At 47.1% G+C, this 131803-nt stretch overlaps 1 protein-coding gene across 1 annotated transcript; it reads left to right on the top strand.

Annotated features, from left to right (window-relative positions):
• The first annotated feature begins 25944 nt into the window (after nucleotides 1-25944).
• LOC140398270 (high affinity cGMP-specific 3',5'-cyclic phosphodiesterase 9A-like) lies at nucleotides 25945-89005 on the top strand. The gene is made up of 18 exons (XM_072486745.1): nucleotides 25945-26166; nucleotides 32736-32806; nucleotides 33685-33762; nucleotides 39242-39285; nucleotides 47286-47340; nucleotides 48354-48424; nucleotides 52693-52774; nucleotides 53537-53618; nucleotides 63112-63186; nucleotides 64491-64577; nucleotides 65735-65839; nucleotides 66327-66409; nucleotides 75399-75555; nucleotides 79261-79374; nucleotides 79904-80008; nucleotides 82255-82383; nucleotides 84250-84345; nucleotides 88293-89005. The coding sequence occupies exons 1-18, from the start codon at nucleotides 26095-26097 to the stop codon at nucleotides 88338-88340; spliced, it is 1554 nt and encodes a 517-aa protein (XP_072342846.1). The 5' UTR covers nucleotides 25945-26094; the 3' UTR covers nucleotides 88341-89005.
• Nucleotides 89006-131803: the final 42798 nt, after the last annotated feature.

Raw genomic sequence — 131803 nt, 5'->3', positions numbered from 1 at the left:
TACTTTAAATGGGGAAAAGAAACTTCAAGCCTGCAAGCACTGCAGCGAATACCTTTTTTGTTTATGTCTTTTGATATCTCCACTCTCTCTGTACAATCCACTCTCTGCACAGTGACTTTTACTGCAATGCCCTCTTGCCAGCCTGTTCGAAGCTGAAGACTGATTCAAATGTTGCCATTACCAGCCATCTGCTGGCTCTGCTGTTCCTAACCCTCTCTTACTAATGGACACAGGCACAGTTATACATGTCATCATGCACACAGACCAGCGAGTTGTAGCGTGAGGTCTTTCAAAACGCAACTGTTATCGGTCCACAGTTTGGTACCTCTCGTCATGGATGCATGCAGACGAAGTTCCAGATGTAAAAACAGCAAACATTTAGTTGGTTCAGCAGCATCTGTGGAAAGAGAACCAGGCTCGATGTTGGAGGTTGATGGCTTTTCATCAAAGCTCTCTGACTTAAATGGTTAATTGTGGCAGCAGCTGTAATGAGAAACCGACCTACTGAACATTTCCAGCAATCTGATTTCCAGGAATTAGTATTTTGCCTTGGGCCTTAGTTTTGATCCTGGGTCCAGGTTGATTTCAGTCGGTGCTAGAGTTATGAACATCCTTGACCATGAGGGAAGAGAAATCTGGTGAATCTTGGCCCTGTTGTTTCGCAGCGACTGAAAAATTATGCTCTTTTTTTTCATGTTTTACTGTTGACACTCTCTTCGTTCAGTATCAGCTGGATGTGATGGCCCGGCACTGGACTGAGGAGGCTACAGCTGAAATTATAAGAGCAGTGAAATGGGTCATATACCAGTCCATTCTCTGTTAGTGAGCCCCTTCATCTAATGAAAGAAACACTCGAGCAGGCTGGTGCAATTAGATTTGGATTGTATCAGAAGATTTGACAGACACGATGGGCGATCCCAGGTTTCCTACAAAAGGTTCCTTTCCTGTTGGGCTCTCTGGGCAACAAAGACTTTTCTTTCCCTATTTAAAATTTCCTGTGAGTACTCCACAGAACGAACTGTACATTCTTGATTGTGAAATGTTGGGACATCTGTGTTAAGAAATGAGACTCAAATTGCACACAGCAAGATCCCATACTGGGATTTTTTTTTTTTTTTTTTAAACAAAAATGTTGCATTTAGTGATGTTGGTTAAAGGATAAATATTCTCCCAGAGCTTTGGGGAGAACACTTCTTTTCGTGACATAAGATCTTCATCTAACCCCGGGGTGGGGGGGGGGGGGGGCGGCGACCATTTTTTGGTCTCCTTTTGAAAGATATTTGTCTACATCTCAAGTTGCTGATGCTAGCAGATTTCCATCTTGGGTGGGACCAAGTACTGTTGCTTCACAGCACCAGAGTCCCAGGTTCGATTCCTGTCTTGAATCACTGTGTGGAGTCTGCGTGTTCTCCCCATGTCTGCGTGGATTTCCTCTGGGTGCTCCAGTTTTCTACCACAGTCCCAAAAGACGTGCTTGTTAGGTGAATTGGACATTCTGAATTCTCCCTCGTGTACCCGAATAGGTGCAGAGTGTGGTGACTAGGGGATTCTCCCAGTAACTTTAGTGCAATGTTAATGTAAACCTACTTGTGATTAATAATAAAATAGCCTCCAGTGGTTAGCACTGTTGCCTCATGGCATCAGAGGACCCAGGTTTGATCTTGGCCCCAGTCACTCTCCATGGATTCTCCCCATGTCTGTGTGGGTCTTGCCCCCACAACCCAAAAAGATGTGCAGGGTAGGTGGATTGGCCACAAAAGAAACAAATGTAGGGCCAAAACAAAATGGATCGCTCCTGTTAGTGGCACCAGCTGAACCTAACAAAGCTCAATGGAAGTTTAACTATCAAACGGCAGTGCAATGGGTCAGGAAGGCCTCAATGGTCCCATGGACACCCGGCTGTGAATGTAGCTGTGGCAGAGGGGCAAACAGTCTGGTTGAATGACCCCCTCGGTCACAGGCTACCTGGATCTTTCAGTGGCACACCACCAAGAGCAGGTTCACAAGGAGGCACTTTCCCTGCACCCCCTTCCACACCTTGTGCCCGTAGATCAGGAGTGTGGGGCTGAAGTGCAAACACAACTTCAACAAAAGATTTATCAGAAAAGTCGAGTACAGCCTATAATATTTAACATAAATGTGGTCCATGGCCTCCCAGGCCACAAAACGGGAGTCCATGAGCCAGTACAATCGGTGATTGTATGGCACTGTCGCATGCAACACTCTCCACCCCAGATCCCCAAGATTGCGGGGAGGACTCCTCCTTCGAGAGACCTCCACTGCCGGATGGCAACAAGGCATGTCATGGTGTATGCGGGCGAGGGGAAGGAGGTGAAGGGTGTGCAGCAGCAACTCCTATCCGCACAGTGTGAAAAGGCGCGGGGGGGGGGGGGCCTTTCCATGAGATGGCTAGGGTTGTGAGGCACTACCCCTCAGTGGAGATTTCGGAGTTCTGTCCAAGCAGGGGTTCGCTCAGATGGGATACAACCGCACACCTGCGTGTCCTCCAGAACGTGAGTGCCATCGGGTCCGAACACTGTTTTGAGGTCTCAGTTGGCATTGGCTGCGAGCCAGAAGTCCACCGCCATGTTGTACTAACTCGTGGGGTGTCATCCAGCCCACTCCTCCGCTACCTAGCAATTCCTGATCCTGGCAGACACTCGATGGTATTGGTGGCGGTGCAGTTCCTTGATGACAGCCACCACTCCTGACAGGGGGGAGCTGCGGCGCGAGGCGGTCGTGCTCCAGACTTCGGTCCTGGGGAACGCCTGCCAAAAGTAACTAACAGAAGCTGCACGTCATAATTGAGGCTGTGCACCTGGCAGAAATGCATCGGCCAGGGGCTCAACAGGCCTGAAGGCAGAAGTTGCCACCTGGGTGTGAAGGCACACCAGTGCTTAAATGGGAGACTCCAATCCTCCGCAACGACCCAGTGCAGTCTCTTATCCCAGAAGAACTCTACAAGCATTCTCTGGAGCTTTGTGACAAAGTCAGGAGAAGGGGTTCGAGCAACCAGCCGGTATCCCAACATGGAGGTTATGAGTTGGTTTATGACGAGGACTCGAGCCCTGTAAGACAGCACTCTGAGCAGTCCTGTCCAGTGTCTCAAGGGAGCGGTGACCTTGTTCTCCAGCTCCTGCCAGTTAGCCGGCAGGGTAAAGATGGACTCCCGTAGAGAAAGGCTGGTCCTGCTCCAGGTGAAAGGCATAAGCTCCTCTGGGAGGGGGTCCATCTGCCCCACGGACCAGGAGTCCGGAACACTTGGCCCAGTTGATCCTGGCAGAGGATGCGGCGCAGTACATAGTCCGGCACACTCGCATCCTCCACAGGTCAGCAGGGTGTGAACATAAGGAGCACGTCATCAGTGCAAGCAGAGAGGACCAACCCAATGCCCAGTCTGCACAGAACCAGTCCCGGCAACCTCCTCCGCAGGAAAGGATCCACACAAATCGGATAGAGATGGCCAGATCGGGGTAGCCCTGATGCACTCCCCTCCCAGAGCGAAGGAGCGCAGTCGAGGATCTGTTAACCTTAATGAGACCCTCTGTGGCATGTATAGAAGTTGGGTCCGGGTGTCGAAATGTGTCCTGAACCCAAATGCTTGCAGAGTCCCGATGATCCGCCCTGTCCAATGCATCTCCTGATCGGGGCTGGTTTAGCACACTGGGATAAATAGCTGGCTTTTAAAGCAGACCAAGGCAGGCCAGCAGCACTGTTCAATTCCTGTACCAGCCTCCCCGAACAGGCACCGGAATGTGGCGACTAGGGGCTTTTCACAGTAACTTCATTTGAAGCCTACTTGTGACAATAAGCGATTTTCTTTTCATTTAATTTCATTCATCAAGGGACAGGAAGGCACTCACCATACCAGCCCTCTGGGAATGATGGACCAGGTCCCGGACCAAATGGATGTTGTCGTGGATCGTGCGGCCCGGGACCGTGTAGCACCAATCTGGGTGGATCATGTGGTCCAGCACGGTGCCAAGGTGCAAACACATCGCCTTGGCACAGATCTTGTAGTCTTTGCTGAGGAATGAGACTGGTCGCCAGTCTTAAAAGTGGCAGAGATCTCACCCCCGCACCCCGCCTCTTTTTGGCAGCAAGCTAATGGTGGAGCGGATCATCTCCCCGGTTGCGATACTTTCCCCCAGGATCCCCGCATAGTCGCACCCCTTAATGCCCCAGCCTTGGTGATGGGGCAATTCTTTTGCACATGCCCCACCTTGCAGGTATGGCACCGCACGTCAAGAGGGTCCCCCGTCATGTAGGTCCTCCTGCCCACCATGAGCCCCTTTTCAAGGGCGAGGTGGACCACTCTACCTTCTCGTACATATGAGAGGCGGCCACAGTGGCCGAGGGGTTGACGACCCCAGCCATTGCGCGAATGCACGCCTCTATGGTGATGGTGGGGTGAGGCGTAAGCACTCAACCCCAGTTTCCAGGTTCGCAACCGCAAGGGTGGTGGGGCTGCAGGAGTAGTGGAGGCCGAAGAGGCCATCACCTCTGCATAGGTTATCTGGACTGCCCGCCACCAGCGTAGGTGGAGTGACCATCAGGGCAAGTCCACATCTACCCCAATTTGTCTTTTGTCATGTTGGTGTAGATTTGAAAATAGAGGGGGGGGGGTGATTAAGGAGAAGAGCGAGGTAGGAAAGGTAGGGAAGAGAGAGCATAGGTCACAGCAGGAGGAGAATAGCAGCACAGGAAGGTGGGGTACGTGGATGGATTGATGCCGGAGGTGGGAGACTCCTGTGAAGCTGGAGGGTGGAGGATCTTCAGCCCATGAGGGGCCCAGCAAAATCTCGGTGCTCCCACTGTAGGATGATCACACTGATGTGAATAGGTGCTGGTTGGCGAGGTCTTCAGCCCGAAAAGGGCTGAGCACAACCTGTCCGTGCTCCCATCCTAGAATGGCCACACCGATGGAATCCGCGTCCAGCCTGCCATAAGAAGCCGCTGGTGTATGAGGTCTTCAGCCCGGGAGGGGCTCAGCAAACACATCGGCCACTGGATCCCCCTACCCTGGAACAAGCACACCTGATGGAAGAAGGAAGGCTTTGTCCTTGCTGAGGGCAGAGTTTGATGACTGGGAGAACCGGGCAGGGCCTTCAGCTCGGAGGGGCCCAGCCCACAAGTCGTATAAAAGGCACCGCCCCTCACCTTGGTGTTGAGGTCTTTAAATCGCCTCCCCCTCCTCTCAGTAGCAAACAGCACTGGGAACAGGCAGCAAACTGAGCAGCAGCCATTCTCCACCACAGCAACCACCTCAACTCCAAAGTCTGCACTGGGAGTTCCTGCTTTGGATTGGCCACATGAAATTGCCCTTAATTGTAATAAGATTTTTAAAAATAGCCTCCCAGATTGAGGAAATTCAAACAGGACAATTAATGCAAGTGCCAGTTGGATCAATGCCACTACTGCTTTTGGGGAAACTAGTATTTTTCTTGAACTATGATTTACCTGTGGCAATAGTGGGGATCTTGTCTGAATTAGCAATGTTGCAATACTTCTCTGTTGACTTATGGTTGTTTTGGCTGCAGCTATGAGGTTGTCCAAATCCAGCTGGTTTCATAGTTTATGGGGGTTAAATTCTTGCTGCCGTTATGCTGTTGGACCCCCCTCTGCATTGGTCAGTGTCTCCAAGCAGTTTTTTTTTTCATTTATCCTGAGAATTGTCAGCAGTAATTTGAGTGCAGGGCAAAAGACTTAATCTCACTCTGGAGGGCAAGTGAGTAAATAGTAGTATGACTGCACCTTGTTACTTACTTTGAAGTTTGCAACTACCTCTTAATACTGCCAGTGCGAGGTGATTCTCTAGTAGAACGACAGTGGGCAGAAATGTTTACTGCTGACATATCCGCAAACGTAAGTTGAGGGTGGCACAGTGAATAGCAAGGATCCAACATTATCTCCTGACTAGGTGCATGTGTACAGAGTGGGGGCACTGGCAGCAAAAACCACCTGCAGAGTTCCAGCTGATGCACTCTGAAAATAGCTATCCTCTCTGCTTTCTTCGCAAGGTTGAGCTGATTGCTCTCAATGTCACTGTGCTGTTAATTATGGCATCGTGGTCTGCACAGTACACAAACAAATAGCCAGCTGAATGAAAAACACCAGAGAGCGAGCAAAATGAGTAGACTCTGGTTGGGGCTGGGTGATTTGAAATTACTATTCTAAACATGAAGCATAGTTGAAGGAGGTCAATATGGAAAAACTGAGTTACAGTGAGTGACATTAGAATAACCACATTTTAGAATCATAAACCGTACAGAAAGGCCATCAAACCTGCACTGACACAAAAACCCTACACTGAGGGTGCAGTGGCATAGTGGTATTGTCACTGGACTAGTACTCCAGACACCCAAGGTAATGTTCTAGGGACCCTTCAAATCCCACCATGGCAAATGATGAAATTTGAATTGTCTCAATGTTGACCATGAAACCATTGTCAATTTTTGTAAAAACCCATCTGGTTCGCAAATGCCCTTTGGGGAAGGAAATCTGCAGTCCTCACCTAGTGTGACCTACATATGGCTCCAGATCTACAGCAATGTGATTGGCTCTTTTTTTTTTTTTAAAGTTCAAGGGCAATTGGGGACAGGCAACAAATGCTAACCTTGCCTGTGTCCACATCATATAAAAGAAGGGGGGAAAGCCTTGAATGTTATGACATTTCCAGTACTCATCCAAGTACTAAGATTGAGTTTCTTGCTCAACTGCCCTTCCAGGCAGTACACTTCAGATTCCCAATCCCCTCTACGTCTTTCACCTTAAAATTATGCCCCTATCTTGATGACCCTTCAGACAAGAGGAGAAGCTGTTTCCTATCCACCCTGTCCATGGGTCTAGACCTGTATTAACAGAAGTTTAGCAGAATGAGCGAGGATGTCATTGAAATGTAAAATTCTGACCCGTTTGAACAGACTAGATGCAGGGATGATTTGGGGGGCGGTGGGGCGTTGAACAAGGGGTCACAGTCTCCAAATATGGGGCAGTCCATTTAGAACTGAGATGAGGGGAAATCTCTTCATTCGGAGGGCGGTGAACCTGTGGAATTCTCTGCTACAAAAGGAGAGATTTCTAGACATTAAAGGCACCAAGGAATATATGGAGAGAGTGGGAATATGGCATTGAGAGAGAGAGAGGATCAGCCATGATCTTATTGAATGGTGGAGTAGCTCAAGGGGCCTACACCTGTCTATTCTCAAATAATCTATGCCCCTCCAACGATGCTGTACGAAAATTTCACACTTTTAAATCATTTTTGTGACTTTCTTAATTTGCCCCATCTTATCATCTTCTTAAGCAATGGAAATCTATTTTCCTTTACATAAATGGAGATTTTCAGTTATGCAGTGTTGAGTCTGAACTTCACCAGCTTCTCGGCTTCTGTTAAACGACCAGCTTCTCTGGTCCCATCGCTCCCTCCTCAAAGGTCCAGCTTGGTTACTCTCTAAGCTTCACATTTCTTGTTGCTATTACAGTAGATCCTTCCTATTCTCTCCTAAAAATGCCATATGAATGCCATATGATGATTAAGTAAATCACAACACTGGCTCTGATATAACGTTGTATGTTACGCTACAAATCAAAGGCTATGTTGCTTATTGCAATGAGAAACCTTTGGAAATCCCTCATCCTTGCATGTTGTGTATGTCTATAGTGCCTTTCTGCCTCTCTTTTTGGTTCAAATTAGAACAGCAGCAAATCTGAAATCAAACCAGGGAAAGTAAAAATCAGAAACTAATGTAGAACTACTCGATATCCCCAGTCTGTGTAAAGCAATGAAGTATTCAACCACAGTTTGAAAGTTTCATCATCTGCCAACGTTTTTAATGCAATTTAAAAAGTTAATTCTACGGTATCATTTTGTGTCTTACAGGAAGCATTTTATCAATTAATAGTTTAATAGTATTAAGGTACCTCTCAACGTTTTCAAGCCAGCAATCTGATTATCCTTGTTAATTATCATCCTTGTTTTCAAATTCTGTCATTGACCTTGCCCCTCCTAATCTCTGTCACCTTCTCCAGCCCTACATCACTCCAATGTCTGCTGCTCTGCATCCCAGACCCCCTTTGCTCTGCCATTGGTGGCTATACCTTCAGCTGTCTAGGCTCGCTTCCCTTGTCGCCTAACCTAATCCTCTGCTCCGGTGTTTAAATTTTGTGTAATGATACCCTTAGGAAGGCTATCACGCTACAGATTGACCTGTAACATCAGGAAAAACAAGAGCAGCAGCCACATGGAGGGGAACATGCAGATGGCGGTGTTATAAGCAGCACGGTAGCACAGTGCTTAGCATAGTTGCTTCACAGCTCCAGGGTCCCAGGTTCGATTCCAGCTTGGGTCACTGTCTGTGCAGAGTCTGCACGTTCTCCTTGTGTCTGCATGGGTTTTCTCCAGGTGCTCCGGTTTTCTCCCACAGTCCAAAGATGTGCAGGTTAGATGGATTGGCAATGATAAAGTGCCCTTGGTGTCCGAAAAGGTTAGGTGGGGTTACTGGGTTATGGGGATAGGATAGGAGGCATGGGTTTAAGTGGCATGCTCTTTCCAAGGGCCGGTGCAGACGCGATGGGTCAAATGGCCTCCTTCTGCACTGTAAATTCTAAATTCTATGATAACAGTGATATAATTCAGTCCTGGAACTTGCTCCCTAACTGCAGTACCTATAACACACAGGCTGCAGCGGTTTAAAGAAGGCTTCTCGAGGGCAATTAAGGATGGGCAATAAATGTTTCATCCTCTGAAACTGAAATTTTGACCAATATGTTCAGGGATATGACATAGAAAGATTGTGATTAATGTAGAAATGGTAATGCATTTTCAGTAGTACTGGGGTAAGATATATATGTGTTGCAACAATATTATTAAAGAACCTAAGTTCTGATTGCTGAAGCTGTAATTAGAGTCTTGAAAGGTGAGGTAATGCTTGATTCCAACCACTTGCAGGGCTAATTGAAACATGTTTTAATAGCTGAGATTCGGGGAGTGGTGCTTAGTCCTAGGCCATGGAACTTTGTGGGATACAGATGATGTAATTAATGGGAAGAGCCAAGTCTGTAGTTTTTTCAGTCTGTTATAGGATTTTAAGTTGAACAGCAATTTTGCCAAATGCTCTCGGGTTGAGCAGAAGTGTACAGAATCTGCTCTTGAAAGGGAATGTCTCTACACAGCTAAGCAAGTATCCTGTTTTAAGTGGCATTTGAACAGTATTGGATTGCTTAATTGAGTTAGTAGCAGGTATTGATTTTTTTTCCCCCCCTTTTTCGTTTAAGATCTGTTGAACTGATTGTTACAATTTCTTTGTCGATGTGGTTAATTCGGTGTCTAAATTAAAATTTGTTTTAACATAACATACCTATTGGTCAGTCATCACTCCTGGGGGAAGCATCCTTTCCTCACTGTTTTACAAACCGATAAATTGTTGGGATTCTCATCTGGTATCCTAACAAAGTAAAAAAGGACTTGAATTTGTGACATTATGTAGAATAAAGGGTTAATGTAATATCATAATTGATCACTAGATGCAGAACTATATAAAGTTCTATATAAATGCACTGACTCTCAGGCATCTGGGAGAGGTCTAGAGAGTGCGGAGTACAGTTATAGTTGAGCGTGTAGGAACTAGTGTTAGTAGACTGTAGATTACTAGATTATTGCTTGTTATGGGTCAGGGTTTAGAGAACCCCAAAGTGTATCATGGAGCTCCCCTGACCCACAACTTTTAATAGATTGTGGTATGGGGAGCACACGGCTCGCTCTACAGGTGTGGACAGCAGAAATGGAAAAGTATTTTTTAAAGTAAAATTTAACTATATCTTTATGTAGTCCAGGCCTACATAAAACTTAAAAATGTTTCTGGATTTTGGCTTGAGTTTTCTTATTCCCAAATGACCTCCCACTGGTACCTCATGTGCAACTCACAACACCTCCTTTCTATACCCTACCCTACCGGCAATACTACTTGATGAACTTCTGCCCACTTTTCATCCGCCTGCGTATGAAAAGGTCTCCATTTTCTCATCAAGACATCACTTTTACGGTAATAACACTTTGGTTTCTCAGATTCCTCTTCCGTATATGCTCTCTGATTCATTTGTTTTATTTCTATATCTTTTTGTTGTAACTCTGCCAATTTTCCTGAACTAAAAATATGCGCCTCATCCTTCACCTGTTCTTGTTCTTTTTCAACCATCTGATCAAAAATCGTTTCTGATAATTGCACTTCAACTTCATCTTCGCTCTTTGATTTCTCCTCTTGTCTTAACCTGTGACTTTGCGACCTTGTTACTACACAATCCGGAAGAATCCCAGGATATTCGTCCTTCAACACTTCAGTTGTCTGATTTTCGACTGGCTTATCAACCACCGTAGGCATCATTCCCACCTGCGATCCAGCTATATCATTACCCAAGATAAACTGTATTCCTGGACAAGATAGTTTCTCTATTATTCCTACTACCACTTCACCACTCTTCCCTGGACTTTCCAACCTTACCGTATATAATTGAACACTACTCCTCTCACCCTGAATTCCACATATTACCACGTTTTCTGGCAACATTCTTCCCAGACTACATAACTCCTCATCTCTTACCATTAAAGATTGACTAGCTCCCGTATCCCTTAAAATTGTGACTTCTTTACCTGCTCCTCCTGATACACATGAGTAAACTTTACCCACACAAGTAAATTCTTTAAAGAGATCTGGCACCTTCTTATTAATCACTTCTTGATTAGGCTGTACAATCTTTTGCACCTCCTTCACTTCACTTGGGCTTTCCTTTACCACTTTAACAAACCCCCACTGTCTTATCCTGTTTTACTACATCAGCCTTCCCAGTGCTTTTCTTCAACCACCAACACTGACTTTACATGGCCTAGTTTATTACAGTGAAACCATTTGAAACTTTTCATTTCTTTTCCACCCTCCTGGATTTATTTTTTAATCTGAGGTACACTCTCCTTATTATTTCCCATCAGATCACTTTTACCTTTACCACTTGAGTATTTCTCTTTTCCCCAGTTTCTGTCCCTCACAGGCTGAAACTGATGTCAGAATCCAAGCTTTGACTTATGAACTAATTCATAATCATCTGCCATTTCTGCTGCCAATCTCGCAGTTTTAACCCTCTGTTCGTCCACATGAGTTCTCACTACATCAGGAATTGAATTTTTAAACTCCTCCAAAAGTATAATTTCTCTGAGAGCTTCATACGTTTGGTCTATTTTCAAAGCCCTTATCCTCCTATCAAAATTACTCTGTTTTGATACTTTCAAACTCCATGTATGTTTGACCAAATTCTTTCCTTAAATTTCTAAACTTTTGTCTGTAGGCTTCAGGCACTAGTTCATATGCACCTAAGGTGGATTTTTTCACCTCCCTCATACGTCTCAGATATCTCCTTCGTAGGCTTCAGGCACCAGTTCATATGCACCTAAGGTGGATTTTTTCACCTCCCTCATACGTCTCCGATATCTCCTTCGGTAGTGATGCAAACACTTCACTCGACCTACCTACAAGCTTTGTTTGAATCAGTAATACCCACATGTCCTGTGGCCATTTCATTTGTTTAGCCATCTTCTCAAATTAAATAAAAAAGGCTTCCACCTCCTTCTCGTCAAACCTTGGCAATGCTTGGACATATTTAAATAGATCTCACTATCCTCATCACTGTACGCTCACCCCTCACTGTCTTTAAGTTCACTAAGCCAATCCAATAGGTAGACTTTTATCCCCTCGAGCCCCCAATTTATTATAGGCCAGGGTTTAGAGAGCCCAAAAGTGTATCATGGAGTTCCCCTGACCCACAACTTTTAATAGTTTGTGGTATGGGGAGCACACGGCCCACTCTACAGGTGTGGTCCAGCAGAAATGGAAAAGTATATTTTAAAAGTATAACAATATTTATTCTATGAACTCAAGTTAACCTTTTTAAAACATAGTGAACATCTTAGCAACCATCAATTCAAATACAACCCCCAAATACTGCAACACTTAAGTAATTCTTAAAGCTTTCCTTTTAACATCCATAAGACTTAACAGAAGCTCATTAGGTTTACATTCACTACTGATAACATTTATTATTCTGAATTCACCAAATGATCCAGAGATAGTCTTTTGATGGCAGAGAGAACAGCAGTGCACCTGCTTGGTCTGGCTTCAGCTCCAACCCTGAAAATGAAACTAAAACACAGCCAGCAGCCTGCTCAAAAACGAAAGTAAAAAGCTGACACATAGCCCTGCTCCACCCACTCTCTGACATCACTGCCGTAATAAACACCCATTTCTTAAAGGTACTCTCACTACAGATATTTATATAAACACCCATTTCTTAAAGGTACTCTCACACGACACTTGCTTTGGAGTAAGTGGTCGAGCTTTAATAAGTAGTGTAATAAATGTTAGCTTTGTTAATGAACTTGGCTTCTGTGGTCTTTGTGAACACTACGACATCCATCCTGATAATAAGAATCACAATGACACCACCGCATTTATCAAGCAATTTTCATGACTACTGGCCATCTCAAAACACTTTACAGCCTTGTCGGAAACGCAGCAGACTATTTTGCACACCGCAAACTCTCAAAACAGTTGTGGTAACAAAACTATGGCCTGATTTTCGTGATGTTGATTTAACGATAAATATTGGCCTGGGCACCAGGGAGAACTCTCCTGTTCTTCAGAATGATACCACAGGAACGTTTACTCTTTAGAACAGGTGCGGCCTCAGTTAAACATCATGCCCAAAAGGCAGCACCTCTTACAGTGCAGCGCATCCTCAGTACTAAGCTAAAGCGTCATCCATGATTCTTGTGCTCCAGTCCTAAAGTGGGACAGGAACCCAGAACCTGTTGAGTCTGACCATGTATAGAATTTCCCATCATGCATCTGCAAGCTTCAGTCTACCACTATGGGTGTGGAAGGATTTTGCAAATGATTTCAAAAATCTCTTGTCTCTCGCTCGCTCTATCCAAACATTTACCCTTCTGTGTTTCCATACAGCTGAACCACTCTCATGTTACCAAGGTGGCAAAATCACCTACCTCCATGTACAGGGAATCCTGAAATTTGCCATTGTTCTTGATTAAAATACTTCATTTGATCACTTTTTTTGTAAATGGCATTATATTCGTTAGAGAGAAGAAGGTTAAGAGGTGACTTAATTGAGGCATACAAGATGATCAGAGGATTAGATAGGGTGGACAGTGAGAGCCTTTTTCCTCAGATGGTGATGTCTAGCGCGAGGGGACATAGCTTTAAATTGAGGGGAGATGGATATAGGACAGATGTCAGAGGTAGGTTCTTTACTGAGAGTAGTAAGGGCATGGAATGCCCTGTCTGGAACAGTAGTGGACTCGCCAACATTAAGGGCATTTAAATGGTCATTGGATAAACATATGTATGATAATGGAATAGTGTAGATGGGCTTTAGTGGTTTCACAGGTCGGCGCAACATCGAGGGCCGAAGGGCCTGTACTGCGCTGTAATGGTCTATGTTCAATGTTCTTGTAGTCACCATGGCAAATAACAGCATGAAGTAACCATCAGGCCAGATACAATCCTGTTATTTCTGCAGTGGTAGTGTGCTACAGTTCACTTGGGAAGTCTGACACTGCTGTGGAAATATGGTTTGGAACCATGGATATTGAGGGTAGAGGCGCCAACACATGACTGACCAGGAATCTCTCATTGTCCCCATTTGTCATTGACATGCAATTGATGTTCAAACTGTTTGTTGGTGCTATGAACCCACCTTCCTTGGCCGTCAAGGACTGGGGTGGGACTCGAGCTTCTGGTTCTGATAGTTATGCTACCGACTCTGCCAAAGAGCTCTCGCTGCGGTGTCTATGATGATCTTTGTTTTGTGGATGAGGATGGCTTTGGGATGAGGATGGCTTTGAAGTGTCGTGCCTCACAAAGAACATCAAGCTATGTTTTGAACAAAGCGAATTTATTAACATTACAACTAAATGGATTCAAACTACTCACTAGGTATAAATATTACAAAATACACTAAGACTATGATTCTGTCTACAGACCTTCTGAAAACACGACTACTCTCTATCCAGCCTAATCACCTACTCCCTGAATCAAGGGTATCATGTTGTCCATGTGTATGCTCTTGATCACCATCTAGTGCTTGGATGTATTTGCATTAAATTGTTGACCATTCACCATAAATATACATATTGTCACCAAAAAGAAAATGCTGGAAAATCTCAGCAGGTCTGGCAGCATCTGTAGGGAGAGAAAAGAGCTAACGTTTCGAGTCCAATGACTCTTTGTCAAAGCTAACAGACAGAGAAAGTGGGAAATATTTATACTGTGGAGTGAGAATGAAAGATGAGTCATAGCCACAGAAACCCAGGGAAACCGGGTGCTAATGGCCACAGAAACCAAGGAGAAAGAGTGCTAATGACAGTCCCCAGAGAGAACAAAAGGTGAAAGGCCAAACAGTGAAGAAAGTGACATCAGAGGGTAAACTCTGACAGATGTAGATGTGGGGGGAGGGGAAGGAGGAAGCAAAGTGGAGAAAGTGTAAGGAAAGGTTGGATAAGATGGGGGGGGGGGGTTAATATATATTAAGAAAGACGAGAAATAAATAAATGGTAAAAGACAGTTAAAATGAAATGGAATGAAAACAAATGGGTCGAGGTGGGGTGGAGCTAATCATCTGAAGTTGTTGAATTCGATGTTGAGGAGATATTGTTCCTCCAGATTGCATTGAGCTTCACTGGAACATTGCAGCAGGCCAAGGACAGACATGTGGGCATGGGAGAAGGGTCTTTTGTTAAAATGGCAAGCAACGGGAAGGTCAGGGTCCTGAATGCGCACAGACCGGAGATGCTCAGCAAAGCGATCACCCAGTCTGCATTTGGTCTCTCCGATATAGAGGCGACCACATTGGGAGCAGCGAATGCAATAGGCCAGATTGGAAGACCATATTGTCACAGTGCCAGTACACCATTCAAATGAAAATATGCATTTGATTTGTACCTTCTCACAGTGACTGGAGTATAACTCAAAAATTTAGTTACGTAGGTCCTTGCATCTTAAAGTGCTTCGCACAGTTTCATTCTGCGGTAAAGCAAGTTTAAAATATTTTCTAAAATTGTATTCTGGCGAAATTGGAAGCCCAGTCAAAACTCTTGTATCAAAAGCAAAGTGTGTTTGTACATAGAACCTCCTTTGAACCTGCACATAGAGCCAGCACTATGTTCCATTCAGACTGTGGGTTCGCTGAGGAAGTTGAGATAATAAACGTGTGTTTCTGTATTTAATGCCTCATATTCCCAAGCGGATTAATTAACAAGGTTGAGTAAGAAAACTTGCTGTGGTTAATTAAAACATCCATTTATATGTGTTATGCCTGTGTGCTGTAGAAATTTGAACAGGAAGGAACTCGAGATTCGATTAGAGCAAAGTGAAATAATCTAAATATATGATGCCATTCATTCGGCAGTAATATTGTAAATTAGCATTGGTTTCCTTGGAGACCAACATGTCAAGACACTGGGTGCATCATGATCCAAATATAGAAAAGTTCCATCTCCTTCACTGGAAGTGCTGCCCAGGAGATTGATGAAGTAGTGGGTGATGACTCTGTCATTGTGGCCTCAATAGATGAAGGACATTCAGTAACTGAATTTTAAAAGTATTACATTAAATTGTGTGGCATCTTATTAGTCCCAGATGACCATAGGCTGCTCTCCCCTTTGAGGGGGAGAACTGACTGGTGGTGGTTTAAGAACATAAGAACTAGGAGCAGGAGTAGGCCATCTGGCCCCTCTAGCCTGCTCCACCATTCAATGAGATCATGGCTGATCTTTTGTGGACTCAGCTCCACTTTCCGGCCCGAACACCATAACCCTTAATCCCTTTATTCTTCAAAAAACTATCTATCTTTATCTTAAAAACATTTAATGAAGGAGCCTCTACTGCTTCACCGGGCAAGGAATTCCATAGATTCACAACCCTTTGGGTGAAGAAGTTCCTCCTAAACTCAGTCCTAAATCTACTTCCCCTTAATTTGAGGCTATGCCCCCTAGTTCTGCTTTCACCCGCCAGTGGAAACAACCTGCCCGCATCTATCCTATCTATTCCCTTCATAATCTTATATGTTTCTATAAGATCCCCCCTCATCCTTCTAAATTCCAACGAGTACAGTCCCAGTCTACTCAGCCTCTCCTCGTAATCCAACCCCTTCAGCTCTGGGATTAACCTAGTGAATCTCCTCTGCACACCCTCCAGTGCCAGTACGTCCTTTCTCAAGTAAGGAGACCAAAACTGAACACAATACTCCAGGTGTGGCCTCACTAACACCTTATACAATTGCAGCATAACCTCCCTAGTCTTAAACTCCATCCCTCTAGCAATGAAGGACAAAATTCCATTTGCCTTCTTAATCACCTGTTGCACCTGTCAACCAACTTTTTGCGACTCATGCACTAGCACACCCAGGTCTCTCTGCACAGCAGCAAGTTTTAATATTTTATCATTTAAATAATAATCCCTTTTGCTGTTATTCCTACCAAAATGGATAATCTCACATTTGTCAACATTGTATTCCATCTGCCAGACCCTAGCCCATTCACTTAGCCGATCCAAATCCCTCTGCAGACTTCCAGTATCCTCTGCACTTTTTGCTTTACCACTTATCTTCGTGTCGTCTGCAAACTTGGACACATTGCCCTTGGTCCCCAACTCCAAATCATCTATGTAAATTGTGAACAGTTGTGGGCCCAACACTGATCCCTGAGGGACACCACTAGCTACTGATTGCCAACCAGAGAAACACCCATTAATCCCCACTCTTTGCTTTCTATTAATGAACCAATCCCCTATCCGTGCTACTACTTTCCCCTTAATGCCATGCATCTTTATCTTATGCAGTAACCTTTTGTGTGGCACCTTGTCAAAGGCTTTCTGGAAATCCAGATATACCACATCCATTGGCTCCCCGTTATCTACTGGACTGTTAATGTCCTCAAAAAAGTCCACTAAATTAGTTAGGCCCTTTATAAACCCATGCTGCGTCTGCCCAATGGGACAATTTCCATCCAGATGCCTCGCTATTTCTTCCTTGATGATAGATTCCAGCATCTTCCCTACCACCGAAGTCACTGGCCTATAATTACCCGCTTTCTGCCTGCCTCCTTTTTTAAACAGTGGTGTCACGTTTGCTAATTTCCAACAGCTGAGGGTCACCACACCTCAGGCGAGGGGCAAGGTTGAGAAGGCGGGGCCTTCATGAATACCTTCAGCCAGTACGAGAATTGAACTTTCTCTGCATCACAAACCAGCTGTCTAGACAAGTGAGCTAAACCACCAAAGACCATATTGAACATAAACCGTACAAAGTGTCAAGCGATTTTAATTTTTTTTTTCTTTTGATTGTTTTATTTCTGCTTTGAAACTGGAATCGAGGTGATAGTGAACCCCTGGCAGAGCAATTTACTTTACGAAGCATCGCCTGGGAGAAGCGTTGCCTGGGACCTATCTCGCTCAAACTGATGCGATAACCTGCACCTTCATTCTGTGACTTTTCAGGAAGCATTTGGGTGTTTTAAGTCTATTGCACAGTGGGCATCAATCAGCAGCACGAAAATATGGCATTGCATTCATCACAATTGATTCCAGTGGGTGTCCTCAAGGGAAGCAGTACAGAGAGATGGAGTTTTTATACACTTGGTAAGATCAGTGAGTAGATACACCACAAAACCATCAAGGATGTGAGATATATCACTTAGACTGGAAAGGATATGCCAGATCGCATGGTGTTGTTAAGGATTTGTTCAACAAAAGTTTTTAAAATTCCTTCCTTTTATAAAGATGTTGCCTTATGACAGGACACAATTCCATAGGAATTGCCTTATGACAGGACATCAATCGCCGCTATTGTCCCGGCATCCCCCACGTGCGGCCAGTGGGTGCCGCCATCTTCCTCTCCTCAGACCACGAGCGGCCTGTGGGCGCCGCCATCTTGCTTGCCTCAGAACCAATGGGCACCGCCATCTTGCCTGCCCCAGGACACGTGCGGCCCAAGGGCGCCGCCATCTTGTCTGCCCCAGGACACGTGCAGCCCGTGGGCGCTGCCATCTTACCCGCCTCAGGACACCTGCCTGTCTGGCACCTCATCGGGCCGCTCATCGCCTGCAACTGCCGATGACCAGCCACGTCTCGCCTCGGTCACGATCGACCAGTCTCGATCGCACAACCTCGCGACCGCTTCGACAAAGGTGAAGGCCGACGGGCACGAGATATCCTGCCTTCTGGACTCCGGGAGCACTGAGAGCTTCATCCATCGGCGATCCGGGGGTACTGCATCGCCACACTCACCGTCCAGGGCGTAGAGTTCAGTGGCTTCCGGCTCTACATCCTCCCCAACCGCTGCGCTGCCTTGCTACTCGGCCTGGACTTCCAGTGCAACATCCAGAGCCTAACCCTGAATTTTGGCGGGCCCCTACCACCCCTTACTGCTTGTGGCCTCGCGACCCTTAAGGTCGACCTGCCTTCTCTGTTTGCAAACCTCACCCGTCGCCACCAGAAGCAGACGGTACAGCGCCCAGGACAGGACTTGTGGTAGTCACCACTGTTGTATTATATTGTACATATGGGTATTACGGTAAGGCCCCTGTACTACAGGTACGGGGGTAGATCCCTGCCTGCTGGCTCTGCCCAGGAGGCGGAGTATAAATGTGTGTGCGCTCCGAACAGCAGCCATTTTGTCAGCTGCTCGGAGGCCACACATCTCTGTGTAATAAAGCCTCGATTACATTCTACTCTTGTCTCGTCGTAATTGATAGTGCATCAATTTTTTACACAGAGATTTTTCAGGATGGCCCTCCGCATCAAGCCAGATTGCCTGCAGCTGCATCCTTAAGCAGATAACGCCAAAAAGGACTTCCAACATTGGCTAGCTTGCTTTGAAGCATACATCGGGTCTGCGCCAGACCCACTCTCAGAAGCACAGAAGCTCCAGATTCTGTACACGCAGCTGGGCTCCAACATTTTTCCCCTCGTCCAGGACGCGCCTACCTACGCAGAGGCCATGGCACTACTGAAGGAGAATTATGCTCAGCAGACCAACAAGATCTACGCCAGGCACCTCCTATCCACGCGGCACTAACTTCCCGGTGAGTCTGTGGAAGATTTCTGGCGTGCCCTGCTTGCCCTGGTGAGAGACTGTGACTGCCAGGCCGTTTCGGCCACTGAACATTCAAACCTGCTAATGAGAGACGTGTTCGTTACGGGCATCGGGTCTGACTACATCTGCCAGCGCCTCTTAGAAGGGCCACGCTTGACCTCGCGGCTACCAAGAAACTAGCGCTCTCGCTCACGGTCGCCCCACGCAACGTACAGGCTTATGCCCCCGACCGCAAGGCCCACCTCCCCTGTGCATTGTGGACCCCGCCAGCGGCCACCCCATCGTGGACCCCATCAGCGACCGCCCTCAGCCAACCCCACGCCTGCGCCGCGCGGCACCAAACCAACCCTGGGGGACCCAAGTGCCACTTCTGCGGACAGACAAAACACCCCCGGCAGCGCTGCCCGGTACGGAGCGCGCTCTGCAACGCCTGTGGCAAGAAGGGACATTTTGCTGCTGAGTGCCAGGCCCGTTCAATCGCCGCTATTGTCCCAGGACCCCCCACGTGCGGCCAATGGCCGCCGCCATTTTCCTCTCCTCAGACCACTTGCGGCCCGTGTGCGCCGCCATCTTGCTTGCCTCAGAACCAATGGGCACCGCCATCTTGCCTGCCCCAGGACATGTGCGGCCCAAGGGCGCTGCCATCTTGCCTGCCCCAGGACACGTGCGGCCTGTGGGCACCGCCATCTTACCCACCTCGGGACCCCTGCCCGTCGGGCACCACATCCGGCCGCTCATCGCCTGCAACCGCCGATGACCATCCTTCTCTGTTTACAAACCTCACCCCGGATTGCAATCCTGTCGCCACCAGGAGCAGACGGTACAGCGCCCAGGACAGGACCTTCATCAGGTCTGAGGTCCAGCGGCTGCTGCAGCAAGGTATCATCGAGGCCAGCAACAGCCCCTGGAGAGCCCAAGTGGTAGTGATGAAAACCGGGGAGAAAAACAGGATGGTCGTTGACTACAGTCAGACCATCAATCGGTACACGCAGCTCGACGCGTACCCCCTCCCACGCATATCTGATATGGTCAATCAGATTGCACAGTACCGGGTCTTCTCGACAGTGGACCTGAAATCTGCCTACCACCAGCTCCCCATCCGTAAGGCGGACCACGCGTTTGAAGTAGACGGCTGCCTTTACCAATTCCTTAGGGTTCCCTTCGGCATCACCAACAGGATCTCGGTCTTCCAACGGGAGATGGATCAAATGGTTGACCGGTACGGGCTGCGGGCCACTTTCCCGTACCTGGACAACGTCACGATCTGCGGCCACGACCAACAGGACCAGCAGGAGATTCACTCTCCTCACTGACCAACGGTCGGTTGCCTCCATGTTTAACACACAGCGGGGTAAGATCAAAAACGATAAAATCTTGAGGTGGAGGATCGAGCACTCCACCTACAATTACGAGATTTTGTATCGCCGCAGTAAGATCAACGAGCCCACCGAAGCCCTATCCCGAGGTACATGTGCCAGCGCACAAGTGGACCGACGTCGGACCCTGCGCGACGATCTCTGTCACCCGGGAGTCACCCGCTTTTACCACTTCATTAAGGCCCACAATCTGCCCTACTCCATCAAGGAAGTCAGGGCTATCACCAGAGACTGCCAGGTCTGCGCGGAGTGTAAACCTCACTTCTACCGGCCAGACCGTGCGCGCATGGTGAAGGCTTCCCGCCCTTTGAACGCCTCAGCGTGGACTTCAAAGGGCCCCTCGCCTCCACCGACCGCAACACGTATTTTCTTAATGTGGTCGACGAGTATTCTCGATTCCCCTTCGCCGTCCCATGTCCCGATATGACGTCTGCCACCGTCATCAAAGCCCTCAACACCATCTTCGCTCTGTTCGGTTTCCCCACCTATGTCCACAGCGACCGGGGATCCTCATTTATGAGCGAGGATCTGCGCCAGTACCTGCTCAACAGGGGCATTGCCTCGAGCAGGACGACCAGCTACAACCCCAGGGGAAATGGGACACGCTCCCGGAGTCACCAAAGACCAAGCCGATGCCTGAGTCGCCACCAGCACTACGGCGCTCTCAACGACAGATCAAGGCGCCCGATCATCTAAATTTGTAACCTTCTCTGTCATTTTAAAACATATCTGTATGTATATAGTTTTCGACCACCCCCGCTGGACTCATTTTTAACAGGGGGGGTGAATGTGGTAGTCACCACTGTTGTATTATATTGTATATATGGGTATTACGGTAAGGCCCCTGTACTACAGGTACGGGGGTAGATCCCTGCCTGCTGGCTCCGCCCTGTGTGTGCTCTCCGAACAGCAGCCATTTCGGCAGCAGCTGCAGGAGACTATACATCTCTGTGTAATAAAGCCTCGATTACATTCTACTCTCGTCTCGTCGTAATTGATAGTGCACCAGCACTGCTGCCTCACAACACCTGAGACATGGATTCAACTCCAGCTTTGGGTGACTGTGTGGAGTTTGCACATTATCCTGTCTGTGTAGGCTACCTCCGGGTGCTCCGGTTTCGTTCCACAGCCCAAAGATGTGCAGGTTAGGAGGATTTTCCATGCTAAATTGCCCCTTAGTGCCCGAAGGTGAGTAGGTTAGATGGGGGTTATAGGGATAGGGGGGGGGGGGGGGTGGGCCTGGGTAGGGTGCTCTTTCAGATGGTTGGTGTGGACACAATGGGCCGAATGACCTCCTGCACTGGAGGCATTCTATGATTCTCATAAAAGGCTCAAAATGCCACGTTCACCTTGTCCGGGGCAGAAATCAGCCTGCCCTCCGAATCCCTAACTTGGATGATCTGTCCAGCAGCCTCGTGCGATCTTAGCTATTGAGCCAAGAGTGTCTGGCCTTCTCCCCATACTCATGCCCCCCTCAAAAGCCTCAACTGGTGTATCGCCCTGTGGACAGCAGGTCAAACTGCATTTGCAGCTTTTTCCTGTGTGCCACTAGTTCAAGAGTTATGTTGCTCACAATACCCATGCTTCACTCCCAGGATCTTATCTACTAGCTTCTGCCGTTCCTTTTTAGCCTCCCTGTCCACGTGTACCTTGTACGATATGATCTCCCCTCTAATCACCACCTTTAATGGCTCCCACAGAGCAGAGGGCAAGACCATCCCATTCTCATTGAACTCCACAGACTGCCTTATGGCTCGCAACCTTCCTGCAGAACCCAATGTCTGACAAAGGCCCTACATCCAACCTTCACCCCGTCCGCTGAGTCCACTTTCAACACCAAATCCACCAAATGTAGAGTATGGTCAGGATTTCCGCCAACTATTCCGCCTTTTTCCCCAGGGAGAGGAGTCCTACCCATTTCAAAGAAATCTATCCTCGAGTACACCTTGTGCACCGGGGAGAAAAACAAGGGCCGGGATTCTCCGAAATCCCGGCCAAGTGTTGACGCCGGCGTCAAAACTGACGCAAACGATGCCGGCGACCACGGACCTCCAGGCCCAGTCATTCTCCCCTTCTTCGGGGGCTAGCACGGCGCCGGAATGCTGTGCAGTGCTCCAGCGCCGAAAGCTGGCCCTACACGGCCAGCGCGGGTCCACACATGCTCACCATGGCCGGCACGGGTCCGCGTATGCGCGTCATAGCCGTCTTCGTGCCGGCCCCCGGGCAACATGGCGGAGTCCTACAAGGGCCTGGCGCGGAGGAACATAGGCCCCCCCAGAATTAGATCGTTGGCCCCCGATCACTGGCCTGGCCACCGTGGTGGCCGCTTTCAACAGCCCCCCACCGGCGCCGCCAATTCTCCGGCTGGTGGAGAATCGGCCGCCCGGCGCCGGAGCCACGTGGCTTGATTTGCGCCCTCCCCCGCCCCGACGATTCTCCGAACCACCTGAGAACTCCTTCACCCTCGGGTGCATAAACTGCCATGGGTTCGCACTCCTGTCTCTTCCATGAACACAGCAACACCTTTGCCATCCATGAAGGGGCCAACGGCTTTGACCTGGAGTGATCCAGCTTTGAGTCGATTGCACAGTTTAAATCCAACCCCCCGCAGAATCAGTTGGTGAGGTCTAGATCCAGCTTATAAACATTACATTGTCCAAATTTGGGATGTATACGTTCACTAAGACCACTGGTTTTCCCTCAAGCGTGCCTGCAACCATCACATCCTGACCCCCCCTGATCAGCCAGGAGCTTGCCCGCTTGGAAGCAGACCCTTTTACCTGCCACCTCTAGCTAGCCCCACTTCTCCACCTAACAAACAAACAACGAGACTCATTGTGCCTTGCCAACACTGGCCCAACAGTTGCAGACCCTCCCCCACCCCTCTCCCATTCACTGGCTACTTCTGCTTAACCAGTGAGGTAGCCCCCACCCACAGTTCCTGCCAAAATAAAAACAAAAACATAATTCCCCCTGGCCTGCCCACCCCTCGGAGAGGCCCCTACTTACCTGCCCTGCACATCCCCACCCTTCAAACCTCCCTCTACGCTCCTTTCATGGGAATGGCCTGCTCTCGGCCCTGACACTTGGCAGTGCCAGTCTGGCACCCAAACATCCTTGCACTGGCACCCAGGCAGTGATCCTGCCAGTTTGGCAGTGCAACCCGGGCCAGGGTGACAGCTGGGCAGTGCTTAGGTACCCATGTTTCAAGGGCTGGGTCAGGGGGCCACGCTGCACTTACCCTGACCACCCAGGGATCTCCGATGGCCGGACGACCCCCGGGTGCCGTTCCACCTGTTTCACGTTTGTGCGGACCAGCACGGATCGGCTTCCGGCTGCAGCCTCCCGGGGGAGGCCAGAGAATCGAGGGAGGCCGGTGTATCGTCGGTGAGTAGATCTTAAGTAGGTTTAAGACCTACTTCCGGGAGCGCCATTTGGTCACGTCCATTTTGGGCAGCGTTCCGACTCCGCTGACTCGCAGGACTTGGGTAAATCTTGCGAGGCGAGGAGGCTGCCGGGTGTCCTGCTGGACGGCTCTCCCGGGATTCTCCATCATGTTGTGCTCTCGCTTGTGTGCAAGAGAGTTGCGCCCGTTGTTTGAGAAAGAAAGATTTTGCGCCACGGCTTTTTAAAAAAGGCATGAATCCTGTCAGAACCATACAGAAACTCTGTATATCTTCAGAAGATGCGTCTCAGCTTGTTTCAGCTCCCCTTGTTCTCAGACATGTTCACACTGTTTGTAAAAACTGTTAATCTCTTTTAACTGAACTGCAGTGAGAGTGAACTGCTTGACAGCGGTTCACAGCTACACCTAGAACTCCACAGGGAATCCCCTATATCCAAACAAAACTGCATTAGCCCAAGCTTTTTACGATGGCTTAATTGCTCCCAAAACCTTTGGTATCTTTCAAACAAGGATTGATTTTAAAACATTACTGCAACAGTCACATACTAACTCACGCATTTAACTCTTACCGCACCAAATAACTGTAATACAATATAGCTAAAATTCCAACATTCAACACACACCCGAGCGGGAAGGAGGGTCCTCGGTTTATTGTCGCATCAAAAGCACAACATTTCCTCAGTACCACACTGGATTAAACGCTCAAATCTCTGCGAGGTGCTACCAGCTGAGCCACAATTATCAGCTCACCTCAACAGGATCAGCACTGCAACTGAGTCAGCATCACAAATTGAAGGAATCGTAGGGCAGGGCTCCTGCTCCTTATTACTTATCGAGTGACACCCGCTGGAAAATGGACATCTGTGAACGGGCCTGACATGAACCAATGTGATAGTGTGCTCTGGGGCGGCATGTGGCGCAGTGGCTAGCACTGGGACTGCGGGGCTGAGGACCCGGGTTCGAATCCCGACCCTGGGTCACTGTCCGTGGGGAGTTTTCACATTCTCCCCATGTCTGCATGGGTTTCATTCCCACAACCCAAAGATGTGCAGGTTAGGTGGATTAGCCACACTAAATTGCCCCTTAATTAGAAAAGAAAAATAATTGGCTACTCTAAATTTTAGAAAAATAAAATAAGTGTGTGCTCTGATGCCCTCCAAAGTCAAATAGCTTTTAATTCCATATGTTGTACAATCTCACACGTTCACAATTGTCACTTGGGTGATGCAATAAAGAGAGATAATGGCTCTGGTGGAATTGTACCCAAATATGTAAGGGGGGGGGGGCAGGTGCTGAAGTGTGTGTGTGGTGGGGGGAGGAAGATAAATGATCAAAAGCAGATACAGTGCAGAAGGAGGCCATTTGGCCCATCGAGTTTGCACCGGCCCTTGGAAAGAGCACTACCCAAGCCCACGCATCCACCCTATCCCCATAACCCCAACTGGACAGGACGGGTAATTTATCATGGCCAATCCACCTAACAAACACATTTTTGGACTGTGGGAGGAAACCCACACAGACACTGGGGGAACGTGCAGACTCTGCACAGACAGTGACCCAAGCCAGGAATCGAACCTGTGACCCTGGAGCTGCGAAGCAACTGTGCTAACCACTGTGCTACCGTGCAGTGACACAGCCTGAACAATATGATTTCCCCTCCTGTCTTTCCAACTAGCTCTGTAGCCCAACACTCCCGCTCCTTATAAAATCCAGCAACCTCGAATAAAAAAATAGGACTTATTGAGACGGTGAATGAAAAGCTCCGCTGAGAATACTCTTCTAATTCTCTCCTAGTTTCAAACAACCTTTCTTTTTTTAAAATTACATTTTGTTAATTTGAGCAGTTCCCAATGAGGAAAGTAATTATTGGTGAGAGGAATATCAAGGCAGGGTTAATGGCTCCTTGTGTAATCTGGTGGAAGTATTTGATTTGCCAAGGCAACGGCACCTAGCTGGGAACAGATTGGTTGATAGTGGGCAGACCTCTTCACGTCCCCTGGCTGTCAAGCTTTTTGCATTTCAGTTGCACCTGCTTGAGTTTCTCTTGGCCTCACACAGAAGGAGCTGTGGCGGTGCAGGGAACAGAGCCGGGAACAGCGGTCCTGGTCTCGCCTCCAGCTCCCGGGTGCAGTCCCCCCTCCACAAGCCGGTCAGAGGGAAATGGGATCAGCCTCCTCCTCTGGCTATGTACCAAAGGTCATCTACTTGCAGAAAGGCAGCGTTCCTCACAAGGTACCGAATCTTTTCTCCCCACCCCCAATAATTTTCTATCGTTTTCCTCCCGAAATCTGAAGGTGGCGAGGGGCAATTCATATTGAAGCATAATTCATATTTATGAGATTTATAACGGAGGCGCGATTTTATCTATGGGGCATCTATTTGCGAGTTGGTTGAGTGATTGAGGAGTTTGGGTCATGATTCACATGTGAAGTCTGTATTGAGGTGATATTCATCTTTGATGTGAGGTTCATGCTGAGGTGTACTTGAGGCATTAGTTGTGTTGAGATGCGAGCTATAAGATTGTTTGATCTTTTAACTGTCATTGTTAATTAGTTAATAACCTCCGATGCATTGTAACTTTGTGTGACTAAAGTTTGTCTTCTTATGCACATCATTTGAGTATCAGTTTTAAATGAATGAATGGGCAGCAAAAAAAACTGCTCTCAAACACATCCTGTCCCATGTGAAAACTCCAGGATACTTTGCGTGCACTGGACAACTAGATGTGGCTCCATAGTCTCAGCTGCTTCACCGCTAATTCAAGGAGCGTCTGGGTCATCCAGTTTCTTGGGTCACATGTTCCAGGTCCCCTCACCTCCCCAGAGTTCCTGAGAAGAGTAAATGTGTGACCATCCGTGCTTGATAGGAAGAAGATGACGATGATGCTGGCAGCCTCTGAGAGTGTGACCCTCACAAATCGGGTTTCAATCCTATGCCTCCAGGGCAGTGAGTCTAGAACTGATCCATGCCACAGGAGGCACAACAGAAGTGTGTAAGTGCAGTTAGCATGGGGGGTTTTGTGGCCAGGAGGTGCTTCTGTAACTCACTTTCCCGGTGTTAGGGCAAAGGATATCACCGGTTCTGCGAGCCAAGGGAAAATAGCTCAAAGTGGTGGTCCACATTAGAACCATGACATGAAGTGTTGAGGTCCTTCAGATAAAGTTTCAGTCTCTATAGAAGACTCAAAAGAGTCAAAATTGGTCATCTCGGATAGTTCCCAGAGTTGAGTGCTAGTGAATAGAGAAACAGCAAAGCCGAGTAGGTTAATACAAAGCTGAAGAAATTGAGTAATAAGGCGACTTTCAGATTTCTGAGCATTAGGACCTGTTTTAGGGCAGGAGCTGACCCACCCCTCTTACCACCAACCTACACAAAGTGGATGGTTTGCAGCTTCGCCCTAACACCAATTGTCCTCCGGGGAGGTTCCTAACAGCACTGGAGGTGTACCTGAACCAGATGAACTGCAGGGCATTGGTCAAGAAGGTGGCTCGCCACCACCTCCCCCAAGAATTGAGGATGGGAAACAAATGTTAGCTATGCCAGTAATGCCCACATTGCATGGAAAATAAATCTAGTGCTGTAAAGGGGAGGGCGTAGACTAATTTTGGCATGGGGAGGAAAACTAGGATTAAGGTCCATGGAGGACAGCGAGATGAACAGGTATGAGAACAAAGTAACCCAGAAGAAGGGAGGATCAGGTCAAGAAGGAAGACAAACCAGATGTTAAGAGTAAAAGAATAATCAAACGAAGGGTGGGGACAGTTGGGGAGCAAGAAGGGATCATCTTGTGGAGACCGATCCATGACTGAGGTACTGAATGAGTACACTGCATCTGCCTGCACAAAAGAAGGGGACCTGCCAATCTCGCCTTAAAGGAGGAGGAGGTAGAGAAATTGGATGGGGTAATAATAGATAGAGACGAGGTACTTAAAAGGTTGGCAGTACTCCAGGGAGGAAATTCACCCAGGGTTCATTTCGGTTGAGGGAAGGGGGGAAAAGAGTGGATGCTCTGGCCCACAATTTTTTTGCATAGGCAAGTGATGGCAGGGGACAGGAGGGTTGCAAATATTGTACCCCTGTTTTAAAAAGGAAGTAGGATAAATCTGGTAACTCTAAGCTAATCAGCCTAACATTGGTAGGGAAAGATTAAGAGACCATGATCAAAGACAAAATTAATTGTCGCTTGTAAAAACATGGGTTAATTAATGTTACTGGACATGGATTTCTCAAAGGCAAGTTGATCCTGGTCTGACAAACTTGATTCATATCTTAAGTATCAAGAAGGATTGATGAGGGGTATGCAGTGGGTGTATACATGGATTTTCAAAAGGTGTTTGATTTTAAAAGAAAAAGCCACAGAATGGACTTGTTACCAAATTGCAGTGACCTTGTAAATACCGAATTGGCTAAGAATTGTTTGGAGGGAATATAATGTATTGTACCCCACAGGTTGTTCTTTTTCAAAGATATTAATGACCTGGTCTTGGCTATACAGGGCCTAATTTTGCAGTTTGAAGACAGCTCAAAACCTAATAATAGACTTCAAGAGGATACAGACTGATGAAATAGGCAGATGCATGGCTGATTAAATTTAACACGAAATAGAAAGTGATATATTTTGGAAGGACAAAAGGAGGCACCGGAGGAAAGAGATCTTGAGATGCAAACGCTGGCAGAATGAGGGGCTAAACTGTACAGGATCCTCTACTTTCCAAATAGAGGAAGAGAGTACACAAATTAAAGAGTGACGTCTTTATAAATCATTAATCAGGGTCAGTGGGGGTGCTGTGTCCAATTCGGAGAACCACACTTCAGGAACCTTGTTAATGACTTGCAGAAGGTTCAGAGGAAATTTACTGGAAGCTTACGAGAGATGAGGAGCTTCAATCAGTGTCCTTTTCTCCTGTATTATAAACTGTTGTGATTGCTTGAAATTTTGCATTCTTGTGATTGTCCTAATGAGTGCAAGATGAAAAATTGAGGCAACATGTCTTTTTTTTCAGCAAGATTCAAGGATTTCCGTTAGTTGGAGATTCTAGGGAAGCTGGATCGTTCTCGTTAGAGCAGGGACACTTGAGGGGAAAATTTAATCGAGGTTTCCAAAATGATGAGAGGTTTTGATAGAGTAGATGGCGACAATTAATTTCTACTAACAGCTCAATTACTAGGCAACAGAGATTTAACAGAACTGACAAAACAACCAGAGGAGGTGATGAGAAATTCTATTAGGCAGGCATGATTCCATGGACCCAGGTTGTCCTCTAGTTCCTTAGTTAAGAGAACATTCTTCAAAACACAAGCCTGTAGGCAGTATTTTCAAGCTCTCTAACATTGAAGGGTAACACAACTGAGCTTGTTCCTCCTCTCTTCATCCAAAATCAGTTCATAAATACTACCCAATAGCAATTGCTAGACAATAAGGAGAAGAGTTCCTGTCTACAACTGATTCCAGCATGCTGCTGCTGCTGCCTTTGTTGCAGTTGTTTAAATAAAGCACATTCAAACAATCAAAGCAGGGCCCTTCCAAACAGCATGGTTCAGGGCTAGACAAGATGCCACTGGCTTTACCCATAGAGTAACCAGATGAAACTCGATGGGTGGGAATTTCCAGCCCCGCCCACTGCTGGGATCGTCCAGTCCCGCTGAAAGTCGATGAGCTTTTGGCTGGGCTGCTGAATCCTCCCAGTGGGAGTCCTGTTCCGTCCAAGGCTGGAAAATCCTGACCAATGCAACATTGCTGTCAAAGAGATCTAGGAGTACAGGTCCACAGATCACTGAAAGGGGCTACACAGGTGGAGAAGGTAGTCAAGAAGGCATACGGCATGCTTGCCTTCATTGGCCGGGGCATTGAGTATAAGAATTGGCAAGTCATGTTGCAGCTGTATAGAACCTTAGTTAGGCCACACTTGGAGTATAGTGTTCAATTCTGGTCGCCACACTACCAGAAGGATGTGGAGGCTTTAGAGAGGGTGCAGAAGAGATTTACCAGAATGTTGCCTGGTATGGAGGGCATAAGCTATGAGGAGCGATTGAATAAACTCGGTTTGTTCTCACTGGAACGAAGGAGGTTGAGGGGCGACCTGATAGAGGTATACAAAATTATGAGGGGCATAGACAGAGTGGATAGTCAGAGGCTTTTCCCCAGGGTAGAGGGGTCAATTACTAGGGGGCATAGGTTTAAGGTGAGAGGGGCAAAGTTTAGAGTAGATGTACGAGGCAAGTTTTTTACGCAGAGGGTAGTGGGTGCCTGGAACTCACTACCGGAGGAGGTAGTGGAGGCAGGGACGATAGGGACATTTAAGGGGCATCTTGACAAATATATGAATAGGATGGGAATAGAAGGATACGGACCCAGGAAGTGTAGAAGATTGTAGTTTAGTCGGGCAGTATGGTCGGCACGGGCTTGGAGGGCCGAAGGGCCTGTTCCTGTGCTGTACATTTCTTTGTTCTTTGTTTGTTTGTTTGCTGTGGTGTCAATTCAGTAAAGCGCAGCAGAGTTAACCAGTCATGAATTAACGTCTTTTTGATATTCCAGATAGGCAGGGGAGAGAATTGATTAAATTAACTAAATTTAGAGAGGTCAAAACCATTGGTCTGGATGGATTGCTTCCACACACAATGAAAAGAAAAGCAGGGACTTCTGGTGGTGACATGTAGGTGGAGGTCGCACGTAGAGCTATTGTTTTTGCACTCAGTTTTTGGGGAGAATTCTGTATGATTATTCGTTGGAAAGTCTAAGGCAACCAAAGGATGTCGAAAATCCAGAAAAATACATTTTGGGGGGAAAAGGGGGCGAGCGACAGTCCGCCGGTGGGTGTGCTGGAGAGTTCAGTGGGAGGAAAGATGGCGGGAGCAGGCTTGCCGGGTGTGGGGCTGCGCCCATTGCAATGGATAAGCTGGCCGAGGTGATGGCAGGGGAGCTTGAGCGGCTGTTCCCGAAGCACTTTGACAAACATTGCAAGGAGATGACGACTTCGCTTAAGGAGTGGGCGGATGAGATTCTTGCCCTGATGAAGGAGGCTTTGGTAAAGATGTTGACTGCAGTGCAGGAGAAAGGAGAGGTGTTTAAAGGGTGGAGGAGCATTGTCGCAGCACAGCGACCAGTTCACCTTGATGGGTTAGGAGCTGCGGAGGATGGTGGAGATTAACCGGGCTGAGAAATAAAGGGGGAACTGGAGAACAGGTTACAAAGGCAGAATCTAAGGACCGTGGGGCTGCCTAAGGTGCTGGCGGGCCAGAGACCGACTGAGTATTTTGTGGAGATGTTCGCCAAGTTGATGGGGAACGAGGAGACCTCTCCCTCTACAAGTTTAACAGGGCTCACCGGTCGCTCCGACCAAAACCAAAGGCGAATGAGTCACTGAGAGTTGTGATAGTCTGTTTTCATAGCTATCGGGTGAATGAAAAGGCACTGAAATGGGCGGAGGATAGATGAGGAGGCATTGGTATTCATATATACTAGGATATATGGCGGAACAGGCAAGAAGGCAGGTGGCCTTTGCCGGGTGAAAGCGGCGTTGTACAAAAGCAGCGTCCGGTTTGGGGTGATCTATCCGGCGAAGCTGAAGGTCCCACATAACTCCAGAGACTACTATTTTGAGACAGCGGAGGAGAAGGGGGCATTAATGAAGGCTGAAGGACTGGGACTGAAATGAGTCTTGACTTTGGTGTTGATCTTTTCTCGTTTTCTTTTTTTTTTTGTGGATTTTTAAGTTGTGGTTGGGAGGGGGTAGTTTGGGGCTTTGCGGTGATTGGTTGGGATTTGTTTATTTTGGGTTTGAAGGATTACCATGCTGGGGGCTTGGAAGGTTTGGGTGTGGGGGGCTTTTGTGTTAGTTTTTTCTATGTGGGGGAGGGGGCTCTGGCAGGGGCGACCTCGTTTGAAAACTAAGTTGGCTAGTGAACGGGGCAAGGTGGGAGGAGCGGCCGCTGTCATTGGAACCTATATGGACAGGGTTTGATGGTCCTGGGAGGTGTGAATAGTGGGGGGAATGGGGACAATACTGGGAGAGGTGGTTTCGAGAGGAAGTGGCCGGGGGTTTCTGGGAAGGGGGATAGTGGGTAGATGGTTGATGGCGACTAGGGCTAGGCCTGTTGGGTGGGCCAGGAGTAGCGGCTATGACTGATAAGGGGGGGGGGGGGGAGGGAAGGAAGAGACCCCCGGTCCGGGTGGTGACGTGGAACGTGCGAGGACCGATGAAGCGAGCGAGAGTCTTCTCTCATTTGAAGAGCTTGAAAGCCGATGTGGTGCTGCTGCAAGAGAGTACCCAATTCATTATTTCCAATTAAGGGGCAATTTGGCGTGGCCAATCCACCTACTCTGCACATCTTTGGGTTGTGAGGGCGGAACCCACGCAAACATGGAGAGAATGTGCAAACTTCACACGGACAGTGACTCAGTCGGGATCGAACCTGGGACCTCGGCGCCGTGAGGCAGCAATGCTAACCACTGCGCCACCGTGCTGCCCGTCCATTAGCCTTCTTGATTATAACCTGTACCTGCACGCTAACGTTTTGTGACACTTGCATGAGAACACCTAGACACCTCAGTACCTCGGAATTGTGCAGTCGTTCTCCATTTATCTTTGCTCAGCATAGGGCTGTGATTACTCTGTATGGTTCAATGCCACAGTAGGACAAGAATTTACCAACAAAAAGATTGAAATACTTGTCACGCACTGCACTTAGAATTGATCTCAGCAGGGATGGGGCGGGAGGTGATTGAGGGGCAGGAAATGCTTTTCATGGCCTCTTTTTATTCCATGGCTTTAACTGAATGTAACACACTCCCTTGTTCGCAGGTGATGTTCAGCAAACACTGCAGACCCAGTGACATTAAAGAGTTGCTGTGCACAACTGTTGGGCTGAGCAGGTGAGAGAAATTATATTTGAATCAGATGAGGACCATTGGGGCTGGAGTTGCAATGTTCTATTAGTGATGACCTCTCTATCTTAAACAAGTTAAATCTTAACTCGTTTGAATGAAATCCATTTGTGATGAAGGCATTTTCTGATTTATTTATTTTATAAATTCAGAGTACCCAATTCATTTTTTCCAATTGAGGGGCAATTTAGCGTGGCCAATCCACCTACCCTGCACATCTTTTGGGTTGCGGGGGCAAAGCCCACGCAAACACGGGGAGAATGTGCAAACTCCACACAGGCAGTGACCCAAGCCGAGATCGAACCTGGGACCTCGGCGCCGTTAGGCAGCCGTGCTAACCACTGTGCCGCCCTGCTGCCCCTTCCTGATTTATTTTAAAATGGTTTACGCAGTCACTTAAATGGAAAACGAGAGTGATATGATCGTGTCATCTGTCTTGTAAGAAACGGTTTAAACATGTGCTAATTCTCTCACTGCAACTATAGACCCTAAATCTTGAGCTAACTGGTATAATTGAGATAAATAAATACATGTCATTTTTATGGCGTTATTCACGCCCTCTGTATGTTACCTTGTATGTTGCAAGGTGCTTCACAGCCAATGAAGTATGTTTGAAGTGCAGTCACCAAGAAATGTGGAGGATTAACCACCCGCTGCCTGTATTGGAGAATCTTGCAGATAAAGTCCATGATGTTTTTCCCACAATGGATAATCAAGAGCAGGGTGCTGGTGATTTCTCATTTACAGAGGCAGGCAAGAATTCCCGTTTGCTGTGCGAGCTTAGAAAATCAGACCGTCAAGTTGAGTAAATGAGTATGTGATCTGTTAAGATCCTGTTTCTTTTTCTATTCTGTCTTGTTATTTAGGAACACCTTGATTATGCTCATGGATCAAAACAATGCTATTATATCCATAGACCCAACTATGCCAACTAATGCACCAAGGTAAGATTGTCAGGGCTTTTACATAAGGGGAAATATACCGTAAATGGCAAAATTCTTAGGAATATAGAAAGTCAGAGAGATCTGGGCGTACAGGTCTGCAGATCTTTGAAAGTGGCAACACAAATGGACAAGATAGTCAAGAAAGTATATGGGATGCTTGCCTTCATTGGATGGGACATTGAGTATAAAAACTGGCAAGTCATGCTACAGTTGTAAAGAACCTTGGTAAGGCCACACTTTGAATATTGCGCACAATAATGGTCGCCACACTATCAGAAGGATGTGGAGGCTTTGGAGAGGTTGCTGAGGAATTTTACCAGATTGTTCCTGGTCTGGAGGGTGGGTTAGCTATATGGAGAGGCTGAATAGAGTCTGACTGTTTTCATTAGAACGACGGAGGTTGATGGGTGACCTGATAAAAGTATACAAGATTATGAGGGCATGGATAGAGTGGATGGGCAGGCACTCTTTCCCAGGGTGGAGGGATCAGTCACCAGGGGGCATAGGTGTAAGGTCTGTGGGGCAAAGTTTAGAGGAGATGTGTGAGGCAAGTTTTTAAAAAGTTTTTTATTATACAGAGAGTGGCGAGTGCCTGGAACGTGTTGCCGGGGGAGGTTGTGGAAGCAGATACATTACCGGCGTTCACAGGGCATCTCGACAAATACATGGATAGGATGGATATCGAGGGATATGGCACAAGGAAGTGCTGAGGGGTTTTGGCCAAGGCTGGTATCATGACCGGTACAGGGTTGGAGAGCTGAAGGGCCTGTTCCTGAGCTGTATTGTTCTTTTGTCTATCCCAAAGTGATGGTAATGTGACATAAAACATGACACAGTAAAACCAATGGAGGACAGTTATAATTGTGACGAGACACTGTTGGGAACTAAGGTACATGGTCCACAGGTTCTCCAGCCCATGACCTCAGTTTACAGCTGAAGTCACTCAGATACTGCTGTAATGTAGAACAGGCTCCACGTTTCTCCAACAAAATGAAACATGATCTTCATCAATGGAGAAAGTATGGTGATTGTCCCTTTAGAAGGGACAAGTAAGGATCACATGGTCTGAACAACCAATCAAGACCTAATGCGGGGAATCTCTCCGGGGAGGTGTTTCCTTCATAGCAGAGCGCACTATGGACTAGCTGCAAACATGTAGCTCATGATGCAGTCTTGTAAATAAAATTATTTTGTTCAGCTAAAGAAGTCATGTCTGGAGTACATCTTGACACCCAGAAAGTAGTGGAGGCTGGGTCATTGAATTTATTCAAGGGGCAGAGTTTTTTTCCCCCCACACAATGTTTTTTTAAAAAACATATTTCCATTTAAAAACTTTATCGATTAACCTACTAAAGGCCATTTTTCCTCGTCTTTTTGTTGTCTTTTACAACAAATTTGATTTTCTTTCCTGTAAATTATTAACAAACAAAAGCCAGAGATCAAGGCTCACAGTGCAGACCACCACAGTTAAGACAAAAAGCGACAAGGACGTTGATCAAGACGTAGAGGTTAGGCAATGTCAAAATTGAGTTTTATAAAGTCTCTAGGTTAAGGGAGGAAGGGAAGATAAAGAATCATGAGTCTCGCACAGTTTTGAGGTCACATGAAAGAATTAGAGGAAGAGATGATGTGGCAAGTGTTGATTTCAATATAGCAAGGATGCAGACTATGTAGATTGACACATTTGGAATTTAGAAGGAATAAGAGAGGAAGACATTCAGAGGGTTAACATCCATAAGTAGCTACAGGTCTCCCCTGTACTGCTACTCTCTCGCACCCTATTCTTAACATAAAGTAACTTGAAAAGGGAGCTCACTACACCTGTATCGACAGCACATAAAAACTCCCACGAGGTCAAACTTTAATAACTTTGCACTTTACGATGACAAAAACAAAATCTCTACGTAATCAGTTTATCCTGTAAAACAAAATAAGTTAAATGCTGAGAAACTAGCATTTTCTTTGACTAATTCTGTAAGCCAACCCAGCATGGAGAACATACTAAAAGCTTTAAACAAACAACTTCATGAGAAGTAAAAAAAAACATACGCTCTGAAGTAAAGTATCCACTATTAATTTCCTCGAGTGTCCTCCAGATTGGCCACTGCAGCAATAAATAAAACTGTTGACATGTCTAGCCAGGAATTCCACTGGTAGGGAGAACCAAGAGGAAATTCTTGGTGATGAAATTTAATCCACCAAAAAGCAGCTATTTCTGTACTTTGCACCTCATTCATTTCCTCTGCTCAAGGTAAGAAAAAAAGATACATTAAATGTGCAGACCAATATGTTTGTTTCTTTTCAACAAAATGAAGAAATACAGAGTTCTGCAAAATAAGTGACCTCATTCGGCTTCTTCACGTGGGCAGACAACAAAACAGCCTTTATCAAGGGGCAGAGTTAAGAATTTGGTTAGGCAAGGCAGTCCAGGGTTATGGGGGTTGCGGACAGGAAGGTGGAATTGCAACCACAACCAGATTAGCCATGATCCTATTGAATGGTGGAGCAGGCCCGATGGGCCAAATGGTCTATTGCTTCTGTGCTCCTATGTAAAGTAGTTTCTGTATTGTTCGCGATGAAATTGTATCTGTGGGATGCAATTGGATTGTTTGAGTAAGAAAGGTGTCCAGATAGATTGATATTCTGAACAAATCAGTTATCTTGCTGTCCAGTTCTTCTGGGGATTTTCTTCTCCCTTGTCCGAATTTTGGAGTCAGGTTCACAAAGTCACGGAAGCGAGCTCTGCAAGTTATTGTAAATTATTGCCTTTTCTGATTATTTCTAAGGCTGCTTGAGAGCCACGTGGTGCTTGTCGCAGTAAGCTATTGAACCACTGGTGCACTGTGTTGAAACAAGGTGATAATCCACAGAGATTTGGCATGTTTGAGTATGTCAATTTTGCATAATAGGTCCTGGAGGCAATGAGAGCGTTGGTCTCTGAACAGCTGTGAACGATAATGAATCACTTTCCCTCAGCATCAGCAACTACCTTGATCATGAAATGGTGCTGCCTTTTTCCAATGCGAACCATCAGAAAAATCAAAGCATATTGCATTTCCATTAAAATGCCATTTATAACAACTGCCCATTTTGTCATTCTGTATTTAGACCCTCCCACCGGAAGTTCTGCAATGCCACTTCTGGCAAGAATATGTAAATATATAGGAAAACAAGTTTACAATATATTCTTTCATGAGATGTCGCTGTTGCCCATCTCTCATCGCCCTTGAAATGAATGGCTTGCCAGGCCATTTCAGTGGACAGTTGAGAGTCAACCACATTACTGTGGGTTTGGAATCACACATGTAGGCCAGACCAGGTTTGGATGGTAGATTTCCTTCTCCAAAAGGCCTGAAACAGACAGATTTTTTTTTTCAATAATCAACGATAGTTTCATAGTCACCATTACTGAGACGCAAATTATTTTGTTGATTTGGATTTAAATTCCACCAACTGCTGTGGTGGAGCTTGAACCCATGACCCAGACCATTAGTCTGGGCCTATCCTGTGACATTAACAGGATAGGCCCATCATCTTCCCCCAGACAAAGGCAATTTAAAACCTAAATACGTGCAAAAAAATTTAGAATGGTAATTGAAGGGCCTGAATTTTTTTCCCCTCTTCTAACCATGGCGACAACACTTAGGGCCAAATTTAATGGTCTTGCTCACTGCCTGGGAGCTGGCGAGAGCCCCATGTTGCCTTCTTTCAGGAAGGCCTGCTAAATTAAGTGTCAATCAGGCACCTAACTGGGCAGCAGCGGATCTTCCCTGGGATCAGGACTGCGGAGTGTAAATCCTGCCCCCTGAAAGCTGCCGACCATTCGGAGGTAGGCAAGTATGCATTGTCCACCAAGGAAAAGGGTGGTTTCTGCTGTCCATGCACCCATCCAAGGCCCAGGATCACCAAAGGATTCATGTGGGCGATGGCAGAATGGAGGTTTGCGTGCTGTTGGTCATGGTGGATGGGGATCAGCAACACGAGCAGGGGTTGGCTCTCAATGGGCCAATCCATCCCAATGTCAGGTTTCTCGATAGGGCACTTGAGTGCCTTTGAACGAGGGCCCACCCCACCCTGCCTTTGAACGAGGGCCCACCCCACCCCCATCCAACCACCAGAACCCCAGGAGCCCATAAGCAAACACAATGAGATTTGCTTTTCATGCTTTCCACTTGGCATGTCTGCTGGGTCTATACCAGCAGTGGCAGGATGAGGTCTTTACGTGAGCATTTGTTGCCCACGTAGGGGCCTCCATAGGCAGCAAGGCTTGGGGGAGGGGGAAGGCCATTCATGAGCTTTCTTGACACACCCTGAATCAGGGTGGAGTTTGGTAGACAACAGGCTCCCCAATTTCCCTCCACCACCAAATACACGTCTGGACAGAATTTAATGCCAAGCTTGGAATGGGCTGGAGGTGCGGGGATATGAGGCTGGAGAGATGCCACCTTCTGACACCTCCCGATTTAAGTCAGGGAGGGGAGGTTGAGATCGGCCTTCCTGTCCCTAGGTTAATTAAAGCCCTTAAAAAAGCAATTTAGGGCCTGGGCTGCCACCACTGGTGTACTGGAGGGGGCCCACGCCATGTGGGCAGGCTGCCAGGTATGAACTGGTAGCCCCCTTGTGGGCTTGGGCGCCCTGTACCTGACAGAAGGCACCCCAAGCAGCAAAGGCTGCCCCTACTGCAAGAGTCCCACACAGCCCTCCATCAGAATACTCCACACCCTGCCATCATCAGAGTCTGCCTGACAAGCCCGGCCCACTCTCCTTCTTCTGGGATTGCTGCTCTGCGTCTCCTGATTGTCTGGCATCTCTTGGAGGCAGGCGTTTCACCTTGCAAAAGCCCAGGTGGAAGATGGCGGCATAGTGGTAACATCACTGGACGAGTAATCCAGAATTGCAGGCTGATGCTCTGGGGAAAGTGAGTTTAAAATCCCACAAAGGCAGCTGATGGAATTTGAATTCAACTATTAACTCTGGAATTGAAAGCTAGTCTCCGTAATGGTGACCAAGAAACCATGAAACAAAGATGGCACTGATTTTAGGGAAGGAAATCTGACATCCTTACCTGGTCTGGCGTAGATGAGTCAATACCCAGGTAATGTGTTGCCCTCGTAAGCAACTCCGTTCAAGAGTAACAAATGTTGACCTTGTCAGCAATGTCCAGTCCAATGAAGCAGTAAAGGACAGAAGAATTCCAATAGTGGGCAGCAGATTGCCTGAATGGCCGTGACGTTCTGGTCACCTCCACAACCTTTAAATTCAACCTTCTTTTGTGTGTTATACCTCAGGCAGTTGAGTCATTTTACATGTGACCATATCAAGGTGGTGATCTAGACTAGAAGCTCAGTCAAGGTTACTCATTCTCAGCCGGCCTTTGGTTACAAAAAGCATGTGTCTATTTTATGTAATTTAGTCAGCTAATTAACGGAACAGTTCTCGCTCAAACAATTTTGTTTAATATCTTTCCTTTTCTTTCCAGCTCTCCTTACAGAGTGGTTCCCCTCAGTGGTAGACAGCTAACAGGTATTGACTCCTTACACATCAATGGTGTATCTATTGAAATGGATACCCGCTGGGAATTGGTGCCAAATCTTGCACATGGTTTATATGGATTGGATTTTACAGGGCTCTGTGGACTGTACAAACCTGTCCCCCGCCCCCACCCTCCCCCTCCCAAATTGTGGAGTGAGCCTGCCCATGATCCCAATGGCTTCCCCACAGTAAATTAATGCTGGGAGCCGTGTTAACTGGAGACCAGATTTGTGCCCTTATCTTAAGGGCGGCACGGTAGCATTGTTACTTCACAGCTCCAGGGTCCCAGGTTCGATTCCCAGCTTGGGTCGCTGTCTGTGTGGAGTCTGCACGTCTCCCTGTGTCTGCGTGGGTTTCCTCCGGGTGCTCCGGTTTCCACCCACAAGTCTCAAAAGACGTTAGGTGAATTGAATTCTCCCTCTGTGTACCTGAACAGGTGCCGGAATGTGACGACTAGGGTTTTTTCACAGTAACTTCATTGCAGTGTCAATGTAAGCCAACGTGTGACAATAAAGATTATTATTATTCTAATTGGTGGTCCTGCCAGGCCGTTATATCTAGTCTCAGAAGTACCATATGAGAGTGGCGGCCAATCTTGGGACTAGAGGCAGTCCCACCACACCAAGCAGCCCAGGTACGTCTGGTCGTGGGAGCCTCTATGACAGAGGTAAGGAGGTTGGGGAATCAGGTTCAACAGGTCAGGTGAGAGGTTGGGGGGCTGGGGGGGGGTGTACCTGAACAGGTGCCGGAATGTGACGTCTAGGGGCTTTTCACAGTAACTTCATTTGAAGCCTACTTGTGACAATAAGCGATTTTCATTTTCATTTCAAGAATGACCTTTGGGGTGGTGTCTCCAATGTGATCAGCCACCATTGGTAAAATATCAGTGGGGCAATATTTGATGAGGCTATAAATAGCTCTTCATTTGTCACTCAAGGGCCTCAAAAGGCTCAAAGGTGGGCAGATTGCCCAACTCCTCCCTTGCAAAATGTCTGACAGGTTAGCGGGTGTTGGGTAGGGAAGGCCACCCATTGGAATCTACATTTCAAACTCACCAACAGGGCAGTGTAAAATCCTGCTCTAAATTTCTCATTGGTCTGTTTTCTGGGATGAGAGGATTGTCTTGAGGAGAGATTGAACAGAATGGGCCGATTATTCTCTGAAATTTAGAAGAATTAGAAATTTATAAAATTTTAAGAGGATTTGATAGCTGAGAGGCTGTCTCCCCTGCCTGGAGAACCTAGAACTAGGATCATGGTGTCAGGATAAAGGGTCATCATTTAGGCTTGACATGAGAAGAAGTTTCTTCATTGAGAGGGTTACCCTCCTAGAGAGTTGTGGATGTTCAGGCATTGAATAGAGTTCGATCAATAAATATTTGGACATTAAAGAAATTAAGTGATATGGGGATAGGTGGGAGTTGAAGTAGAAGATCAGCCATGATCGTATTGACTGATGGGACAGGCTTGAGGGGGTGTTTGGACTACTCCTGCTGGACAATAAACACAAATATTCTGCCAGTAAATTCTCAAGAGATCTTTGCGATCAGAATATTGGCCTCCAGCAGACCAACAATGTGCTAAGGGTGACAGTTCTAGGATTGAAGTCCCCTCGGTGCCATTTTTGGCATTCACTGAGCCATTGGAAGATGAGATGGACCAGCTAAGGTAATGATGTTGCAGTATTCAGTACTTAAGGGCGGGATTCTCTAGCCACGCGCCCACACTGCGACCAGAAATTCCCGCCCGAGGTCAATGGACCTTTACATGGTCTGCGTCCCACCGGTGGCGATCTTACAGTGGGCGCAGTCGAACAACCCAGCCCTTGGGGTCCAGGCAACAAAGTTAAGAATGGATGCAAGACACACAGACAGAGACAGCAAGGCCTGGGGATGTACGATATCCCAAGTTTAGACCCCTGGATTGGAATGTGGTAAATCCATAAAAACAATCTTGAGAGACAGGATAGCAGGTGCCTCTCAAAGACTAAGATTACTATATTCCTACAGAATAGAGTGGTTATTGGTTTGGATTCATGGTTATAGGATTGAAACCAAAGCAAACTAGGATCCTTTCAAAACATTTTTCCAATTAAGGGGCAATTTAACATGGCCAATCAACCTGCCCTACACAACTTTGGGGTTGTGGGGGTGAGACTCACGCCGACAGGTGGAAAATGTGCAAACTCTGGGGGCAGCACAGTGGCGCCGTGGGTTAGCCCTGCAGCCTCACGGCGCCAAGGTCCCAGGTTCGATCCCGGCTCTGGGTCACTGTCCGTGTGGAGTTTGCACATTCTCCCCGTGTTTCGCCCCCACAACCCAAAGATGTGCAGGGTAGGTGGATTGGCCACGCTAAATTGCCCCTTAATTGGAAAAAATGAATTGGGTACTCTAAATTTACAAAAAAAAAAAGAAAATGTGCAAACTCCAAGTAGACAGTGACCCGAGGCTGGGATCGAACCTCGGTCCTCAGTGGCATGAGGCAGCAGTGCTAACCATTATGTTACTATGCCACCCTGCAAACTAGAATCCTGTGTGCATAGTACGTTTCTTTTTTTATTAAGTATTTTTATTCCAATTTTAATTTATTCCATTTAAATTTTACAATAACAAAAAACATACCCACCATATTAAGCCTCCCACTCAAGAAGACCCCCTTCCCCCATTCTCTCTCTCTCTCCCCCCCCCCCGCCCCCCCAAATGGTTGATGGTAACCAGCTCTCCAAAATGCAAAATGAACAAGCCCCAACTCTTGTGGAACCCCATTATTTGCCCCCTTAAAACAAATTTCATCTGTCCCCCAGCCAGGCTGAGGCACGGGGTGGAGAAACTGACCGGCACCCAACAGAACCCACCTGCGAGCAATCAGCGAGGCAAAGGCTAAAGCACCTGTCCCCACACCCCTCTGCAACTCCAGGAGGTCCGACACCCTGAATATGGCCCCCAGGGGACCGGGCTCCATGTCTACATGTAAGACCGCTGACATGGTGCTAAGAAATGACCTCAAACGTTTCCAGCTTCGGACAATACCACAACAAATGTACGTGATTAGCAGGACCCCTCCCACACCATTCACAGATGTCCTCTACCCCCTCAAACAACCAGCTCATCCTTGTCCGATGCGCCCTGTGCACCATCTTCAGTATACGAGGTTGAGGCATTCACCCTCCGCAGCGCCGTACACCATAATCCCTCCTCTAATGCCGTCCCCAACTCCTCTTCCCACTTAGCCTAATCCCCTCCAAATATACCCTATCCTCCCTCCAGAATCCTCCCAGAAATCGGCGAGATGCCCCCCCCCCCCCCCCCTCCAGCCTCCTCACTGACAGCACCTTCTCCAACAATGAGGAGGCAGGTGCTATCGGAATGGCCGGAAAGACCTTCTTCGCAAAGTCCCGCACCTGCATATACCGAAAGCTTTCCTCTTGCGCCAGTCCAAACTTCTCATTCGGCTCATCCAAGCTCGCAACTGCCCTCCCAGAAACAAATTCTTCATCTTCCTGACTCCTCTCTACTCCCATCCCAAGAACCTCTCACCAATCCTCCCCAGCTTGAATCCGTGATTCCCCTTGATCGGCATCACCCTCGACCCTGCTCCCAACCTGTAGTGCGGGAATTGCCTCCAATCCTCAGCGTGGCCAGCACCACAGGACTTCCGAAATCCCTCCCTGGAGCCAACGGGTGCGGAGCCATCGCCAGCGCTCGAAACCCCGACCACCTACACGAGCCCGCCTCTAACCTTGCCACAAAGCCACCGCCTCCCCATTCCAACCGCATATCTTCTCCGCATTCACTGCCCAGTAATAATACATAAGATTCGGCAGCCCCCCCCCCCACCCCACCCCTCCCACTATCCCCTTCCACAACTCTGAACTCCTCAGCACAATGGTCAAGGGCTCTATTGCCAACACAAATAGAAGGGGAGACTTGGGGCATCACTGCTTCAAAAAATACCGAGTTCATATCATTCAGTCGCACACATGCCATCGGATTATGCAGCAATTTCACTCATGCCACGAACTTAGACCCAATCCCAAACTTCGCCAACACTGCAATCAGATAGCTCCACTCCACCCGATCAAACGCCTTCACCGCATCTGGTGTCACCACCTCCAACTCCCTTCCAGCAGCCGGAGATAGCACCACATTCAGCAGCCGCCACACATTCGACGACAGCTGTCTGTCCTTAACGAACCCCATCTGATCCTCCCCAATCACCCTCGGTGGGCACACCTCCAACCTTAGCGCCAGCACCTTTGCCATAATCGTAGCATCTACATTCATTCGAGATATGGGCCTGTACGACCCACACTCCACCGGGTCCTTAACCCTTTTTTAACAGCAACGAGATGGAGGCCTGTCCCATCATTTTCAACAAAACCCTCCTAACCATCGCGTCCTCGAACATGGTGCCTTAAATTTCTTATAGAGTTCCACTGGGATGGGGCAGCACGGTGGCTCAGTGGTTAGCATTGCTGCCTCACGACGCTGAGGACCCGGGTTCGATCCCAGCCTCTGGTCACTGTCTGTCTGGAGTTTGCACATTCTCCCTGTGTCTGCGTGGGTTTTACCCCACAGCCCAAAGTTGTGCAGGTTAGGTGGATTGGCCACGATAAATTGCCTCTTAATTGGAAAAAAATAATTGAGTACTCTAAATTAGAAAAAAGAGTTGCACTGGGAAACCATCCGGCCCTGCTATCTTTCCCGTCTGCATCCTCCCAATCACCACCTTCACCTATTCTGCCCCCAGCAACCCCCCAGCCCCACCCTCTCCATTTCACCCACCTTCGGGCACTCTAACTTTCCCAAAAACTCCTTCATCTCCAGTTCGTCCTCTGGCAGTTACGACTTATACAGGTCTCTGTAAAACTTCTCAAACACCTTAATACGCTCCGTGCCACCACCAGCTTGCCTGTCCTATCCCTCACCTGAACTGTCTCCCTCACCGCAACTTGCTTACAGAGCTGACCTGCCAACATACAGCTGACCTTCTCGCCACACTCGTATAGATGGCCACCCTTGCCTTTCTCAACGGACGCATCGCTTTCCCCATGGACAACAGATCTCGCCTGTAACTCCTTCCTCTTCATCAAAAGGTCCAGGTCCTCTGTATACCTCCTGTCTACTTCCAGAATCTCTCCTATCAATCATTGGCATTCATCCCTCATCTCCTTATCCACCTTAGCCTTAAATTCCACCCTCACCACTGCCTTCAAAGCCTCCCAAACCACCGACAGCGAGACCTCCCCAGTACAGTTAATCCCCACATATTCCTCGAACACCTTCCCCATCGGAATCTCTGATCTGTCAACAATCCCACAAGCAGCCTCTACCCCGGCTTCTGAGCTAATCCCTTCTCCAGGACCATGACAATCCAGTGTGGAGCATGGTCCGAAATCGCAATTGCCAAACATTCTGCCTTCTTAACTCCAGCGAACAGCGCCTATCCCATCACAAAGAAACCAATCTTCGAGAACACCTAATGCACCGGCGAAAAAACAAATACTCCCAAATTCCTCGGGTGCAAAAATCTCCACCGATTAGCCCCCACCCCATTTTCCTCAACCCCCACCAACGCCCTCGCCCGCCACCTGACTGGGTCTGTGAGCGTGTCTGGGACATGTCTATCCTCAGCTCCAACACTGCATTCCAATGCCCCCCCCCCCCCCCCCCTCCCCCCACCAAACCAACTCATGGGTATCCCGATTCGGAATGGCAATCAGCGTTTTCTTCACAAACCCTGCGTGATCCCAATTGGGGGCATAGACTCTATCCAACATCACCAACCTCCCCTCCAACGCACCTGTTGCGATCAGGTACCTACTCCACCATCACCTTCTCCATCTGGAACCTCACCCGTTTGCCCACCAGAATCGCCACCCCTCAGGCCCTACTATCAAATCCTGAGTTTTAGCTCACCCATCCCTTCCTCAGCCTCATCTGATCCTTCACCCTCAGACGGGTCTCCTGTAGCATCACCACATCAGCTTTCAAACTCTTCAAATGTAAGAGGACTCTTGCTCACTTCACCGGTCCCGTTCCCCACCCCCACCCCCAAACCCTCGCACTTTCCACGTCACCATTCTGACTGGGGGCCTCTCAAACCCCCCCCCGCCCCGGCCCTTTCGATACACCATTACAACTATCCCATGCCCCAATCATCCGGCATTGAACAAACTATATCCTCTAGTCACTGTCAACCCCCACCCCTTTCCCAGAATCTCCCCCAACCACTTCCTCTTGCAAACACCTCAAACATTCCCAATCCCCTCCCCCCACCATTCACACCTCCCAGGCTCTAACGACTGCGGCCCCTCCCCTCATCACACTCCCGTTCACTAGCCAACCTTCGTTTGCACGTGAGCTGACCCCTGCCAGACCCCCCTCCTCCCAAGAAACACAATCAACAGCCTGACCCCCCCCCATGTCCAAAACCCTCAATTCCCCAATCCACACGCCCACCAAAAGTGAACATCAATCCCTCCAACCAGGGTGGGGAGAATACAGTAGCAGAAAAACCAAAAAAGGAAAAAAACAACAACAAAAGCCTGTGGAAAAAATCATAAAAAGACCCCAGTTTATACCATCAAAGTCCAAATCCAAACTCATCTCAGTCCCAGTCTTTCAACTTTCACGAACATAAAGGTCCTTCGAATTGTGAGTTACTATCAGCTTCACCGGACAGACCACTCCAAATCTCACGTTGCTGCTGTACAGCGACGTCATCACCCGACCAAAGGCTGCCCACCTTCTCGCCAACTCCGCCATACGATCTTGGTATATACATATGCCAATGCCTTCCCGCTTCACCTTTCACTTCTGCTTCACCCAATTCAAGACTTTCTCTTTTACCTGATAGCTGTGGAAGCAGACTATCATAGCCCTTGGTGACTCATTCATTTTAGGCTTCGGCTGGAGTGACCGATGGGCTCTGTCCAACCCGTAGAGGGAGGGCTCTTCCCTCTCCCCCATCAATTTGGTGAACATGTCCGCAAAGTACTCAGTCAGCCTCTGGCCCTCCGCGCCTTCGGGAAAGCCCACAATCCTCAAATTCTGTCTCCGCGGCCTGTTCTCCAGATCCTCCAATTTGGCTCTTATCCCTTTATTGTTCTCCACAACTCTCCGCAGCTCCTCACCCATTGAGGTGAACTGGTCGTTATGATGCGACAATGCCTCCTCCACCCCTTTCATCTTCTCTCCTTGCACCCGCACCTCGTACGTCTTCGTCAACGCAGCCTTTATTGGAGCAAGTGTCTCCTCCGCCCACTCCTTGAGCAAGGTCATCGTCTCTCTCCGATGCACCTCTAGATGTTTGGCGAACAGCCTTTCAAACTCCCCCAATACCACCTCCATCAGAATTTCAGTCGTAATGAGAGAGGCCCCACCCGATGAACCAGCCCCAGCCATCTTCCCTCCTGCTGGAATCACAGCAGCACTCGCCGGCGGACTTTGGCTCGCTCCCCTGACCTTTCTTCTGGAGCTTCGACATTCCACCGATTCCTTAGAATGTCCCACACCAGATCATCCAAGAAGTGCCCCTGAGACCAAACATAAAGGTTCAAAATCAGAGACTCTAGCAGGAGCCACCCAACGTGTGACCTCCACCTACATTCCGCCATCAGAAGTGCATTGTACATTTGAAATTGGATAATGGAGTTTTACTTGTAAATCAGTGGGGGGGAATAGTTATGATTTTAAACGAAAGATACGTGCATGTGAGAAAGATTTTGGAGTTGCTTAACCTCGGGTGCATCTTCTTGGTTGCGCTCAAGGAGTTAACTCCAGCACGTACTGTTATTGGGTGAGATTCACCAACATCAACATCCTCACCCCACCCCCCAACCTCACCACCTGTGGGCCAGATTCTGGACGACAGCATCATTGTTCGAATCTCGGTCACTTCATTGTGAAACAATTGAGGCATCTGAAAGAAGTGGAAATAATTAGTCTTGTGGATTCTAATGTCTATCATCAATCACCTTTTTACCTCTAGAAGAAGACGACTTGCTGCAGAATGTTCTGGGCCAAGTTACTGACCAGTTTTCAAGGTAATCTGTTATTAGTCAGTTACTTAAGTTTCAACTATCTTCTGCTGCTGAGGGTCGTTACTTATTCTGGGATGGAGTTCCATTAAACTGGCAGCCCTATAATCCTTCGCTCAAATGGCTGTCCATCATATGTGAGCTAGGTGATTGTTGGAAACCTGGCCAAGCACCGGGATATCATGATCAAACCTATCTCTGGTCTTTCCCCATGTCCACACCAGTGTACTTTTGGCTGGGATCACGAGATAGCAATGGAGATTCTGCATCTCTTCTGTATCTCTTGGTTCACGGAATACTGGTATAATGGCCACTTTGCTCTCATTGTCTTTGTCCCTCTCTTTAAGCCTCCTGGACCATTTGACATTCTGCAGCTAAGACTGAGGCCCACCATGGCACGACCAAGAACACACAAAGTTACAACAAAATAGCAGAGGAACCTACAATCTACCACTCCATTGCATGATTTGTTGGAGCATTAATTATCCCTGTCCAAGACACATCCAAATACAAAGTGTGGTGATGTGTATCAATGTAAATGCATGTAGGCTAGCTAGACACTAGAGGGAGCACCAGAAACATCACACACACACTCTCAACCAATAGATCAGTTAGATAGGACACGACCAATGGACATTCACGATACACGCACAGCTGACACCACCGCAGGAGGGCATTACACCAACCCATATATAAAGGACACCACACACATGATCTGCCTTTTTCCAGTGGAGACAGTCAGTGAGTAGAGACACAGGGTTGATTCAATATTACACCCACCACGTGGATTGCAGCAACTGGTTAGTCAGTCTGGGTAGCTATAGTAGGATTAGCAGTAGTGTTGAACCCGAGTAATAGAAGTGTAAATAGTTTAATAAAAGTGTTGAAGTTATCTCCACGTCTGAACCTTCCTTTGTCAAGTGCACCACAAGGAAGCCGCTTATGTTACACCTAGAGCATAACAAATCACAAGGTGATCAAATATGCTGAATTTGTTGTAACTGTTAATTCTGTTGCAGAATTTTTAAAGTCAATGACCTGAAAACTGAAATCGCCTGCAGGTTGGCAGCATTGGAAATGAGGGTCGAATGTAAGTTGACATTTTTAACTTGCCTATAATTCGGATGCTATTGGTGCTAATAATGCAAAAGCCCTGGCAAAGCATTGGATAGGATTACTTCCCAGATCAAAGATTCACTCACATATTTGCAATAGGAACAATAATGATTAAGTGTGAATGGATATGGAGATTCATAGAATCCCTACAGTGAAGGAAGAGGCCATTCAGCCCATCAAGTCTGCACCAACCCTCCGAAAGAGCACCTTACCTATGCCCACGACCCCACCCCATCCCAGTAACCCCACCTAACCTTTTGGACACCAAGGGGCAATTTTAGCATGGCCAATCCACCTAACTTGCACATCTTTGGACTGTGGAAGGAAAACGGAGCACCCAGAGGAATCCCACACAGACACTGGGGGAATGTGCAAACTCCACACAGTCGCCCAAGGCCGGAATTGAACCCAGGTCCCTGCCGCTGTGAGGCAACAGTGCTAACCACTGTGCCACTGTCCTGCCCTTTTATTCATTTTTTAAAAAAGCAATAAACTGACTTCGGGCCAAAAAGCTCATTTCAAAACTGCCATTTAAGATCAAGCTCGAAGCATGAGGTGTGGCCCAAATTGTGGGATGTAGAGAGAAAAATTGACCAGCTATTCGACTGTAGTGTACTTCATCCTCACTCCCATGAGAGACCAGATGTGGGCCTTGGAGTTTGTTGTGATATGCGTATAGGCATATCTCTGTATAACTGTACATAGTTGTATGAATGTATATATTTGTTTATAATATCACCACTGTCCATAGCCACTGACCAATACATGGAAGGACAGTTATGACCTGCCGCCAGCAGGTGGAACCAGAACCCATTATTTATATATATATATATATATATCGGGGGATGGATGGGAAGCGGGCACTTGGTAGTAGGACAGACAAGAGGACAGTCATCTCCCTCCTTAGTTTTACAGTAACGTAGACGGGATTGTTTGTACATAGAAATGCATGGTTACCATCAAGAATTAATACTTGCAGCAATCATATCTTTGTGTTCTATGTGTACCTTCATAATCAAGGAAGTGACCGAACACAACAGAGGTAAAAAATTGTCTTTATTTTTCAAGCTATAGCGAGGACAAGACAGGACACCAGAGAGGGACTTACACCTATAAAACACACGAGACATCAGCTCTCTGCCTCTTTCCACTGATGATAGCTGTAGTGATAGTCAGGGTGTACAAATCATTCAACATCTCCAACACGTGGATCAGAGCTAGCCAGGTCTAGATAGTTAGCTTTAGTTTACTGAGGGTAGTAGAGAGTCAACCCACAGGCAGCTGTGTGTTTTGTTGCCAGAGTTCAATAAATCTTATATTGAACCAACGCCTTCATTTGGTGTATACTTGATCAGTTGATTGCATCGTGTGCAATCCGTGTTACCCCAGGGTGAACAACACGACAAGGTATTTGAAATTTTTAATGACGGTAACAAAAACAATGACATCAACATGGTAAAATAAACATTTCCCCCCCCCCCACCCCAGCTCAATCTTCACACACCTCAACCATACAACAACAGTCTCCCCCCCCCCCCCCCCCCGACCTTGGAATATTGCATCTGCTGACATTTTTAATTTTCCCCCGAGAAAGTCGACGAACGGCTGCCACCTCCGGCAAACTTTATTTTCTCAAGACTGAGAAACCCAGCCATGTCACTTACCCAGGTCTCCACACTCGGGGGCTTCGAGTCCCTCCACATTAATAAGATACGTCTCCGGGCTACCATGGAGGCAAAGGCCAGAACGTCGGCCTCTTTCGCCCCCTGAACTCCCGGATCTTCCGACATTCCAAAGATCGCTACCTCCGGACTTGACACCACTTATTTTTTTAGCACCGTGGACATTGCCTTAGCAAAATCCTGCCAATACCCTCTAAGCTTCGGGCCTGCCTAAAACATGTTCCCTCTTACTATATCAGCCGACAATCTGGGTCATCACAGTGGTACCTTGTTACACGTTGCAGAATGGACCTTGAATTGTAACATCTGCAGCTGCTCTACCTGAAATTGGCCTCTCAAAGGTACATCGTGTCCTTGCAATATCTGTTCTACTTGTCACAGTCTGAATTGAAGAGTTCAGTTTCCTCATTAAAATGATGGCACTGTAGGTTATAAAATGGTTGCATTTTAACAAGTATCTACCTAGTGAACACAGCTGGAATCTGCATGCATCTAGGCGAGAACAGGATTGGGGTCATAGTCAAATGACCTACACTCTCTGTTCAAGCCTACCTAAGAATGCCTGGTAGTGTTGGGAGGCCTCATCTGTAAACCTGACAAAGGGACTGGGATGGTCATCCTTAACAAGTGTGACTATATCAACAAAATGCACCCTGGTCTTAATGTCCTGTCCAAATTTGTATCCATTGTATCTGCTGTGGTGTTCTTTGTGTTGCTTGATTCAGGATGGTTGGCGTAGTGTTAACAAAGACCACAAAACAGCTTGAACTTAAACAAAGCTATCAATTTATTAATACTACTAATTTGGTTTTGACACGTACTTCTAAATAATACACAGTTGATTGTTAACATATAAACTACACTCATCTACAACTAATCTTAATACTGGTATAAACTATGATCTGCTTTAACTCACACTAATAATACTTCTGACTGTCTCTAGCTAACTCCTGGACTACACTTACCCATCAATGCCTTTGTGTACTTGTATCTGTAGCTCCCTCTAGTGGCTACTCTAGACATTTCATTAACCATTGCCGTTCTTACAGTTATGATAATACCACACCTGCCATTAAGCATGACCACACAGCCCTGCGTGAAAGCAAGTTAGAAAACCCGTTGCTGGACTCGGAAGAATATCAAACAGCCTGGTGGTGTATATTAAAGTAATCACCCTCACTGCCCACTACTTCCACGTTATGTATGGCCTGCTAAGAGACACAAGTCATGTTCCTTTACATGCTGTCTTGTCAATGACCGTTCTGCACAACATGTGTTAGCCAAATGATTGAGCCAGTTTCTACAACCTGTTCTGAGCAAGTTTTCCACATACAAGATGAAGGCTTCCTTTACCTCTGCGGAGACTAGCAATGCCATGTCCATCTGCTTGTTCAACATTGCTAGTCTATTCACCAATGCACTGCTCAAGGAATTGTATTCTGATGATCCAGCTGCGCCACCATTGTCTGACTCTGTATACATCGAATTTACAAACTCAACAACTCTTTCAGTTTTAATGACACCATATCTGCCCATACTGTTCCCATGAGGTCCCTTTTGGATGGTGTTGCCACAAGGCCCAGTTCTCGCCAACATCTTTGTCGGCTTCTGCAAGAAGATCTTCTTCAGTAGAATGACACCAAACCTCCTGTCCTTTGCATATTTCCAATATGTACATGATATGTTTGTTGTATTTGAATTTGCAGCTGCATGTAAGAATATACACACCTTAATGGGTTATCTCCTGAACTTGAATTCAGCTTTGAGATGAGGCAGTGAAATGAGCTCCCTTACCTCAATATGTTAGTTGAGAAATTTGCCAATGGGTTCTCTCCCACTGTCTACCCAGGCTTACCTCCACTGGTCAATATATCTACTGGGATTCCTACAGTTCCACGTGCTAGAAGACTGGCTTAACATTGACCTTGTAAATAGGGCTTTAGCCATTTGCTCACAGTTCAAGCTTGATGCTGAAATAGGGCATATTAATGCCATCCTACGAGAGAATGTCTACCCTGATCAGATCATTACTAGCTGTATTCCATACAAACTTATGGCAGTGACTTTCAGTTCTGAAAAGTGGCCAGTTTACCTCCGATTACCCCAGGAAACTTGAGCAACAGATGAAGCTAGCCATTTCACACTGCTGCTACACAGTAATTTCTTTTTTCATTCTTTTGGGGGGGGGTGGGTATTGCTGACTGGGCCAGCCTTTATTGCCCATCCCTAATTTCCCTAGAACTGAGTGCTAGGCCATTTCAAAGGGTAGTCTGTGGGTCTGGCGCAGTGGTTAGGGACAGCACTGCGGTTAGCACTGCTGTCTGAGAGGGCCAAGAACTGGGTTCAATTCTGGCTTTGGGTAACTCTGTGTGGAGTTTGCACATTCTGCCTGTGTCTGCATGGGTTTCCTCTGGTGCCCTGGTTTCCTTCCACAGTCCAAAGATGTGCAAGTTAGGTGGGGTTATGGGGATAGGGCAGGGTGACGCTCTTATAGAGGGCGGGTGCAGACTCCTTTTGTTGCACCTTTGATTTCTTACCATTATATTTCTTTTGTTTCCAGTGGAAGGTTTGAAGATGGTGGAAATAGAAAAGTGTAAGAATGACCTGAAGACACTTAAAGATGAATTGACTTTGGGAAACAGGTGAGAACCCCAAGTAATCAATGGGTATTGTTGCTCATCCAGTGCAATGATTAATTATGATAAAACGAGCAATGCCAGTAACCCTACCAAATGCAGCCTTCCTTCCTTAGTTCTCCCCCATGGTACATGAGGTAGATGAAGCATGTGCTTAAGCCTGTTTCCATGGCTAGTTTTGTTCTTCCTGGAACAGGTTCCAAGCCTGTCACAAGAGGTGCTGACTTGAGGGGCATCACTCTGCATCAAACGTGGCTGACCTGGAGACTCTCCCACTCTTACCACCTGCGAAAGGTGTATTTTAGAAGGATTTGTAGGTTGATCCTCCACCTATTTGGCCACATTATGAAATTTTCTTCCATGGCCATCAAGTCCTATGATGGGATTCCAAGACGGAGATTCTGGCTCAGAGACGGGGGTGCTACCCATTGCACCACCAAATCTCCAAACCAAATGCAGCAATGAAATGGAAATTAAATCAAATTGGAAAGTTCCCATCAAATATTGCCACAAAATGTTTAACATACACCACCTGAGAGCAGACATGTCCTTGGTTTAATATCTCATCTGAAGGATGCTACCCTCCTTTCCAACAGTGCAGCACTCCCTCAGCGCTATGCTACAGTGCCATCATAGATTGTCTGCTCAAATCAAGATTTGAACCAATAACCTCTGGCTCAGAGGCAAGACTATAAATGCTGAGCCAGAGCTGAATGCCTCGCTAGGAGAGCAGGAGTGCTCTTCATTTTTGCTTTTTATTTCTGCCAGATCAAACACTTCTTGCAAACACGCCATCTTGGAGGAACCTATAAAGCTGACTCTGCAACGTGATGTTCCAAAATATCCTAAGGTAACTACCCAACTAAAGTAAATCTAATAGGATGTGTTACAGAATAAGAGAGCAAACACCGTTAAAAATAATCAACAATGCTCATTGATAACTATAATTGCTGACTTTGGCTGGTGTGAGGGAAGAGAATGGAGGTCCGGGTGAGAGAAGATCAAATGGAGTTGGACGAGGGAGAAGATGACTTTGGTGAAGTCAGGATAATGAACGAGAGGCTGAAGAGGTTGAACTGTTTTGTGTGGAAGGTGGGCAGAGTGCAAATCAGGATGCTGCGTGGAGATGTGAAAATCATTCTCACTTTTGGGCAGCTTGATGTCTGACTGGGTTCAAACTACTCCGAAATCCCAATATCCTCCCACTTTCTGAACAATATAGGGACAGGTTGGCAGCAGTTGCAGCTTGGGTATCTGCCACTACTGCTGCAGATTAACCAACTAAAAATCCCACCAATTACAAGCACTCCTATCTAAAACCCATTAAGGAATTGTCATACAGGATTACATGGTGTCAGGGTTGGGAAGGTTCCCAATGTCCCGTGATAAGTCTACTCCTCCCTATGATGGGCATTGCTTACTGTGGACCTTCCTAGTTCGGGTATTGCATGACCAAGCACAAAACAATTGATGTATTTAGACTGGCCACAGGCGCAGCGCCTGAAGAACAAACCAATGCTTGAAGATTTGCTTTGACCAAGGTGGTTACTTTAGTGCATTCAGGGTTCCTGTGATAAGGCTGTGGAGATTGCACTATCTAGGTGTGGACATGGCATTGCCAACATCCCTGAATTTTTATTATCGTTGAGTTGACAATGCAATTATCTTTATCGTTGTTTGTGAAGTTGATTGATGTTCCCAGGGATAGTTTGTTTTAGTAAGAGTGCCAATAAAAATTCATAGCATGAATGACTTGGGACCCGTTTATCAAGTAAAATAATTCTGTGTAGCTCAGCAAGACGGGCCTCAAACTTTACTTGGTAAGCAGATTAATCTGTTTTTCACACTTTGTTCTGTTGACAAACACATCTTTTTTCCCCCCCCAATTAAGGGACAATACACCTACCCTGTACATCTTTGGGTTGTGTGGGGTGAGATCCACACAGACATGGGGAGAATGTGCAAACTCCACATGGACCCGGGGACAGACACAAATCTGACGTCACTGTTATCCTGCCCACATGAACTAAATGTCATTGTGTGATACTCTATTGACTATTGGGGGCCGGTTTAGTTGAGTTGGTTGGATAGCTGGTTTGTGATGTAGTGCGACGCCAACAGTGTGGCTTCAATTCCCATACCAGCTGAGGTTATCCGTTAAGGCCTCACCTTCTCAACCTTGCCCCTCACTTGCGGTAATCCTCTTGTTAAATCACCACCAGTCAGTGCTCTCTCTGTCTCTCTCTCTGTCTCTCTAAAGGGGAGAGCAGCCTATGGTCCTCTGGCACTATGGTGACTTTGTTGACTATTGAAACTAGCTCAGGTCAGTCTCTTCATTTTGTTGAAACCAGAGATTAATCCAATAAGTAGATTCCATCGGTTGTCAAATGGCTTCCCTACACTTTCCATACATCACTCCCTGGCTCAAAGGAAAGACTGTCAGACCTTTTTGAGGCAGCTAGCCATGAATTTCAAGTGGGAGTAACATGTACTCGATCAGGTGCCGGAATGTGGCGATTAGGTGCTTTTCACAGTAACTTCATTGCCGTATTAATGTAAGCCTACTTGTGACAATAAAGATTATTCCTATTATAATATCTAATCTGAAACATTGATAGAAACTACCAACAAAAGAAAGCAGTTTTACACACCGGAAACCCAGTCCATCACTCTGATATATACATATTGCAATTAACAGGTCACAGTCACAAAGAAGAAAATAATTAATGTGTACTCTATAGTCTGTGAAAAACATACTCCCCCATTGTGAAAATGTGGCTCACTGTCTCCTGTTCATAGATTCAATAAAACCATCAGGATTAGGAGCCGGAGTGGGCCTGATTCAATAGGTTGATCTGATTGTGGCCGTAACTCCATTTTCTTGCCTGTCTCTCAGAAATCTTGAAATCTAACTAACAGCCTGGAATATAGTCGATGATCCACCTTCCACTGCTCACAGGGGAAGAGAATTCCAAACACGAACAGCCCGCTGAGAGAATACGTTCCTCCTCATTTCTGTCATAAAGGGGAGGCTTTGAGACTCTGCCCGCTTGTTCTAGATTCCCCCACAAGGGGAAATATTCAACATCCACCGTATCAAGTGCACTCCCACACCCCAACCTGTTAAACATTCACAAGAAAATCCTAAGAATCAGTTTAGCTTCCAATGCAAATACGACCCTCCTTAGGTAAGGTGATCAAAATGTGTACACTGCACCTTAGATGCACCAAATGCTCTGTACAGGTGTAGCAAGACTTGCTTACTTTTATACTCCATCATTCATGTTGCCTTCTTAATTACTTTCTCTACCTTCAGACTGACATCCTGTGATTCATGTACAAGGACACCCAGGTCCCTCTGTACTGCAAAATTCTGCAGTATCTCTCCATTTAAATAATATTCTGATTTTCTATTCTTCCTGCCAAAATAGACAATCTCACATCTTCTCACACTCTTATCTGCTGAGGTTTTGTCCACTCACTTTCTATATCATATTTTGTAGCCTCTTCACACCTTGTTTTTCCATCTATCTTTATACCATCAATAAACTTGGCTTTATCCAAGCCATTAATATAGATTGTCAGTAGTTGAGGCCGCAGCACTGCTCCCTGTGGCACTCCACTAGAGTTTGTCGTCCTGAAAATAACCCACTTATCCTGACTTCCTGTTAGTTAGCCAATCCTTTATCAATGCTAATATCTTGTTCCTAACATCATTAACTCTCATCCTATGAAGTAACCTGTGGCACCTTTATCAAATGCCTTTTGGAAATCCAAATACACTACATCTACTGGTTCCCCTTTATCCACCCTGCTTGTTACATCCTCAAAGAAAGAACTCTAATAAACTTGTCAAAGATGCTTTCCCTTTCACAAAACCATGTTGTCTCTGCCCAATTGTCCAGGTAACGTCTCAAAACCGGCAACCTCGGGACCAAGGCAATGCCAGGTTTCAAATCTTGCCGGGTTTCAGGTCAGGCCGCTGGAGGCCCCGCTGTGGGTAGTTCCAGTGGGGTGCATGGTCATTTGGGGCACATGAATTGACTGCATACAAGCAGCAAAGCAGATAACAACTCGTGCAGCACCGTACCGCAGTGTCTAGGTAAGTTGTTCTTTTATTTTGCTCCGTTAAAATGGATACACAGCACATTCCAAAAATGTCTGGTTACAACTGAGGGGCTGGTTTACCACAGTGGGCTAAACAGCTGACTTGTAGTGCAGAACAAGGCTAGCAGTGCGGGTTCAATTCCCGTTCCGGCCTCCCTGAACAGGCGCCGGAATGTGGCGACTAGGGGCTTTTCACAGAAACTTCACTGAAGCCTACTTGTGACAATAAGCAATTTATTATTATTGTTATGTCCCCACACCGGTGTAAAAACGGTGGAGTTTTACTCCAGAAATTCCTTTTTGGAAGCGGGTCGGCTCCACCACAAAAATACACGTCGGGGGAGGTGGGGTGTAGAAAATCACCCATTCTTCTATCATTTTCCAAATACCTCTTTAACAATGGATTCTAACATTTTCCCAATGAATAGATTAGACTAACTGCTCTATAGTTTTCCTATTAATTCCCTCCTTTCTTGAACAGAGGTATTTGCAGTTTTCCAATCCACTGCCACTTTTCCAAAATTTTCTAGCTTTTAGAAGATTTACGAACACACCTGCTGTCTCTGCAGCCATTTCTTTTAATGACCTTTGGATGCAGGTCATAAGGTCCACAGAACATGTCAGCCTTAAGTCCCATTAGTATTCCTGTTACTTAATTGGGATTCTTTAAGTTCCTCCTTCCCCTTTGCCTCTATACCTTTTACTTTCTTGTGATACCTTTTTGTGTCTTCTACTGCAAATTAGAAGATACAAAATACTTGCCACTGCCATTTCCTCATTTCCCATTATTAATTCCCCAGCCTCTAACTCTGGTGAGCAATGCTCACTTGAGCTACTCTTTTCCTTTTTATACACTTGAAGCTTTTACTGTCTGTTTATATACTTCACGTTAGTTTTCCCTCATACTCTAATTTCTTTCTGTTGTGTTTAATCATCCTTTGCTGGTGCTCCAGGTACCCCCATTCCTCTGAGCTACCACTAATTTCCAATATTGTACATCTTTTCATTTGATATCACCCTGTGCGTCATTAGTTAGACATGGACAGTGCATCTTTCTCAAGTATTTCTTCCTCCATGGAATATATCTCTGTTGTGAGTTATGAAATGTCTCCCCAAATGTCTGCCACTGCAGGGGGCAGCACGGTGATGCAATTAGCACTGCTGCCTCACAGCGTGAGGACCCGTGTTCGATCCCGGCCCTGGGTCACTGTCCGTGTGGAGTTTGCACATTCCCCCCGTGCCTGCATGGGTCGTTCTCCCCCCCCCCCCCCCCCCCCAAACCCAAAGATGTGCCCGGTAGGTGGATTGGCCACGCTAAATTGCCCCTTTTAAAATAAATGTCTGCCACTGTTTCTCCATCACCTCACTTTGTTCCACATTTCTGGTTTAATTTGCAGCCGGTTCAAACATTTATTATTGAGTAAAATGATGAAGAATCAAGTTCTAATTATTGCAAACTGAGCTCAAATAAAAGTAGATTGAAGCAGTGCAAATTTTACATTTGGTTTAAATTAAGTGGGCATTTGTTTACAGATCTGAAGAATTCTTATTGCGATATTTGCTGTGCTGAGGTAATACAGAACATCAAACGCTGATATAGTGTCGCTTTGAATTCAAATGCCGTTTTTAATTGGAATCTGTACTCGTGCTTACTTCATTGACCAATGTGATTAATGCAGTCACCAAATCAGGAATATGTATTAGAGGTCAATGCCCCCTCCCCCACTATTTTGTATAAGTGCACAACTTTGAAACAGGAAAAGGCACAAACAAAACAGCTCGTTTAGATAGATCTCACTCCCACCTGTATACTTTCTCACCAATGTTAAATTATTCATATTTTCTGTTTGTTGAAAATATTAATCTCCACTTTAATAGTTTACCTTGGTAATTATTGCACAAATCTTTGACCCTTTCTTTGGGTGAAGCAGTTCCATCTATCTCTTTATCTCTCTACAGTATCTCTCTGCCTCTGCCTCCCTAGATCCATCTTTAACTCGGCTCCCTTTTGTATATGACTCCTTGTCATTATTCTTTACTCTGAGATTTCAAGATCCTGACAGGGATCTAAAGCAATCACATTTTAACTTCACAAATGTAAAACACTTCAGATGTTGGAATCTGAAATAAAAACAGAAAATCCTGGAAATACTCAGATGGTCATGCCGCATCTGCAGAGAGTGCAACAGACTTAATGGGCCTTGTTTTTTTTGGAGACAGCTAACTCTGGAGAGCTTTTAAAGTGGTGGGCCTAACCGCATTTCTGACAGATTCCACATTTCACAGATGTGGGAATGAAGCAGGGCCTGAATCTCTTGGGTGGGGAAACTCGAACTCATCAAGGCCATTTGAAATTAGTGCTGTATTCAAACACACCATTTTCGTTCTTCCATGGTCCTTCGAACCTGTAATGCGGGAGTCCCAAATGGATGAAGTAGACATAAATACTATGAAGGATGAATACGATCTGTCTGTGTCATGATCTTGAGTTGTTTTTAAATCCCCAGCCTTTTAAACATGAAGCAATGGGCTGAAACAGTCAACGTTTTTTTTTTTTTAATCCACTGCTGGACTGCTTTGCTTAACGAGCCATTTGATATATGTTAGAGAGAAAAAAATCTGTTCCTGCAGTTTCAATAGAGTTCTTTGTTGCCATTTCCTAAGGGTTGTTATTATGACTGAGATATTATGAATGCTTGGCTGGGGCAGTACGGTGGCACAGTGGGTTAGCCCTGCAGCCTCACGGTGTCGAGGTCCCAGGTTTGATCCCGGCTTTGGGTCACTGTCCGTGTGGAGTTTGCACATTCTCCCCGTGTTTATGTGGGTTTCGCCCCTGCAACCCAAAGATGTGCAGAGTAGGTGGATTGGCCACGCTAAATTGCCCCTTAATTGGAAAAAATGAATTGGGTACTCTAAAAAAATGTTTAAATTAAAAATGAATGCTTGGCTGAGTATCAAAATTTACCAAAGCATTTACTTCATTAGGGGTGCTAATTTCCAATTTTCACTGACCATTGAAAGAGGTTGTTACAGGATTAGTTTTCCTTGTGTTTGTTGAATAGAAAGTTGCTTTTAAAACCGATTGAACACTTGAGCGGATTTGAAGTCTTTGCATGTGTTTCAATTTCTTTTCAGCATAAAGTGTGTGAGCGAGAGTTCTTTTGTTGGAATTTTTGTTTAGTTTCCACGTGGCTCCTAAGATCTACCTGTAATGGACACTAGGTGATGGCTGTGGAGGTGAGGCGAGGGGCATGGGGAATGCGCGAGAAGTAACGGGCCCTCCTAAAACAACCGGGATGATGTTTTAACCAGCCTGCCATGGCACTCGCCCACCCACCCCCTCTCTTTTCTCCCCCCCCCCTCCCCCCAAAGTGTAGATTCCCATGATCTGCCTCCTGGGTCAGTGGGTCTGATTCTATCTTCTCCTTGCCTCTCGGAAGCAAAAATAGGGCCTTTGAAACTGTGGCCTGTTCTCCAAGCCAACTTAAGCTACCCGCCTCCGCAAAGAAAGTCTGGCGTAATGTTTCAGACCCGAGATCGATCTTCAGCAAAAGCTGGAATTACCTTCACTGTTCATTTCTGTATCCTCCCAAAAGCAGATCCTTTCCGTCAGTTGGCCAAAATTGGGTACAGCACACCAGAATGAAATCTGATTAATAACTTCTACTAGCATTGATTAACGTCTACTTTATTCCTCTGGTGCAATCCATAATTCAAAGCCATTTATTTTGAATTATTTGATAATTCTAAACTCTTTTTGCATTAATTTCTACTTTGCTATGCTGCTTAATTGACGTTATTGGCTAATTCCATTCTTTAAGTCGAAAACTGAATTATCAGGAAACGGCTTGTCCATCCGAATAACCTGACATGTCTTCCGTCTTTTTATTGTTGAACGAAGTCTTGGCGGAAATCTGTATAGGTTGTGTTGACTCTCTAGTTCAAGGCTGTTGAAGCCAATTTAATTGCCTACATTTCTTTTCCATTGGTATAAACTGACTTGTGCATGTGGCCAAGTGGTTAAAGTAATGGGTTTGGAATCTCATTGCTTTTGTTCAAATTCCACTGACTGCATTTATCACTGTTCCTGGTTTAAGAATGATTTATAAAATGGATGATCAATTAAATAGACTAAAACTTAGAAGGCCAACTGTGTGGTTGTTGGGCTTTCGGGTAGGTGAATGTTTGTAATGTGTGTCTCTGTAAACAATAAACTTTAACTCGCAAAAAACATGAGACTTTCTTGGTCTGCACGGCTCTCTGGATAAATTCCAACTTGGACACTAATATATTTGTGTGAGAGAGTTACCTGGATCCTGGTAGGCGAGTTACATGGGTGGATGAAGGTGGAATTTCACTCGGGGGGGGGGGGGGGGGGGACCCGGCAGTTCGGGCTTTGACTCTCGAAATTAAATAAACTGAGGGACAAATTGAAGGAACAGCCCCTTACAAAGGGATACTGCCTTAAACAAAAAAGAATCACAAATGAAATGTAAAACATCAAACTAAAATATAGTTAAAAGGGTCAGTAGTTTCCGAAGCTTAAAGGGTTTTGGCAGGGTTTCGCTAAGGCGACGTCCACGGTACTCAAAACACAGGTGGTGCCAAGTCCAGAGGTCGCGATCTTTGGAGTGTCAGAAGAGCCGGGGGTCCAGGGGGCGAAAGAGGCTGACGTCTTGGCCTTTGCCTCCCTGGTAGCCCGGAGGCGGATCTTATTAATGTGGAGGGACTCGAATACCCCGAGTGTAGTGACCTGGGTTAGTGACATGGCTGGGTTTCTCAGTCTCGAGAAAATAAAGTTCGCCTTAAGAGAGTCAATGTTAGGGTTCGTCCGGAGGTGGCAGCCGTTCGTCAACTTTCTCTGGGAAAATTAAAATGTCAGCAGAAGCAGAAGGGGGGACAGGGCCGAATTGTTGGGGTGTGTGAAGATTGTGATGGGGGTGGAAATCATTATTGTACCATGTTTATGTCGCTGTTATTGTTATTGTTATAAAAATTGCAAATACCCTAATAAAAATATATTTTTTAAAAAGGGTCAGTAGAGCACCACAGTGCCTGCAGGAAGCAGTGAACATGGAAGGCCTTGATGGTTCCCATGGACACCACCTGCCCCCTCTTCAGGGACACCTGGTCACGAATGTAGCCGCAGTCAGACAGTTCGGTCAGATGCCCCCCCTCAGTTAGTTGCCTGCTGCCTGGACCTGTTTATGGCAAGTTTGACCAGGCCCGGGAGCAGGTTCATGAGGAGGTCCTCCCTCTCTGCCTGTAGATCAGGAGCATGGGGCTGAAGAGCAAACAAAACTACAACAAAAAAACTGAAAAAGGGGTGCAGCGTAAAGATTCTTACAGACTCATGGCCCAGGGACTCCACAAGGCTGCACAAAAAGGCAGGCATCTTGGGAGTCCATGAACCAACGCAGTTTAGGGTTGTATGAGACAGGTTTTGACTCCAAAGCTTATTTTCACACCAAGGTTCCTGCCCTGAGTGGCGTCTGATTGTCAGGCTTACCTTCCAGTTTGGCAAGGAACAGGCCTCATCTGCGGCCCCAGATGGAAAGCCTGCAGCTGCTACTGGAAATGTGGAGGGTTGGGGGCAGTGTGTGGAAGGGGTGGTTCTGATCCCCGACCACAGGATAGTCTACTTCTCAGCGCCAGGAAAGGCTCTTTTTGTGGAGGTGGAGGTTTGATCCCAGGAAATGGAATAAACTTCGGAATCAAAGGAAGAAGATCTTTCTTCCTGGCCCACATTTATTTATTTCAACTCTTAAATTTTGCTGTTGGGAAAAGTATGGATGAGAGAGAAGCACAAAGGAGGGATTGATCTCAATGAAATGTAGTAGCTAACTACCATTGGATCGAAGGGAGGGGGGGGGGGATGTGCAAGAGGCTAGAATTTAATTTGTTTTCTTTGATGCACAGTAAGAAGTCTGACAACACCAGGTTAAAGTTCAACAGGTTTGTTTCGAATCACTAGCTTTTGGAGCACAGCTCCTTCCTCAGGTGAATGACAATTCTTTGATGCAGGTAGTGATTCCTCTTAAGCTGCGTCTCTCTCACCAGATGAATAGCGCAAACAATCTATTTCCCAGTTGTGTGTTCCCCTCACCTTGAGCGAATGTACAATAAAACTCCTGCCAGCACTGCCACGTGTCTGACTCACTTGGGGGAAATCGAGCACTGCCCGTGTTTTATTCTTATTGCTTTTCTAAAATGAGACCCGTTTGATGTTTTGACAGTACACACTATCTCAGGAGACAATTGAAGCACTGAAGAAGCCAACCTTCGATGTCTGGCACTGGGAGTACAATGAGGTACTGTGAAGCTGCTTTTTCTGGGGCACTGCTGGTCACCAGTGAGCTGGGCGCAGATCAATGAGTTAATATGAAAAATCTCAGTAAGAGTCACTTTATAACAGAGACTCTGTCAGCTTAAGAGAGGCGAGAAGGATGGACTATTAGCTCAGAACAATCACATTCAGGAGATTTTCAGTCTTCTGTCCAATGATTGATTGTATTTTTGTTGTGCAATGGTAAATGTGTCAGCTTTGGTTGTGCCAAAATGCCCCATTTTTATGTCGCAGATTCAGCAATAGTGGAATAATCATATATCACATAATTCTTTAACATGGGCCCTTCCATAGGGGCACATTCAACTTACCCTATTTTAATTCTAGACAAGACTGTTTTGTATGGATGATAAGGGCCATTCAGGCTATCTTAACACCTCCACCCAGACAAATCATACAAACACCCCATTGCTGCATTCATTGTTTCATGAATAATTCCATGGTTTTCAGCTCCACCACCCCACCTGGAGTCTACTCTGTAGGAAAACTCTCTTGCATACCAATCACAAAGTTACCTTCCACTTGAACCTGTGGTCCCTTGTCCCTTGCTATTTTAAAGTAATACAGCAATTAACCCTTTCTGTCATATTTACAACCTTATTAAGCCCCATCTAATCACATCTGATGTGCCTAAAACTAAAGTCTCTCCAGTCTTTCCTCCTAACTCTTGATATGTGCAAATCTTACATGGGCAGTCATCACAATGTTGCCTGTACGATACAATTTGAGACAGGTTATCAACTCTGGACATTTTCCTGCAAGACCTCCAAACCCACAATTCTACCATCAGTCACCCAGCATGTCCATACTCGCATTGCACCACCCGCTCATGTTAATTGGGAAACATATCGAGCCTTGCATTACTCAGTTCCTTAGTCCTGGAGGGGTTGGTCCTGTTGATGGTGGAAGCTATTTTCCTCGGGGCCCTTCAGAGCCTCTCCACCACACTGCCAGAGGCACCCAGCAGATTTCCGAGGATAATTTGAGTGCTGCCCCCCCCCCTTCACAGTTCTTGCACAATGGGAGACCATATCTAATAGAAGCATCCCTGTCAAGTGGCAACCTATAATAGTAAAGATCATCCTTGGTAGACTGACCAGCAGGAGTTACCGTACAGGTGTGTTTGTGTGACGTTCCAGTGTTTTACATTGCTGAATGTCTCCACTGAAATATCAGGAGTGGGAATCTTTGACATACACAGCGATAGTGCATCATATTTAACGCACAACGTGTTTGAGCACAGAGTAACTGTTTTATCATCACTGGCAGATGCTCAGCTGTCTGGAGTACATGTACCATGATCTGGGACTGGTGCACGAGTTTAACATGAACCCCTTCATCCTGAAACGCTGGCTGGTGAGTTTGCTGCTCTTGAGGTGAAGCATGGTTATTCACAATATCATAGCTTGTAACAGCTTGTGGCCCAGAGCTGTGAAGGTTGATGAAGGTCTCCCCGTCCCCAATAACTTGTTTACTCTGCACCAAGAGTAAGCAGAGAATGTGGTTACTCTACCTGCCAGCCCTGAAGGACTGGAGTGATCACACCCGTGCCCAGAACACTCACTCCATTCAGTATCTACTGTCCGCGCACAAGCTGATGGGGAAGTTGCAGAAATTCTTAATGCTCCTAACTGGAAACTGAACTGGCCTTTCACTTCTGTGACCAACAAATTGCTCAAGCTTAATCAACAGGTGCTCTGTTGGTTATAAGGGGAACTACATGAAATGAGGTTAAATCTATTTCATTTATTTGGTGTGTTTTGAGTTGTTGGAACAAACTGGATACAACTGATGTAGGAAATACCGGAACAGCAGCGGGTGCTCCTCTCTCACCGGAACAGCAGGGGGTGCTCCTCTCTCGCCGGAACAGCAGGGGGTGCTCCTCTCTCACCGGAACAGCAGGGGGTGCTCCTCTCTCACCGGAACAGCAGGGGGTGCTCCTCTCTCACCGGAACAGCAGGGGGTGCTCCTCTCTCACCGGAACAGCAGGGGGTGCTCCTCTTGCACTAGACTTGGGTCATTGGCCACTTAGAGTAGAAGGCACTTTAGCTTTCAGGAGATTGGCTTTCAGTTTCATAGTGAATCTGCGTTATGAAGGATGCCACGTGATGAAGCAGCTTGCCCAAGTTTGCTTAAAAACATTGTAGAGCTTTCTCAAACAGATTGCTGGGTTTTATAATCTCCTAACTGTCACTGATGCTTTTCACAGAGCTAACAGGTCAAGTGGCTCATTCGTTGACCCAGAAGGTCTCCATACATGAATACATCGTTGATTGCCACTTGACATAAATGTGATGCAGTTTGAAACAAAATTAACCCACTGCTTCGCCTTGGATTTCTATTTGCTCATCCCTGCCCTCAGTAGTGAATATTTAAAATAGTAATAATTATCGAATAATTCAGCAGAAGGCAGTGTGGTGACACAATGGTTAGCACTGCTGCCTCACAGCGCCAGAATTCTTGACAAAATACCACTTGTACTAATTGGACCCCTTTTTATATTGTGCATCCAGCTCAGCATTCAGGAGAACTATCGGAATAATCCTTTCCACAACTTCCGACACTGCTTCTGTGTGACACAGATGATGTACGGCATGATCTACCTGTGCGACCTTCAGGTATGTGACGAATTGAGGCCCAGGTTAAATGCGATCATGACCATATCCGTAATTGCATTTCCTCTTTCCTGGTAACAAGCTCAGAGGAAAGGTTATGTTTGGTATATGTTTCAAGCTATGGGTGGCCCTTGGTCTGTCTGCCTGTGTTGACATACGTTGACTTTCCCCAATATCAGAGAGATCTGCAGTCAGCAACACAGTTACAACTACAGATTTTAAGTAGCTAAGCACTGTGGTCAGTGTGGCGCATGTAGCCAGTGGAATGCATATTCCTTTTGCATCAGTGTTGCTGTCTGTGCTTTGATTGTACCAACAGTTTAAACCACCTCATCGGTTTGTGGTACAGCATGAGAGAGGAAATGACCCTTCAATCCTTGTGTTGGAGCTGGAACTGGACCCAGCCTCCAGAGGTGAAAAAACAAGCTCCTCCTAATTTTCTATACCAACCAGTAAATGTATCACATTTGTTTTCATTGCACATGAACAGGAGAAACTGAGTTTGACAGACTTGGTGATCTTAATGACTGGAGCCATCTGCCATGACCTGGATCATCCTGGATATAATAATGCGTGAGTATGATTGTAAAATAACAATCTGAAACTGCACGCTGTGTTACATGGGAGCTGTGACTACTGCGCGGCGCATTATATGGGGAGTTGTGCCTATTGCACGGTGTGTTGTGCCTATTGCACAGTGCATTAAAAGGGAGTTGAGCCTGTTGAACAGCGCGTTACACGGGGAGATGTACCTATTGCACAGAGAGTTACACGGGAAGTTGTGAATATATCACAGTGCGTTACACGGGGAGCTGTGCATATTGTACAGCGCATTACCCAGGGATTGTGCCTATTGCACAGCGTGTTACACGGGGAGTTGTGCCTATTGCATGGCACGTTACACGGGGAGTTGTGCCTATTGCACGGCACATTACACGGGGAGTTGTGCCTATTGCACGGCATGTTACATGGAGTTGTGCCTACTACACTCCGCAATTTATGGGGAGTTGTGCCTTTTGCACAGTGCATTTTATGGTGAGTTGTGCCTACTGAATGGTGCATTTTATGGGGAGTATTGTCTACAGCACAGTGCGTTACACGGGGAGTTGTGCCTACTGTATGGTTCATTCTATGGGGAGTTTTGGCTACTGCACGGAGCGTTACACAGGGAGTTGTGCCTACTGCATGGTGCATTAGATGGGGAGCTGTGTCTATTGCACGGAGCATTACACGGAGAGTTGTGCCTACTGCATGGCGCATTTTATGGGAAGTTTTGCCTACTGCAAGGTGCGTTAGATGGGATGTTGTGCCTACTGCGCGATGTGTTGGATGGGGAGCTGTGCCTACTTCATGGTGCGTAATGTGGGGAGCTGTGCCTACAGAATGGCGCATTACATGGGGAGCTATGCCTATTGCACGTCTCGTTACACGGAGCGTTGTGCCTGCTGCACGGCGTGTTACATGGGGAGTTGTGCCTACTGCAAACCGCATTTTATGCGGAGATGTGCCTACTGCATGTCTCGGAGCATGGGGAGCTGTGCCTATTACACGGCACGTTACACAGGCATTTGTGTCTACAGCACGTCGTAATTTATGGTGAGTTGTGCCTATTACACGGCATGTTACACATGGAGTTGTGTCTACAGCACGTCGTAATTTATGGTGAGTTGGGCGGCATGGTAGCACAGTGGTTAGCACTGTTGCATCACAGCGCCAGGGACCCGGGTTCTATTCCCTGCATGGGTCACTGTCTGTGCGGAGTCTACACGTTCTCCCCGTGTCTGCGTGGGTTTCCTCCGGGTGCTCCAATTTGCTCTCGCAGTCCAAAGGTGTGCAGGTTAGGTGGATTGATCATGCTAAATTGCCCCGTAGTGTCCAAAAGTTAGGCGGGGATAGGGTGGAGGTGTGGGCTTAGGTAGAGTGCTCTCTCATGGGCCGGCATAGACTCGATGGACCAAATGGCCTCTTTCTGCATTGTAAATTCTATGATTCTACTGAACGGCGCGTTGCATAGGGAGTTGTGCCCACTGAGTGATGTGTTATACAGGAAGCTGTACCTAATGCATGGCATGTTACACTGGGAGCTGTGCCTACTGCACGGCATGTTAACCGGGGAATTGTGACTATTGCACAGTATGTTACATGAGGAGCTGTGCCTATTGTACAGCGCCTTACACGGGGAGTTCTGACTGTTCACAGTGCATTACACGGGGAACTGTGCCGATTGCACGGCGTGTTGTACGGGGAGCTGTGCCTATTGCACGGTGCATTTTACTGAGGGGATGTGCCTACTAAAAGGCATGTTTTGGGGTTGCTGTGTCAATTGCATGGCGCATTGCATGGGGGGGCTGAGGGTACTGCATGATGCAGTACACGGGGGGGGTCTGTGCCTACTACGTGGTGCGTTTCACGGGGAGCTGTGCCTATTGCACACACATGAATATAAGAAAAATGAACAGGAGTGGACCTTTGCACCTTCTATGCATTCAATAGGGTCATGACTGAATCATAGAATCATAGAATTCACAGTGCATAAGGAGGTCATTCACCCCGCCCTATTCCCATATCCTCTGATTTCTTTAGAGTTCAAAAATCTACAATTTGAATCTACCCAACAGCTGAGCATCCACAACCTCTGGCGATGGAGAATTCCAAAGATTCACAACCCTTTAAGGGAAGGAATGTCTCCTCATATTACTGGCCTACCCTTACCCTGAGACAATGAACCCTAGTCCTCTCCAGTCAGGGGACGCAGCTTTACCCTGTCAAAGCCTCGAGGACTTTTAGAAGTCGCCTCTCATTTTTCAGAACTCCAAAACGAGGGCGGGATTCTCCGTTGGTGTGATGCTCCGTTTTGCTGGGAGCTTGGGAGTTTCCCGACGGCATGGGGCTGTCCCACAATGGGAAGCCCTATTGACCGGCCGGTGGAACGGAGCATCCCGCCGGCGGGATGAGGTAGAAATGTGGCACGGCGGGACGGAGCATCCCGCCATCAATCTTTCCTCACAGGATAGCCAGCTCATCCCAGGAATCAATCTTGGGGGAAGGAGACCAAAACTGCACACACTGTTTCATGTGTGACTTAACCAAAGCCCTACGTATTTGAAGCAAGATTTCCTTACACTTGTAGTCCGGTCCCCTTGCAATAAAGGCGCACATACCTCTTGCCTTCCTAATTACTTGAGATACCTGTCCATTAACTTTCTGTGATTCGTGTACAAGGACACCCAACACCCCCTGCATACAAACATTATCTGTATACAAGCAGTAACTAGCATCTTGCCTTTCTATTTTTCCATTCTTCCTACAAGGGAGGATAATTTCACATTTCTCCACATTACACACCATCTGCCTAATCATATTGCAGCTTCTTTGAATTCTCCGAACAGCTTACTTTCCCATTGAGCTTTGTATCATCAGCAAACTTAGATATAATGCACTTGGTCCCCTTAGCTAAGTCATTGATATGGATTATAAATAGCTGAGGCCCAACAATGATCATTTCAGCAATCTACTCTTCACCCCCCAAGAGCCTGAAAATGTCCTGTTTATTCTCTTTCTGCATTCTGTCCACCTCTGAAAATCCAAATACATTACATATCTACAGATCTCCCCCTTATCTACCCTGCTGATTACAACGTTGAAAATCTCTAATAGATTTGTGAAACATGATATTCCTTTCACAAAACCATTTTGAATCTGCCTAATCATATTGTGATTTTCGTATTAGCAACAGAAGCATTTTCACTATTACTTATGACAGGTTAGCTGGCCTTTAGTTCCCTGTTTTGTTCAAAATGTTGTAAATTCTGGAATGCGTTTCCGTTCTGTACAGCTAACTCTTTTAAAATGCCAGGATGTACGCAATCAGGTCCATAAGCTTTTAGTCCTGTTAATTTCTCCTTTTTCATTAGTAATATTAATTATTTTCCTCCTTCTCACTGAAACTTCCAATATGTCATTAGTGTCTTTTAGTGTGAAGACCAATGTAAAATATTTGTTTACATTTACTTTCACGAATATCTTCCTTTCTACATCCTTGTCAAAGTGCATTCCAGTTTTTTGTATTTCTTGTTAATTTGCTCCATTCTATTTTCTGCTTTTTTTTTTTTCAATCACTTTCTTGGTTTTCCTTTGCTTTTTTACAAAATCTTCAGTCTTGCCAACATTGTAATGCTCTTTTCAAGGTACCACTATTCTTAACTTCTCAGGTTAGCTGTCCTACTTTTCCAATGGAGTTTTTACTCCTGAAAGAAATGTACATTTTTTATGAATGATTGTTTTGTTTAAATGATTTAATTCTTATTTACCGCCATTACTTAATTTCCCAATCTACCTCCAACAAATGGCTACTCATAACTGACTTTGTTTAAATTTAAGGCCCAGTTTCAGAATTAACCGCATTACTCTCCATGTTCATATAAAAGCCTGCCATATTATGGTCACTCTTCTCCAGGGGATTATTTACTATCAGATCAGTAATTAACCCTGCCTTCATTACACCATATTAGATCTAAAAAACCTGATTTTCTGGAACTTTTTTTAACAAACTTGTCTCAAAAACATCCCATGAACTCTTCCTCTGAGCATTTCTGCTAAATTAGTTTGTCCAGTTTATGTGTCCCCCAGGACTTTTGCTTCTCCTTGTTACATGTTCCTCTAAGTTCCTGATTTATACTCTGCCCAATGCTATGATTACTTTTAGGGAGGGCATAAACTTGATGCGCAATCAATTACTCTCGAGACAAGGTGAGTCATAACTAATAGGCTTCAATCTGCTAGAACTGTTCCCCAGCAGCTTCGATACAGAAAGTGAAGGCTGCTGGGATGGCATAGGTTCTTAGCTCCGCCCTGAGAGGCAGAGTATATGTACATCAGCCAATGATAGACTCCTGGGTCTAGCCAATGGTCATCCACCTCTCAGGTACCGCAATACCTGGTATTACCACATTCACCCCGTTAAAAAGAACCCAGTGGGGTGATGGCCAGCGTTAATGTCGCCTTTCGCATGGTAGGACCAGGTATGGAGGTGCCGTAATGTCGAGGGTAATAGCAAAGTGTTCACGGTGCAGCAATCAGTCGATCAGGTGGCCTGGTCATCCTTCTGGAGCGTCTGGGCTTCGGCGGTGATCCTGATGGGGGTCCCGGCGGTTGCGACTCCGGGAACGTGGTGTTGTCCTCCCAGGCAGCTTCGTCACCCCTAGGCGGCGCTGTTGGGGTGAAAAGTGGGCAGGGGCACCTGTAGGGGGCGTCGGTGCTTGTTCGGGCCTAGGTAGGGTCGGCGGGAGTACTGACCCTCCGGTCAGGTGCTGCGGGGAGGGTGGGGGTGGGGGCAATAGTGCGGGTGCGCGTGGGGCTCCGGCGGGCGCCAGGTCCCGAAGGGAGACCGTGTCTTGGCGGCTGTCAGGGAACACTACATAGGCGCACTGAGGGTTGGCGTGCAGCAGGTGGACCTCTCGACCAACGGGTCCGACTTGTGCGCCCTCACATGTCTCCGAAGCAGGATGGGTCCGGGTGTCGCTAGCCAGGTTGGGAGCGAGGTCCCGGAGGACTTCTTGGGGAAAACAAGGAGACATTCATGAGGTGTCTGATTTGTATTAGTACAGAGCAGCGACCGAATGGAGTGAAGGGCCACCGGGAGGACGTCCTGCCAGCGGGAGACTGGGAGATTCCTAGACCGTAGAGCCAGCAGGACGGTCTTCCAGACCGTTCCGTTCTCCCTCTCAACCTGCCCGTTTCCCCGGGGGTTTGAACTGGTCGTCCTGCTCGAGGCGATGCCTTTGCTGAGCAGGAATTGACGCAGTTCGTCACTCATAAAGGAGGACCCCCTATCACTGTGAATGTATGCGGGGAAACCGAACAGTGTAAAGATACCCTGGAGGGCCTTGATGACGGTGGTTGTGGTCATGTCTGAGCAGGGGATGGCGAATGGGAACCGGGTGTACTCGTCAATCATGTTCAGGAAATACGTGTTGCGGTCGGTGGAGGGGAGGAGGCCTTTGAAGTCCATGCTGAGGCGTTCAAAGGGACGGGAAGCCTTTATCAGGTGCGCCCTCTCTGGCCGGTAGAAGTGCGGTTTGCACTCCGCGCAGATTTGGCAGTCCCTGGTGACTGTCCTGACCTCCTCGATGGAGTAGGGCAGGTTGCGGGTCTTGATAAAATGAAAGAAACGAGTGACCCCCGGGTGGCAGAGGTCCTCGTGGAGGGATCGGAGGCGGTCCACTTGTGCGGTGGCACAAGTGCCGCAGGACAGGGCATCAGGAGGCTCGTTCAACTTCCCGGGACGGGACAAGATCTCGTAATTGTAGGTTGAGAGCTCTATCCTCCACCTCAAGATCTTGTCGTTCTTAATCTTGCCCCGATGTGCATTATCGGACATGAAGGCAACCGACCGTTGGTCCATGAAGAGAGTGAATCTCCTGCCGGCCAGGTAATGCCTCCAGTGTCGCACAGCTTCTATTATGGCCTGGGCCTCCTTTTCGACTGAGGAGTGGCGAATTTCGGAAGCATGGAGAGTACGGGAGAAGAAAGCCACGGGCCTGCCCGCTTGGTTGAGGGTGGCCGCCAGAGCTACGTCGGATGCATCGCTCTCGACCTGGAAGGGGAGGGACTCGTCGATGGCGCGCTTCGTGGCTTTTGCAATGTCTGCTTTGATGCGGCAGAAGGCTTGGCGGGCCTCCGTCGACAGGGGGAAGGTTGTGGACTGGATCAGGGGTCGAGCCTTGTCTGCGTAATTGGGGACCCACTGTGCATATTAGCTGAAGAAGCCGAGGCAGCGCTTTAGGGCCTTGGGGCAGTGAGGGAGGGGGAACTCCATGAGGGGGCGCATGCGCTCAGGGTCGGGGCCTATGACTCCACTTCGCAGTACGTAGCCTAGACTGGCTAGACGGTCGGTGCTAAACACGCATTTATCCTTGTTGTAGGTCAGATTAAGGATATTCGCGGTCTGGAGAACTTTTCGGAGGTTGGTGTCGTGGTCCTGCTGGTCATGGGTCGCGAGGCCGCAGACAGTAAGTGGGGGAATAGGGCCGCCAAATTTAAAAGTCAGGCTTTGAAGATAGCATTGGAAATCTAGCCCAAGGAGGGTGGCTGCGCAGAGGTGCGGCAGGACGTACAGGCGGAAAATGCAGAATTCCCTGCCTTGGACAGTGAGGTTCGCTAGGCAGAACCCCTTTATCTCCACCGCGTGTGACCCGGAGGCCAGGGAAATCCTTTAGTTTACGGGATGGGTGACAAGAGAACAGCGCCTTACCGTGTCGGGGTGAACAAAGCTTTCCATGCTCCCAGAGTCGATCAAGCACGGTGTCACGTGGTCTTTGATGGAGATCGTCATTGTAGCTTTCGCAAGCGTCCGGGGCCGGATCTGGTCCACAGTCACCGAGGCCAGGTGCAGTAATGGAGAGTTCTGGTCGGGCAGTGTGTAGTCGGCTGTGCTGGGGGCCTGCGGCCCCATCCAAGATGCCGTCAACCATGTGTCGCACATGGAGTCCGGGGATGAAGAAGATGGCGGCGGCGAGGGACAAAATGGCGGCGCTCACCCATCCAGCATGGTGGCCGGGGGGCAAAATGGTCGCGGCCACGGGTCGCACACGGCCTGAGGATAGGGGGGTGGCGGTGGACGCTGGATGGCCGGGGCCTGAAAAGGGGGCTGCCGATAGTCGCTGGAGGCCACGGCGCGGGCCTGGCAGACCCCGACATAGTGGCCCTTCTTGCCGCACCCTTTGCAGGTGGTGGTGCGGGCCGGGCAGCGCGGGCGGGGATGATTCGCCTGCCCGCAGAAGAAACAGCGTTGTCCGGCAGCGGTAGCGGGCCATCTCGCTGCGCAGGCTTGCGGGGTCAGAGGGAAGGCCTGAGGGGCTGCCGCAATGGGGTGCCACACAGCCCAGGGGGCCGCCGCACATCCGGGAGCAAAAGCCAGCGCGTTATACGGAACGTCCATGGACCCCGCCAGGGCCCGTGCCTCAGTACGTTCCAGTGTGTCCATTTCTAGGAGCCTTCGGCGGATATCGGGGGAAGTCATACCTGCCACGAAAGCATCCCTGATCAAAAGTTCCGTGTGCTCGTTCCCCAAAACTGGCGGGCAGCCACATTTTCGGCCCAGCACCAGCAGCACCCGATAGAAGTCTTCCAGCGTTTCTTCGGGGCTTTGTCTCCTAGTCGCCAGCAGGTGACGGGCATAGACCTGGTTCACAGGGCGGATATAATGTCCTTGTAGCAGCTCGATAGCTGCAGCATAATTCTCCGCCTCCTCGATCAGAGGGTAGATCCCAGGGCTGACCCGCGAGCGTAGAAGGTGTATCTTTTGTCTTTCCGTGGGGATGTCAGCGGCCGTGTCGAGGTAGCCCTTAGAACATGCCAGCCAATGTTTGAAGATAGCAGCAGAGTTGTCCGCGTGGGGGCTGAGCTGAAGGCACTCCGGTTTGATACGAAGATCCATCCTTTCAACTGAAGTTGTAGCAAATTAAATTGATGCGCAATCAATTATTCTCGAGACAAGGTGAGTCATAACTAATAGGCTTTAATCTGCTAGAACTGTTCCCCAGCAGCTTCGATACAGAAAGTGAAGGCTGCTGGGACGGCATCGGTTCTTATACTCTGCCTCTCAGGGCGGAGCTACGTACATCAGCCAATGGTAGACTCCTGGGTCTAGCCAATGGTCATCCACCTCTCGGGTACCACAATACCTGATATTACCACAAAACTCACTAATGTTTTCAATGTTTTTTTTATTTCTTAGCTCCAGCTATACTGATTCTACGTCCTGATTTTCTGAGTGCAGATCCTTTCTCTCTTTTATGGTATCCTTTACTGCAACATCATTCCCTTTTTCCATTCTGTCCGTCTTGTATAAAAGTCAAATACTCTGAATTATTTACTTCCCCAACTTTGATCACCCTGCAACAACTGCAAAATGGATACTTCATCAAACCCATTTATCAATTTTCATGCCATTAATTCATCTATCTTGTTACAAATGCATTCATGTGTAGTACTTCTAACTTTAACTTTTTTTTTCCAATTAAGGGGCAATTTAGTGCAGCCAATCCACCTACCCTGCACATCTTTGGGTTGTGGGGGTGAGAGACCCAAGCAGGCACAGGGAGAATGTGCAAACTCCACACGGAGAGTGCCCCGGGGCCGGGTTCGAACCTGGGTCCTTGGCGCCGTGAGAGATCAGTGCTAACCACTGTGCCGCCCTTTAATTTTTACCTTTTACTAACTTTCTCCAATGTGAGCTTTTGCTGTTGTCCGATTGCCATTGTTAGACGTTCTGCCCTTACCTGCTGGAATCTGCTTGATCTTACCCAGATTGTCAGTCTCCTTTCCAGTTTTGACTTTTCTCTTCACTCCTGCATGGGGAGTTACCTGAGTTGCGCAGTGTATTGGACAGAGGCAATGTGTGGATTGGACACTGTGTTTCGTAGGGGAGTCTGTGTTGGAATTGTTTCCTGATTGAGTATTTGTGGGGATTCCTGGATCATTCAGACTATGTTTGAGACCTAACCTACAAAACAGATGGTGAAACCTTAAGTGAGGTGTCTGTTTTCCAAATGTTGTTCAGATACCAGATTAATGCCCGCACTGAGCTTGCTGTCCGATACAACGACATTTCCCCTCTGGAGAATCATCACTGTGCCGTCGCCTTTCAGATTCTCTCTCAGCCAGAATGCAATATCTTCGCTAATGTGGATCCGGAGATCTTCAAACGGATTAGACAGGTCAGTGGTCATGGTGTTTACTGGCGACCTACAGCTGCCCCAGCAGCATCTGAATGCGACAGATGAGCTCACTTCTTATAAACCCTCCGATGCAATCTCACATTTCCAGTTCCTTTTTACATAATCTTACCAAGCTTCATTCAATGTGTTTCCACACCCCTGGAATTCACTTCATGACTTTTTCATTATTTAGTTGCTGAACATTCATCAGTTACTTGAATCAATTATTGCTTTTTAAATTAAGTTTGTTCACTGCATGTTCCCAATGTCTGCATTGCTTATGATACGATGTAAAATAACATTTTTAAAAATTCATTTATGGGATATAAACATCATTGGCTAGGCCAGCATATTGCCCATCCCTAATTGTTCTTGAGAAGGTGGTAGTGAGCTGTTTGGTAGGGACTTCCCGGATTTTGACCCAACGACCGTGAAGTAACGGCGATATATTTTCAAGTCAGGGTGGTGAATGGCTTGGGGAATGCAAAACTTGGCAGTTATCTGTCAGTCACCATCAACTGGTGCATTCACGGTGGCAACGCTTCTACCAATCAGAGATCACTTGCCAATCCATCAGCATTCTCTTCCCATAGAGTATAAATTGTGGTTTTTCCCTTAAACTGCCATTCTTGCAAAATGTCCTTTTTCAGCAATACTTGCTTGGACTCCGTGAAATGTGGAGCAGCACACCACTTTTCTTTATCAAATCCGTTTGGTTTATCCTGTCTTTATTTACTTTTTTAAAACTTGCAAATTTCCTACACTCTCCTTTTAACATAGTTACTCAACGTGTATTGTATACAACACAGTATTTACAATACAGTATGTACTGTATAAATATTGTTTTGTTAATGTCCTGTTGAACACAGGATACTAGATGTTGTTGTGTTCTAGATAAGAGTAATATTGAACAGTGTAATGATTAGTTCTAAATCAGTCTGATACTGTGCACTTGTTCTAGATAATGTGGTCTGGCACAATGTGGAATCCTGGTCTCGTGCACTGTAGCATAGTGGTTGGCACTGTTGCTTCACAGCACCAAGGGCCCGGGTTTGATACCTGGCTTGGGTCACTGTCTGCATGTTCTCTCCGTGTCTGCATGGGTTTCCTCCGGGTGCTCTGGTTTCCTCCCACCACAAGTCCCAAAATACGTGCTTATTAGGTGAATTGGACATTATGAATTCTTCCTTAGTGTACCCGAACAGGCACCGTAGTATGGCAACTAGGGGATTTTCACAGTAACTTCATAGCAGTGTTAATGAAAGCTTACTTATGACACTAATAAAGATAATTATTATTATTATTAGATCAGTGGGTGCGATCAAACAGAAATGAAACGGAGTCCTGTGTTGCGTGCGTTTAGACAGGTATTACCCGGTGCAGGCAGTGCCGAGAACGACCCCACTATCAGACCGGACTCTGTTTCATTTTGTGCCCTCAGCGAGGAATGTCCTGCTGCCGACGCACTCCGTTCCATTTCCTGCACTAACAAACTCCGCCGGCGCCTCAATCCCGTAGCCCCCACCACGACCTCTGGACCGACCCCCCGCAACAACCCAAATTCCCTATAAGGAAGTCAAAATATCCTCCACCTCACAAGGGAAGGGCACCCATGGGTAAAATGCCCAGTTGGTACCCAGTTGGCACTGCCCAGGTGGCATGTGGCATGCCAGGGTACTACCCTGCCCAGAGCCCAACCACTCATGGGCCCCCGATCACCTGGGAGACCACCCTGGGAGAGCCTAACTGCACACTTTAATATGCAGATTTGGGTCATAGCGAGAGGCCATTCGCAAGATTTACCAGCCGCGTCGCTTCCTGAGTCGGGTGCAGCCGTTCAATTTCGCCCAGTATATTTCTGTATACATTGATGTCCTGTTTCAAGTCAATTCCCAAAGCGAAAGAAAAGACTTGCATTGAATTTGATAACCTCCGGGTGTCTCCGAGCAGTTCACAGCCAATTAATTTTGTAAGCAATTAATTTCTCTGCAAGCTGCAATGGGATGAGTGAATTTATGTTGATTTTAGTTGAGGGACGAACGCTGGCCAGAATTCTGTAAGAACTCCCTGCTCTTCTCTGAAAAAGTGAACGGGAACTTTTGCACCTAGGTAAAGAGCTATCCCAGGCGTCAGTTTAAGATTTCATCCGAAATACAGCAGGATAACAATGTAGTACTCCCTCAGCATTTCACCTGAAGTGCTAGTTGAACATACAATATTCTGACTGGAAGCCAAGTGTTGTGTGACTGAACCAAGCTGTCTGAGCAAAGCTCAACTTGGTCGAAAATATGGTTTGTTTTGCAGTTTTGCACTTGGGCCATAAAAGGGACAGTAGCGATGTGAATACAAAATTGGCTGAATAATAGGAAGCGGAGAGTAAGGTCAAACGATAATTTGGGGGCTGGAGGAAGGTTTGTAGTGGAGATCCCCAGGGGTCCTCTGCAGGACCAATGCAGAGAGCAGTTAATAAACCATACAGTATCCTCAGCTTTATTAATAGGGGCGTAGAGTACAAGAGCAAGGAGGTTAAGCTGAAGTTATACAAGACACTAGTTAGACCTCAGCTGGAGTAGTATTGTGCACAGTTCTGGGTGCCACACTATAGGAAGGATGTGAACGCATTGGAAAGAGTGTAGAAGAGGTTTACAAGAACGGTTCCAGAGGTGAGAAACTTCAGTTGTGAGGATAGATTGGAGGGGTTGGGACTGTTCTCCTTGGAGAGAAGAAGGCTCAGAGTAGATTTGACGAAGATGTTCAAAATCATGAGGGGGCTGGATCGAGTAGCTAGGGAGAAGCTCATAAAAGGATCATGAATGAGAAGGCACATTGATTTGCAAAAGAAGCTAATGTGATGTGAGAAAAAACATTTTCACACGTCGAGAGGTTCTGGTCTGGAAAGCACTGCCTAGAAGTGTGGTGGAGGCAACTTCAATGGATGCATTCAAGAGGGCATGACAAGATGTTCAGGGGTATGGGTAAAGGCAGGGAAATGGCACTGAGTCATGATGCTCATTTGGAGACCCGTTGCAGGCCTGATGGGCCAAATGACCACCTCCTGCACCGTAACGATTCTGTGAGGCTGTGAAACCAAACCAAGCTAGGCCTATTATTAGAGCCAAGACATCCGGGAGTGAATTCAGAAAGCATATCCTCATACACAGGAGTAGGGGAAATCGGGAACTCATCCTGAAATAGCTGTCAAGATTGGGATGGATAGGCGGTGCGGTAGCCGGAAACCACAAAGTAGGTAGTCAAATGCGTTGTTTACAAAAAGGAACTTGAAGAACAAAGTTTAACAATAACAGTAATAACTATGAAACCAGGAGCTCTAGTAAAACAGGTCTTGCCTGCAGGTTCTCTCTTGCAGACTAAGAAAACCCGCCCAAAGCTCACACATGCTCTGAACCCACAACAGACGCTAGTAAAACAATTACATAGGAGAAAGGTTTATAAGAACACACTGTACTCAAAATGACTCTGTAACAGGAGGATGCTGAGTGATATGGATGAAAGATGTGTACATGGAGTAGAGCTACAGAGCAGATGTGACTTAATTAATGGCACAACAGGCTTGAAAAGTCGAATGCCCGACACCTGGTTCGATATTCCTGCTCACCCTTTCCCCATAAATGACTGACTGCAATTGTTGTCGGCCAGACATGTGTTTTCTAATATTCTCTGCCCACTCTCCTGCCTTTTCTACAGGGAATTATTAAACTGATCCTAGCGACAGACATGGCTCGACATGGAGAGATACTGGACACATTCAAACCTAAAGTTGCCACTTTTGACTTCTTAAACGAAGAACACATTATAAGTGTAAGTAAAACTAACATTCAGACTAATGCATGACCCATTTTAGACTGCAAATTAAGAGTTACTGGCTACAAAATGTCTGCAGGCCCCTTGGCATAGTCCCCGGAGTCAGTCAACCCAAAGAGCTGCAGATTAGATGAAACATTGATGGGCCTGGAATATACTGTCCATGAATTTCTGTCTGGGTCTATTTGGAGGCTGTGTTATTAGAGATGTGGGAGGGAATTTCTAAGCTAGAAAGTTCTGCATTCCTGGTCTTCCCAATGCTCAGTAATTGAGCAACAGAAGAAGGCCTCAACTGGGTCAAGGTAAAAATATGGCTTATTTATCAATATCTGACCCTTTTATATAAAGGGAAAAATTGAGAATAACTTAAACATTCTGTGCTTCTGGGGCCAACTGGGCCTCAGGAGAGGTTGTAAAGCTGAAAATTGCCAGAAGGGAAAGACTGTTGAAGGTTAGTTGTTTCAGATTGTGACAAAGCAGAATGCATGTGCTCACTTCAAAAAAAAATGTTCCTCCTTTTTCCCAGCTGAAAATGCTTCTTATCAAGTGCTGTGATATTTCCAATGAAGTGCGGCCAACAGAGGTGGCTGATCCTTGGGTTGACTGCTTGCTTGAAGAATACTTTACACAGGTGAAAGGCACATTGCAAAATAACGGTTGCAAACTGTAGTAACATTCTAGTTTTTACTAAGCCCTCTGGCATTTTGTTCCAAACATTTCACATGTTTAAAATAAAATAGTTAAATGTGTATTTCAAAACTATTTAAAAGTCCATCTGATCTTGCCATGTTGGCTGAATAATTTTAGGGGTAATATGGTGCCAGGTCTCTATTATGTGTTAAATCAGGAAATTATCAATGTCTTTTCCAAATACTTTGTCAAGTGTATATTCAGTAAATCCATTGACAGTCCATTCCTTGAACTGGTGTGAAATAGCTCCTCTAAGTTGCATCCCACAGGAAGTTGCTGAATGTATGTATGTCCTCTGACTCTTATACTGGATGAACACAAAGAGCTTCTACACAACAATCTTCATGGAATTGACTTAAAGTTAAACAGACCATTTGACATAACTGGTTTATACTGATAAATGTACTACGTATGACCATCCTCACATACTAATTAATCTAATCCTGAATCCATATCCTTTAAAAATTTGTATTAATATTTCTCTTTATCTGCCACTATTCCTTTTGGTAATTTGATTTCTGTGTGTGGCAGAGGGAGGGGCCAAATGCCACGAATACTGTGCCCACTACCAACCCACTCATTCCACTTCAGTTTTATCAGCAGCAGGTAATGCCCACGCCAAGTACCCAGTCCAGCAGTTTTCACTGTGCAAGCTGGTGTTGGTGGTTTCTTTCTTAAAAGGACACCTGGACCAATTACAGTTTGCCACCCTCTCCCCCAGCCCCCTTTTATTGGGGTCTGCCAGCCTGGGACCTGGTAACATCCCTGCCCCCCCCCCCGCCATCTCAACTTACCTTAAACTTCAGCATTGGCTCCTTGGGCGGCACAGTGGGTAGCACTGTTGCTTCACAGCTGCAGGATCCAAGTTCGATTCCCGGCTTGGGTCACTGTCTGTTTGGAGTCTGCACGTTCTCCCCGTGTCTGCGTGGGTTTCCTCTGGATGCCCCAGTTTCCTCCCACAAGTCCCAAAAGACATGCTGTTAGATAATTTGGACATTCTGAATTCTTCCTCTGTATACACGAGCAGGTGCCGGAATGTGGCAACTAGGGGCTTTTCACAGTAACTTCATTGCAGTGTTAATGTAAGCCTACTCGTGACAATAAAGATTATTATTATTATTATTGTTGTTGTGGGCTGGAGGAGGTGGTGTGACTGGGTCCAGAATGATGCTGGCCATTGGCCATTTAATTCTCTAGCGGCTCTCTAAGATTGGACTTCCTCCCCGGGTGGGATGGAAGTTCCTCCTTAAACCAACTAACAGCCTGACCAGTCAATTGAACCCTACAGAGCAACCCGCTGCAGTGGAGGTGAGATCCCCTGTGATTTTGGCAGCATGGTTGCACACTGGTTAGCACAGTTGCTTCGCAGCTCCAGGGTCCCAGGTTCGATTCCCGGCTTGCGTCACTGTCTGTGCGGAGTCTGCATGTTCTCCCCGTGTCTGTGTGGGTTTCCTCCCACAGTCCAAAGATGTGCAAGTTAGGTGGAATTGCCATGCTAAATTGCCCTCGGGTTAGGTGGGGCTGCTGGGTTATGGGATGGGGTGGAGGTGTGGGCTTAAGTAGGGTTCTCTTTCCAAGAACCGGTGCAGACTCGATGGGCTGAATGGCCTCCTTCTGCACTGTAAATGCTATGATTCTTTGCTGACTGTTGGTGGGGGAGGTTGTGATAGGGATGGAACCCTCAGCCCAATTAAAAATCCAGCTCATTGGTTGGCAGCATTCTTGTTGCTCCTTATTGGAACCATTTTTGGCACCTCTACCTCCTGATAATAACCAAAATTGGTTTTTCAGGTGGTGTTGAAACTTGGGTTAAAGTTCAGGTGAAGTTAGTGTTTAACTTCACTTCAATTCAAATTTTGTTCCGGACCCAAATCAAATCAGCATGATAGCTTGAACTTTGCTTATATTAGAGTCTACTATTCGGGTATAAATTATTCGAGTCTACTATTCGGGTATAAATTTTGTTTTGGGATGAGATTTAAGTTAAGTCATACGTTCAGATTGAGATAAAAGTTCAGACTGATGTGCTTACAGGTCAGGGTTTACTTGATTTTAGGGTTGAGGTTCATCAGTTTGGGTTTAGAATCAAGCTGATCCTTAAAAAGTCTCCTTTATAAAGAGAGTCTAAAAAAGACTATTTGTTCTAGACATACATCTTTAATATAGTTTACCTGTGTTTAATTACAGAGTGACAGGGAGAAATCTGAAGGCCTTCCAGTCGCCCCATTCATGGATCGCGATAAAGTTACCAAGCCCACAGCTCAGATTGGATTCATCAAGTTTGTGCTCATACCAACATTTGAAACACTGATGACAGTAGGTTAATAATGAATACAATTCCTCTTTTGATCTTGGAACTAAATCAGAGATCCCTTCCTTTCCTCAATTAAGGTACAGCAAGTGATTCAAAAGGCAAATAGCGAATTTTTTTTTTTGTAAGTGTAAAAGAGTAGATTGGGTCTGTGCTTGCTGGAGTTGATGAAAATGAGAAGTAAACTCATTGTAACATTTAAGATTTCTGAGGGGGCTTTACAGGGTCGATGCTACAAGGTTGTTTCATCTGGAGATTTTTGAACTCTGCAGCATCGTTTCAGAATGAGCGGAGGAAGAATTTCTTCACTCAGGCTTGTGAGTCTTTAAAATTCTCTACCCGTGGGTAGCCAGTCAATGAGTATTTTCAATGCTGATCTGGACAGATGTTTGGCCTCTGGGAGAATCTGGGACTTAAATAGTTCCGATTTTTCCCATCACCACCTGTCAAAGGAAAAAGGGTGTTTGATTTTGATTTCCTCTCTTTCTAAGCGGTGGTGAATTTCCAAATTCTGTTTTGGTGTGATCCAATTTCCATTAATAACCTCACAGCAAACTCGAGATAGGATGGACTCGAGAGTTTGTTTATTCACACGCACTCAAAATGGGAGGGGGGTGGGGGGGCAGTGGCACTATGTAGCCACCACTTGTGCATTCATACGATACACAAGAGATGGAGAAAGAAAGACATACAGGGCAACGCAAGTCCAGAATCAAAGTCCAATGGTAGACGGGGAGTCTCTGTTTATTTGTCCCCTTTTGAAATGGTTTTGTTTTAAAAGGTTTCACTTTTTAATGTGAGGGCTCCATTTAGAGTGCAATGTTACCCATTTTAAAGGATGCGAGTAGTGTGATGCATCTTGGGCAGCACGGTAGCATTGTGGATAGCACAATTGCTTCACAGCTCCAGGGTCCCAGGTTCGATTCCGGCTTGGGTCGCTGTCTGTGCGGAGTCTGCACGTTCTCCCCGTGTGTGCGTGGGTTTCCACCGGGTGCTCCGGTTTCCTCCCACAGTCCAAAGATGTGCAGGTTAGGTGGATTGGCCGTGATAAATTGCCCTTAGTGTCCAAAATTGCCCTTAGTGTTGGGTGGGGTTACAGGGTTATGGGGATAGGGTGGAGGTGTTGACCTTGGGTAGGGTGCTCTTTCCAAGAGCCAGTGCAGACTCAACGGGCTGAATGGCCTCCTTCTACACTGTCAATTCTATGATGACCAGGCCCATTGATTTAGAGAGCAGAGTCCAGTTTATGATTGTGTTGGCACCATTTATTCTCACTGTATATTTGAGAAACATTATTTTTTGTACTGCACTCTCTCAGATGTGGACCCCCCCCCCCCCCCCCCCCCCCCCCCCCCCCCCCCCCACCCCTACCCCCACCACCACCACCACCACAACCAACTTAACTAATTGGTCAATTATTAGCTCTTGCTATGCACAATAACAATATAAGCCCCTTTAATATAATAGACTGTCCCAAGGGATGCTCGAGAATATTACAAAGTACTTCAATAGGCACAAAGCATTTTGAAACGTCCTGAGTTCATGAAAGGCACTACATCAGTGCAAGGATTGTATTTGTCATGTGGGAGGGGAAATGACACAAAAGGTGTTCTCCTTTAATATTTGTTCTAAGGCATTGTTTTAAGGCAGTGTAAAGGAAATATCTTCCATCTCATTTGTTATGTCTGACTATATAATGTGGAGGGGAATACAAGATACTATAAAACAGACATTTTCCTAAAACTTATTACCCAAAAATTTGCACTGCGGACAATACATCACATGAGGTTTGTGCCTGACCAAGTTGACTATTATAGCACCACCATGCCACTCCTACTGACTGGCACTGATCATTCCATATTTGCTGTTAGTTATTCCCGCAGATTGAAGAAGCTATGGTCCAGCCTCTGCGAGATTCTAGAGACCGCTACGAAGAGCTGAAACAGATTAATGATGCAATGAATGAGGTAAATACATGCGTTAAGTGATCTGTAGATATTGCAGTTTCCTCCAATCGGAGGTCCTCAATGACTTGTTGTCCTGTCTCAGCTGTCATGTGTTTTTAATGGTTTTGATTTGCTTTGGATCTGGAAAATAATCTCCTTTTGTATATTGCATTGGTAACACTGACCAACCAAAGTGCCTTTTCCATAAAAGAAATACTTCCACTTATAGAGCTTGTCTCACAACCTCGGGATGTCCCAAAGAATGTGACAGCCAATTAGTTCCTTTTGGAGCATCGACAGATGTTCTCAAGCATGGGGCAGAATTTGCATGGACGAGATTCTCAGGTTGCTTCTGTTTTTCTTTTGCCAATTACCTTCATTTTGTATCCTTCGGATACTGACATTCCTGGGCATAATTTTCCTTATTTATTCCAGCCAAATCCTTCATGATTTTTAACAGTTAAGTGACCCATTAACCTCTTTGCTCTGAGGCGAGCAGCCCCAAATTCTCTTGATTTTCCAGATTCTCCCACAGTGGATGCAGGCGAAGGTGTAACTGCTGCTTGGGGCAATTGGATCTATCCTCCTCCACTTCTCTTTTATGCTGGCTCTTCACTCAGTCTCAAAGGTGTCTTGTAGCACTTGCAATGTGACATATCTGGGCATCATGACCGACTGCCTGTGCTTCCCATTGGCAATGTTCGATGTGGCACACAGAGCGACATCTTCAGGGAGTCCCTGAAATGTTTCAATGGGGCTCCTCTGTTCCTTTTACATGAGGTCAGTTCTCTCGGCAACATTATTTTGAGCAGGAGACTGTCATTCATCTGGGCAACGTGACCCGCCCAAGGCAGTTAGCTCTGCAGGAGGATGACCTCTATGCTGGGGATATTAGCTGTTCCCAGGATTTCAGTGTTTCTGAAGCAGCCCAAAGGATGCTATGGGCGCAGCACCGATGGATCGGCTCCAAAGAAGTACCTGACAATGGTACAGGACTCTTGACTCGGTACCTTACAGAAGAGGGTTGAGGACAACAGCTTTGAACACTTGAGTTTCATCTGTGCTCTGAGGCTGTGGTTACTATACATTCACCTACAAATGTGCTATTTGCTTTTTGATAGCCAATGGCCCACTTTGTTGTCTGTGGAAAAATCAAATGAGATGACACTCTCAAATAGGTAAATTGGTTGATGGCATTCAGATCAGTTCCTTTTGTTAGGATACTGGACCAGACCTCAATATAAGGGCAGCACGGTAGCACAGTGGTTAGCACAGTTGCTTCACAGCTCCAGGGTCTCGGGTTTGATTCCCGGCTTGGGTCACTTTCTGTGCAGAGTCTGCACGTTCTTCCCATGTCTGCGTGGGTTTCCTCCTGGTGCTCCGGTTTCCTCCCACAGTCCAAAGATGTGCAGGTTAGGTGGATTGGCCATGATAAATTGCCCTGAGTGTCCAAAAAGGTTAGATGGGGTTACTGGGTTACGGGGATAGGGTGGAGGTGTGGGTTTAAATGGGGTGCTCTTTCCAAGGGCTGGTGTAGACTCGATGGGGTGAAAGGTCTCCTTCTGCACTGCAAATTCTATGATTCTATGATTTGTTAGGATACTAGACCAGACCTCCATATTTATTTGGATACTGGACCAGACCTCCATATTTATTTGGATACTGGACCAGACCTCAATATTTATTTGGATACTGGACCAGACCTCAATATTTGTTAGGATACCGGACAACATCACCAAACATGATTTTTTAAATTTGTAAAATTGTGAGGAGAGGATACGTCACCCCGGGAGTGCTGACTCTGGCCAATTGGTATATTTTATGTTAAAAACAAACTTTAATTTAAACACAGAATTAACCACATTAACATCAAAGAAATACCTTTACAATCAAACAAAAGGAAAAACTTGAACTATCTATACCTGCTAGGTCCTATTTGGAGTTTGCGTTTCCTTCTCCGTTGTAATATGGCCTCATTAGGAGATGCCCATTGATTGCGACAAGTCAACTGAGTGGTGGGGAGACGAGCATTTGTTTAGGCCACCTTTTCTAGCCGTCTCTCCAATTCAGGAGCAAGGCTGCTTGGTCTCTCGCAGTGCTAACAGGTGATGATTCGCCTGTAGGTCATCATCAAAATGTAACAATATCCTAAGTCACCTATAATAATCTTTATTAGTGTCACAAGTAGGCTCACATTAACACTGCACTGAAGTTACTGTTTTAGGCAGGATTGGAACTATGGCTGCCAGTGTCAGCTCACACCTGCCATTTTCACCCCTTTGCTATCACTACAGGATTTTCTTGTTGAATTGCAGTTGGGGTGGAAGAATGTTTTCCTTCCTGCCTGTGCTGTGAAGCTTTAAGGTGGCGTACAGTTTGGACTGTGATCTCACCCCTAAAGTCTGCAGCTCATCTGTTCTGGCCCAGCAAACTAGGATGGCGGCAGCGAGGTCTCCAAGCCACAGGTTTAGATTTCGAGTTTCCCCTCTCCTAGGTGGGTTGCCGACCAAGACTTGAAGGGACCTTGCTTTCCTTGCTCATTTATCCATAGCTAGTATATCAACAACTGTGCTTACACCTTTGATCCAGAACATGATGGTCATTTGAGCCACAGGGACTCCTTCTGCCCTGGTCGTTATCTTTGTCAGGGAAGACATCCACCCACTCAGGTGATGTCATGTCCATCAGTTCTGCCCTCAATTAGCTGAGATGGTGTGGCACTTGGAGCCAGCAGTGAGAGTTGGGTGCAGGAAAGAAACAGTGATTCCAGTCCATCCTGCAAGTGGGCTGCAGCCGACTGAACATAGAAGAATATTACCTCGACCTGAACATCCCATACACTCCTTGCACTGAACTTTATTCAACTCCTTTTGGAAATCCGAACTAACCTCATCAACCCATGCTGTTGTTCCATCATGGAGCTCTGCTACTGCATCAATGAATGGAATGCACACACTGTCATACTGAGAATGTTTTGTTCCTATGGCAACCATCCATCAACACTTGCTTAAAAATATAAATTATACTTTCTTTATATCCCAAGACCTTTGTCACAGTCTGTTCCACAGATTATAACCTCCTATTACGTGTCCACCATGTATTAATGAAAATAAGTGAACCCCTCAGTCATTCAACGTCCTCTTGTGGTAAACATTTTTCTCCTGTATGGTTTCATGAGGCTTCGGGCAGCTTTGACAGGCCTTTTCCCAGACTTCTACCAATACCTAACTGACTGCTGGGAACTCCCAGAGAAACTTTTCTTTCTTCTCTTCTTCCACCCTTCACATATGAGGATGCCCATTTTCCCCACTGGTTACTACCCCTTCCATTGAGTCTCAGATGGAAAACTCTAAGCTGCCTGTTCAAACTCACTCCCTGCATTCTTTGCATTTAACATTGGCCTCACTCGTGTTTCCTCTCTATTGTTTGATGAATCAGGTCATATGGAGTGGAGACCAGAGGCACCTCAGAATTCCAATGCTTAGTTGCAGAAGAAGTCCAAGCGAATTTGACCTGAAGTTCACTATTGTGTGACATTTTCTAGCCCACTGTCGTTACTCTTTTAAGATAATAATAATCTTTATTGTCACAAGTAGGCTTACATTAACACTGCAATGAAATTACTGTGAAAAGCCCCTAGTCACCACACTCCGGCACCTGTTCGGGTACAGGGAGGGAGAATTCAGAATGTCCAAATTACCTAACAGCACGTCTTTCGGGACTTGTGGGAGGAAACCAGAGCACCCGGAGGAAACCCACACAGACACGAGGAGAACGTGCCGACTCCACACAGATAGTGACCCAAGCCGGGAATCGAACCTGGGACCCTGGAGCTGTGAAGCAACAGTGCTACCCACTGTGCTACCGTGCAGGCTGTAATAAAAGTGATCTTTTAATTTTAATTTTGTGTTCAAAAAGCGTTGCAATGCCACACTGTCCACAATAACTTTTTTTTTTAACTTTACAAGTTGCGGAAGAAAACAGAAAATATTCCCCTTGGATGGCAGAAGAAATAATTTTCTTTGTATGTCGATTTTGAAGAACTCGCGCTCTTTCACCCGTCCTGGAATTCTGATACAAAGTAACCAGAAACCAAATGTGGATGAGAAAATATTAAAGGAGTTGAAATGTTTTTATCTTAAAGCATTTGAAATTGTTTTTCAAATAGAATTATTATATAGCAAATGGGAATATCGCCAATATGGTGTATTATGGGAACATAGAAAGATAGTCAAGAGATTGAGCTAAGGACAGCCTATGGTGATTGGCCAGATGAGAGATGTCATAACAGCTGGAGCTAGCATCAGAAGGAGAAAGAGCCCCACGAGAGAATATTAATGATAACAGCAAAAGTAATATCTAGGAATTGCTGTCGACATTAGCTGAAATTTAACATATTGTAGCAAGTGAGTTGAAATGATGCTGCAGGAATTCTATCTGGATGAGAGATGTGAAAGAACAACGTACAACATGTTGTATCACTTAGTTTGTGTTAATATTTTCTGAAAGAACTATCCAATAGATCTCATTCCCCTGCTCCTCCCTCGTAACCCTATGATTTTATTTTCCCTTTTCAAGTATATATTCAACTATCTTTTGGAATTTACTGCAAATATGTAAGGTTCATCAGTTCAAAGTAAGGTCATGGTCTTCCCAATAAATGGCTCAGTTACTAAATGAACTGCTGATGTTGTTCCAATTAATGCAACCAGGGAAGCCTTGGTTATGGTGGTAAGCCAAGTGGCCTCAGGGCTCCCACACTGGGGAGAGATATAAACCATTCTGCATTCCTGATTACTATCCAGTGCCTCCTGCTGAAATTATTGGGTTTGTCGAGGGTGTTGGATCGGGTTTAGCTGTGGTGGACCCACCATTGAGTTGTTTGCTCCACTTGCTGTCTGGGATTACGTGTGAAAATTGGCCATTGGGAAAACTTCGAAAGGCTGACTCGATGAATCAAACATCAAGAAATGGTCAAGATCCTCTCGGCAAAGGACGAAAAGGGGTTAATCAAAGATGAGGAACAAGGAGCTTACTTCTGTTTCTTTTATCCCCCCCAAAAAGGTAATGGTCACATGTAAATTAAATAATGTAATTACAGGATTACAAACTATTGTTACTACTCTGGGACGAACGATATTGAAGAAAATATTGGATGATAAGTTGAGTAAATTTACATCAATTTGTCTGTAACCTATATTAATAAGCATTCAAAGATAAACACCAGTGTCACATTCATTCCAATGAACAGCACAATTTATATTTGCAACACTTGGGGACATAAACAGTTTTGCCCTAAATGCTTTAGAAACTAGTTTTGCCCTAAATGCTTTAGAAACTATGTAGGTCTTTTATTACTGACGCCACAGATTTATTTTTTTCAAAAAGGGTTGTAACATTGGGAAGAACATTTTTTTGGAATTTATACTAATTTCACCAGAAAGAATTAATCCATTTTAATTCAAGGCCTCTGGAAAATTTGTATTCCCACTGGAGTGTACCCCTTGACATATGTTCTTCAGTTAAATATTCATGGGACACTGGTATTTAGAACCATAATAAAAGATGGCTATTGTCGTGTTGGGTGTTCCGCTCTACAAACGAACCAACACTGCTGCAGATGGTACAACTCTGTTATATTATTCTGGATAACAACTGTAAACGTCTGGCTGTGGTTCGTACTTCTCCAGTTAACCTGTGGACCCAGCCCTAACACTATCTTAGAGAGGCACTCAGCACATGGTGTATGTCTGAGTGGCACGCTGTGAGCTCTGTGCTCTGAGCTATCTCCTGGTGGAATGAGCGGGAACTGTGGTGTTCCCTGTTTTATAGTGCGTGTGCTCTCACTGGTGATTGGCTGTGATGTGTGTGTGTTGGTTGGTCCGTCAATCTGTCCATCAGTGTGTGTGTGTGATTGCACCATGATATGTTAATATGGATATCATGACAGCGATCTTAGGTGAACAAACCACCCTGTTCCCCCTGCCTTCCCTCATCCCAACCATTATCCATAACTCCAGGAACACACCAGAGACATCCCAATTGTGCTAAACCTGTACAAGGTCCACAAAGTAGTCTCTCATTGCTGAGACTGATCCGAACAACTGGATTGACCTCAGGCCCAGTAAATAATAAGGACATTTTCTAAATCAGCCACACCAAAACAGACACTCTATGAAACCAATTATTTAACAACAAAAAAGACCACAAGTAAAACCAGCCCCCCAACACACACGTGCAGTAAATTATTTACTGCTATTTCTCAATGTTTGAAGATTTATCAAGCATCACAAAAGTGACCATCACAAGGTACTTTCCTCAGTTGTTGGAGAGTTTCATAAATCCATCACCAGCAATAAAGCCTGTTCTTCCCTAGTCGTGCCAGAATAAACCTGCTGCCATCCATAGATGGCTGCAGGATGCATTTGTTTGACTAGAGACCGCCTCTAGTCCACGCAGATGGGCAAGGGGGTGGGGTTGCATTGTTAGTAAGGAATGAAGTTAAATCGATGGCTAGGAGCGATATACGATCAGGCATAGAATCTCTGTGGATAGAACTGAGGAATCGCAACGGTAAAAAGACCCTGATGGGTGTTATGTACAGGCCCCCGAGCAGTAGTCAGGATGTGGGGCAGAAAATAAATCAGGAGATAGAAACAGCATGTAAAAAAGGCAATATCACAATAATCATGGGGGACTTCAATATGCAGGTGGACTGGGAAAATCAGGTTGGTAGTGAATCCCAAGAAAAGGAATTTGTGGAATGTTTAAGAGATGTTTTTTGGGAGCAGCTTGTTGTAGAGCCCACGAGGGAACAGGCAATTCTGGATTTGGTGATGTGTAATGAGGCAGACTTGATTAGGGAACTTAAGGTGAAGCAATGCTAAGGGAGCAGTGACCACAATATGGTAGAATTTACCCTCCAGTTTGAGAGGGAGAAGCTGGAATCAGATGTAACAGTATTACAATTAAATAAGGGTAACTACAAAGACATGAGGGAGGAGCTGGTCAGAGTTGATTGGTGATTGGAAAAGGAGCCTAGCAGGGAAGACAGTGGAACAGCATTGGCAGGGGGGTTATTTGGGAGGCACAGCAGAAATTCATCCCAAGGAGAAGGAAACATGCTAAGGGGAAGACAGGGCATCCATGGTTGATGAGGGAAGTCAAGGACAGTGATGCACAATCTCTGAAAAGCTCTGAAAGCACGCCAGCCAATGCTTAAAAATCGCGGCGGAGTTTTCTGCGTGAGGGCTGAACTGAAGGCACCCCGGCTTGATGCGGAGATCCATCCTTCAAAAGTACTTATCTGATTAAATTGATGCACAATCAATACTCTTGAGACCACGAGGAGTCATATCGATTCAGCTTTAATCAGATAGAACTGTACCCAGCAGCGATGTTACAGAAGTGAAGGCTGCTGGGACGGCATCGGTTGGGCTATGTACATTACCCAATGGTAGACCCCGCGGTCTAGCCAATGGTCATTCACCTCTCAGGTACTGCAATACCTGATATTACCACAGACAGCAGAAAAGCCAATGTAAAGGCATAGAAAGAGACGATGATCTTTCAAGAATCACTGGAGGCCGGAAGGGTTCCAGAGGACTGGAAAGTGGCTAATGTAACACCACTGTTTAAGAAGGGAGGGAGGCAGAAGACGGGAAACTATAGGCCGGTTAGCCTGACTTCGGTCATTGGGAAGATTTTAGAGTCTGTCATTAAAGATGAGATCGCGAAGTACTTGGAAGTGCAGGTAAAATAGGACAGAGTCAGCATGGCTTTGTCAAAGGGAGTTTGTGTCTGAAAAATCTGTTAGAGTTCTGTGAGGAGGTAACAAGGAAGTTAGACAAAGGAGAACCAGTGGACGTGATTTATTTAGATTTCCAGAAGGTCTTTGACAAGGTGCCACGTAGGAGACTGTTAAATAAGTTAAAAGCCCATGGTGTTACGGGTAAGATCCTGGCATGGATAGAGGATTTGCTGACTGGCAGAAGGCAGAGGTGGGGACAAAGGGGTCTTTTTCAGGATGGCAGCCGGTGAATAGTGGTGTGCCTCGGGGGTCTGTGCTGGGACCACAACTTTTCATAATATACTTTAATGATCTGGAAGAAGGAACTGAAGGCACTGTTGCTAAGTTTGCAGACGATACAAAGACCTGTAGAGGGACTGGAGGAAGCAAGGGGGCTGCAGAAGGATTTGGACAAGCTAGGAGAGTGGGCAATGAAGTGGCAAATGAAATACAATGTGGAAAAGTGTGAGGTTGTGCAGTTTGAAGGAGGAGTTTAGGCTTAGACTATTTTCTAAATGGGGAAATGCTTAGGAAATCAGAAACACAAAGGGACTTGGGAGTCCTTGTTCACGATTCTGTTAAGGTTAACGTGCAGGTTCAGTCGGCAGTTAAGAAGGCAAATGCAATGTTAGCATTCATGTGAAGGTGGCTAGAATTCAAAACCAGGGAGGTACTTCTGAGGCTGTGTAAGGCTCTGGTCAGACACCATTTGTAGTACTGTGAGCAGTTCTGGGCCCCATATCTAAGGAAGGATGTGCAGGCCTTAGAAGTGTCCAGAGGAGGTTCAAATAATAAAGAACAAAGAAAGGTACAGCACAGGAACAGGCCCTTCGGCCCTCCAAGCCTGCGCCAACCATGCTGCCCGTCTAAACTAAAATCTTCTACACTTCCGGGTCTGTATCCCTCTATTCCCATCCCATTCATATATTTGTCAAGGTGCCACTTAAATGTCACTATCGTCCCTGCTTCCACTACCTCCTCCAGCAGCGGGTTCCAGGCGCCCACTACCCTCTGTGTAAAAAAACTTGCCTCGTACATCTCCTCTAAACCTTGCCCCTCGCACCTTAAATCTATGCCCCCTAGTAATTGTCCCCTCTACCCTGGGGAAAAGTCTCTGACTATCCACTCTGTCTATGCCCCTCATAATGTTGTAGACCTCTATCAGGTCGCCCCTCAACCTCCTTCGTTCCAGTGAGAACAAACCAAGTTTATTCAACCTCTCCTCATAGCTAATGCCCTCCATACCAGGCAACGTCCTGGTAAATCTCTTCTGCACCCTCTCTAAAGCCTCGACATCCTTCTGGTAGTGTGGCGACCAGAATTGAACACAATACTCCAAGTGTGGCCTAACTAAGGTTCTGGACAGCTGCAACATGACTTGCCAAATTTTATACTCAATGCCCCGGCCAATGTAGGCAAGTGTGCCGTATGCCTTCTTGACTACCTTCTCCACCTGTGTTGCCCCTTTCAGTGACCTGTGGACCTGTACACCTAGGTCTCTCTGACTGCCAATACTGTCAATCTTGTTCACAAGAATGATCCCTGGAATGAAGAACTTGTCAAATGAGGAACGGTTGAGGACTCTGGGTCTGGAGTCATTGGAGTCTAGAAGCATAAGGCGGGATCTTATTGAAACTTACAGGATACTGCGAGGCCTGGATAGAGTGGATGTGGCAGGGATGTTTCCACTTATAGGATAAACTGGAACCAGAGGACACCATCTCAGACTAAAGGGACGATCCTTTAAAACCGAGATGAGGAGGAATTTCTTCAGCCAGAGGGTGGTGAATCTGTGGAACTCTTTGCTGCAGAAGGCTGTGGAGGCCCAATCACTGAGTGTCTTTAAGACAGAGATAGATAGGTTCTTGATTAATAAGGGGATCAGGGGTTATGGGGAGAAGGCAGGAGGATGAGAAAATATCAGCCATTATTGAATGGCGGAGCAGACTCGATAGGCCGTGGCCTAATTCTGCTCCTATTCTTATGGTCTTATGGTGGAAGACACCAGTGGGATGCCAGAGCTCTAGGAGAATCAGGGGGCAGTGGTCATCACTAAGGAGAAAGTTCTGGGGAAACTGAAAGGTCTGAAGGTGGATAAGCCACCTGAACTGGATGGACTACACCCCAGGGTTCTAAAAGACATAGCTGACGAGATTGTGGAGGAATTGGTGGTGATCTTTCAGGAATCACAGTAGGCAGGAAAGGTCCCAGAGGACTGGAAAGTGGCTAATGTAACACCACTGTTTAAGAAGGGAGGGAGGCAGAGGACGGGAAATTATAGGCCGGTTAGCCTGACTTCGGTCATTGGGAAGATTTTAGAGTCTGTTATTAAAGATGAGATCGCGAAGTACTTGGAAGTGCATGGTAAAATAGGACTGAGTCAGCACGGCTTTGCCAAAGGGAGGTCGTGTCTGACAAATCTGTTAGAGTTCTTTGAGGAATTAACAATAAAGTTAGACAAAGGAGAACCAGTGGACGTGATTTATTTTGATTTCCAGAAGGCCTTTGACAAGGTGCCACATAGGAGATTGTTAAATATGTTAAAAGCTCATGGTGTTAAGGGTAAGATTCTGGCATGGATAGAGGATTGGCTCACTGGCAGAAGGCAGAGGGTGGGGATAAAGGGGTCTTTCTCAGGATGGCAGCCGGTGACTAGTGGTGTGCCTCAGGGGTCTGTGATGGGACCACAACTTTTCACAATATATATTAATGATCTGGAAGAAGGAACTGAAGGCACTGTTGCTAAGTTTGCAGATGATACAAAGATCTGTAGAGGGACAGGTAGTATTGAGGAAGCAAGGGGGCTGCAGAAGGATTTGGACAGGCTAGGAGAGTGGGCAATGAAGTGGCAGATGAAATACATGTGGAAAAGTGTGAGTTTATGCACTTTGGAAGGAGAAATTTAGGCATAAACTATTTTCTAAATGGGGAAATGCTTAGGAATCAGAAGCACAAAGGGACTTGGGAGTCCTTGTTCATGATTCTCTTAAGGTTAACGTGCAGGTTCAGTCGGCAGTTAGGAAGGCAAATGCAATGGATTGGATTGGATTGGATTTGTTTATTGTCACAACAAATGTACCAAGGTACAATGAAAAGTATTTTTCTGCAAGCAGCTCAACAGATCATTAAGTACAAGAAAATAAAAGGAAATTAAAAAAAATAAAAGATTAGAATGATTGTAAGTTAAGTAAAAAGTGGATTTGTAAGGGAGAGCTCGCAGAGAGTCGCCTCGCTACGGCGCCATCTTGTGCAATGTTAGTATTCATGTCAAGAGGGCTAGAATATAAGACCAGGGATGTACTTCTGAGGCTGTATACGGCTCTGGTCAGACCCTATTTGGAGCATTGTGAGCAGTTTTGGGTCCCGTATCTAAGGAATGATTGTGCTGGCCTTGGAAAGGGTCCAGAGGAGGTTCACAAGAATGATCCCTGGAATGAAGAGCTTGTTGTATGAGGAACAATTGAGGACTCTGTGTCTGTACTCGTTGGAGTTTAGAAGGATGAGGGGAGATTTTATTGAAACTTACAGGATGCTGCTAAGCCTGGATAGAGTGGATATGGAGAGGATGTTTCCACTTGTAGGAAAAACTAGAAGCAGAGGACACAATCTCAGACTAAAGGGACAATCCTTTACAACAGAGATGAAGAGGAATTTCTTCAGCCAGAGGGTGGTGAATCTGTGGAACACTTTGCCGCAGAAAGCTGAGGAGGCCAAATCACTGAGTGTCTTTAAGACAGAGATAGATCGGTTCTTGATTAATAAGGGGATCAGGGGTTGGGTGAGAAGGCAGGAGATTGGGGATGAGAAAAATAGCCATGATTGAATGGCAGAGCAGACTCGATGGGCCGAGTGGCCTAATTCTGCTCCTATGTCTTATGGTCACCCTCCCACATCTAGCTGCGGTAGTTCACAAAACCAAGCAGCTTCTTCGCTCTGCTAGAACTTCTGCTGTCTGTCTGTGATATTAATTCATTTGTCAGGAGGCCTGGAACCTGATCTCGAAAAATGGATTCCTCTTGTTGCTAACTTTCTCCTTGGTTCAATTGCTCTGTTTTATTACCTTTGCTCTCGAGTCGCCAGGTATCTTTATGATACCGCCAAGAGGTTCAAGTCCGAGTAATGATCAATAACCCAGTACACCGATTAGTAAGATTCAAATCAAAGCACATTTATTATACACAGTAATCGCTACTCATGCACAAATTCTACTTCTAAGATACTTCTATAACTAACAGGCCCATACTTAACTTCAGACTGGCCCACCAGGTCAGGGGAACAAATGGCCTTTCGTTCGGGTTCTGAGTCTGCGGGATTCGAAGTTGGTACGGATTGGTAGCTAGGAGCGCCTATCTCGTAGCGAGCGTTGAATAAAGACTTACTTCGTCGGGGGTCACTGCACGGTCACGGTCAATGTTGGTATGTGTTGCTGGGTGACCCGGGCAGGACGCAGAGGTGAAGAGAGAGCGATTTGAACTTGGGGCTTAACTCTTATAGTCCCCAGGGGCTTCCTGCCTTTCGGGGCGGACCCTGTACCTGGTCCCAAGTGATTGGACTTTGTCCCAATCGCTTGGTTCGTTTTCTCCAATACTGGAGCGGTTCCCTGATCGATGGGCGGTCTTGAGGTGCTCGTTCACCTCCTTTGTGTTGGCTCCTGCTGGCGCCGAGGAGTCTGGCTTTGCTTTGTGTGTCCAAAATGTTACTTATTGTTCCCGGGGATTGCTCATCAGTATGCAGATGGCTGCTACATTGTTATGCTGATGGTCACTGGTATCAATGTTGACTAGCCTTTGCAGAGTTAAATACACAGCAAACCTGCACCTGCTGGTTTCTGACTGTGTTGGCTGAATTTCCCTTCAGCCTTTGCCGTTCGCCATTTTAAATCGGGACTTGGACAACTCAGGTGGCTACACACTGAGGTTTGTGAGCCTGTGGAATCCATTGTAAGAGTGAGTTATCGAAGCACAGGTCACATCAACAATTAAGAAAGGGTTAAATAGGTGCTTGAAGGAAAAGTAAGTAAAGGGGAATGAGAACAGGGATGAGCTTAGGATTGTTGCATGTGTGGATAATAAACAGCGACGTGGGCTGTCTGGGGTGAATGGCTTATTACAGTTTTTATTCTCAGAATGATGTGGAATCGGTTCTCTCTCTCTCTCCCAGGATCCATGGGCGAGATTCTCCACTCCCACGCCGAAGTGGCCGCGCCGTCGTGAATGCCATCGAGGTTCACTACGGCGCGGAACGGCCCAGGTCCCGACCGATTCAGGCCCTGACAATGGGCCAGGATCGGGGCCGCGTCATCTACATGCGCCAGGCCTTGTCGCCCGCATAAAAGCGCGCCGCATAAATGACGCGGCCGGCGCCGCATAACGGGCGTCATCCGCGCATGCGCGGGTTGGCTAGCGCCAACCCGCGCATTCGTGGTTGCCGTCCTGTCCAAATCCGCCCCGCAAGAAGATGGGGGACGGATCTTGCGGGGCCGCGGAAGGAAGGAGATCCTCCTTCAGAGAGGACGGCCCGACGATCGGTGGGCACCGATTGCGGGCCACCCCACATTCCAGGCGAAGCCCGGTGCAGGATCCCCCCTCGCCCCCCCACAGGTCGCCCCCCCCCCAGCGTTCACGCACCGCCCACGACTGCAGCGATCAGGTGTGGACGGCGCCGGGGGGAACCCGCCGTTTTGGCCTGGCCGCTCGGCCCATCCGGGCCTCAGAATAGCAGGGGTGCCGGAGAATCGCCATTTTGGGTGTCTCTGGCAATTCTCCGGCCTGCGGCCCGCAAAACTCGACCGGGCCGTTCCCGCCGCTTGGGAGAATCGCGGGAGGGCGTCGGACCGGCGGCCCCGGAAATTTTGGCGGCCCAGGCGATTCTCCCAACCGGCGTGGGAGTGGAGAATCGCGCCCCATAGCTGCCATGAGAATGCTCTGCTGAAAATAGAGAGCCTGTAGAGTTAATCAGAGCCCATCACCACATTGTAGGGATAGAAACAACTGTATACATTAAAAGGGCCGATTATGTAGAACGTAGACACACAATCCAATGAGCCAAACTGTTTCTTATTTTGATAGTCCGTGCTCTAACTAAATGTAAATACATTCCATAGAATCATGGAATTTACAGTGCAGAAGGAGGCCATTTGGCCCATCGAGTCTGCACCGGCTCTTGGAAAGAGCACCTTATCCAGCCCAGTCCTCCCCCTATCCCCGTAACCCCAGTAGCCCCACCTAACGTTTTTTGGACACAAAGGGCAATTTATCATGGCCAATCCACCTAACCTGCACATCTTTGGACTGTGGGAGGAAACCGGACCATCCAGAGGAAAACCACGCGCACACGGGGAGAACGTGCAGACTCCGCACAGACAGTGACCCAAGCCGGGAATCGAACCTGGGACCCTGGCGCTGTGAAGCGATTGTGCTAACCACAGTGCTACTGTGCTGCCCTTTACAAATTACAGAATGATGAGATACCTGCATCAGGTGAGATGTTATGGGAGAGATGCGTTTTTTTCTATTTTGAGAGAATCCAATTCTTCCACCACTGTGGGCTATTCTCTGAAGTCTTCCTATTCATTGAGGTCTTACCTGGGCTTCAATATTCATTTCTGTTTAAACTCTCACTCCGACCTAATTTCCATGCGCATGCTGATTGTGGCAAACTTTAAACAAGGCCTCAGTAAGCAAATTGCTGCTTTTCAAAAGCTAATTGCTGATTTCTAGAAACCCAATTCTAAGAATCCTCAGGCCAGTAATAGAAATGGGAAAGCAGGTCCATACTGCACCACTCTTTAAACCCAGCTAAAATGGGCAAGCAAGGTTTGGCACTTCAGAAGGCTAGGTGGGTCTTTATCTTTTTGGGTAGTGTAGCCATGTAAAATGGCTGCGTTCCAATCAAATCTGGCCCGCGGGATTCAAAAGGCTGCTACAGGTCGGTGGCTAGGTGTCTCTACCGGGTAGCGATCGTTGGATTCAAACTTACTGCTGCCGGTGGCTGGTCTTGCGAAGGTCTCGAGCAGGCGAAGATGAGAGAGAGAGAGATTTGAACTTGGACCTTTACTTTTATAGGGCCCAGGGGCTTCCCGCCTCCCGGGGCGGCCCTTGACCCTGAGTCCCAAGTGATTGGATTCTGTCCCCAGTCTCTGGGGTCGATGTGTCCAATGGTGAGGCGATTCCTCGATCGGAGGGTGGTCGCTCACCTGCCTTTGTTTCGGCCACTGCAGGTGCTGACAGGTCTGGCCCGGTATTCAATTGCTAATATGTTGCAATTGTTCCCGGGGATAGCCGATTTAACTGTGGATGTCTGAGTTGATTAGGTGTAAACAGTCCTGAATGAAACTGCGGATACCTGGGTTGATGGGCTGTTGATAGCCCTGAATATCGATCTGGGCTACGTTCCCAGAGCTGAAGCTGCAAACCTGTCTGCAGCTGCCTGCTTGTGTCTTCTTGGCTGCTTTTCCCAGCAGTCTTTCGGTTTAGCCATTTTAAACTGGGTTTTGGCCAGATTAATCGGAACGCAGCCATTTTTCATGGCTACAGTAGCTGTTCTGTAATTTCCCAGAGTATGGGTTTAAGTCTGAAATTCTGGGGTGGCAGTTGCTAGGAAACAACGTCCCTGTCTCCTTGGTAACTGTGAACAGTCACAGCATTGTGTCCTATCAGAAGCTATTCAGTTATTACAGTGGAATCAACAACATTGCGACCTGGGTCCCTTCCTGAAGAAAGGATTCCAAAGGATGGGCTCGACAATCAAACATCGTGGGCTTTTTATAAAAATGTGGTAAAAGTACACACTTGAAGCAAACAAGAGTCCAAGGTTATACAAGACGCTGCTCTTGGTAAACAGTCTTGTTGGATGATAATGCACATGTATGGATAATTAGGTGTGGAGATCAGAGTGCCCGACTATCTGTTCCATTATAAACCATCTTTAATCTGCGTTATAATGCAAGACCAAGTGCCAGTGGATGTCTTGCTGGTTTGGAGCAATGCTGCATTTCCTCTGCAGATTTTCACACAGGTTTTGCTGTGATGATACATCATAAGATAAAACTAAAAATCCATTTCTTACCCCCCACCATCGAGACATTCTTATTCCATTTTCTTCCCCTTTGTTTTCCCCTTCCCTCCTGAAGATGCTGTCGCTTATCAGGGTATTGTGTCTATGGACTAAAGTGACATTTGTAAGCTTCGGCAGTGAGTATTGATCATGGAGGTGGGGGGCTGAGGAAAGAGAAGATGTAGCAAAGACCAAACCGCACATCCAACACATGCAACTTTCAGGTAGGGACATTGCAGAAGTAATCGTGAATGAGAATCATAGAGTTTTACTATAGAATCCCCACAATACAGGAAAAGGCCACTTGGCCGATCGAGTCTGCACCGACCCTCCAAAAGAACGCCCTACCAAGGCCCACTCATTCACCCTATCCTCGTAATGCCACCTAATCTTTGGATACTAAGATGCAATTTAGTATGGCTAATTCACATAACCTGCACATACATCTTTGGACTGTGGAAGGAAACCGGAGCACCCAGAGGAAACCCAGACAGACATGGGGAAAATGTGCAAATTGCACGTAGTCACCCAACGCCGGAATTGAACCCAGGTCTCTGGAGCTGTGAGTCTGCAGGCTGGGAATCAAGCCTAGGATCTGACTGTCCTTTATGGATTGGACTCACATTTCGAGAGAGTTTTGTCCCCTGAGAAGTAGTCACAGGGCGGAATCTTACCAGAATATGGCAAAATGTCAATTCTGGAGAGAAAACTGGTGTGAATCCTTCCAGTGCCATTGACGGGTAATCTCACGAAATATTGAGCTTCTTCAACAATTTTATTTTTTCCACGTGAATCACGTCACGCTCGTGGTGACCTCCATTTGATTTGCTCACCCCGGGGCAACTTGATTTTTGCAATTGGTGGGGAGCTCCATATACATTTCTCTCCAATACTTGTTCCAGATCCAATGGATCGGATGGCTGCCAGGAAGCCAGCACCGTGTTTCTCAGAGGGAGCCCTGACCAGACTCCTGGATGGAGTGCAGCAGAGGCGGGTTATCTTCTATTCACAGTTGTGCAGACGTCCATCTAGCAAGGTCTCCACCCCCACTTGGGGGGAAGTAGCACCTCAGTCAGTGCCAGCTCCCTGCGGAAGAGGATGGGGCAGCAGTGCCGCAAAAAGATGAATGACCTTCTTCGCGTAGCCAGGGTAAGTCTGCCACCTCCAGTCTCTCACTGCACCCCCTCACCCACCCTTCATACCTCCAAGGTGATCACTTACCCAGCCATGTCGCTGGTTGGCAATGCCTTTCACAAGGCCCTATTCCCTGCCTCCCCTCGTCTCTAGCACCATGGTCTCCACCAGCATCTTGTCTGCTCCTCACATCTCCACTGCCCCTCAAGACCCACACATGCCGCAACTCACCATCATCTGAACTGGCAGTACTCCCGCCTACTCTCTCCCCATCTGCTTCATGGCAGGACAAAACTCAAGCACAACAGGCATGAGCGGGCACAGCCACCCGGAGTCATGCAGAAGCTCAGATGTCTCTCGCCCTTAGGGAAAGAGTCCTTCAGCTAGCCAGGGATGAGCAAGACTGCACCTGTGCAGAGGGCGAAGTCGGGGCTGCAAACTAAAGGAGAGAACTCCTCAGGACGCACAATTGTTCTTCAAGCCTTATTTGAGTAAACTTTGACCCATCATCCATCATCCATGATGCATTAATGCCATCTCGCTTCCCTTGCAGGACAATCATTTGACCAACCCAGATCATCCTCCCCTCCCTTGAAGACCACCCAAAGGGAAGAGGACTGGCAGAAGCACAGCCCACGGCCCTTCTCCAAGGGGCCCCTGGGGGGGGGGGGGGATGTCCAAACCATCTAACATGCCCCTTCCTATGAGCAGCACAGTCCCAACCCAGCACACCAAGGAGGGCGGCACTGCAAGACCCGTGCTGCCTGAAACTAGGCTCGGACCCTCAATGTCCAGGACCCTAAGAAGGTGCCAGCCAAGGTCATCTCAGGCAACAGAGTGTGGAAGTCAGATGGGTGCCTCAGCTCAGCTGTGGATCCTGGGATACACCTAGATGTAGCATGAGGGTGAGGAAGAGTAAGAAACTGTCAGCACATAGTAGGCAAAGGCGAACCCAGCCATTAGTTGAGATAGGTCATCATTGTACTATGGGGGGGGGTGGGGGTGGGGGGTGGGGGGGGGGGGGGTGACCCCAGAGTGAGTGCTCGCTAATGACATGCTAATGTATGAAAATGAGGTTCCTAAGCTCCGCGGCCGTTTCGAGTCACTCCGCCGGCAATGAGGTGTTGAAAATCGGAAATTGCGATTTCGTCCGTGAAATTCAAGTTTTCCGATTCTCTCTGGATTTTGTGCCTGTGTTGCTGATCCTGCGCATGGCTCGTGCGAGCTCAAAATCACGCCCATGGTATTTTGAAGTATAAATTATGTTACAATTATGGGGTTTATGGTTATTAAATATTGTGACTGTCGCCCTTAAATTTAGGGTAAATGAAGGGAGCTATGTGACCTGTTCTGTAGTCTGTCTGACAAGTAAGCCTGACTTTATTATTAAGGATCAAAGGAAGGCATAGATTGGATTACAGATGTTATGGGCCAGGGTTTAGAGAACCCCAAAGTGTATCATGGAGTTCACCCTGACTTTTAATAGATTGTGGTTATGGGGAGCACACGGGCCTACTTTACAGGTGTGATGCAACAGAGAGCTAAAGTACTTTTAAATTAAAATAATGTTTATTTATGAAACCAGTTAACACTTTATAAACCCACAATAAACATCTTAACAACTATCAACACTTATCATCCCCACAGATACAATATTCTATAAGTAACCCTTAATCTTTCCTTGCAACATCCATAAGAGAAATACCCTCTTCAACACAGACATCAGGTTTAAATTCTCTACTGAGAGCAGTTCTCACTTTTAAATTAGCAAGTGATTTGAAGACATTTCTTTCATGCAGAAAGAATTACACCTGGTTTTGCTGGATACAGCTCCCAATCTGCAAACCAAAACTAAACACACCCTGTAGCTGCCTGCTCAAAAACAAAAGTGAAAGACAGACAACCCAGCTCCACCCACACTCTGACATCACTGCAGCTATCTGATAAACACCCATTTCTTAAAGGTACTCACTCAGGACACAAAGAAGGCGGTGAAAGGTTGGAGGCAATTGCATCACATGGTGAGAAGAGGGCAGGGAAGGTGGAGGACCTCTTCGTGAACCTGCTCTTGGGCCTGGCCAAACTTGCCATAAACAGTTCCAGGTAGTAGGCTTCATTCCGCAGCTCTTCCATAGCTACATTTGCACTGGGTGTCCCTGGAGAAAGAGCATGCAGTGTCCGCATGCACCATTGAGGCCTTCCATGCCCGGTGGGCCCAACAGATTCTGAGGTGCTTCATTTAATCAAATTTCAGTTTGATGTTTTAAGTTTCATTTGCTCTTTGTTTTGTTTGGGGCAGCATCCCTTTAAGGCACTGCCCATATTACTTTATCCCTTAGTTTGTTGAATTCTGCTTTATTTGTTCAATCAAAATAGTTGGAGACAATCGCAGCAGTCTCCTACAGTCCAGAAAGGTGTTGTTGGTATCAGGTTGTAAACAGTTGTGTTGTAAGCTGTTCATTTACTTCTAGATGAAAGCCATGGTGGGAACAGAGAATCCCAACGGCCAGAGTATTCCGGCCAATGTGTCTTACAATGCCACAGGGAAGAGTGTAGCCACCTAAATTGGCCAACTCCCGATTTAAAATGGCGAACGGCAATGGCTGATGGGGAACTCTGCAAAGCCCACACAGCATCGATACCAGCGACCATCAGCATAATAATGTAGCAGCCATCCACATACTAATGAGCAATCCCCGGGAACAATAGCAACATTTGGGACAAACAAAACTAAGCCAGACTCCCTGGCGCCAGCAGGAGCCAACACAAAACAGGTTAACGGACACCTCAAGACCGCCCATCGATCAGGGAACCGCTCCAGTATTGGAGAAATCGAACCAAGCGATTGGAACGAAGTCCAATCACCTAGAACCAGGTACAGGGTCCGCCCCGAAAGGCGGGAAGCCCCTGGGGACTATAAAGTTAAGCCCCCAAGTTCAAATCGGCGCTCTTTTTCGCGAACCAACATTGACCGTGACCGGTCCAGCGGCCGCTGAGAGATCGTAAGTCTTAAGTCAACGCTCACTACGAGATAGGCGCTCCTAGCTATCAATCCGTACCAACTTCGAATCCCGCAGACTCAGAACCCGAACGAAAGGCCATTTGTTCCCCTGACCTGGTGAGCCAGCTCGAAGTTAAGTACAGGCCTGTTAGTCGTAGAAGTAACTTAGACGTAGAATTTGTGCATGAGTAGCGATTACTGTATATAATAAATGTGCTTCGATTTAAATCTTACTAATCGGTGTATTGAGTTATTGGTCATTACTCGAACTTGAACCTCATAAAGATACCTGGCGACTCGAAAGCAAAGGTTATAAAACAGAGCCAAGTAAACCAACCAAAAGTTAGCAACATATTACTGGCGATATTCTGACGGGACCCAAACTAGAAGTGGCTTCACCACTCTGGGAGAACCTAAAAATTTGAATTAGAGATCCAATTGGGGACAGAAAACCACAAGTGTTCAAGCAGTTCTGACCAATCCTTATAATTTGGAAGTGTGTGTATGCATGCATAACTAACAGGGCTATAAGGTAAACTGATAGATTTTTTTGTTGCGACAAAACTGTCGGGAGTTTGTCCTTCGGAAATTAACGAAAGCCGTATCCGTATTTACAGCACCGCCTTAGCTCCCCTGTTCCAAATTTAAAAGAAGCATTCAGATAAGAAAGATGGCAATGCAGGCAATGCAGCGCCTCATGAACCCAGAGGAATTTGCGGTCGCTGCAACCAGCAGCAGTAGAGTAGGACAGTGTCCTGTATGGGAAGAAGAAATCAGGAAGTACCTCAAAGGGAAAGGATGGCCCCTTTGGAGCGAATTCTGTAACCACGAGGAAACAGGTCCCGGGAGTATAGGACATACTTGGTGGGAGAACCTCAGCAAGATTCACAAGAAGAGCTTAGGGAAAGCTCGCAAGCCAATGGCAATCGTGTCCTGCTTGGCACAGTTGCGAGGCACAGAGGAGGTTGTTAGGACGCTCTGGAAAGAGGTAGAAGGCATACATCGAATGAGTAAGGTCGATGTAAGTGAGGTAGAAAGAGAGAACTTAGAGTTGAGAAGGAAGTTGGCAGCAAAAGACAGAGAGGTGGATGATGCCAAGTGGGGTCACCAGTCTTGTCTGGCGCACATAAACAGCTTCCAGTCCCAGTATGAAAAGGCCTATCAGGACACGCAATGTGCAGTCCTGGTACGAGAAGAAACCGAGAAGCAGGTAGAAGCATTGCAGAGGCAATGTAGTGACCTGAAGGCAGCATTAAGAGCACTCCATGCTATCACCACGGAGCAAAGACAAAGCTCACTAGACCAAGCAAAGTGCTGGAAGCAGATTGCAGAGCCGCAATCGCTGCTTTCAGTCCAAAAAGGATCCCAGGAAACCTTTGGAGCTAATTTAGATGAGGAAGATGGCCCTGATTGGGAAGAGTTAAATGAAACAGCGCAGAGATATGTTCAGGGAACATGTGCGTAGGGATAGCCCCAGAAGAGAAAAGCGCCCCAACCCCCCACAGAGCAGATAGTTCAGGCTCCAATGAACCCAGTCACCACCCACTGCACAGCCATATCGGACGATACGGAATTTCTGTACACCACCCCCTTAACAGTGACCCAATTACGGGATGCGTGCGCAAAAATCACACCGTTCCTCCCCCACCATTTCTTTGCCAGTGTAAAGCAGCAGGGTTTTGGATGAGCGAGAGCATGTAAAGCTCACAGTTTTAAGTTTAGACCCTTCAGTCGTAGCAGCCCTTCCCGACTCACAGAATGTAGGAGGAGGCACCCTTGCAGAAATGCATCCCGCGGTCCTAGATGCGATCGGGTATAACCGGGTGACTCCGTAGATGGCCTCAATAAATGCAGGCAAAAGAAAACCGAGCACCCCTCAGCGTTTGCTGGAAGCCTGTGGATCCACTTTGCAGCAGTTTTTGGAGACTTAGACTGCGCCCATTTGTCCCCAGACAACATGGCCAAATGGACCTGCACCCTTATCTCCCATGCCACAGAAACAGGACAAAAAGCTTGCGCGAATTATGATCCCTCAGCGGAGGCTCATAATGAAAAATTGGTAGTAAAAAGATTGTCCCGCACCTGGGAGCAGTCTGTACAAAACAAACCCGCAGTTAAAAATCCCGAAGAAAAGCAGGCCGACGCAGATATACAGGCAGTTAAAACACACCAGAACCCCGCATGGGTAAATGAAGGAAAGTACAGCCCCCCACAAAAGTCACAGGAGTGTTACAACTGTGGACAATTGGGACACTTTGCAAGGGAATGCAATGCCCCACGAAAGCCACGGAGAGCCCAGCAGACGGGCATTCTAAGTAGGAATAAGACAGAGCCCATTCATAGTGTTAGCACCCGTTCAGATCAGACGGACCTGACCGGAACGGACTGACGGTGTTCGGGCTCCCCCAGTTGGGTCTGCGACACCCTTTGGGATAGGTCCGGACGACCGGTAGTTGTAGCAACAATTCAGGGACAGCCCATCGAGTTTCTCTGGGACACAGGAGGGTCCCGCACCACAATAAATTCCTCCACCATGTTCCAAAAGGACACCTGGCCCACTACAGCCACTATCACCCTCAGCGGCTTTACAGGCCACTCACAGCAGGGACACATCACAGCCCCTGTGCCCATTCAAATCGGTAACATCACCACCAAGCACTCCGTAGTTTTAGTTGACCTGCCCCACACAGCAGAACACATTCTGGGAATAGACTTCATGAGTTCCCACAATCTATCATTTGATCCAGTCAACCAGTGTGTCTGGAAAATGGCAAAGTCTGCAAGAGCCCCCGCAACGCCCCCTGACCTGGTGGGCCAGTCCGAAGTTAAGTATAGGCCTGTTAGTCGTAGAAGTAGCTTAGACATAGAATTTGTGCATGAGTAGCGATTACTGTGTTTAATAAATGTGCTTTGATTTAAATCTTACTAATCGGTGTATTGAGTTATTGGTCATTACTCGAACTTGAACCTCGTGGCTGTATCATAAAGATACCTGGCGACTCGAAAGCAAAGGTTATAAAACAGAGCCAAGTAAACCAACCAAACGTTAGCAACAAGTGTGACAGACTTTTTCCTGCTCACAATCTGCATGCAATCTTCTTTATCCCTCAATGAGGTGAAACAACATGTTTCAACCTGCCCATCCCTTCATCGTTTAAAACATCTCTGTCAAATCACCCTCTCTTTGGTTCTAAGAAACAGCCCAAATTTTGAAGTCTTTCATTGTATTTATATTTCCTCATATGACAGGACAAAGCTGGTGAAATGGACTTTAATGCAGTTGAGGACTAACCACCCTAGTGCAGCGTTTTGCTTAAAAGTAAGTTCTCTTTTTCTTCAATGGCAATATTTGATTAAATTAGTGAACAGACGGCACCTCTTTCAGCTGGTGAGTTTTATTGGAAGGGTATGTTTGGAAGAAAATATCAGAAAATGAGTACACATATTCAGTTTAACTTTCGAGAACTTTAACAAGCCAATCACTTTTGCATTTCAACTCACATTAATACAGTACTTCGAAAGAAATGAACCACTTTGAGGCACAGAAACTTTTGGATTCACTGAGAGAGGAAACTGTGTTTATGTGTGATATATTTAAACAAACAAAATGTATTTGTTTTCCTGCCGGGTCGAAGGGATAAAAATTGGGCTTTTTTCTCACTTTTCACTCAGCCATGAAATACATTTTGTAGGTGGATTCTGTTCATTGTCTGTTCTAGTTAATTTGTTTGTTAGCTGCTCGAGGAGTATTAAGAGATCAATATTACAGGTGCCTGTGACAATCTTTTGTTGTGACTGCTAACACTGAGCTGTACAAAATTATCCATTTAAATACCACACACAAGCATTATTTCAATGGATGATAAATGATAAAATAGAGCAACCAACGCTTCTGAACAAAGACCATAATGTAGCTCTGTATAATTTTTATCACAATATAAATATCTATAACCTGTTTACACCGGTTGTGGGCATGTAATATGTCACTACAAAGAATCTGCTCGCTTTTAGTAAAAGGCTTTTACTTTGTGTTATTATAACTCTGATCTGGGTTCATCAGCCGTTTATTAAAAACCTGTGATACGACACAAATTAACAAATCTCAAAAAGCTGTTGCTGGTTAGTGGGAGCAGCATTGAAAATGGTGACGCTAATGAAAATTGTGCTTTTTTGGTGGGACCATTAGAACAAAAGCAAATGGAAATAGGGAGGCTGCTCTGAAAAGACAGGTACTACTTTTACATGGGCACTTGTATACGCATTCAGGCCTGTTGTACAGCCCTATCGCATGGACCTTTGTTTTCTGTGCGTTCACTCAAACCAGACCAGGCACTTGCAAAGCAACTTGAACCTAGCCATTTCCAGCAAAACCCATCCACAGGATTCCTTGCCCCTCGTTGCCCATTCACGGTAAACTCCCCACCCATCATGGGCCAAGTATTGGAAGTTGCTAAAGGGACAAGACAGGAAACTGTGTGCGTTCAGAAAACTCAATCCTAGACTTAAGAAAGTGGAAATTTGGATTGATTTCATTTCAATACAAAATAATTAATTTGTTTTCATGGAGATCACCTTATGGCCAACTATAACATCTGCTGACACAGTGGTGGCTATATGGGCTGTTAGTTAATTTTCTAATTTCTAGCATCAGATCCTTCCGAAACTCTACCCTATGATCCATTTGAATAGATGTTATGGATTTGGGATACAATCTGAGATAGTTAGACTTCGCGGTTTGATGAAATCGTACATTTCTCTTTTATAGGTGTGCATACCATAATTCACAAGACTTATCAGAACAAATCAATCACTCGCATAGATTTCAAAGAATTTACAGTGCAGAAGGAGGCCATTCAACCCATCATGTCTGCACCGGCCCTCGTATAGAGCACCCTACTTAAATCCACACGTCCACCCCACCCAACATTTTTGGACACTCAGGGCAATTTAGCATGGCCAATCCACTTAACCTGCACATCTTTGGACTGTGGGAGGAAACCGGAGCACCCGGAGGAAACCCACGCAAACACAGTGAGAACATGCAGACTCCGCACAAACAGCGACCCAGTCGGGAATCGAACCTGCGACTTCAGGACTTGATTGCCAAACAAGTTGCATACATAATTCAGCCATATAGGTTGAATATCAACCCGCAAAATCCTTCTAGACCAGAGCCCCGCAAAATCCTTCTAGACCAGCCCCCCCCCCCCCCCCCCCCCCCCCCCCCCCGGGTAGGAGTGGGAGAGACTCCTGGTCAGCCAATTTTGATGTGGAGTGGCACCCCTCAAGCTATAAGCCCCTGACGACAGGCTAATGACCTGTTCAAGGGAAAACAAACTAGCTATGGAAACAGATTAAAGTCTTCCTTGTGCACCGCTGGATGCAGGAAGAGAAACAACAGCAAACATGTAACTTAGCCAAAGAACTGGAATGCCGCTCAGAATCACAGTCACTCAACCAAGAACTCAAATAATCACTTAGTAAGTATTCATCCATCCCATAAATAATTTGCATTTGGAAAGTACCTTTCATATCCTCAGGACATCTCAAAGTGTTTTATAATCAAAAGAGATGCAGGAACATATAACAGCTAATTTTGAAATGACAAGACTTCCGGTGGCGGCTATGAAGGAGTAGGTCGCACATTTGGTGGCACCCGCTCGGGTCCGACCTTTGGAACCTTTTCCCCGATTTCTTGTCGGATTTGATTCGGAAAATTGATGATGGAGGCAATTGTGAAGAGGAATCCTACATCAGTGCATGGAGAGGTGGACCAGAAGTGCTCGCAAAGGAAGAAATAGGCGAACAGAGAAGGCTTAGGCTGAGGCCGCAGCGGGAGAAAGCATGGCGGACGACCGGGGTCCTGGCTTGACGACCCAGCGGTCGACGGAGCAGCTGATGCAGTTCATACAGGAGGGCTTCGCCAAGCCGAAACAGGACTGCTTGGACCCGATTAAGGAATCGATTGCACGGCTGGAATTTAGACTGGGTGCTCAAGATCGGGCGATCCAGAAAGTGGCGAAGGCACTGACTGAGCAGGAGGAACACCAAACAGCAGTGAGGTTGGAGGTGGGGATGCTGAGGGACCAGCAGAAAAGGCTCCTGGAGAAGGTGGGGGACCTAGAGAATAGGACCCGCTGGCAGAACTTGAGAATCGTTGGTCTCCCGGAGGGGTCCGAAGCAGCGGACGCTGGGGCATACATATTGGGGATGTTCGAGAAGTTACTGGGCGATGGGCCGTTCTCCCGACCCTTGGAGGTGGACAGGGCTCACAGAGCGCTCGCGAGGTAGCCGCATGTGGGGGACTACCGCTTAGAGAATCGCCGCTCGCGATTCTCTGGCCCGGATGGGCCGAGCGGCCTGCCCAACACGACAGGTTCCCACCGGCGCCGTCCACACCTGCTCGCTGCCGGCGGGAACAGCGTGGGAACGCTGGGGGGGTGGCTTGTGGGGGGGAGGGTGGTTCCTGCACCGGGGGGGGGGGGACTCAAAAGGGGTCTGGCTCGCGATCGGTGCTCACCGATCGGCGGGCCGGCCTCTCTGAAGAAGGACCTTCTTGCGGGGCGGCCGAGGTTCAAGTTCAAGTAATGATCAATAACCCAACACACCAATTAGTAAGTTCAAATCAAAGCACATTTATATACACAGTAAGTCACTACTCATGCATAAACTCTACTTTCTAGTCTATTCCTATCACTAAAAGGCCTATACTTAGCTTTGGAATTGGCCCACCAGGTCAGGGGAACAAATGGCCTTTCGTTCAGGTCCTGAGTCTGCAGGATTCAAAAGCTGGTATGGACTTGTAGCTAGGAGCGCCTATCTCGTAGCGAGCGTTGACTGGAGACTTACTTGGTTGATGCGGCAGCTGAGACAGGTCACTCTCACGGGTTGATTCAAGTTGCTGAGTGACCCTGCCAAAAAAGGACGATTTGAACTTGGGGGCTTTACTTTATAGTCCCCAGGGGCTTCCCGCCTTTCGGGGCGGACCCTGTATCTGGTTCCAAATGATTGGACTTTGTTCCAATCGCTTGGTTCGATTTCTCCAATACTGGAGTTGTTCACTGATCGCTGGGCGGTCCCTAAATGTTCGTTGGCCTTCCTTTGTCTTGGCTCCTGCTGGCGCCGGGGAGTTTGGCTTGGCTTTATTCACCTTAACTGTTGCCATTGTGCCTTGGAATCGCTCATTACTACGCAGATGGCTGTTGCATTACTATGCAGGTGGCTGCTGGTTTCAGTGCTGTCTGGTTGTTTTGCAGGTTCCAATATACATGATTTCTGCACTTGTTAGTCCTTGCCTGTGTTGGCTGAATTTCCCTTTAGTCTTTGCGATTCTCCATTTTAAGTCGGGAAGTGGCCAACCCAGGTGGCTACACGCCCTCCTTGTGATTCCTAACGCGAAGCGTGAAGGATCACATAACTGCGTTGTCTTCATTCCCTGACCTGGTGAGTACTCTTCTATGGCCTCTACACTGACCATAACTATGCAGTAAAATTTTTAATTAACATTCTAACTGGCGCTATGTCAAAACAGGGACATGCATTACAAAATAAAAAAACAGTACCTCTAACTGTCCTCAATAAACTACACTCACTAAAACATTCAGTCGTATTAACTTCCTAAACAATACAAAATAATAGCAGCATTCACATTTTTTCTGGCTTGGCAGTCAAGCACAGGGTTGTACAATATTCACATTTCTTTATTTACAAAAGAACGCAAACGAATGTCCTTTATTATAGATCGAGGGGTTCAGGGTCCTGGGGATAACTGAACATAGGAGATCTCATTCTGTATACCGGGGTGCTAGCGCGGTAGGCTCTCCTTCTCCATTTCCTCATGCGGATAGTCTGCACGATGCAGCAGAGTATCGCCAACACTAATAGGGATTCGACTATGTAGGAAAGGGAGTACCACGTTATGAGCTTATCACACCATGGTGGTGTGGTGTTGCCGGTTACAGGGCTCTGGGTGCTATGGGGAACTGAATCATTAACGGCCGGGGGGGTTGGGGTCAGGGGGTTCGCGTTCGCGTGCAACCGAATGCACATTATAATGGTGGTGATCAACACAGACGATGTCCTCATTGTTCTTCTTCTTTCTCTTCTCTTCTTTCTTTCCTTGGGGCTTATGGAGTTCTGTGGGATCAAGCATCGTGTCTGTTACTATCTTGGTTCAATATCTCGTCTGTTAGTGTGTCTGTCCTTTAGTGCCAATTCTCCCTTTATAATTTGTCACCATGTGTGACTCCCTCATTTAAATTTCAAAAAAATGAATATTCAGGACAAGACACACTTAAAAATACTGAAACCGTGCGAGCCGTCTCGCAGGCTGTGCGATTTACCATCCAAATGTTTGAGGATGTAAATAGCATAGGGATGGCAACCTAAGGGTCGCCTGAAAACAAACCAAAACTTTTTGAACCAAAAGTGCCGAAATGCGGTGCGTATGGGCCGCGACAGGTAAGAATTGGATGGAATCCCCGGGTAGGACGGTGACCGATGCCGTGTGCTCTACCCGAGTGTAGCTGACCAGAGGGGGGTCCTCAGGCAGGGCGGAGACCAATGCCGGTGGTCGTCATGGGGGCTGCCTCTCGTGATTACCTTCGAATCAGGAGAGTAGTTATGATTGTTGTCTGCTGACAGACTCGTTCCTCTGAACTATTGTCTGGGACAAACTTGTACCTTGAACAGCCAGTGGGCGTTAAAAGAGTGGTGGCGTGGGGCCATGAAAACTTAAAATTCACAAACAACATTTAACATGTACATTAAACGAACAAACATACAACAAACATGATGCAGGTTCCATCAGAATACAGGACATCGTAAATCACATTTGGACTGGGGTGTAACTAGCATATGGAGGGAGTGCAGCGTGACCGAAGAAGAGAGGAAGGAGGAGCGAAATAAAAATGAAGTGGCCTTGCTGAGGTAACGCTGCCATGAGAAGTGGTGGGTAAGCGCTCACAGTTTGCATGGGGCAGCTGGGACCTTGTAGCTGCTGTGGGTGGTGTTCTCTTTCATATCTGGGGGCTAGTCTAGCTGGTGGGGGTGTCTCCTGCAATCTCGGGCGAAGTGTCCTGGCTGCCCACAGTTGTAACATGACCCCTGAGGCATGTAAGGTGGAGCAGGCTCTCTGGTGCATTGGTCCCTTGGGTATGGTTCCTTGGGTGGGGGTCGGGGCTGTTGGTGTTGTTGCTGGTTCGGGGGGCATTTGTGGGCTGATTCCGTTGCTGTTTCAGGGGGGCTTGACATTCTCGTGCGTAATGTCCTATTTGTCCACAATTGTAACATTCATGTGGTTTCTGTGGGGGGCTGTTCCTGCCTTCATTCACCCATGCGGGGTTCTGGTGCGTTTTCACCGCTTGGATGTCTGCTTCTGACTGCTGTTCCTCGGGTTTCCTAACTGCGGGTTTGTTTTGGACAGATTGCTCCCAGGTGCGGGACAATCTTTTTAAAACCCATTTCTTATTGTGGGCTTCCTCTGAGGGGTCATAATTCGTACAGTCTTTTTGTCCTGCCTCTGTGGCATGGGAGATAAGGGTGCGGGTCCATTTGGTCATACCATCTTGGGACAAATGGGCACGTTCTAAATTACCAAAAACTGCTGTGAAATGAATCCACAAGCGTCCAGCAAACGCTGTGGAGTGGTTCTGTCTTTTTCTGCCTGCACTTATTCAGGCCTTCTACTGGGTCACCTCTGTTGTAGCCAATCGCGTCTAGGATCGCTGCGTGCATTTCTGCAAGGGTGCCTCCTCCTACATTCTGTGGGTCGGGAAGGGCTGCTACGACCGAAGGGTCTAAACTCAAAACTGTGAGCTTCACGTGCTCACACTCATCCAGGCCATACAGCTGCTTTACTCTGGCAAAGAAGTGGTGGGAGTCTGAGGTGGGGAGGAACGGTGTGATTTTCTCTCACGAGTCCCGTGATTGGGTCATGGTTAAGGGGGTGGTACAAAGAAATTCTGTATCTCCTTCCGATGTGATTGTGCGGTGGGTGGTTACTGGATTCATTGGTGCCTGAACTATCTGCTCTGTGGGGGGTTGGGGCGCTTTTCTCTTCTGGGGCTTTCCTTGCGCGCATGTTCCCTGAACATATCTATGCGCAGTCTCATTTAATTCTTCCCAATCCGGGCCGTCTTCTGTATCTAACTGGGATCCAAAGGTGCTCTGTAATCCATTCTGAACTGAAAGCAAAGATTGCAGTTCTGCAATCTACTTCCGACACTTTGCGTGATCTAGTGAGCTCTGTTTATGCTCCATGGTGGTAGCATGGAGTGCTCGTAATGCTGCTTTCAGGTCGCTACACTGCCTTTGCAATGCCTCTACCTGTTTCTCTGTTTTCTCTCTTACCAGGACTGCACGTTGCGTGTCCTGATAGGCCTTTTCGTACTATGTCTGGAAGCTGCTTAAATGCGCCAGACAAGACTGGTGTGCCCCCTTGGCATCATCCACCTCTCCGTCCTTTGCTGCTAACTTCCTTCTTAGTTCTACGTTCTTCTTCTCTATCTCGCTCACATCGACCTTACTCATTCGATGTGCCTCCTCTATCTCTCTGCGGAGCGTCCAAACTACCTCCTCTGTGCCTCGCAATTGTGCCAGACAGGACACGATTGCCATCGGCTTGCGCGCTTTTCCCAAGCTTTTCCTATGAATTTCTGGCAGGTTCTCCCACCAAGTATGTCCTATACTCCCGGGTCCTGTTTCCTCATTGTTACAGAATTCGCTCCAAAGGGGCCATCCTTTCCCTTTGAGGTACTTTCTGATTTCCTCTTCCCAAACGGGACACTGTCCTACTCTGCTGCTGGTCGCTGCGACCACGAATTCTTCAGGGTTCATGAGGCGTTGCATTGCCTGCATTGCCATCTTTCCTCTCTAAATACTTCTCTTAAAATCTGGAACGAGGGGTACTAAGGCGGTGCTGTAATTCCGGGTACGGCTTTCGCTATTTTCCGAAATACAAACTCCCGACAGTTTTGTCGCAACAAAAATCTATCCATTTTACCTTATAGCCCTGTTAGTTACGCACGCATTAACACACTTCCAAATTATGAGGATTGATCAGAACTGCTTGAACACTTGTGGTTTTTTCTGTTCCCAATTGGATTTCTAATTCAAGTTTTTGGGTTCTCCCGGAGCAGTTAAGCCACTTCTAAGTCGGGTCCCGTCAGGATGTCGCCAGTAATATGTTGCTAACTTTTGGTTGGCTCTTAATTCGTAATTTGCTCTGTTTGTTTAACCTTTGCTCTAGAGTCGCCAGGTATCGTTATGATACCGCCACGAGGTTCAAGTTCAAGTAATGATCAATAACTCAACACACCAATTAGTAAGTTCAAATCAAAACACATTTATATACACAGTAAATCACTACTCATGCATAAACTCTACTTTCTATTCTATTCCTATCACTAAAAGGCCAATACTTAGCTTTGGAATTGGCCCACCAGGTCAGGGGAACAAATGGCCTTTCGTTCAGGTCCTGAGTCTGCAGGATTCAAAAGCTGGTATGGACTTGTAGCTAGGAGCGCCTATCTCGTAGCGAGCGTTGACTTGAGACTTACTTGGTTGATGCGGCAGCTGAGACAGGTCACTCTCACGGGTTGATTCAAGTTGCTGAGTGACCCTGCCAAAAAAGGACGATTTGAACTTGGGGGCTTTACTTTATAGTCCCCAGGGGCTTCCTGCCCTTCGGGGCGGACCCTGTATCTGGTTCCAAATGATTGGACTGCTTTCCGATCACTGGGATCGATTTCTCCAATACTGGAATTGTTCCCTGATCGCTGGGCGGTCCCTAAATGTTCGTTGGCCTTCCTTTGTCTTGGCTCCTGCTGGCGCCGAGGAGTCTGGTTTGGCTTTATTCACCTTAACTGTTGCCATTGTGCCTTGGAATTGCTCATTACTATGCAGATGGCTGTTGGTTTCAGTGCTGTCTGGTTGTTTTGCAGGTTTCAATATACATGATTTCTGTACTTGCTAGTCTTTGCCTAAGTTGGCTGAATTTCCCTTTAGTCTTTGCGATTCTCTATTTTAAGTCGGGAAGTGGCCAACCCAGGTGGCTGTAGATGATAATTGCGGATGCCCTGTCACGCTCCATCACCTCGCCCTATGAACAGGTTGACTTCATCCGCCAGATTGAGGCACAGGTGCAACTGTGTGCCAGCAACCTCCCGGCCTCAGATGAAAGAGTGATCAGCATTCGTGAAGAGACTGCCAAGGACCCTCTTCTGCAGCGTGTAATGCATCATCTCGCAAATGGCTGACAAAAAGGGCAATGCCCTCAGATCTTTAATGTGAAGGACGACCTGACAGTCGTCGAGGGGATCCTCCTCAAGATAGATCGTATTGTTATTCCTCGCAGCCTGCAGAGCTTAGTACTCAAACAAATCCACGAGGGACACCTCCGTGTCGAAAAGTGTAGGCGCAGGGCCCGGCAACCTGTCTATTGGCCTGTGATCAACAAGGACATATCCAACATGGTCCTCAACTGTGCGACCTGCCAGCGTTTCCAGCCTGCTCAGGCAAAAGAAACACTCCAGCAACACGAGATCGTGACCTCTCCGTGGTCCAAGGTGAGAATCGACCTTTGGGCGTGACTATGTGCTCATCATAGATTACTTCTCAAATTACCCTGAAGTTGTGAAGCTGTCAGACCTCACATCAAGGACAGTCATCAAGGCCTGCAAGGAGACACTTGCCAGGCATGGTATTCCACTCACTGTCATGAGTGACAATGGTCCCTGCTTCCACAGCCAAGTGTGGCCCAATTTCGCCACGTCGTACCAATTCAAACACATTACCTCAAGCCCACACTACCCGCAGTCCAACGGTAAGGTTGAGAAAGGGGTCCATATAATGAAGAAACTGCTCTGCAAGACTGCGGACTCTGCTTCTGACTTCAAACTTGCGCTGTTGCCGTACAGGGCAACCCCTCCGTCCACCGGTATGTCTCCGGCTCAACTCCTCATGAATAGAGACCTGCGGATGACTGTTCCGGCCAGACACTTACCAGACCTGGATCACCTCCCAGTGCTGCAAAAGGTGCAGCAACTCAGAAACCGGCAAAAGCTGACGTACGATGCTCATGCTACCGATTTGCCTGTGCTATCTCCGGAAGATGCTGTTCGGATCAAGCTACCTGATGGAGGCTGGTCAGCCCCAGCTGTTGTTGTTCGACAGGCTGCTCCCAGATCGTTTGTGGTTCGTATGGCTGATGGCTCCATTGTCAGGCGCAACAGAAGGGCACTGCGCAAACTTGCCTGCCCACCACCAAATCCTACTTTTCCAGATATTGTTATGCCTCCTCCGGATACCTTGCACCACGAGGCCACCAATCTGGCAGCAATCCCGCCTGTCAAGGCGCCGTCGCCCCCACCTCCACCTCTCAGGCGGCCGACAAGGATCCGACGCAAGCCCTAAAGATTGGACTTATAGACATATATCTTGTAAATGTTGTTCCGTATCTGCACGCTAGACACCTCTCATGTATATATTCATCCACTCACCATTTAATGTAAGTAGTTATGCATGTACATAACTCGCATATGCTCCAAGCAACCAACACATTTTTTTTAAAGGGGGGATGTCATGATATGCACTCATGCACATAATGAGATACAGACAGGCAGTGACAGATACTCAGTACAGCCAATCAACACACAGGACAGAACACAACCAATCACCAGGCAGAACACTAGAGGGGGGTTTCCCATTATAAAACACATGAGGCATGAGCACTCTGTCTCTTTCCATTGATGACAACTGTAGTGACAGTCAGGGTGTATATATCAGTCAGCACCTTCTACACGTGGCTCAGAGCTAGTCTGGTCTAGTTAGTTATAATTAGCACACTTAGATTAGTAGAGTGTCAACCCACAGCGAACTGTGTGCACTGCTCAGCAAGTTCAATAAAGCGTATCGAACCAACACCAAAGTTTGGAGTCTACTTTCAAGTACAACTGCATCCAGTTGCAGTCCTTGTTACACCAGGGTGAATAACACGATAGGCTTATCAAAATTTTCCCGACCTGAATGCCTTGTTCAGTATGTGGACGACTTGCTCCTACAGACTGACACCAAGAAAGAGCACATTTCACTTCTTTCGGAACTATTAGGACTCCTCAAAGAAATTGGATGCAAAATTAACCCCAAGAAGGCCCAAATTCTCCAGGAAAAAGTCACTTATTTAGGTACGGTCATCACGCATGGTAAGCGTGAAATAGAACAGAAACGGATAGATTTGATTATAAAATTGTCCTTGCCCCAAAACGTTACAGCACACCGGTCAGTTCTAGGACTGGTCGGTTATTGCAGGAACCACATAAACGGTTTCGCCACAAAAGAAGCCCCACTTTCCGAGCTCCTTAAGAAACAGGCCCCATGTAAATGGCTTCCCCAGCACACGGATGTCGTAGACACATTGAAACGCGCCCTAAGCACAGCCCCCGCTTTGCAGGCCCCAGAGCCACACTCCCCATACGTGATAGAGGTAGCGACTACCGACCGAACCCTTTCGGCCGTACTCCTACGGGAAAGGCATGATCGTTTTGGACCCGTAGCCTATGCCTCACGAGTTTTAGATCCAGTAGAGCAGGGATTCTCAGCCTGCGAAAGGCACCTGCTAGCAGTTTTCTGGGAGGTACAGTACTTCTCGTACATAACCGGACTCAACCCCGTAACCATTTTGACTGAGCACACCCCGACACAGCTTTTATTAGACGGTAGACTAAAAGACGGCACAGTAAGCCAAATTTGAGCAGCGCGCTGGACCCTACTCCTACAAGGACGCGACATTACAGTAAAACGGACAAAGACGCACACGTTTCTGGCCGACAATTTGCACTATGCAGGAACCCCACATGAGTGCGTGATCATTGCACCAAAGTACAGCACAAGACCCTTTGTTCCCAAGTCGGTACCGAAAAAGACAGGCATCCGACCACAGACGACCCAGCCCACAGACAAAGCTCTGAAAATTTATGTAGATGGCTCCTCCACAGTTCTTTTTTTTAATAAAATATTTTATTGAAAATTTTTGGTCAACCAACACAGTACATTGTGCATCCTTTACACAATATTATAACAACACAAATAACAATGACCTATTTTATAAACAGAAAATGAATAAATAATAAATAACAAAAATAAAAACTAACCCTAATTGGCAACTGCCTTATCACAAATAACACTCTCCAAAAATATAATTTAACAGTCCAATATATAATTATCTGTAGCAACGACCTATACATATTATACAGTATATATTAACAACCCTGAGAGTCCTTCTGGTTCCTCCTCCCCCCCCCCCCCCCCCCACCCCCCCCCCCCCCCCCCCCCCCCCGATCCTGGGCTGCTGCTGCTGCCTTCTTTTTTCCATTCCATCTATCTTTCTGCGAGGTATTCGACGAACGGTTGCCACCGCCTGGTGAACCCTTGAGCCGACCCCCTTAGAACAAACTTAATCCGCTCGAGCTTTATAAACCCTGCCATGTCATTTATCCAGGTCTCCACCCCCGGGGGCTTGGCTTCTTTCCACATTAGCAATATCCTGCGCCGGGCTACTAGGGACGCAAAGGCCAAAACATCGGCCTCTCTCGCCTCCTGCACTCCCGGCTCTTGTGCAACCCCAAATATAGCCAACCCCCAGCTTGGTTCGACCCGGACCCCCACTACTTTTGAAAGCATCTTTGCCACCCCCATCCAAAACCCCTGTAGTGCCGGGCATGACCAAAACATATGGGTATGATTCGCTGGGCTTCTCGAGCACCTCGCACACCTATCCTCCACCCCAAAAAATTTACTGAGCCGTGCTCCAGTCATATGCGCCCTGTGTAATACCTTAAACTGAATCAGGCTTAGCCTGGCACACGAGGACGACGAGTTTACCCTGCTTAGGGCATCTGCCCACAGCCCCTCCTCGATCTCCTCCCCCAGCTCTTCTTCCCATTTCCCTTTTAGTTCATCTACCATAGTCTCCCCTTCGTCCCTCATTTCCCTATATATATCTGACACCTTACCATCCCCCACCCATGTCTTTGAGATCACTCTGTCCTGCACCTCTTGTGTCGGGAGCTGCGGGAATTCCCTCACCTGTTGCCTCGCAAAAGCCCTCAGTTGCATATACCTGAATGCATTCCCTTGGGGCAACCCATATTTCTCGGTCAGCGCTCCCAGACTCGCGAACTTCCCATCCACAAACAGATCTTTCAGTTGCGTTATTCCTGCTCTTTGCCACATTCCATATCCCCCATCCATTCCCCCCGGGGCAAACCTATGGTTGTTTCTTATCGGGGACCCCCCCCAAGGCTCCAGTCTTTCCCCTATGCCGTCTCCACTGTCCCCAAATCTTCAGTGTAGCCACCACCACCGGGCTTGTGGTGTAGTTCCTCGGTGAGAACGGCAATGGGGCTGTCACCATAGCCTGTAGGCTAGTCCCCCTACAGGACGCCCTCTCTAATCTCTTCCACGCCGCTCCCACCTCCTCTCCCATCCACTTACTCACCATTGAAATATTAGCGGCCCAATAATACTCACTTAGGCTCGGTAGTGCCAGCCCCCCCCCTATCCCTGCTACGCTGTAAAAATCCCTTCCTCACTCTCGGGGTCTTCCCGGCCCACACAAAACCCATGATGCTCTTTTCAATTCTTTTAAAAAAAGCCTTCGTGATCACCACCGGGAGGCACTGAAACACAAAGAGGAATCTCGGGAGGACCACCATCTTAACCGCCTGCACCCTCCCTGCCAGTGACAGGGATACCATATCCCATCTCTTGAAATCCTCCTCCATTTGTTCCATCAACCGCGTTAAATTTAACCTATGCAATGTGCCCCAATTCTTGGCTATCTGGATCCCCAGGTAACGAAAGTCCCTTGTTACCTTCCTCAACGGTAGGTCCTCTATTTCTCTACTCTGCTCCCCTGGGTGCACCACAAACAACTCACTTTTCCCCATGTTCAATTTATACCCTGAAAAATCCCCAAACTCCCCAAGTATCCGCATTATTTCTGGCATCCCCTCCGCCGGGTCTGCCACATATAGTAACAAATCGTCCGCATACAAAGATACCCGGTGTTCTTCTCCTCTAAGAACTCCCCTCCACTTCTTGGAACCCCTCAACGCTATCGCCAGGGGCTCAATCGCCAGTGCAAACAATAATGGGGACAGAGGGCATCCCTGCCTTGTCCCTCTATGGAGCCGAAAATATGCAGATCCCCGTCCATTCGTGACCACGCTCGCCATCGGGGCCCTATACAACAGCTGCACCCATCTAACATACCCCTCTCCCAAAAACAAATCTCCTCAACATCTCCCACAAATAATCCCACTCCACTCTATCAAATGCTTTCTCGGCATCCATCGCCACTACTATCTCCGTTTCCCCCTCTGGTGGGGACATCATCATTACCCCTAACAGCCTCCGTATATTCGTGTTCAGCTGTCTCCCCTTCACAAACCCAGTTTGGTCCTCGTGGACCACCCTCGGGACACATTCCTCTATTCTCATTGCTATTACCTTGGCCAGAATCTTGGCATCTACATTTAGGAGGGAAATAGGTCTATAGGACCCGCATTGTAGCGGGTCCTTTTCCTTCTTTAAGAGAAGCGATATCGTTGCTTCAGACATAGTCGGGGGCAGTTGTCCCCTTTCCTTTGCCTCATTAAAGGTCCTCGTCAATACCGGGGCGAGCAAGTCCACATATTTTCTATAGAATTCGACTGGGAATCCATCCGGTCCCGGGGCCTTTCCCGCCTGCATGCTCCTAATTCCTTTCACCACTTCTTCTACCTCGATCTGTGCTCCCAGTCCCACCCTTTCCTGCTCTTCCACCTTGGGAAATTCCAGCCGATCCAAAAGGCCCATCATTCTCTCCCTCCCATCCGGGGGTTGAGCTTCATATAATTTTTTTATAAAATGTCTTGAACACTCCATTCACTCTCTCCGCTCCCCGCTCCATCTCTCCTTCCTCATCCCTCACTCCCCCTATTTCCCTCGCTGCTCCCCTTTTCCTCAATTGGTGTGCCAGCAACCTGCTCGCCTTCTCCCCATATTCGTACTGTATACCCTGTGCCTTCCTCCATTGCGCCTCTGCAGTGCCCGTAGTCAGCAAGTCAAATTCTACATGTAGCCTTTGCCTTTCCCTGTACAGTCCCTCCTCCGGTGCTTCCGCATATTGTCTGTCCACCCTCAAAGGTTCTTGCAGCAACCGCTCCCGTTCCTTACTCTCCTGCTTCCCTTTATGTGCCCTTATTGATATCAGCTCCCCTCTAACCACCGCCTTCAGCGCCTCCCAGACCACTCCCACCTGGACCTCCCCATTATCATTGAGTTCCAAGTACTTTTCAATGCACCCCCTCACCCTTAGACACACCCCCTCATCTGCCATTAGTCCCATGTCCATTCTCCAGGGTGGGCGCCCTCCTGTTTCCTCCCTTATCTCCAAGTCTACCCAGTGTGGAGCGTGATCCGAAATGGCTATAGCCGTATACTCCGTTCCCCTCACCTTCGGGATCAACGCCCTTCCCAGCACAAAAAAGTCTATTCGCGAGTAGACTTTATGGACATAGGAGAAAAACGAGAACTCCTTACTCCTAGGTCTGCTAAATCTCCACGGGTCTACACCTCCCATCTGCTCCATAAAATCTTTAAGTACCTTGGCTGCTGCCGGCCTCCTTCCAGTCCTCGACTTCGACCTATCCAGCCCTGGTTCCAACACCGTATTAAAATCTCCCCCCATTATCAGCTTTCCCATCTCTAGGTCCGGAATGCGTCCTAGCATCCGCCTCATAAAATTGGCATCATCCCAGTTCGGGGCATATACGTTTACCAAAACCACCGTCTCCCCCTGTAGTTTGCCACTCACCATCACGTATCTGCCCCCGTTATCCGCCACTATAGTCTTTGCCTCGAACATTACCCGCTTCCCCACTAATATAGCCACCCCCCTGTTTTTCGCATCTAGCCCCGAATGGAACACCTGCCCCACCCATCCTTTGCGTAGCCTAACCTGGTCTATCAGTTTCAGGTGCGTTTCCTGTAACATAACCACATCTGCCTTAAGTTTCTTAAGGTGTGCGAGTACCCGTGCCCTCTTTATTGGCCCGTTCAGCCCTCTCACGTTCCACGTGATCAGCCGGGTTGGGGGGCTTCCTACCCCCCCCCCCCCCTTGTCGATTAGCCATCCCCTTTTTCCAGCTCCTCACCCGATTCCCACGCAGCTGTATCTCCCCCAGGCGGTGCCCCCCCCGCCCATCTCCTTCCATACCAGCTCCCCCCTCTCCCCAGCAGCAGCAACCCAGTAATTCCCCCCTCCCACCCCCCCGCTAGATCCCCCGCTAGCGTAATTACGCCCCCCATGTTGCTCCCAGAAGTCAGCAAACTCTGGCCGACCTCGGCTTCCCCCCGTGACCTCGGCTCGCACCGTGCGACGCCCCCTCCTTCCTGCTTCTCTATTCCCGCCATGATTATCATAGCGCGGGAACCAAGCCCGCGCTTCTCCCTTGGCCCTGCCCCCAATGGCCAACGCCCCATCTCCTCCACCTCCCCTCCTCCCCCCATCACCACCTGTGGAAGAGAGAAAAGTTACCACATCGCAGGATTAGTACATAAAACTCCTCTTTCCCCCCTTTTTAACCCCCCTCTTCGCCCCCCCACATTCGCCCCACCACTTTGTTCAAACGTTCTTTTTAATAACCCGCTCATTCCAGTTTTTCTTTCACAATAAAAGTCCACGCTTCATCCGCCGTCTCAAAGTAGTGGTGCCTCCCTCGATATGTGACCCACAGTCTTGCCGGTTGCAGCATTCCAAATTTTATCTTCTTTTTATGAAGCACCGCCTTGGCCCGATTAAAGCTCGTCCTCCTTCTCGCCACCTCCGCACTCCAGTCTTGATAAACGCGGATCACCGCGTTCTCCCATTTACTGCTCCGAGTTTTCTTTGCCCATCTAAGGACCATTTCTCTACCCTTAAAACGGAGGAATCTCACCACTATGGCTCTGGGAATTTCTCCTGCTCTCGGTCCTCGCGCCATCACTCGGTATGCTCCCTCCACCTCCAACGGACCCGCCGGGGTCTCCGCTCCCATTAACGAGTGCAGCATCGTGCTCACATATGCCCCGACGTCCGCTCCCTCCGCACCTTCAGGAAGACCAAGAATCCTCAAGTTGTTCCTCCTTGCGTTGTTCTCCAGTGCCTCCAACCTTTCCACACATCGTTTCTGATGTGCCTCATGCATCTCCGTCTTCACCACCAGGCCCTGTATGTCGTCCTCATTCTCGGCTGCCTATGCCTTCACGACCCGAAGCTCCCGCTCCTGGGTCTTTTGTTCCTCCTTTAGCCCTTCGATCGCCTGTAGTATCGGGGCCAACAGCTCTTTCTTCATTTCCTTTTTGAGCTCTTCCACACAGCATTTCAAGAACTCTTGTTGTTCAGGGCCCCATGTTAAACTGCCACCTTCCGACGCCATCTTGGTTTTTGCTTGCCTTCCTTGCCGCTGTTCTGAAGGATCCACTGCAATCCGGCCACTTTCTCCTCCTTTTTTCATCCGTATCCAGGGGGGATTCCCTTCTGGTTTACCGCACAGTGTTTTTAGCCGTCAAAATTGGCGTTGGGGCTCCTATCAAGAGCCCAAAAGTCCGTTTCACCGGGAGCTGCCGAAACGTGCGACTCAGCTGGTCATCGCCGCACCCGGAAGTTCCCGCTCCTCCACAGTTCTTGATGGAAAAAGAATCACAGGATGTGGAATTGATGTAGAGGACGCACAGGGATGCGCTTTAGAAGAAATCGCAATAAGGTTGCCTGGACATTTAGGTTTGCAGGCAGCCGAGTTAGCAGCCATCGCTTACATTGTCCAGCACCCAGATTCGTTCCCGACCCCAGCAGACATATATTCAGACAGTTTGTACGGCTGCAATAGCATGACAGAATTCCTACCCCTGAGTGAATCTAGAGGATTTATATCCACCGACGGAAAACCCCTACCCTCAGCGCCATTACTCAAACACATTCTCCAGACAGTGAAAGGCAGAAAATATGGAATAATTAAAGTTAGGAGTCATCATCGTTCCTCCCCACCCGGTCATGTGAAAGCTGACGCCCTAGCGAAAGCAGGCTCATGACATGGCCACTTTTGGCATCCCCGTGGGAGTGCCCCAGTACACACGGTTCAGGTCTCACAGACCAACATTCAAGACTTAACCCAAGCAGAGAGAGAAGACGAGACACTAAAGGAAATTTTAAAAGGAAACTTCCCAGCTCCCTATGATAAGTTTAAAGATAATTTAACGATCCATGAGGGAATCGTTTTAAAGGACGGTATTTATGTAGTCCCCACCCAGGATAGGAACAAGATTATTTGCAAATTCCATGACGGACACGGACACCAAGGGATAGAATCCACCCTTGCCCACCTCAGACCTCTCTGCTGGTGGCCCGATTTAAAAACCGATGTGACCCATGACGTTGAGAATTGTTTGATTTGCGCCCAGATATATTGGTCCCCTCCCCCCCTGCAGAAATGGATTCAAATATGTGTTGGTTGTCATCGATACATTCACAAAATGGGTAGAAGCTTTCCCTTCATGAACAAATACGGCCAAAGCTACGGCAAAAATTCTAACTGAACAGATTTTCACTAGATGGGGACTCCCCCGTAGTATTGAGTCGGACCAAGGTTCGCACTTCACAGGCAGGGTCATGAAAAATGTCATGACGATTTTTGGCATAAAACAGAAGTTTCACATTGCCTATCACCCGCAGTCCAGCGGCATTGTGGAACGCATGAATCGGACACTAAAGGCCACACTTAGGAAGATGGTACAGCAGCATAATACGACATGGGACACAGTGCTTCCATTCGCACTGATGTTTATTAGAAACACGGTGTCGAGTTCGACAGGTTACACCCCCCATACCCTCATGACCGGGCAACCCATGAGGGGTACCGAGTATTTATTTGGACTTGATTTGGCCAGCCCCGCAGTCACCGCCCTTACCCACGAGAAAGCGGTCCAAAATATGTTGGAGAATATTAAAGCTGCACAGCTCGCTGCAGCTGTTCGACTAGGCGCTAGACAAAAGCAGAGTAAGGCCTGCTTTGATAAGACAGTACACCCGACAGAGTATACAGTTGGACAGCAAGTCCTGATCTCGCTGTACAATCCCAGTTCATTCCTCTCCCCTAAATTTGCAGGACCCGACTCAATCTCCGATAAAGTAAGCCCCTGAGTTTACAAAATCACATACCCCAATGGAAAGTCAGGATGGTTCCATATAAACAAGCTTAAGGTTTATGGAACGCAGCGCAGCCACTCGCAGCACCTTTCATTGGCAATGGCAGACAGCAGAAACCCGCCCACTGACAACCCAATCCCACCCTCACCCAGCAGCGACAGCAGGTCCACAGTCACAACCTTGACTCTGCCCCCAGAGTCCAGTTTCACCCTAACACTTGATTCGGCTGCTAGCGACAGCGATAGCGACAGTGACAGCACAACGGACACTCTTGATAGGCCCGAACAATGGAAACATAGACCAGGCCCCAGACAGCCCCAGAGACACCGACCACGATACGTTCGGCCCCCTGGACACAATCTATTTGCAATTATAGACCACTGAGTCTATATGGATGGAACTGAAAAATAAGAAGGGAGAGATCACCTTGATAGGACTGTACTACAGGCCCCCAAATAGTCAGCGGGAAATTGAGGAGCAAATATGTAAGGAGATTACAGATAGCTGCAAGAAAAATAGGGTGGTAATAGTAGGGGACTTTAACTTTCCCAACATTGACTGGGACAGCCATAGCATTAGGGGCTTGGATGGAGGGAAATTTGTTGAGTGTATTCAGGAGGAATTTCTCATTCAGTATGTGGATGGACCGACTAGAGAGGGGGGCAAAACTTGACCTCGTCTTGGGAAATAAGGAAGGGCAAGTGACCATAACTCCATTAGTTTTAAGATAGCTATGGAGAATGATAGGTCTGGCCCAAGAGTTAAAATTCTTAATTGGGGCAAGGCCAATTTTGATGGTATCAGACAGGAACTTTCAGAGGTAGATTGGGGGAGACTGTTGGCAGGCAAAGGGACGGCTGGTAAATGGGAGGCTTTTAAAAATGTGTTAACCAGGGTTCAGGGTAAGCACATTCCCTTTAGAGTGAAGGGCAAGGTTGGTAGAAGTAGGGAACCCTGGATGACTCGAGATATTGAGACTCTGGTCAAAAAGAAGAAGGAGGCATATGACGTACATAAACAACTGGGATCAAGTGGATCCCTTGAAGAGTATCGAGATTGTCGAAATAGAGTTAAGAGGGAAATCAGGAGGGCAAAAAGGGGACATGAAATTGCTTTGGCAAATAATGCAAAGGAGAATCCAAAGAGCTTCTACAGATACATAAAGGGAAAAAGAGTAACTCGGGACAGAGTCGGGCCTCTTAAGGATCAACAAGGACATCTATGTGCAGAGCCACAAGAGTTGGGTGAGATCCTGAATGAATATTTCTCATCGGTATTCACGGTGGAGAAAGGCATGGATGTTAGGAAACTAAGGGAAATAAATAGTGATGTCTTGAGAAGTGTGCATATTACAGAGGAGGAGGTGCTGGAAGTCTTAAAGCGCATCAAGGTAGATAAATCCCCGGGACCTGATGAAATGTATCCCAGGATGTTGTGGGAGGCTAGGGAGGAAATTGCGGGTCCCCTAACCGAGATATTTGAATCATCAGCAGCCACAGGTGAGGTGCCTGAAGATTGGAGAGTGGCGAATGTTGTGCCCTTGTTTAAGAAGGGCAGCAGGGAAAAGCCTGGGAATTACAGACCGGTGAGCCTAACGTCTGTAGTAGGTAAGTTGCTAGAAGGTATTCTGAGAGACAGGATCTATAAGCATTTAGAGAGGCAAGGACTGATTCGGGGCAGTCAGCATGGCTTTGTGCGTGGAAAATCATGTCTCACAAATTTGATTGAGTTTTTTGAGGGGGTGACCAAGAAGGTAGATGAGGGTAGTGCAGTAGACGTTGTCTACATGGACTTTAGCAAAGCCTTTGACAAGGTACCGCATGGTAGGTTGTTGCAGAAGGTTAAAGCTCACGGGATCCAGGGTGAGGTTGACAATTGGATTCAAAATTGGCTGGACGACAGAAGACAGAGGGTGGTTGTAGAGGGTTGTTTTTCAAACTGGATGCCTGTGACCAGTGGTGTGCCTCAGGGATCGGTGCTGGGTCCACTGTTATTTGTGATTTATATTAATGATTTGGATGAGAATTTAGGAGGCATGGTTAGTAAGTTTGCAGATGACACCAAGATTGGTGGCACAGTGGATAGTGAAGAAGGTTATCTAGGATTGCAACGGGATCTTGATCAATTAGGCCAGTGGGCCGACGAATGGCAGATGGAGTTTAATTTAGATAAATGTGAAGTGATGCATTTTGGCAGATCGAATCAGGCCAGGACCTACTCAGTTAATGGTATGGTGTTGGGGAGAGTTATAGAACAAAGAGATCTAGGAGTACAGGTTCATAGCTCCTTGAAGGTGGAGTCGCAGGTGGACAGGGTGGTGAAGAAGGCATTCGACATGCTTGGTTTCATTGGTCAGAACATTGAATACAGGAGTTAGGACGTCTTGTTGAAGTTGTACAAGACATTGGTACGGCCACACTTGGAATACTGTGTGCAGTTCTGGTCACCCTATTATAGAAAGGATATTATTAAACTAGAAAGAGTGCAGAAAAGATTTACTAGGATGTTACCAGGACTTGATGGTTTGAGTTATAAGGAGAGGCTGGATAAACTGGGACTTTTTTCCCTGGAGCGTAGGAGGCTTAGGGGTGATCTTATACAGGTCTATAAAATAATGAGGGGCATAGATAAGGTAGATAGTCAACATCTTTTCCCAAAGGTAGGGGAGTCTAAAACTAGAGGGCATAGGTTTATGGTGAGAGGGGAGAGATTCAGAAGGGCCAAGAGGGGCAATTTCTTCACTCAGAGGGTAGTGAGTGTCTGGAATGTGCTGCCAGAGGTAGTAGTAGAGGCGGGTACAATTGTGTCTTTTAAAAAGCATTTAGATAGTTATATGGGTAAGATGGGTATAGAGGGTTATGGGCCAAGTGCGGGCAACTGGGACTAGCTTAATGGTAAAAACTGGGCGGCATGGACTGGTTGGGCCGAAGGGCCTGTTTCCATGCTGTAAACTTCTATGATTCTATGATTCTATGATAATTACCAGAACCTGACCCACCACCCGACGATGGCGACACCCCCCTTGCCCCGACCGCCCTACAGAATTTGAAACATTGGCACCGCGATAATTCCTATCGTCCGACACGGAACAATGAGATGGACCCCACATCGGCACACGCCGCAGTGGCACTCAAACTCCAGGCACAAGTTTGGCACCCGGGAGTTGGTGATGACTCCGAGTCTGACTCCCACCATGCTAACCCCTTTGAGACCCTTTTTGGAATGGAACCTTGAGGTGTCCAGATGATGAGAGAAAGGAACCGATTGAGATTTACGGTGCCCTGTACTCTGATGGAACCTTCTTGCTTTCTTCTTTAATTTGTTTTTAATGTTGAATATTCTCTCTCTTGTACGACTTTGTGTGTCAACCTCAGACACATTTCTTGATACAGTAATGACTACTCTTATGACGCCACATTATTATCTTCCACGTGACTTCACTTCAGCCATTATCACAGCAGTCTACATCCCACCCCAGGCAGAAGTGAGGAAGGCGCTGGACGAACTATACACAGTAATAAACAACTACGAAACAGAACACCCGGAGGCCTTGTTCATCGTGGCCGGGAGCTTTAACAAGGCCAACCTCAAGAGTGTACTGCCAAAATTCCACCAGCACATCTCCTGTCCCACCAGGGGCGACAACACTCTTGACCACTGCTACTCAAAGACCAAGGGCGCCTACCGTTCCCATCCCCCGACCGCACTTTGGGAAATCAGACCATAAGACGTGTTCCTTCTCCCGGCATACAAGCAGAAACTCAAGCGGGAGAATCCAGCTAAGAGGGTTGTGCAGTGCTGGTCCGAGGAGACAGAAGAGCTCTTACGTGACTGCTTAGAGAAAGTGGACTGGTCCATATTTAAGAACTCAGCGACCAACTTAAATGAGTATGCCACCACCGTCACAGACTTCACCAGCAAATGTGTGGACGACTGCGTGCCAAAGAAAGCAGTACGTACGTTCCCCAACCGGAAACCATGGCTCTATCGCGAGATTGACTCCCTACTGAAAGACAGATCTGAGGCGTTCAAGGCAGACGACCCTTACCGATACAAGAAATCCAGGTACGACCTCCGCAAAGCCATCCGAGATGCCAAGAGAGAATATCAAACCAAGCTAGAGTCACAGACAGGCTCCTGGCGGTTGTGGCAAGGACTAAACAACATAACGGGCCACAAAGCAATGCCGAACAGTATCTCTGGCAGCAGCGCACCCCTCCCCGATGAACTCAATGCATTCTATGCTCGGTTCGAGCAGGTAACCAACAATCCGCTGTCGAGTGCCCCAGCAGCCCATAATTCACCCATACCCACCATCACAGCTTCCGAAGTCAGATTGGCCCTCCTGAAAGTGAACCCTCGGAAGGCGACGGGCCCGGACGGGATCCCTGGTCGTGCACTCAGAGCCTGCGCGGACCAGCTGGCAGAGGTATTCGCGGACATCTTTAACCTGTCCCTACTCCACTCCGAGGTTCCCACCTGCTTCAAGAAGACCACCATCATACCAGTACCAAAGAAGAACCAGGCAACGTGCCTCAATGACTACCGACCAGTGGTCCTGACTTCAGTCATAATGAAATGCTTCGAGAGGTTGATCATGAAGCGCATCACCTCCATACTCCCAGAACGCCTTGATCCACTGCAATTCGCATACCGCTGCAACCGGTCCACATCAGATACCATTTCCCTGGCCCTACACTCATCCCTAGAGCATCTCGAAAACAAGGACTCCTACATCAGACTCCTATTTATTGACTACAGCTCCACCTTCAACACCATAATCCCAGCCAAGCTCATATCAAAGCCGCAAAACCTAGGACTTGGCTCCCCACTCTGCAACTGGATCCTTGATTTTCTGACCAACAGACCACAATCAGTAAGAATGAACAACAACACCTCCTCCACAATAGTCCTCAACACCGGCGCCCCGCAAAGCTGTGTAATTAGCCCCCTACTCTACTCCCTGTACACACACGACTGCGTGGCAAAACTTGGTTCCAACTCCATCTACAAGTTTGCTGATGATACGACCATAGTGGGCTGGATATTGAATAACGACGAGTCCGAATACAGGAGGGAGATAGAGAACCTAGTGGAGTGGTGTAGCGACAACAATCTCTCCCTCAATGTCAGCAAAACTAAAGAGCTGGTCATTGACTTCAGGAAGCAAAGTACTGTACACACCCCTGCCAGCATCAACGGAGCCAAGGTGGAGATGGTTAGCAGTTTCAAATTCCTAGGGGTGCACATCTCCAAAAATCTGTCCTGGTCCACC

Source organism: Scyliorhinus torazame, chromosome 21, assembly GCF_047496885.1.
Source record: "Scyliorhinus torazame isolate Kashiwa2021f chromosome 21, sScyTor2.1, whole genome shotgun sequence".
In the NCBI taxonomy this organism is placed as follows: domain Eukaryota; kingdom Metazoa; phylum Chordata; class Chondrichthyes; order Carcharhiniformes; family Scyliorhinidae; genus Scyliorhinus; species Scyliorhinus torazame.
The sequence above is the reverse complement of the archived record's forward strand: the minus strand, read 5'-3'. Positions and strand labels throughout refer to the sequence as shown.

Coding starts and splice junctions, on each gene's coding strand:
- LOC140398270 (XM_072486745.1), top strand. CDS start 26,095: ATGGGATCAGCCTCCTCCTCTGGCTATGTACCAAAGGTCATCTACTTG. Junction 53,619..63,111: donor ATGTTCCAAAATATCCTAAG/GTAACTACCCAA, acceptor ATGTTTTGACAG/TACACACTATCTCAGGAGAC. Junction 79,375..79,903: donor ACGAAGAACACATTATAAGT/GTAAGTAAAACT, acceptor CCTTTTTCCCAG/CTGAAAATGCTTCTTATCAA.